The sequence below is a fragment of the Lepidochelys kempii genome, chromosome 2, assembly GCF_965140265.1.
Source record: "Lepidochelys kempii isolate rLepKem1 chromosome 2, rLepKem1.hap2, whole genome shotgun sequence".
Taxonomy (NCBI): domain Eukaryota; kingdom Metazoa; phylum Chordata; order Testudines; family Cheloniidae; genus Lepidochelys; species Lepidochelys kempii.
The window spans coordinates 211,397,700-211,541,878 of NC_133257.1; the positions used below are offsets into that span (position 1 = coordinate 211,397,700).

Genomic DNA, 144,179 nt, shown 5'->3' on the forward strand with positions numbered 1-144,179 from the left:
CAATAACTCCCCTCTATGTTTCTATGGGGTGATAAAATAGTCACACACTGATTTCCTTTTATTTTTTAAGCAGAACTTCATATGTTGATTAAGAGGCCTGAGAGACGGGTTGATCACAGAAACCGCCTGGGAGCTGCCACCTGATGTTCCAAGACTACTTCTGCCCCTGCGTTCCTGCCCAGTCAGCTTAGAACTTCAGTGCCCTGCTGGTTTGAGCCAGACCCGCTAGCCTGCTGCAAACCCAGACCTGGGTCTGAATCATGTCCCCTAACAGCTGTAGGCTTAACAAAGCAGCTTACAGAAGTGTTCTTGTCCTTGACACTCAGATGCCCAACTCCCAGTGGGGTCCAAACCCCAAATAAATCCATTTTACCCTGTATAAAGCTTGTACAGGGTAAACTCATAAATTGTTCACCCTCTATAACACTGATAGAGAGATATGCACAGCTGTTTCCCTCTCCCCCCAAGTATTAAATACATACTCTGGGTTAATTAATAAGTAAAAAGTGATTTTATTAAATACAGAAAGTAGGATTTAAGTGGTTCCAAGTAGTAACAGACAGAACAAAGTGAATTACCAAGCAAAATAAAATAAAACCCGCAAGTCTATGTCTAATAAAACTTAATACAGACAAAACCTCACCAGTTTCATAGACAGGTATTTCATAGAATATCAGGGTTGGAAGGGACCTCAGGAGGTCATCTAGTCCAACCCCCTGCTTAAAGCAGGACCAATCCACATGTTTTTGCCCCAGATCCCTAAATGGCCCCCTCAAGGATTGAACTCACAACCCTGGGTTTAGCAGGCCAATGCTCAAACCACTGAGCTGTCCGGTAAGCTTCCTTTTACAGACTGATCTCCTTCTAATCCGGGTCCCACAATCACTCACACCCCTGTAGTTATTGCCCTTTGTTCCAGTTTCTTTCTTGGGGGTGGAAAGGCTCTCTCTTTAGCGAGCTGAAGACAAAATAGAGGAGTCTCCCATGGGCTGAAATAGACTTTCTCTTGTGGGTGGAGACCCCCTCCTCTCTCCTATGCAAAGTCCAGCTCCAAGATGGAGTTCTGGAGTCACCTGGGCAAGTCACATGTCCATGCATGACTCACAGTTTTTACAAGCAGAAGCCCACATGGTATCTTGAATGTCTCCAGGAAGACTTCTTATGTGGATTGGAACATTCCAAAATGCATTGTTCCTTAAGTGCTTCTTGACTGGGCACTTAACTTTGCGAATTCCTTTCTCCAGGAACTGACCAAATGCTCTACTAAGGTTATTTAGAAATCAAGCAAGTACACGGCCAATATTCATAACTTCGAATACAGAAATGATACATGCATACAAATAGGAGTAACAGATTCAGTAGATCATAACCTTTAAATAGATATGTTACATGGCATATGTAGCATAGAACATATTCCAGTTATGTCATATATATTCATAAGCATATTTCCATAAAGCCTTATGGGGGGCACCGTCACAGCCTGTCCCACCCTTGATCGCAGGAGTTTGATGGTTCAGGCTGGGTGCTGTTGTCCCTGTCTGCTGTTTCTTCTGAGAGATGGAGAGGATGAGTTTTAGTCCAGTGGGCCACTTGCTGCTTCTCTCTGCCTGACACAAACAAGGAGATGCTCCTATCTTGGTCCAGACTAGGAGAACATCTTTTCTCTTACTTTCTGTGGCTAATGTCCTGCATCCTATGTCAAATCAATGCTCTGTGTATCTTATTTCAAAAACATGGGCACAGCATAGGATTTGGCCCATACACTTGAGTAAAATACAAACGTAAGTGTCTCCAGGGAATTGGGGCTTGGCTGGGACTGGCAGGCTGTGACTTAATCAACACATAGCAGAGAGAATGTTGGTAGATGGGCAGAAGCAACCAGAAAAATGGAGCAGATTGATTCAGCACCCTGACTGAGAGTGTGTGACCATCCGTCGTCACTTTGGTTTGTAATTCTGGAGACTGTCTAGTTCCTGAGCTGCTATTTGATGCCTGCCTAGTGGCTGTAGCAAGAAGTCTGCTTTTCCAGCTGTAGATGGCAAGGCAGGGCTAGTTTTTATTTTATTTTTTTTATTCAGGCCCTGCTAGAGTTATTCCTGTCTTTTTCAGCTCAATGTTAGACTCACATGCTGTACAGAGTGAAACACATTGAAACCTCTCAGCAGTATGATCTGGTTCAGAACATGGCTGCCTAATCATTAAGTAGAATTTCATACTTAGATCACCTACCACCATTGTTTCATGAACTGCCCTGTCTTCTGAATAGAGTTTAGGAATAGAGTTTGACCTAGAGACCTCTAAATGGACTGGGACCTGACTACCTGAGAAACTGCCTCTCTTCCAATGCCATACTACTGTCATAGAGATCAGCAGATACCTGTCAGCCCTCTTTGGTTTAAACAGGAAATATTTATTGCTAGGTAGTTATGCTATGGGAAGGCCCCTCAACTTTGGAACTTGTTTCCAGTCTTGGCTGGCTACAATCCAGCTTGGTTTGCCTTCCAGACAGTGAGAAGCCAGCTTTTTTCTCAGCTTCTTGAGGAGAGGACGAGATAATCATCCTGAGGCAGGATTTGGAAAATATATGAACATTTGAGGTCCCATGTGGGGCAACAGGGATTATTTTTGTTGCTAGTAAAGTTGGGTGTTGTGGAAACAGATAGTTTTTATTTTATTTAGCGTTGTTTTTGTGAAGCTGTGGATTTAAAATTTGTATGGGTGACCACAACATACTTCTCTAGGATCTGGTGTATCCATGCCTCCATTCCCTGTTGTCTATGTCACATGGATGCAGGTTCTATTTCCCTAGGTCACTTCAAATCCTTTCTCAGCCCTCCCAGGGGTCAGTTCGATAAAGTCTCTAGCAACACCACTCCTCTTGGTATCTGGTTCAATAAGATCACAAAATATCTTCAACAGTTATAGAGTCTCTCCCATCCTAAGCCTTCCCTTCAAGCGTAGTTTACTTTATAGTGCTCATTGTCACCGAAATAATTTGTTCCTAAAGGATATAAGCCTTCCCCTATGGCTTGGTTCAGCCATCACTCAGTCCTCCCTAGAGTTCTTCTTCAGTCCACCTCCATCTAGACTCATTTTCCCAGCTACGACTACCACAGCCACCACATCTTCCGGGTCGTCCTCTGCAGACAGCCCCAGAAGCAGCCCCTATCTTATCCAAACAATTTTCAGAATGAGAAGCAGACCCTGCCTTTTCATTTCCTGCCTTTGGTTTAGCGTGATCAATCACATGATTAAATTATGATATGAGTCAACAGTGTACCCTTGTTGCCAAGAAGGCTAACGGCATTTTGGGCTGTATAAGTAGGAGCATTGCCAGCAGATGGAGGGACGTGATCATTCGCCTCTATTCGGCATTGGTGAGGCCTCATCTGGAGTACTGTGTCCACTTTTGGGCCCCACACTACAAGAAGGATGTGGAAAAATTGGAAAGAGTCCAGCGGAGGGCAACAAAAATGATTAAGGGGCTGGAGCATATGATTTATGAGGAGAGGCTGAGGGAACAGGGATTATTTAGTCTGCAGAAGAGGAGAATGAAGGGGGATTTGATAGCTGCTTTCAACTACCTGAAAGGGGGTTCCAAAGAGGATGGCTCTAGACTGTTCTCAGTGGTAGCAGATGACAGAACAAGGAATAATGGTCTCAAGTTGCAGTGTGGGAGGTTTAGGTTGGATATTAGGAAACACTATTTCACTAGGAGAGTGGTGAAGCACTGGAAGGTGTTACCTAGGGAGGTGGTGGAATCTCCTTCTTTTGAGGTTTATAAGGTCAGGCTTGACAAAGCCCTGGCTGGGATGATTTAATTGGGGATCGGTCCTGCTTTGAGCAGGGGATTGGACTAGATGACTTCCTGAGGTCCCTTCCAACCCTGATATTCTATGATTCTATGACATCCCCTCCCACCCTAAGGATGACATTACCTCCCACCTGTCCGTCCAGACCACATCCCCTGCCTTAAAGTGTTGAGGTCCCCTAATAGTGCTTGTCAGGTTAAGCTAGGTCTTTCAATGGCCACCATGTTCTATTAGAGAGTGTTTCAGATGGGTGCTTGACTATAAATTGAGATGCATTTTTTTTTGTTTCATTTCCCATCTGCCTCAAGGAAAGGAGGGAGGAAACTACAGCACATGAAGGACATCATACTAATAATTCTTTTATAGGCATTTAGCATGAAATTCATACCTGGGCAAAGAGCCCATACAAACCCTACACACTAATTAAGGTCCACTTAGCCTTATTTCATGTATGCCATCTGCCCAGGAGTGAATTTCACGTTAGGTATTGCAGTGATGAGATTAGTGTAGGTTAGATCAAGTGGAGCCAGATCCTCTTCTCATTTACATTGGTGTTACTGATGAGTCAAAGGTCTCTGGACCTCAAGACAAATTTTTAAAGGTATTTACATGCCTCAAGCTGCAGATAGGTGCTTAGTGGAATGTTCAAAAGTATCTAGGAGCTTAGCTCCCATTGATTTCAAGTGAGCGGAGCCTATTCCCAGCATTGGCCATCTTGCTGGAAACATGCAATATAAAAAAGGACTCCCTGTATTTAAAAAAAAAATCATTTTCACTCTGATTTTCAAAATCAGGGGGAAAATATCATTACTGTTGAAAAAAGTCATTTAAAAATGTAAGACGTTTTCAGTGATTGTAAATAAGATTTATGACAAAAGATTTGTCGTTGTTTCAGGTCTGGCCAAATGGTATAATTAGGGTAACCATATGTCCTGTTTTGGCCAGGAGAGTCTCTTTTTAAAGGCCTTTACCGGCCGTCCCAACCTTATTGGCAAAGGTGGGCATTTGTCCCATTTGTTCTTGTCAACTTGATCAGTTGGGAAGAGCAAACAGGACAAATGCCCACTTTTGTCAAAAAAGAGGAACATGTGGGGGGGAAAGCGGCAAAGCCAGCCCTGCACAAGTGGGGAGGCAGGGCTGGGGAGGGGGGCAGGCTGTGCCCAAGAGAGCAGCGATGCCAGCCCCAGCATCATGCTGGGGGCAGGCAGGGCTCGGGCAGCAATGATGCTGCCTGGCATGGGGGCCAGGCCCACATGAGGAGGGAGGCTCAGGCCTGTGGCTCAGGCCAGCCCCACGTGGGAGGTGGGGATGGGGCTCAGACAAATGTCTAGGGCCAGCCCTGTGTGGGGAGGGGCCCTTGGGCTAGCCCCACACGGTGTCCCATTTTCCCTTTGGGAAATATGGTCACCCTAGTTATAATTTTTATTGGCACTTGTGGTCAGATCAGAAGTGTACGCCCTCTCATGCATGATTGCACTGTGGCAAGCACGGCTAAGCTTGCAATGCCCCCTGAGAAAAGAGGGCAGGACCAATTAGCCCCAGTGGCCAGCAGTCTGTGGAGAGGCAATTCCTGATGATCTGGGTACTTGGAAATACCTGCACCATTGTTGGCCTTTTTAGGCTCCGACTTAGAGCTAGAAAAGTGGCTGCATGCACTGGTGTAGATGGTAAGCTCTACTGCTGTCTACTACTGTGAATTTGTAAAGAGCCCAGTACAATGGGGCCTCATTCTTGGATGGTCCTGAAGCATTACCATAATAAACATGATTATTATTATTATTAATAATAATAATAATAGTTACTATCTCTTGATAGTATGAGGTTTACTCGGACTCTCAATTGTCATAATAACAGTTGCAGCTCATAACTTTGGAAACCAACCAGCATGGACTGTTTATTTTATTGTTATGTGGTGACAACATCAGTGCTAACTGTAATTAACAACTTAATTTTCAATGCCATTGAATGCTGAGAAGGATATCTTCATTATAAAAATTTCAGGTTCCTTTTAAGTTTCAGATACCTTTTAAGTGGCAACTGGTTTTCTCTCCCAGTGTGTGTGTGTGTGTGTGTTTAAAAGATGTGGTTTGGTTTTTACATGCAGTGAATGAGCTAATGTAAGCCACTTGTTTCCCATCTTTATGCCAACACAATGACAGTTGTGGTGTCATTCCAAACCTGGAAGAATAAATAACATTTTCTGCTTTATTTATACTCATATAAATCTATCATTTATATGCACGTGTATACATGCCTAAATGTAAGTTATTGCTAACAATTTTAGTCAATAAAAATGTATTTGATTAACAAATGCAAGTTCAGACTAAATCAATTAGATAGAAACACACAGCAGAATCAACATTCCAAAGGCCTTTTAAACTTCATATTCTCTTATTCAAGCAGCAGGAAAACAATACAGTTACATGGAAGGACTTGTAGTAGCTTGCTTAATGCATGATGAACATGCTGACCAAATACTCAGTCCTCCTACCTCTCTATCCCAGCAGTATCTGAAAGGAACAGGACAGCTGTAGTCTCCCTGATTTTGGGCCACACTGGTGAATGGGATGACAGATGTAGAGCTACTCTTTCAAAGAAGGCAGGAACTCCTCTCTGTCCAATAAAGAAGATTGACAGTCTCAGAGCCCAATTTATATGGCTAAAAAAGCCAGCTGCTTCTTTAACAGTTGTAGGCAGTATTCCTAGTGTAGCAGAAAGTAGATGAATAAATTAATAACTACTAACATGATGTTATCTGGTCAATGACTTTAAGCACACAGTACTCCCACAATAAGCTATAGTAGACTTAATGCCCATTCCCCCATAGAATAAAAAAGGTGTCCATATCAACTACTAAACAAATTAGGTTCCTAAACTGGGATTTAAAACTGTCTCCAGTTCATGTATTATACCTAATTAGCAATCACCACCAATACAGACAAAATATAAAGCTCTCCTCAGATAAGTGGCTGTATCCTATATGAGAAATTAATTTCAAACATATCCAAAGGGCAAATTTTTAATAAATGCATTTGAACCTTTTAAGCTAATATATTCGATATCTGTTTGATCTACTTTCAGTGTAGACACAAACATATATTTGAAGAGTACTTTTTTATCAGTATCTTTAAATTCTTCATCAGTCAAGAGTATAAGGGGGAAATAGAATATGTCCTGAAAAATGTACATGATGAACAGTAGAATTTGAAGGGCAGTATTTGAAAAACTCACATGACAACATATAGCCGAATAATCTTCCCATCAGAAACACTTAGCAATCATTAAAGGGGCAGACTTGTTTTGGTTAAAAATCTGTTGGACTGAAACCTGCATACACAGATCCTGCGGAAAATAAACTAATATCTTGCTGTTTATTGTTTAATTAGTAATATAACTTTTTATTTGATGTTGCAAAATAAGATTTAGGAGATTTTGCTTTTTGAAATTTAGTAAAAAAGTTATGCTTTAAAACTTTGCTAGTTGTTAAGAGATACATTACATTAGTTACGTTTAATTAAGACACCAGGAATTCTGAGCTAAGGGAGTAGTTGACTAATGAAATTTAGTTCTCACATTGGGCCTGATTCAGAGCCCACACTGAAGTCAATGGGAGCTTTTCAATCTGGCCCATAAAGCCAAAGATAAAAACTAACAAATTGTAAATAGCCTACTATATATACAAATGTGTTGAGCTCCAAGCATTTTCCACAGTTAGAAGTTTGCAGTACTCCACATAATAGAAATGATCATTAAAACGATGGTGAATGTTAAGGGCAAGACACTAGAATTCTCAAATTAAATATGTAATTCTATATTTAACTAAATGAAATAAGTAATTCTATATTAAAAGAAAGTGGGATACAGCACAGATTGCATTAGATTATAATAAATCAGGGCATTAGAAGAAGGACTAACAGCTTGTAACTCAAAGATTACTGTAAGTATAACTGGGGTAAAGGCAAATATATATTATCAGTTACTATATTATTTATTATTAAAACGATATTCAATGTTATTAAATAATAATATTATTAAAATATATCCATTCGAGGTCAAAACGTGGTTGTCGATTTTCTTTTTCATTTCATGGTTAAAAAAACACCAAAAAGATGAGAGATTCAGTTACTACTCACTCAAGTGCACTGAGTAATACTTTACTCCACACTGTCCTATTTGTTTCAAGGGGACGCATCCCGGGGTAAAGTGCTACTCAGCATGAGTAAGGGAATGAGATTCTGGCCCTTCTAAGGATTTGGGGGTTGTGCCTCCAAGTTTTGGAGAGTCTTGGGTCACATTTAACCCCCCCCCCCACCCCCCAGTTGAGTTCGAGAGCTAATAATGGGTTTAATCGGGGCTCTGGGGTGGGAGGAAGGAGAACTTTCGGCAGGAGTGACCGTCCGCTCCAGCCTCTGCTGTTCATTCCGTATTTCCCCAGTGCCACTGCGCTCTGATTAGACAGACACACGCAATCCCCCGGAAAACAAAGGGTGCAGCCAGCGGGGTTATTGTAAAGGTGGGAAGTCGCCGCCCCTCCTCCCTGCTAATCAGAGACAAAGGATCTGAAGTGCCCGCCGCCGACCACCCCTTGCCACAGCTTCACTAGCAAGTGTCCTCTGTAGCCTGTCCCCAGCCAGAGGCACTCGGAGCTGCAGGAGAGGCTCTGCGGCTGTGTGTGTAGGCTGCGCCCAGAGGAAATGGAAAGTGTGTGGGGGGGGGGGGAGCGCCCCCACTGTGAGCGCCCTTCTCACAAGAGGGCACAGCCCCTCGTGCCCATTCATAGCAACCCCGTTGCTTGCACCTGCCCGCAGAACAAGTGGCAAACACGTGTGCTTCGGGTCCTAATCTCTCTCACATCCTCCTGTAGAAACAAGGCGCAAAGGGGCGGGGGAGGAGAGCCAGAGAGAGAGAGATCAACACAGAGCCGTGTCAGAGGGTCCCCCTGTTACCGTTCACATGCAAGGGCGGTGCTCATACCGAGAGGGCGGAGTAGGGCGGGATCGGGGGAAGGGGTGGGATCCGAGGGGCGGAGGGGGGCTGAGTAGGGTGGGCTCCACCGTGCGGAGCTGGGATCTGCCTTTTGTCCTTTACCCTCCCCGCCTGTCAGTGCTGAGGGCCAGCGTGATTGAGAGGGAGTGTGTTAGAACGTGTGGGAGTGTGTGTGGCACATAGGGAGTGAGTGTGAGCGCGCGTGCGCTAATTGGGTGAGCGTGGGGAGGGCAGCGCTCAGGGAGTGTGTGTGTGTTGGATGCAGGGGAACGGTGGAGACCGCTGCTGTCCTCCCACAACATGGGCACCAAAGCAACCCGAAAAGGAAATCCAAAGCTCAGAAGCCCCCTCTCTGATCATGAACTTACCTTGTTGATAGAGTTTTACACAGGGCTGGGCAATCCCCGGCTGCGCTGTAATATGTACACCCCTTCTGCGTGTGTATATGTGGTTATTTTTCTGCAGGAAATGTATGCCCTCGGTAAGATTAGACTCTGATTTTGACCCGGGTTGGAAAACAGTTTCCTGCTGCACAATAGTGAGTGTGCACTGCCCTTTCACATGGAACAGGGAGGAGACCATGCCAACGTGTTCCTACTTGTTCCCTTTGCACAGGTTCATTCTGGCCTTTTATCTCGCCACTCTCTCCTACAGAACGTCGTTAGATAATTAGCTAAACACCCTGTTAGTCCTGGCATTGGCCTCTCCTTGTGCAGGCCTAAAGGCTGTGAATCCTTCGGATCTAAACTGCCAGGCTGTGGCTATACTCTGGAATTGAACTCAAGTACTTAAAGCCCCTCTACCGCTACTGTCCTTCCAAAGCAGTTCGCTGTCCGTGAAATACACCCCCAGCGTCGCTACTATTGCCGGTTTCCTGTTGTTGACTTTTGTAGCATTCCCCCCCCCCATCATGGCAGAAAATCTCACCAACGGCCTGATCCAAAGCCCATTGAAGTCACTGGGGATCTTTCCACTGATTTCAACGGGCTTTTGACCAGGCGCTGTCCATAGAATCACAGAATCATGGAATATCAGGGTTGGAAGGGACCTCAGGAGGTCATCTAGTCCAACCTCCTGCTCAAAGCAGGGCCAATCCCCAATTTTTGCCCCAGATCCCAAATGGTCCATGTGAATCTGACTTAGACATCTCAAAAGTCCCACACCCTGTGCGACCCACCCGCTCGAAAGGGGCAGTATCAAGAGTATGCGACGGAAGGCGGGATTTGAGCCACAACACAGGGTCAGATGTAAGGGATCTAGGAACGGCCAATGGCTAGGAGAGAGAAGGCAGGGGGACAAATGTCCTCAAGCGGGTCTTGTGTTTGATGGAAGGAGAGCTTCCACTTTGCACATCGAAGTGCATTACCAAGAGCTGACTTGGGAAAAGCCCTCACCTTGGTAAAATCTCTGCCCACCTCAGGTCGAAAGGAGTGAACCACATTTTTAAATTCTAAATTAGCCCCATTGTATCCCATTGGTAAGTAGCGCTCCATCCCACGGCTCCTTACAGCGTATTTGGCTACTTCTACACTTCGAGGAAGCGCATCCGATGAAGTGAGCTGTAGCTCAGGAAAGCTTATGCTCAAATACATTGGTTAGTCTCTAAGGTGCCACAAGTCCTCCTTTTCTTTCTACACTTCAGTTATTTCCCTACTTTCCTGCTCGTTTGGCCAGGCATTTACTTTATCTCCTGCTTTTTTTAACCAGGATTCACAAGATTGTTCCCCCCCTGTAGGCACCTGGATCTGCTTCTGGTCATGAAGGGGCGAATCAGTAAGAAATTAGGCAACAAAAATTCACCAGTAAATTGTTGTTGCATCGCAGTCGCAGAATAGTTGGTAAGCACCTGCCAAAGAGATGCATGGAAGAACATACAAAAAGAAAAGTCCCGCTTTTCAGCGGCGCCGATAATATTGTGGCTCCTACTAAAGCTTCCTGGGAAATCGAATCCCTCAGAAGAACTCTCTGTGGTCCCTACACCACTGAAAACCGAACAGGCCTGTTGATTAAAAAGCTGTCTTTATTATGAGCATTATATATTCTTGTTTCACTGTAGGTCCAGTTCATCTGGTCTGCACCGTGGCGCCACTCGTGCCCATTTTACGCTATTTGTAGGAGCAGGCAAACTATAAACCAAACTTATTCTTAGGGATGCGAACAGAGTTCTCCTTCAGAGAGGGGCGGGGGAAGCCTCACTGACTAAGAGGCCATACTCCAGGACTGGCATATTTTATATGTAGCCAAATGTATTTGAGGCAGAGCTGCAAAAGAATGACACAGAGGCAGGAGTTGAGCATTTGCCAAGATTCCTGCAGCTCAGCTATCCCGGATTCCCTGCGTAGGTTAGATTTGACACGGCCAGGGGGGTGTATGAAAATACCAGGGCATTTTTTAAAAGGTGATAGGCACAATCCCGCCATTCGGAGGGAGTTTCTCCGAAGTAAAGGTTGAAGGATCGGGCCCGAAATTTCAGCTCAGTCAGCTCGAGGAGGGGGGGCCCTTCGGGGGAGGGGCGAGAGAGTTCACCTCCCGGAATCTCCTGTAGGGTTTGATGCAGAACTCGTGGCTTTTTTATTTCCAGCTGGCGTATACATGGAAGCTCCAGAAGCCTCTGCTGATCTCACCCATTATTTACGTTAGCCATTTGCGTTTAAAAGCAATGTATAACTTGACTCTTTAGAACTCCCTTTGAAGAGGTTTACCCAAAGTGGCTTTCATACGGCAGCCTTTTATTGCATTATAACACAGTATGTGGGAAAAATAGAAGAGTTAATTATTGTGGTTGATAAACAACGGAAAAGCAAACGTCTGACCTTTGATTTGTACAATGAATTATTCCGGCAGAACCACCCCCACCCCCGAGTGTTATGTGCAGCTTCCTGGAGGATCAGTTCTGTATCCCCCGAAAGTCCTTTGGATAAGGTCTGACGTTTGCAGGGGGGAAAGGGAAGATCACCGCTGTATTATTTTTTCAAGGAGAGAGAAACAATCGAACTTTAACTAGAAGAAGTCCCTAACCAAGGCAGCAACATTTGTATTGATTTCAATGCTATTCTGTACATGTAGATGGACAGTCCCATTTTCAATAAGTATAATAAGCTTCTAGCGAGGTAAGGCGTTACCTAAATGCAAGTGACTTAAAACCAGTGCATTGCATCTTTGGCTGTCAAATCACATTAACAGCAGTAGGTGGCCATGGTTTCAGACGGACTTCCCAAGGCTGATATTAGTATCAAAGTGACATACTACTGTACGTGGAAGCCAGGGTTCGTTTTTGTGTTCTCATGCAATGCTCTGGGTATCCAAAGACAAATTTAGAAACCAACCTGTCTGGGTTACTGGGGAGCGAGTCGGAGGAGGGGGGTGGGATTTTTTTCACAGTAATGCGGGAATGAAGGACATTGTTTTGTCTGAACTAGGGCATGTGAACTATATTGCCATCACTTCTGGATTGTGAATTAGCTCGATATTTACGTGATAGCACAGTATGGGCCAAATTTTGCTCGCTTTAAGGATGCAACATTCCCATTTAAGTCAATGGGATTGAAGTCAATGGGAGTTTTTCTCCATTAAAAAGCACAAAATGTGTCCCTTTGTGCTATAGAAATTAATATCCATTTGAAACAGTATTTAGAGCTGAATTCTGCCCTCCCCGCCACCCTGACATCTAAGTGAAGCCAGAGGGCCCAACTCGCTTGACGAGGACAAGCAGGATTTGGCACTTTGCGTGTAACAGCCAAAAAGAAGAATTGCAGGGCCAAATTCTGCTCCGAGTTACAACCGTTGTGAATTCGGAGCAGCTCCACGAAATAGAAAGTTTATAAGGTTAAAACTCCAATAGAGTTTATACGGTTGTAACAAAAAGTAGAGTCTGGCCCTATTTTTTTCACATCTTATTGATACCAGTGTGTAATCTCTAAATCACAGAGGGACACATTCTGTGGTCCTTAATAGAGCAAAATGCCCATTGACTTCTATCCCATTGACTTCATTGGGAATTTCGCTCCATTAAGCACTGCAGAATTTATCCTAAAGTGACCACAATAATTTTGTTGCCGGTAATGGAGCTTCAAAGCCTTCTCTAATTAGCAGCCAAGAATCCTTAACGTTTGTTCATTCTGTACAAATTAAGTGTATTCTGTGTGGAGACTGTGAAACACTTAAATGCTCCCCATTCAAATCTTGGAGTATGATAATAATCATATTCATATAATATTACAAATACTACTTGTACATAAGACTTTTTATAAATGATTTCTAGTTTAGTAACTGAAATGATAGTATCACAGCAGGGGAACACAAATTACTGGAAAGTTATGGAAAGGTTTATCATCAACGGAGGTTTTTTTTATCAGAGATAACTTTCAAACAATAAAGGTATATGTATGTACTTATATATATTAGACACACGCCTAGTCAATTGTGTTTGCAAATAATCCAGATGACGCCAAAAGAAATGTATTAATTCAAGAATCAGGCCCTATAGTAACTAGCTAGCAGGTTGTGATTTGATCAATTTCACTTTGTATTGCCACTTTGCTTGTAGCTTTCTGACGGGGGGAAACATAACAGAAAGGAAAGTACAGAACTCGATCAACTTGAGCAAAAAAAGTCACTACTAAATTAAACTGTAAATGAACGCACCATTACATTATGTTACATCGTCATCAGAGACTATTTACAGTATATGGTATGCACGAATTTGTAAACAAAATGTCCTTACTAAATTCCAGATCTGAAGTTCCAGCAGTATAGAGGACGCAGTATCTTTTAAACTGTGTTATTAAATAGCTTGATATCTAGATTCCTAAATAAATAGATTTTCCTCTGAAGAATGCGGTTTCTTTTCTGCAACATCTGGTTTCAGAAACAAGTTTCACCTTGAGATAAAACACTCTTTCCAACCACTGAGGATCGTGCAAAGATTTTCTATTTTCCTGTGCAATATACCAAGAGACGTGAATATAAAGGATGAGTGACATAAACTTTTAAAAAGACAATCGTGTAGCAAAACTATATATAATCTGCGTAGAAACCATCCTGTATTAGAAGAAGAAACAGAAATGGCCCCCCAAACTAAGGGCATACACAGTACATTGCCCACCCCTGCAAAAATTCTGCTCCTACATTTTGGTCAGCATTCTAGGCAAAATATGCTCAACAGATGATAGCAGAGATGCAGCCAGAAAACAACTCCAGCTATTTAAAGTGCCAAATGAAACATAAAGCAGCATTGTAAAAATCATCTGGAAAACAGGTTTTCCTATTGAAGTCTCTATGTGTTAATTACTGTGATCTGGAAGAGCTCTATATCTAAACGCCTGGAAGCCGACTTTCACCCCGCATATGTAAATGAAGAAAGCGCTGAATCAAAGCCAGAGAGTTCATGTTCGGATTCATTTCCATGCATGCCTAGACATTAATATGTGTTCATGTAGGGTTCGTACAGTACGAGGTGTTATTTCCTTATAAAGAAACACCAGGTCTCGCTTTCCATTCTCCTTACAAAATTATTCGCATTATTTATGCTACATTGAGCGATCTAATTTCTTCGTGATAGTCAGCTAATTGCTCTGGCAGGTAATTAGAAGCAGTTTACAACGCAAAGGGCTTTTGCAGTGCCCCTCGGATTATTAAGTTGCTCTGTAAATTATACCATATTTGCCAGGGGGGGGAGGGGAGGGAATAACGATCTTTTGAGCAAGTTCTTCTCCTGCGATCAGAGCGCAAAATGGTTTTTAACAGGTTTTATTTCCCCCCCCCCCAGCTTTTTCCTGGACTGGAATTATTCTAAAGCACGCGATCTGAAGCCCATTTTGTTCGTGCTCACTGGTCCAGAATAACTTGGCCATTATGACCGGGAATGGGCCAGGTTTGAAGCGAGCTTCCTGTGCGCTGGCAATATCCAGCAGCAGGCATGTGGGAAAAGAATGGCTTAAATGGGGACATCTGTTCAGTGTTGCTCATCTCACGCTTACAGCCAGGTCAGGTTACGAGAATAACCTGGTCGCCACCTTCCCCTCCCTCCCCCCCCCCCAGTTAATACGACTGGGGGGGGAGGGGGGAGAGGGCAGTGGGGACGCTAATTGCTCTGTTATATAGGCAGATAGCTACAAAAAAAGGTGGCAGCTATACTATAAGCGGAACAGTAAATAGATCAATATTGGACTCTTTCAAAGCAAATCTCAGGACTTCTGTCTATCACGACGATCCGGAAAACGGGAGCTTCAACTGTTTAATGGTATGCAGCATTATCGGAGGATCAGGAATTCTTGTATTTAATCGACAAGGATTTATTTTCAGGTTGTCCTTTCTCTGCAAGTGGCAGCATGTCAACACCCGTGGGAATGTTTCCTTTTTCTTCTTGTATATACTCTGCAAACCGTGACTTCTGGTGCTCTGGGGGTGTGCGTGGACTGGGTGGGTGGGTTGTTTTCTTTTTAAATCTATTTTCAGGGCATAACCTGGCTGTAGACAATCACTATTAATGGGAGCGTCAGATCTCCCACACCGATTTCTCAGGCGTTTCCTGTTTCTTGTCACCCACTTGTAAAGCTTGTACAATGATTCGAACACGTGTGGCTAAACCATCGGACCCAGAGCAGCTCCTAGGTTATTTGTAATTAAACAGAATTCCCCAAGTAACATTTATCTTTCCGAAACTGCGATTGCAATTGTCAACCGTCTGGAGGAGACGCTGGGTAATCTGGGAGCATTACCAAGCATGAAAAGAAAGCAATAGTTCCAAGGACCAGAATGTAGTAGTTTTTAACTGTAAAGTGGGAACTGTGAGGAAGTGAGATATAATAGAAACACAGAAACCAGTTTAAACAAATCTATTCTAGGAAAAACCAAAGCGACCTACTGTATTGCAGGGAGGAGGTCTATCTCGCGCATTCTCGCTGTCCCCCTCTCTCTGCATAACAGAAATACAGGCATACACACGCACGTAGGTTAGAAGCTCACTTTCTCTCCATAACGTGTCTCATGTACTTACACGATCACTTCGGAACGCCGCTGGTGTACAGTTACACAATCCCCGTGAAAATGTTGCTCAGTTTTATTGTATACACCCCCATCTATAAAGCTTGCGATACGAATGCACCTCTCTCTCTCTCCCCAGAAACACAATAATATGTGCATACTGTATTCACACTGTAATCTAAGTGCAAAGGCATCGATATTTGAGAGACGCGTGCCCTCTTTTTGACCAAACTCAACATAGTTTTTCTCCTCAGTTAGCTGAAAATAGAAGATCAATCTGTGCCCTTGCGAAAATGACTCAGTAAGTAAGCCAGGCTTTAAGGCAGAGGAGCGATGCCCATTTTGAGACATTTCAGCCCTTTTGAGATGAGAAAGCGGCAGCATTAAGGCTGTTTAGAAGTAATCGTGAATGTTTTTGAAAACAAATCAACAGAGTTCGCGTACAGGACTGGGAACAATACTGCGCTTGCAGGTACGACATGAGATATCAATTAGGTACATTGTGTTCGGTAATAAATACAGCTAGAAAAAGGATTCTCTGCTTTCAGCAGAGTCTGCTTCTCATTAGACCAAGATACCCTACTGCACAGCTGCAATCAACGAATTTGCCCAATTACGTAATGAGAGAAACGTCCAAAAGCAGCCAGAGAGATGGGGCTGACAATCAAATAATAGCATTAATCATTACTATTGGTAAATTATCATCGGTAATAACAGTACAGTCCTTTCTGGAAGGTGTCTATGTTTTTTTCATCTTCCATTTTTCCTCCCAAGCTGAGCCCTTGCAGCCTGGAGAGTTTGTTGTCACCGCTCAGTAAATCATTAGACACACAGCCAGGTGAACGTGGCTTTAGAACAGCAATGTAAAAGGGGGTGCCCGTCTGAATCCACAGGTACCTGCTACAGTTTGTCCAGGTTTTCTTTTCAGCAGGAATGCAAGAACGGAAGAAACTTTGGCCATAAACCCCAGGGGTTCAAAACTGTGCAAATCCAGAATCCGGAGGGACCTGCCTCCCCCACCCCAACCCGGGGGTTCACCTCCCGCAGGGTTTATTTATCAGCACCCCTGTCCAAGATAGGAGTTTCCAATGCAGTGACCATGAGGGGGTAAGGAATCCAAGTCAATTAGATCCCCCCCAAGGCATATGTCAAAACCTGAATTTAAACCAGTTACATTTAAACAGGCAGGTTTAGCTCTAAGCTGTAGCCTTCACTTTACGCTTCCGGAAACGGCTGAGAAAATGTGCATAATTACTTAGACACTAAGCGATTTAATTGTGATCCTATAACATTCAGGATATTACACGATTATTAATATATCACAACCACGCACAGGTATTATAGACACAAAACACACACTCATAGAGTACAAACACTTGCAATATAGTCTCATTTTTAATATTTACCTTCCAGGTGTGATTTGTTCATTATTTAGATTAAATCCTTTCCAGCTATTTCCTTCTGAAATAGCCGGAGAGGAACTATGTTTCCATTGTATCAAACAGAAAGAGCCCCCCTCTAAAGCACATTGTATGCAGGCAGCTAACCCTGAGGAGCATTTATTTATTTGATTATCAGGGTACTGGTCCGAGAAAAGGGTTACCGAAAGCTCTCCTTGCGGGTAAAGTTCTTCAATTGCTAATGTATACCGTAGACACAAGGTGTTTGGTACACTTGAGCAAGTTGTTCCCAGGATGTAAATTAGGTCCCCAAAGCTGTTGTCCAAATCGAAGAAACAGAGAAATTAATCTGGGAGACTATCCATCATAGCCTGTAATAAAGGAAGCGACATGGATGAGACAGATGATATGATTAAGGAGCTGTGGTCGTTTTAATTAACTTTTTGCTGTCCTGTAATGATCAAACTGGTCAACAGACCCGGTCAATAAGCATGTTAATATCAAACAAATAAAACCAGGGATGATTAAAAACCTCCTGGTTTATTAAATTTGAAATTCAAATGAAATTTATGCCGCAGATGCATACAGAATACTAATAGATTTTCGCTTTATTGAAAGTGGATCCCACAGGTTTTCAAGAAACAGCACGAACATTTATCTACCCCAGTACATTAAACTTCAAATGGAAAAAAAGTTTTAATTAATTTCGGAAAAGCCTTTACTTGCTAGCTTTTTTTCCTCCCCTCCTCCGCACAAACCTGCATATTATCTTGCTGTAATACACCCTTAAGTGTAGTGGTCAATAACTCAAATGCAAACAAAATTGTAAGCTTTCTTAAATCCTCTGCCCAGCAGGCAATGTATACAAAAGGGGGAGGTTACAGATGTTCCTGGGGTGAATTCAGAAATGGTCAGCTCACTTCTCTCAAATTTCAGAGCTGCTGTTTTTCCAGTTTCAGTGAAACTATCAGACCAGCAGAGTGATGCTACTGACCCTATTTTTGTGTTTTTATTCAGTTACGATTATGTATTTGCCTTTGTTTTTCCTCTGAAACCTTTTGTCAAATTCCCATTATAGTGACTCTATGATTTTTGTAAGAGTTTTTTATTATTTCCAACGTCCATGTTTCACTGCTTTATTTATTTCGACAGAGGAAAACAAACTAAAAAATAAAATCTTTCAGAACAAAATTTTAAAAAAGTTAGTAAAAGTATAGGAACACACAAACTTCATAAAAGGTTCATTTCATACAAAATGCAGACAAATGTGGAAGCGATCTAATTAAAGACCTAACTAGAGAGGTTATCTAAAAAAATACCACTTAAGCATTGTACTTTGCTCATGTATTGGAACATACATAGAGGAACTTTATCAGGCTGAGAGTAAATGATCTTTATGCAGCCTCTGGCACGCCACAAAATAAGATTTTCTATTCCGCTTGAAAAGCATATAGCTTAAAATGCGTGTTTTGCTCTTAAGCTTTCTGATCTGTGTCTTAATAGTTACACTCCAGCTCCAACAGCTAAAGGAAGTAGGATAAAAGTTAATAAGCATTTATACAAGGGAGTCTCTCACGAAAATTCTTCCCCCCCCCCACCGGATGATGGTATTGATTAGAATTAAACCCGAAATTTAAACAAGTGTGCATTAGGTCTGTAAAATGAATATCATTATAGAAGGAGACCAAAGCAATGAAGTTAATTCTTTTTTATTTGTTAAACGGAGTTCCCTCCTTCCCCCACCCCTTCCTCCTTCTGGGCTGGCCTGTCACGCCTTCTCAACAGGCTAAAATCATTCAGAGCAGCTCGCAGAGAGAAACACGACATTTATGGTAACCGTCAGTCTTCAGAGAAAGAAAGCAGTTCATTAATTTACTTCCCTCTTACTTCAAAGTATGATAATGTACGTTACCCCCTTAATCAATAGATATGATGTACGGTCAATATCCCCGCAACACTGAAACAAGTCAAAAACCAAAACAAACATCCACGCCGACTTTGCTACCCGAAGTGTACACCAGTGGTGCTGTATTCACCCAGGGACAGCTGTATTTTTTCTGAATTTTAGGAAGCTCTGATGCATTTGATTAAAAAAACCCAACAACCCAACCCAAACATAGTAGGCCAGTCAAAACAACGCAGCTCACCGTTGCTCACAGTATTAATAACTCCTACCTTTAAACTATCAACATTTGGACGACAGAGGAGAGGAGATTAAACTGCGTATTTTCAATACACAAAGAGGGCACATGAAATATTGTTTACACTGTTGTATAGCTGCTGTATTCCTGAAACTCGGGTGACACTTTCTGAAAATATACACGCCAAATGATCTCCGCGTACCTATAACCTAGGGCAACTGGCACTGTCCTCACGCGCCTGATATATGGCTTAGTCTGGGTTGCCAAAAACGTTTGCGCAAAGCAACAGCAACGTAAAAGGAATCCGGACAGAAATCTACCTCACTGCGGGGAGACAGTCATTGTACTGAACTATTTGCCTGTTTCCCTTGAAAAGATAAACGGTCTGAAAGCAAACCGAAGTGGACTGCAATCCGAACTAGCTAGCTATAAGGGAACAAACACCCCACCCGGAAAGTGGGACCTTTGGATCCACGCCAGATACCTAACAAACGAAAAAAAAGTCCACCAGAAGGCACACTCCATAACTTCTAGCCACAAAAACCCGACTACGTACACACTGCTAAAGGGAAAGGGGGGGGGGCGAGGCAGGAGAGTAACAAGATCTACAAACGACTGAAACAAGGGCCACTCACTGAACTGAAAATGCTGCAGGGAGTTTTTAGAGTCACGAAGGGGGCTGGGAAGGGGGAAGCAGAAGTGCACTCGGGTATTTGCACTGAGTATTTGGGGGCACCCTGTCCTTGGGGGCACGCTCCCTTAGATTTGCAGGCGCTCGCTGCGTCTTTCTTTTTGGAGAGCCGCTGCCGCCTGCGTTTGGTGGGGCTGATGACCTCACGCAGTAGCGTCTCGGAGAGGCCCGGCGAGGCTGTAGATTGGCTGGCCGGGACTCAGCGGCACTTCAAAGCCTGAGAGGGAGCTACAATTGTGGTGGAATGGGCGGAACTGATCATTGTATTGCACACCTCTAAAAAAAACACTGCCTCTGATTTATCAATATAAAAAAGATCCTCTGAGAGGAGGGCACTTTTGTGTGATGGCAACTTCACTTCTAGGGGTGAGTCTAAGGATTTTTTCTCTTGCTGGTTTAATTAGTTTCTTTTTATTGTCGATTGGAGGGGGTTAAAATAGCCCCTGTCTTGACCAGGGCTATCAGTCTCCTCTATTGAGGTTTTTTTTTCTTAAGTACAAGTGAGTTTAGGAGAAAAGAAAGGGGGGGGGGAAGGGGCCAGAGTCACTTTTCAGTGTGCAGGAAAAGGTTTTTAAGGGCATTTGTAGAAGCAACCTACAGCGCTGGGGCTGTGCTGTTCCTGCATCCCCGGTGAAGTGTCCTCTCTTCTTTACATGTGACTGCTGGAGGAAAAAAAAAGCACTTTTCCCGTCCGTGTGCAATTGCTAGTTTGCAACAGATTGCGGTTTTCTTTTTCCCTTTAACATTTTTCAGCCCGTCGCGTCCAGCAGGTACGTTGAACTTGTATGTTTGTTTATTGGTACGTAGATAAGACTGTCTCGCAGCTTTTTGCAGCCTGGTCTTTTTCGGCCTGAGAGAAGCGAACCTGTTAAATCCTGGGGTAAGGAGGACGAGCTGCAACGTAGCTGCCTCCGGGCTGAGGGGGTTTAGTTTTAGCATCGCGGAAATAAATAACTTTTCCCCCCCACCCCCTCTAGGTTTATCAGCGTTAAAATACCCCAGCTAGCCAGAGGCTACGTAAACCCCAACTCTCGTTAGCCAGCCCATTTCAGAGGACGCCTGGAAAAACTTTTCTCTCCCTTCTCGGGGTGGGGGTGGGGGTAGCGATGGAGCGAGCTTGGGTCAGCGGTTTGGGGAGAGGGGCAGAGACGCGATGGGAGGCGGGCGGGTTGTTTCGAGAGCAGGCTCCGAAGCTGACGCCCTTCTTGTCCCCCTCTCCGCAGGAAGAACCGAGGTTAGGCTCGACTCCTTTGGCCATGCTCGCCGCCACCTGCAATAAGATCGGCAGCCCCAGCCCGTCTCCCTCGTCCCTCTCGGACAGCGCGTCCTCCTTCGGCAAAGGCTTCCACCCCTGGAAACGCTCCTCCTCCTCCTCCTCCTCGGGCAGCTGCAACGCGGTGGGCTCCAGCCTGTCGGGCTTCGGGGTGGCGGGCGCTTCTCGGAACGGCTCCTCGGCGGCGGCGGCTGCAGCGGCGGCCGCGGCGGCGGCGGCCGCCCTGGTCTCGGACTCCTTCAGCTGCGGCGGCTCGCCGGGCTCCAGCGCCTTCTCGCTGACCTCCAGCGGCGCGGCCGCCGCCAGCTCGCCCTTCGCCAACGACTACTCCGTCTTCCAGGCGCCCGTGAGCTCCGGGGGCGGCGGCGGCGGCGGCGGGGGCGGCTCGTCCCAGGAGGCGGCCGCGCACCAGCCCGTCTTCCTCTCCAAGGTGCACACGTCGGTGGACGGGCTGCAGGGCATCTACCCGCGCGTGGGCATGGCGCACCCCTACGAGTCCTGGTTCAAGCCCTCGCACCCGGGCCTGGGCGCCGGCGAGGTGGGCTCGGCCGGCGCCTCCAGCTGGTGGGACGTGGGCGCCGGCTGGATCGACGTGCAGAACCCCAACGGGGCGGCGGCGCTGCAGGGCTCCCTGCACCCGGCCGCCGGGGGGCTCCAGACCTCGCTGCACTCGCCGCTGGGCGGCTACAACTCGGATTACTCGGGCCTGGGCCACTCGGCCTTCAGCAGCGGCGCCTCCTCGCACCTGCTCAGCCCCGCCGGGCAGCACCTCATGGACGGATTTAAGCCCGTGCTGCCCGGCTCCTATCCGGACTCGGCCCCCTCGCCGCTGGCCGGCGCCGGGGGCTCCATGCTGAGCGGGGGCCCCGCCGCGCCGCTGGGGGGCTCGCCCCGCTCCTCAGCCCGCCGCTACTCCGGCCGGGCCACCTGCGACTGCCCCAACTGCCAGGAGGCGGAGCGGCTGGGGCCGGCCGGGGCCAGCCTGCGGCGCAAGGGGCTGCACAGCTGCCACATCCCGGGCTGCGGCAAGGTCTACGGCAAGACCTCGCACCTGAAGGCGCATCTGCGCTGGCACACGGGCGAGCGGCCCTTCGTCTGCAACTGGCTCTTCTGCGGCAAGCGCTTCACCCGCTCGGACGAGCTGCAGCGGCACCTGCGGACCCACACGGGCGAGAAGCGCTTCGCCTGCCCCGTCTGCAACAAGCGCTTCATGCGCAGCGACCACCTCAGCAAGCACGTGAAGACCCACAGCGGCGGCGGCGGCGGGGGCGCAGGGGGCGGCGGCGGGGGCGGCTCCGGCAGCGGGGGCAAGAAGGGCAGCGACACCGACAGCGAGCACAGCGTGGCGGGCAGCCCCCCGTGCCACTCCCCGGAGCTGCTGCAGCCGCCGGAGCCCGGCCACCGGAACGGCTTGGAGTGAAGGCTGCGGCGGGGGGCGGGGGAGACGCTGGGGCTGGGCGCCCTCCCCAGCTCCCCCGCGGGAGTAACTGTGTAAGGGGGCCATGGACATGTAAGTAACGTGCACTGTTTTCATGGACACTCTCCCCAGGGCCTCCCTTCCCCGCAGCTTCAGCTCCTGTCTCGGTGCCGGGCCCCCGGGCAGCCCCCTCCAAGCGCGCCTCGCTCGCACGTGGGTTAAGGGGAACGTGGGGCCGGACGAGAAAAGCCCTAGGGGAAAATCGGCCAAGGAGGAGGCAGATCGGGACAAACTAGCGTGAGATGTGGGCCAGCGTAGTGTGTCTCATTGAGAAAGTTGGGGGCCGAAAGCGCCCGGTGCTGCCACTTGAAGCACTTGGGTGCAAATGGGATTGGAGACTTTTCTTTCAAAAAAACAAACAAACAAACAAACAAAAAAACCACCTAAATAAAATAAAACCCTTCCGTGTTTATTTAAAAATCACGTGCTCTGCAGCTGTTAAATGCCTAACGTAATCGCCATTTCACAGGTCAAGAGCTTTTTACGCGTATAAATAATCATTTTAAAAAACCAACCTACCCCAACCATCAAAGAGATACGCCTGGGAGCAATTCAAAGTTGCCGAAGAAGAGGCACATCTTGCGGGCTTGTTTGCTGGCGATGGAGGGAATGATTTTGGAGTGTTATAACTATCATTTCAAAGTTTTTTTAGAAACACATTTTGCAATTGTTGTTTTTGAAACACAGCGCTAATATTGAATTTAAAACGATCCCGAGCTAATCATTTATTTTAAAAAAGCACTGCTTTCCAGTGAGACCAGCGTGACTGTGTTTGTCCTTTTGAAAAATAGATTTCAACCCCACTTTCCAAATTTAATCTCGTTTGCTAGTCCACCCGTCCATTTGTATAGTCCCGTTTCTGTACATTCACACGGTACACCGAAAATAATTAGGATTAAATTTATTTTTGGTAATTAAATTCAAATCCAGTGAAGAAGCATCCTTGGTTTCAAGCGAAGCTGTAGATCGAATGCCAAAAAGAGGATGATGGGAAGAAATAGGAAAATAAAATATTCGTAAAATACATCTGAATCTAATGGTTTGTACAACTGGGGAAATCGTTCTAGATTAGCTAACAATTAAATATAACTCCACCAGTGTATCGGTGTGAGCTGCAGTTGTTCAGGAGACGATTTTGTATAGTATTTTTCTTGTACATTACTTCTAGTAAATATTTGAAAATATATTGAAGTACACTTGAGCTTTTTTTTCTTTTGTCACGAAAAAATATTAAGCGTTATTGTTGCAGTCCTAGTTAACTGCCTTTTTTTTCCCTGGACTTGTTTCTTGAAGTGTATCCTCAGATCGCACTTCAGGATATAGTTTTTGCTTGAATATTAATTTAGATAGGCATAAACCTGTAAGCAAACAATATTTGATAAATGTTGAATGACATTTAATTTAATGGAGCATGTACTTATTTGCATTTGCTGGCAGTTCAGGTATAGTTAAAGTGAGAGTTCTCCTATATTTCATAAAGTGGGTTTGCCAAAACCCATGTATTAAATAAACTGTCCAAGTGAAACTGAACTAATGTTGGCCTATGTGTATTTCCTGAAAATAATATTGATAAATGTTAATAAACACTCCTGACACTACATTAGCTGTTTGCAAATGCTGCAAACTATTTGTCTCATTGTAATGTTGAAATAATTTGGATATTTCACATTGAAATGGAAAGCCTTTCGCTGGAACATTTTAGATTTGCATTTTAAATGCATGAAATATGTAATTGATTTTTATCTGTAATATTTTAAATGGTATTAATAAACTCCAGATAAAACATTCCATTAGGTCAGTTAATTGTTTTTTTTTAATCCAGTCACTGTAGGTGGTTCTTTATTTACCTGAAACTCCTACAGTCTGAATAATTCTCTATATTTTAATGTCAACAAGGGAATACAAGGAATCAAATCTAATTTTAAACTATAGTATCTAATGCAAACCATACTTGAGACATTAAAATGGATAATTAGTCAGTCTATATGAAAACTACAGCAATAGCTGAAATTAAAGAAAATGTATTCGCATCTACTATGTGCTGATCCTGTGAAAGCATTGTGTATGAATTAACTGGGTTGCATATACTTCTTTAATTTTTTTTCCTCCCCTTTAGGTCCGATTGATTGTAAATGGTCAATTTATATTAAAAAGACAATTATTTCTTAAAAATCTAAAGTAATGAAATGTTCTGGGGATGTTTTTTAGATAGCACAGGACCACCACCTCTACCCACAAAAAGTTAATGAACATGATGAACCCCAACTTTGTATAGCCATGGGGGGGGAGAGACTTAACAAACCATTGTGTATGAAGAATTATTCTATCCTGACTAAGGGACCTTTTTCTATTGGGCCCAGAATCTGTTAATTTCAAGGACTGTAGTTTATTAACAAGAAGCTCATAAAGCTTAGGAGGACTAAAACGGTTGCTATATCAGTTGGCTATTGTCCACAGATGTCAGTGAACATCACTGTGAGGGTTTCCTAGAACTGAATATCTCTTACTGATATTATGGGAATGAGTACAATTTTTAATTTTTGGTGAAAAGTCCTAGCCAACTCTTCTTGCCTTAGAACTTTTTTCTCTTTGAAAACCTAACCTGTTCTATTAAATATAGAACTTGCATTCTGCCAGATTATTGAATCCTTTCAAAATTCAGTAACAAAAGAAATATGTACACAGAACTGAGATTTCCACAATTGCACTCTGTGCTTGCATGTGAAATATATAACTGTCTATAGCATCTCCTAGCAATTGTAAAGGAGTGATGCACCCAGGAACTTGATCCTATAAAGTTATGGACATTTAAAATAAACTGGAAACAGGAATTATGCTAAATAAAGCTAAATTTCTCAGCAGCCTTATTACAAATGTTGCTGTTTGAGGCCTGCAAAGTTTTCCATTGAAACAAAGCAACAGTTCGCTGTGCCTCTTTTTTAATGATGTTTAAATGGGATTAATGTATTTAAACATAGCTCTATTTACATCTATATGCAAAATGTAGTGGTTTGGTTTGGTTTCAAGGAAATGAGAATAATCTAAAAGAAAAGTTAAATGTTAAAGGTAAGAGGAATGCTTCTTCTGGTAACTCATAATAATGCTCCTTCAGTCTGTCACTTAAAAGAGAAGGAGGCTAACGTGACAATAAATAGAAGACTTCTGCTAAATTTATGGAGCTAGCTTTCTGGAATTGGGGCAGGTTTACAACAGGATCTACAAATGACAAAACTCTTCCTCCTCCCTCAAAGGTGTGTGAGCTTACTGGTCCTTTAATGCTTGATGGTTGTATACCAGTAGACATTTTTTTTCCTTTAACTTCTTCGGGAGCAAAATTCCAGTCTCTTTCCCCTTTGTGGCTTGATTTATTTTTACTAAACCCATCTAGTTAAGGGCATTGAGTTGTTTGATACCAACTGCAAATTATCCTGCGTTTAAACCAAGCGTTGTGTAGACCAAGGTAGAATTAAACTAGTTGCTGACCTTCAGGTCAAACCGGTGTCCATCAACCCACCTTCCAAGCGCCTTAGAATTATTGCGGCCATTCTCCTTTGCTCTTTGACCTTTTAAATCTTTTTTCCACAAGCTTGTAGCAATGTCTATCAAATTTCGTGTCCTACTTTTTCCTTTAATTCCAGCTTTTCATTTTTGCAGTTTACACTTTTCAGTAGGGTAGAGAGAGGAGGTGCCTGCAGTTGAGTTGGTTAAAAATACTATGGATTTTTGACTCTGCTTAAATGCACCCTCCCTCCATCCCCCATCAGCCTAATATATAAAGATACTAAATAAATACAATGTTTCTGGCCTTTTCCCCCGATAATGTAAAAAGGAAAATGAATGCTAAACACTTCATGCTATGCGGATCCACGATACACCCGTCAACATTTTCATAGCCTTCAAGAAGTCAGTACTGTAAGAATGTAGGAAGGCTTCGAATTTAACAAATAATTCACTCGATTTGAATGTATATTATATAGGGGTGTGTGTGTAGATAGGTAGATGCGCGCTTGCCTAAAATTGGCAAACTTCAGCTGTGTTTGGTGAAGCCACTTCTAATTTGGCATTGAGAAGAAATGGCAAGGAAAACGTGTGAACGTATTAATAGCGTGGTGGCATAAGGTTTAGTGCTTCCAGAGCTTAATCAGATCTGATGAAAGGGTGAAACATTTTCACTCTAATTCAAAGTAGCTTGGTGTTTCCTAACATACCGAAGAGAGCTGCATAATCAGCTAGTTTCATTATACTCTACTTTATTATATTAAAGGGACTCTTTAAGAATCAGAGCTTGATTTTTCCCCAACCCCCAACCTCCCTGAGGAAAAACTGATTGTGAAATATGTACTTTAAATCTTAGACTGATTACTTTTAACTTTACTACTATCGTCTGTTTCTTTCTTTTCTTTCGTTTTCTCAGGCTTTCTGGTTAATTTGCTTGGAACCTTTCAGAGAAGCTGTTTGTTATGCATCAGGAAAGTGTGTACTGGGGAAACCACTTCAGTTAGCATTTCTGAGTTTCTAGACCTGTGGCTTTTAATGCTGTTTGGAACTGTACCCTTTGCTACTTTTTAAAGTTTCTTTTAATTCCTTATTACGGATTCCGGTAAGTGCCGTTTAAAAAAACAACAGGGAGCTAAATTTTGGTTTAAACGGAGTTACTCCGTATTTACACCTAGGTTACTGGAAGCGGAATCTGACCATTCATAGCTCAGCAGGAGGCATAATTATGTTATATATTATGTGCTTTGAAAGGGTCTTTAATGGCCCCAGCCATAGAGGAGCAACTTTGTTTTTCGCCTTTATGGAATTTCGTTTTTAGCAGGCGCAGTACTTATCTTCCACGAGACTCACTTAAACTAGAGGACAGGAAACTGCTCCATGCCAGGCGTGTGTGTCTATTCGCGTGTGTGCTGCTCATCTCCTCTGGAGGGCAAAGGTCACAAGTCCCTGCTCCCAGGTCGCTGATTCAGCCCAAGCTGGGACCAAACGCCCGTTTTGGGGTGAGGACCGGTAGGGAGCAGAGGAATGTCCAAAATCATGACACTGTCCAGTAGTTGTCTCAACACTTCAACGACTTCTCCCTTACCTGGCCATGGAGCCTTCTCCCCTTCTCAGGACAAGTGCTAGAAGCCAACTCCTACTTATTTCGAGCAGCGGATCTGAGCTTACATTTAAATATGTTTGGAGCTATCCCTTGTCGCTTCTTTCCGTTGCTCCTTTTGGCCAGCCCCACCTTGATACAGGTATAATGAATGCACGTGGCCATGAGCGCTGACAAAGCGCAGCTTCTCCGATCGGAGTTAACACCCCCTGGGCTTTCAGCACGTTTCAAACATTTCACGCCAGGGTTTGTCCTGCGCGTTTGAATCCAGCATGGGGTGGATTCGGGAGGAGGCGAAAGCGGTCACATAGCCACCTGAGGGGGCTCACCTCTTCTGCGTCCCTGCCTGCCGTGTCGCAGCAGCAGCCTGGCAGGACTTGGTGTTTTTGGGTCCCCTCCTCCTCCCTTCAGCTCCGAGCCTTGCTTGGCGCGCCACACAAGCCCCCTCCACCCCAGGCTGGACAGGCCGCCTGCCTTCCCCTGAGCAGGCTCAGAGCGCCACCCTGCGCTTTCCCCCTGCCGGGACTACAGGGCACTCAAGGGTGGGGGCTTTCCAGACGGGATTTCTCCTCGTCCGGCCCCGCTCCGCGCTGCGGGGGAGGCAGGCGCTGGACAGGAGGGCCGCAGAAAGCTGCCAGGCATTTGTGGACTTTATGCCCTGAACTTTTCTGTTGATTATTTTTTCATCAGCTCCAGCTAGGCTGTGGCGGGGGGAAGCCGGGGGGGGGGGGGGGACACGACTGTCAGGCCTGGCTCACACTCGGATGAGTAGGGACGGTGGGTCCGGGTAAATCTGGGCGCTGCCTTGCTCGGGGGCGGCCCTGACTGAGGGGCCGTGGGTGAACGCCGGGCCGCACTGGAGTCAATTTCAGCGCCAGCGGAGGGGCTGGCTCGGCCAGTAGCTGCCCCATTCCGCAAGGCAGAGGCGGATCGTGTCCAAGCGCTGTCCGCCTTCGCCCTTTACAAGGGTCCGGAGCAGTATCGGCTAGTGGGGCTGCCCCCCTCTCAGCATCACTGGCCCGCGCCCTGCGCCCAGGCTCCCACCCCGCCCCACTTTGGCTTCTGCTCCTAGCTGCAGGGCCCGGCCCCCCCGTGAGCCGCTTGCTGGCTCTGCTGGGGTTTCTCCGACAGCCGCGTTGCGTCCTGCCGTCGCTTCGCCCCCCAGCTCTCCCCTGGCTGGGGCGGGGGCTCTGCAAAGCGTCGCCTCTTCTTGCAGGCCTGGCTTCAGAGGGGCTTGGCTTCGCGCGGCTTTAACGCCTTCCCGTCAACAATTGCTGGGCGGCGGTGCACGACCCAGGCCTGAAGGTGGCTCCCCTACGCTGCCCACCGAAATACCGTGAAAACCCCATCGACTCGGTTTTTGGAGCAGAGACTGCCCTACAATCAGAACGGGGCCCTCTGTGATTGGTGCAGTGAGCCAGTGGCGGTGGCCAGGTGCACGGCCTTGCCTGTACCTGCTGCACTGGTCTGAGTGATCACCTCTAGTCCCATAGCCCTCTCCAGCGCTGGACGGGCTCGCTTTGCTAGGAAAATGAGGGGTCTCTCGCAGGTTCTTAGTCATCCGGAGCCAGCTAGTGCTCAAGAAGCAACAGGGCTTCGTTAGGCGGCCTGTACCTTTACAAAGCGGATTCCCGCTTGCAGGGTTGCTGTAGCCGTGTTGGTCCCAGGCTATTAGAGAGGCAAGGTGGATGAGGTAACACCTTGTATTGGAGCAACTTCTGGGGGTGAAATGGACAAGCTTTACAGCCACACTCTGCTTCATCTGTTCTGCTCCACTTTCTGGTGGCATTTTTTTAGGTTGTAATTCGCGGACCCCGCATTTCAAGCACAAGGCCACACAGTGTTTTGTCGTGGAAATAATCTGATGAGAGACGTGCCTTGATATACGTGTATTTATATACATACAACTATATGTATCGACACGCTGCCCTTCAGCGTTTCATATCATTCTCTCGTGCTGTAGCGTCTCTTTAAGGAAGCGAATCACTAACTCACCCGAGTTAAAGCCACACGCAGAACTGGGCTGACCTACAGGAAATCAAAGCCACGCAGAAGTTAGACTGCCCTTTCCGAAGTCGCGCCATTGTGCCTAGGCAGAGTCAGCGCCTTGCAGCATTAAGCACACGGGGGTGAGTTGAAATTGAATTTCTTTCTCTGCTGACACCTTCTAATGGGCCTCGGAAGGTGCATAATTATGCGGTGTAACACTTCACGGGTTGTTGGAGTGGGAATTCCCACGGCGCTGCAACCACCGACCAGAATCCCCCTGCTACACTCGGTGCTAAATGAGGCTTCACAAGGAGCAGCCCCAAGTGGCTTTCACCTCTCTCTTTTACTGGAGATCATAGCCAAGTCCCTCCCTTCCCTTTAGGAAGTCGTCTTTACCCCTCCGCTCGACTACGGTTTATTAGCGACTTTTTTTTTTTTTTTTGGTTGTTGTTAAAAACGCCTTCGCCCGTTATCCTCATTAGAGGTTTTAATTGTTAAGCGCTAGCCGGAGCCGCGGTTTAAACATCAATTCTCCACAGAGGAGCCCATGCTCGCAGCCTACCTGCACTGACCTGTTTGCCAGAGAGATTCAGCCTCAGGGAAACAACCCACCCGTAGGTTTGCCTTAAAAATCGGATCCCAGAATTGATGTTCCCTTAAGTATAAACAGTCACTCCTTGCAATCTGGTCGGTGAAGCGCCGGGATTGCTGGGAGGGTAGGAAGCGATCAGCTAACAGTATTTCTTTGGCGATGTTAGCCTCTCGGTTGATTATTCTTTCTGTGCAAGACGGGGAGGGGTGAAGGAAGAAGAGCGGGTCTGCAGGTGCTTTCGCTTAATGCCAAGAAAAGGAACACATTATTTTGTCACACATCAAAGCCCCATCAAAATACGAGACTCTTGCAAACCGTGGCGGCACCAACGCCGTATTTTGAAAAATTGCTCTTATTTAGTTTTTACAGATCTCTTTCAAAACTGGGCAGGGGAGAATTGACAGTGTAGTTGCGCTTTGAGATCTGCTAGTAGCAATTTAAGCACTTACTTTTAGCACTACACCATACCATTTTCAAAACTGCACTTGGGAGATTTAAATCCCAGAGGAATGCTTCCAACTACTGTGCAGTTTGTTTTTAAACAAATTCTTTTGACACTTGTCAGGAAGATTCTTTTCTCCAGCTAGCGATGGGTGTGCTATTTTTGCTGCCTTGAATTTTTCCACAGGTAATTCAGCTCACTATCCCCGTGGTTTTGTAAGAAAGCTTTCTTACTTGAATCCAGGAGCAAAAGGCTTTATTAAATTCTTACAAGTCTTTTAGCAACTGCTTTGAAAGGGACTAAACAATGACACAATCAACATTACATTGATTTCACCCAAGACTCTAACAATGCTACCGGCTAGTCATGTTTACATTGAATGGGAAATTGAATCTCTCATAGGCCGATGGTGCAGCCCAGAATTTCCACAGATAACAATTGTCACTGTTGATGGAACAAGGCCTGCAGGGTTAGGCCCACAGTGAAGAAGTAATGACCAGCAAAGAAACTGTCTTCAGACTGCAATTGGACCTACTTATACTGAACCGAAAGGAGTTAGGCTGCCTAATTTAGTGCCTTCTGTTACACATAACCCAGGATCAGATTTTGAACTATGTTAAGGAAGAAGCTTTGGTGCCTGCATGTGCCCACCCATACTCCATTACATGACCTATTCCCTCCCCTTTATGTTCTCCCTACGCCTCTAACAGCCTCTGAGCTGTCACTCTCATTGCAACCAGTATGTAGTAGTGGAGTAAGTGAATATTTTTAATAATGCTGAAACCAGATTATCTAACCACCTATTTTTAACCAATCCTCCCTTGTCAGAAATTAATTATAATTGCCATATCATTGCAGTAGCATCTCCTCTGAGACAGTTAAACACACCCCACCTTTTGCCGGTATAACTTATTAGCAGGATAATCTCTCTCCTCTCCTCCCTCATTTTTAATACATATACCATGACATTGTTGGAATATATACAGGCGCATTTTATTGATTTTTTTCTATTTAGTTGGACAGTTAAAGAGGGATTTCTCTTTTAGGATAGTAAGAGTACTAGTACATGAGACACTACTATCTATTTGGTAGATATGCTTACTTTGTTTTGATAATAGATTTATTTTTTCCCATCATTTGGAGTCTGGTCTTGCACCTCTTAAAGTGTTTACATATATTGGTAGGGTCTGAGTTTGTGTGGCTAACTCCCTTCCATTGAGAGGAGGGAAGCTTCGTAATGAAAACACTTTCCAAATACATTTTTAAAAAATTAACTAGACTTCTATAATGTTGAAGGCAATTGATTATTTATGATCACCTGTACAACTATCTTCTAGGCCCCGTGCAAACACAGATTTTTTTTCTTTAGCACTCCAGAGCAATGCATGGCTGGAGGGGTCAGTATCACCCAAGCTTTTCGCTGCTTGCTCTGCACCCGTGGTTCTCAATCTTTCCAGACTACTGCACCCCTTTCAGGAGTCTGAGTTGTCTTGTGTATCCCCAAACTACACCTCTCAAAAACTACTTGCTTACAAAACCAGACATAAAAAATACAGAAGTGTCACAGCACACTATTACTGAAAAATTGCTGACTTTCTAATTTTTACCATATCAATATAAAATAAATGACTGGAATATAAATATTGTACTTACATTTCACTGTATAGTATATAGAGCAGTATAAATAAGTCATTGTATGACATTTTAGTTTCCACTGACTTCACTAGTGCTTTTTATGTATCCTGTTGTAAAATCAGGCAAATATATAGAGGAGTTGATGTACACCCTGGAAGACCTCTGTGTAGCCCCTGGGGTACATGTACTCCTGGTTGAGAACCACCACTCTTCACATCTGAAGTGCCTTTTGAACTGCATTCTTTGGAAAGCAGCCAATATGACCTTTGGCCACCAATAGGAGCAACTCAGTGATATGACAGGTCCAATGCACCAAGTACAGGATTGAGAGCAAGGAACTCCTATATTCTAATCCCCGCCTCTGACATTGTGTCTCTAATACACTACCCGTTTAAATGAACAACCGCTCAGCCATCTGCAAAATGAGGTTAATATTTAGCTACCAACTTCAGTTACATAGAAGTGGCTAGTAAGTGTTTGCAAAGTGCTCTCTAATAACAGTCAAGAATCTGCCAGAATGTGCAGTAGACCTTTGCCAAACAGAAGTACAAAAGCCATGAGAGTATTTCTAAAAATGGACCTTGCAAAACTTTTTTCAGATGTGGCCACTATAAACAGATCCCAGTACAAGCCGCTTGCCCACTCTCCCCCCCACAGTGTTACCCCAAGTATCCTGAAGCTACCTTAAACTCAATCCATAGGGCAACAGTCAGTTATGAAATGTTGTCTGGAGTAACTTGGAGAGGCTATGTTATCTGTTAGGCATAACACCTGGCCAAAAAAGGCAAACAGTGAAGGTACAGATTTTTCTACTGCCTCTTTCAATGAGATTTTTAACAAAAGTTGAAAGCAAAAGAGTAAAATGTAGGTTTACGTCAGAACGGACATCTTTCTGTTTCCTAGTGGTATTTCATTTTGATTTCATTATTTGATAGGTAAAAAGACTAGTTTGTAAGGTAACTGTTGGCTTTCCACCAAATGATAATGGGAGAGTTAAGAGGAGGTTTTAAAAAGGGAAATCTGGAAAATATGCAGAAGTCGGCACGTCACTTGGTGGCCAGCGAGAGTACTGCTTATGAAACAGAGTGATTGTCAGTGGTGTAATGTTTGGTGACTTTCTTCTACTGCTTTTAAAGGCTTTACGTCACACTGTGTATACTTTATGCTATATAGTTTCTGCAGAGAAAACTGTGTGTGTGAAAGAATGCTTATACCAAAAGCAATATTACAAATACCTTCTCATTAGTTTATCATGTTTGTACACATACAGGAAGGACCGGAGTGTAATACTGGTAACTAACGGGTACATTTTCAGCACAAAGATTTAGCTACATGTTGATAGGAATCATAATGTGGGTAAATCCCTGTTCTGATATCTTGCCCTTAGACTCTTGTTAGTTATAACTAACTGTATAGGGACGTTCTAACTTCTGCATAACACAACTCTAATAATTTAAATGACAAAACTGATTTCTGCCCTTTTATAGGCCAAGTTTTAGGGTCTTTATACAGGTAAACTTTCTGAGTTCACTGGGACTTTGCCTGAGAAAAGACCAGGTTGGAAACTGAGTACAACCTCAGGATTTGTCTAAGTCCTGCAATAAGAGATACAAGCAGCCAAAATGAGCAAGATGCTTGTCTCCTTCCTCTAAAAGAAACAAATCTAGCACTGCTAATGGAAGTTAAGCTCTTGAACCATGGTCTACAAAAACCAAAGCAGCATCCCCTGGGCAGCTTTTGTCTAGACATATGTAAGGTTATAGTTTGAACTAGGCATGAGGCCAAGATTTTTTCTTTAAATGGAATATTTTTGGGTACCCAACTTGAGATAGCTGACTATACTCTGACTTTCAGAAAGTGCTGAGCACCCACTAGATGAAAAATCAGGCCTTTTAAATGAGTCACAAGTGAAGTATGCAAAAATTGAGGCAAATAAAATCATCAGTCTCTTCTGAAAACCTGGGCCATAGAGTTATAGTCATGCAACCAAAACTAAATGTGATAAGTGGTTGTTAAGGCACTGTTTATTGGTTTGAAAATACTGTGCCAACTCAAAATGCATTAAGGTAAATTTATTTTTTCAATTGCATGTTTATAGTTAAAACACAATAGCTACCAAATGCTAACACTGGCATATATAAATTCAAAAAAGTTAATGATATTTGGAACCAAAAAAGTTGCCAAGTAATCAATTAACTATTTAAAAAAATACATGTATAACGAACATTTTATTGGCTTATTTTAATTACAGAAATCAAAGAAAAGCATGCTTCTAAAAATAAAGACATCAATTTGATTCCACACATGACACTCACCAGTAGTCAGAATCTAAGGAATTCAATCTCTAGAGATCTTTAAGTTTTATGAATGGTGTGAGAATACCTCACTTGGCTGTCACTTTCCCACTGTTTCTAGATTATATGTATAATTAAGTATGTAACTAGAAGCTGCCCATATAAAAGTAATCAGGTGTTTCTTGTGATCATATCTGGATTCTGAAGATATCCAGAACTACAACCAACCAACCACTTTCTGTCTTGCCAAGTTAGAGCTGGTATGGATAACTGAACATGTCCTGCTATGATTCTTCTTGGATCCCTTAGTCTTCCATCATTTCAATTCACTTAAGTTTAAACATTTTACTTACAAAACAGAAAAGGTGTAACAAATATGATGAAGAATATATGGCAACAGCATATACTTTCATAGTGTCTTTTACTGCTTTGATCTGATGCATGGAAAACTACATTTTTCATTGATGTTTAGTCCTATGTACAGACTAGGTACTTAGTGCTCAAAGGACACTCGTTTTTACACAGATCCTGTTTGTACACACTTTAGAATTCTATTTCTGGTAAAAGGAGAAGTATTCCTCTATTTTAAGTAATATCTTGGGGTAAAATGCCCTGGATGTCAGAGAAGCCAAATACAAAAATCAATGGAGGCTATATACCACATCTTTCTTGCTCTGTTAAATGCCCTGCAGCGAATCTAACTCTACAACTAGAGGATTTGTACACAAGTTCCTTAAACTGTTTAAACTTAGACTTATGAGGGTACAAACTCACTTTAATAAAAACCTATGATCTATCATTCCTATATCGTATATGTTATTTATGGTACAAGTATTAAAACAAGTTACACAATGGGATAAAATATTGTTAGGCCACACTCTCTAAAATGGGCATAAATAGTGCTAGGGCTACGCTCCTTCCCGGTTTAGTAAGTGAGGTGCGAAAGGTCATTGTAGCAATAATCCATAAAGGAAAGAAATACAACCGTAGTACTACCAATGTGAGTAGAAATATCGTAGAAGAAACCTGTATTCTGGGATAACTCCCCATGCTGCAATAAATATGCTGGTCAATTTCCCTGTGTAGCCAAGGCCTTACACACTTTAAAATATTTTATCCTGTTTCTGGGGAATTATCTAGCACAGTGCAAGTGCCACTGCAAACTAATCTAGTGGTGGCACTTTTCCATGCAGGAAACCAAGATATTAAACTGGTCTAGCGGTGATGCTCTGCACTGGAGACCCTGGGAATACTGCAAAGACAGAATGCTCAGTTACTGAGGAGGAGACTCAATCTCCTTCAGGCTAAATAAAGAGCAGGCCTGACTCTTCAAGAGTCATAGCTTTGCAGTCATTACTTGTAAAGATCACAGTCAAGATGCAGCACCTTGTGAGTGTCATGTTTATAAAAAATATTCTCCTAAAAAAAAGAAAAAGAGGAGGGGTTATGGAAATCTACAGAGTTCTGATGGAAATTTAAGTTGGCCAGGTAGAACTAAGTTAGGAAAGCAACAATGAAACTAAATAGATGCTTAAAGGAAAGTGACATCTTTGGTTGAGTCGCAAGGTCCAGCTATTGAAGACTGTTACAAAGACATTTAATCAATTATGGTAATAATGCCTGAATTTATTAGATAAAACAGGGTATTTTTATGACAATACAGATCTTAAAATGTTGCTGTTTTTCTGAAATTAATCTGAAAATGCTTTGCACTTCTACAGTATCTTCCTGACAAGATTCTCAAAGCTCATTGAGTCCTATTTTCCAAATGGGGAAACTAAGGTAAAATCTACACTAGAAAGGCTTTGCTGATACAGCACATCTGTACAGTGTAATATGTGTTTATAGATTCATGGATATTTATTAGGACACTGCAAGTATATGGTGATCAGATAGCGAGTGTGAAAAATTGGGACACTTTTTCGCGCGGGGGGGAGGCAAATAGTCGCATGTAAGAGGGCTTGTCTATATTATTGCTTAAGTCTATGTAACTTATGTCGCTCAGGGATGTGAAAAAACCCACCCTCCTAAGCGACGTAAGTTACATCGACTTAAAGCGCTGTCTACACCACACAATGTCAGCAGGAGTCACTCTCCCGTCAACTTAGTGCATCTTCACCAGATGTACTGCGGTAGTGAAGACAAGCCCTAAAGACAAAGCCCCTAGTATTGTGACATCTGGTCACCCTATGTGAGTAACAACTCCAGCACACACAGGCAGCACTGAACAGCCTGCTACACCCTAGGTTCTATCAACAACATAACATACAAGACAACAACTTAACACTAAGATAAAGATATAGCCCCATCTCCTGGTGGAGATGCTGTCTACTACACTAATCATTACAACAGCAAAGCCCATTACAGGCATAAGGAGATCTTTTGTTGGAATAGGTAAACTGTCCCCTTGAATGACATAAGCTATATCATCAAAAGGACTCTTTTGCCATCATAGCTGTGTCTACATAGGTATGTGTTGTGTTTGCTGGCATAGTTATGTTGGTCTGGGTTGTGGATTTTTTTCCTGACTGACATAGCTATGCCAACAAAACTTTGCAATGTAGATCTGGCCTAAGGCAAAGAGGCTGAGTAACTTGCCCTACGTCACACAGGATGTTTGTGGTAGGGTTGGACCGACATTCTGACTCCTTCCTGTGCTCTGACCAAAGAAGCATCCTATCTTCTCCTCAATATACAGATTATTGTTTTGCCTGTTAACACCATGGTAGTGCTCAAAGCCCCCAATCAGCACTGAGGTGCCCTTGTGGTAGGTGCTCAGGTAGACACAGGCCATGTCTACATTAGGAAAAAAGGTATATTTTTACAACATGATAGCGAACATGTTGTAAAACTCTAGTGTAGACGGGGAAAGTTGTAATTTTTCCTAATTTATCTGGTTGAGACGATAAATCTCATCTTAGGCTCATCTTGACTAGCTAAATTAAGGTAAAATATACCTTGCCCTGTTTACACTACAATTTTGTATACCTTAGGTATCTCATTGTACAACCCTCTCCCCCCAAAAAACCAAAAAACCCCACAAACACACTTTTCTACATACTTACAGCCCTCACCCTAAAAAGAGTGAAATGAGACAAAGTAAGGGATATGACAAGACGAAGAAGGGTTAGAGGTAATGAAAATATAACCCCATGTAGGTTAGCTATTGCACAATTTAAAGTTTCCAAATCACTGAAAGTATGTGAATGTGTTGGGATCTTAAAAATAAATAAAATCAGGTATTTCCAACTACTGACCCACTCATCCTTTACTCATTAGTTGATTTATTGTGGGTGTCAGAGTAGGAGTGGATCTGTCTGAGGAGAAGATAACAGCTTTATGGCTTAAGTCAGAGAATGCTCCATGCATGTGAAGCAGTGTGGAAAGAACTATGACAACTCTTATGGCAAAAGTAGAAAAATGGGCATTCAGTGGTGAAATAAAGGGTGCAGGGAAGGGCTGGTGGGGAGGGAGGGGGTCATAACATAAGGTAAGCACTTGGAACTGATGCAGAATATTATTGATGAGTTTCCATAGTTCAGAGCTACTGTACAAATAAATAAAAAGCTGTGTCGCCCTCTCATTATAATTGTAACAACATTTTAATTTGTGTTGCAGAGTCTCTTTGAAAATTTGTATACTGCAATATTTTTAAATCAATTAGTAAATGTATAATTTTAAACTGGACAAGGATTTATCCATGAAGCATTAATTTAAGAAATTTTTTTATGAGAACAAGAAAGGTGGAATGATGCATCAATGTGAGGGCTGTTACTGGGTTATGATTAAAGATGATGAAAATAAAGGTAACAGTGAGGATTCATCAACAAAGCTTTCTCCAGCCACAGTTTGCAAAGATCTAGGATCAGAGGCCACTCAAGACAATCTGCTGTCCTAAGTAAAACTTCAGTGTGCACCTCCATCCTCACAGACTTAGGGCTTGCCTATACTTTTGGCTAAATCAGGACTGCTACGATTGATGCAGCGGTGTCGATTTAATGGGTCTGGTGAAGACACGCTAAGTCAATGACAGAGCACTCTCCCATTGATGTTTGTACTTCACCTCCCCAAGAGGCGGAAGGTAAGCTGGCGGGAGAGCATCTCCCATTGACATAGCGTGGTGTACACACTGCTGTAAGTCAATCTAAGTTACCTCATATTCAGTTACGTAACTTACATAAGTGAAGTAGCCTAATTTAGGTCAATTTATAGCCTTAGTGTAGACCAGCTCTTAGGGTGGCAGATTTGGCCCTGCCACTCTTCTGTCATGATGGAGGAGCAGCTGGGCTAAATTTCAATGGTGTTATGAACCAGCACAGCGGGACAATTTAGCAAGGGTTGTGCTGGATTCTTCTGAGGAAAATTTAAAAAAAAAATCAAGACTGATTTTTGTCTAGAAGACATGCTCTAGTTCAAACAGAAATTAAGTCCTCTGGCCTGTGCTGTGTAGGAGTTCAGATTAGATTATCATAATGGCCCCTTCGGGTTTTATAATCTGTGAAGATAAACCATGGTAATTAAGAGTAACTGCATGATATGAGTAGCATTATAAAATGATTTGTTAATCTGAATGAAAGAGGCCGAACTTCTAATGTACTACTCTGGATAAGCTGGAATGGGCTGGAACACACTTGGTCTGGTTCTGGGTGGGAGGTCCAATAATCAGAGCTGGTTGGGAAATTATTCCCCCCTCCCCAAATATTTTTGATGAAAATGAAGTTTGTTTAATTTTAATCCAAATATTTTGACTCTTTTTTGTTTTTGATGAAAACCTGAAAAATGTTGAAAATTGTTTTTTGTGTGTACATTTTGTTTGGTTGAAAAGCCTTTTTTAGTCAAATATCGTAAGATAAGACTGGATATTTTGAGAAACAGAAATAGACTATGTCTAAGGCTATGTCTTCTCTGTGCCATAGTGTGGACTATGGGGGTGTGAATTGCAGAGCACACCTCTTTCAAATGGGACTCTATTACCATGAACTAGGTACCTTTTAGTTTGCGCCAGCAGCCGCCACATGGGGGCAGTTAGAGCACAATTCTTTGGTGTGCTGTGCAATTCACCCCTCCATAGTCCACCTTGCAGGCCAGTGTAGAGAAGCTGTCTCTTACTGTCATATTCCATGCTGTGAACAGGGACACTTATCTAATGTTTCCCTGTATGCAGGATGAAATATATGTGAGTAGGATTAGATGCTTCATAAACTGCCTGAATATCTGTGGATTTATGGAATGTATTCTTCCATGAAGTGTCCTTAATCCAGATTGCTTTCAATTGTTAATATTTGCATTTTATATATTTTATACATGTGAATGTCTACACTGTTCTGAATTAAGGACACTTCATTATATTAAGTGATATAATAGGGAATTCTATATATCTATCCATATCTGAGGAAGCTGTAGCTGCTGCTTTAGTCACTTCACCTATAGGTAGAAATAAACCTTTCAGTAGGATTGGCCTGACTTATGCTAGGCTCTGCATAGCAGAATCTGAATTAGTTACGCTTTGGGCTAAGACCTTTGGGAGATAAATTTACCCCAAACTCGGAACACACTTAGCACACACAGTTTGAAAGGATCCCATATATCATAACCTGTATATTGCAGCCAAGATTAGACTATATTTAAGTGGCTTTTCTAAAAAAAGATGCACAGATAATGTGAGGATTTAGCCTTTAGCATTTTAAAGAAAAAAAAAACTTTTAACCCTTTGACAGCTTTCACAGTTAGTTTATAATTTCCTAACCCCCTTAACAGAATCATAAGAACTTGATTAAATATAAAATGTCTCTTGGAAATTGGGCCACTCTTAAAAGTGACTGCTAAAGAGACAAGGCCTTGTTTTTAAAGGAGAATTATAACCGCTTGATTTTTTCATATTGCTGCAGAATTCCTTTGGGGAATGGCGAACTAGTAGGATTATGACATTGCAAGAGATGGAAACTTGAGCAAACTGAGAGGGACAGGATTTTTGTTCACACTCATTTAACTCAAATTCTTGACAAACGCTTGGGAGCAAAGCTTTGGGAAGATTCAGTACCTTCCACCATCAGTTGTGAGCTGAGAACATTCCTAAGCCAGTTCTCTAATCCTTAAAGACTCCACAAAAACAGTGAAATTAAGATATTGTCTCATTGTTTCCTTGTCTTTTTATACCCATTTGTTGTCTCGTCTTATATGTACACACTTATATTGTAAGCTCTTGAGGGCAGATATGGTCTTTTTGTTCTGTGTATGTACAGCACCTCGCACAGCGGGGTCCTGATCCATGATCAGAGCTCCCAAGTGCTATGGCAATACAAATAATAATAAAATACAATATTTCTAATGCAGAAAAGAAGCAGAAGGAAAACTTAAATACCCATAAACTCAATGGCAGATCTAAAAATAATACAGCCTATTAAAATCCCTAGCAGGGATTCTGTAACAGTTTAAATTGGGATTTATGAGTTAGTGGATTAGTAACTAATTGAAACTCAAGATGCATTATGTAATGAAGCCTGAATATGGATCTAAACTTTTTACAAATTTTAGGTTGTTTGATCAGGTCAGGCCCATCACTAGTTTCAACAATAGCAAACATGTAATGATTTAAACCAACTTTTATAAAAAAAAAAAAGAAGAACTCTAACATTGATTTCAAATGATATATAATTATAATTATAGCTACATCTCTACATATCTGCTAAAGCAAAGAGTTCCCGTCCAGTTGCATATTTTATGGAGCAGGCAGAGGGAACAGAGTAGCCCACCTGAGGGAAATACTGAAACATGGTCTGCAGATAACATGAGAAAGAGAGGTTTATCCATGTTCCCACTGACTCAGTATTAAACCCCAGCCTATGGTTTAAACCTCTCCAACATGGATTTCGCAAAAAGGGCATCTTTCTACTCCAAAGGCAAGAACGCTGAGCAAGTTAAACTACTCCAGGTCCTGCGGAGCATGTGTGTGTCCAAAGAAGAGTTGCTGGTAAGCCCATAAGGTCAGATCACATCCTCTGCATGCTAACTACTCTTTTTCCTGACAGCTCATTTCTAAAGAAGGCCTCAGGGGCTATCCTTGTTTTAGAGCTGTGTTTGTGCATTTACTAAATTAAAATAGGCTTCACGCTTTGCCATTAGTTGTTGATGAGTTCCTTGTTCTATTATTTTTCCATTGTTAATAACAACAATGACATCTGCGTTCTGTACTGTGGACAGCCTATGTGCAATCACAATACAGGTCCTTCCTTTCCGTGCCTGGTCAAGGGCCTGTTGCACCACCTAGGGAAAAAAACAGAAGACATTATGGACTTGGTTTTAATACCTTCTCAGAACTGTTGCCCCTACACTGGCAAAATTTGGATCTGTAATTGACCAACAGCACACTTCCACCAGTGGAAGATGTAGTGTACACAGGTCACAGGCATTTTTAAATCAAATTTAGCCAAGTCTGATCTGAATAGGATGAAAGAGTGGTAAGAAGGCTGCAGGTTCTCTGTGTTACACTTCAACAATTACAGCCACAGTAGGGAATTTCAACTTTGAATTTGCCTACTGCACCCACTGCCCTAAAGGCTGGTCTACATGGGGAAAGACAAGTCTGGACATTTCAGTAAGCCAAAATAAATATTTCTCTTGGGGGGAGGTTAAGTATAGGAACAGTCTTCCATCCATGGCACAAAAGTTTAGGCCGTACTTACACATACAAAGCCACATTTAAAACAGGCTTGGCGTAAAACCTGTATCAGTATAGCTAAGTCAGTTAAGGGTGTGAAAAAAAACCACCTGCTAGAGCTATAGCTCTGCTGACAAAACTTCAAGTGTAGACACAGCTAGGCGGACAGAAGAGGGATTCTGTCGGCTTAGCTAACTTTGGGAGGGGGTGTTCCTTCACCAGCAGAAAAACTCCTTCTGCCAGTGCATGCTGTGCCTACATGAGGGGGCTATGCTGGCAGAGGCTTTATAGTATCTAATCATAGTCGTTGAGCAGTTTTGTAGTGTGACCATAGTATAATGTATTTTTGTCTTGCTTTTGAGGGCAGAAAACACAAAACGTATTAGGGACCATCCTTTAACTTGTTAACTGTGCAAGATAAAACATAGTTCCCTAACCTAGGAAACACATATTTCTCCTCCACCCTGCCACCATCCAGACAAGTAACCACAGATTCTCAATGGTGTTTCAACATGATTAAATCTGTGGTATAGACAGGGCCTTGGCAAAACGCATGTGGCTCTTCCTCCAAAATCAGTATAGGGAGAGTGATGTCTGTCCAAAATGGGAAGACGATTTTAACAATTTTCTTTCCTATTTGGCCGTTAAGGCACTGAGGGCCATACTCTGTCACCACTGATTTCAATGAAGCTACTTGTGGAGGAAGGTGCTACTCAGTGAGAGTCAGGGTATGAACATCTGGCCTTTTCGTAGTGACCTGCTGTGGCTGTACCAAGGTCGCAGGAAAATCCATGAAATCCCATGAAGTTCTGGAGGATCTCACAGGATTCTGTTGGATTTCCAGTGTTTTTCTCACACCACTGTAATCACTGCTTTTAAGCTCATTTTGAGAACTACTATACCCATCTCAGTTCAGATAAGCAAAATAATGCAAGTTCAATTGGGTACCAATTCAGAATGTACAGTCCTATTTGTACAGTTATTCTTCTAGGACACTTATTCAAATATACAATGGTATCAGCAGGTATGTCCAGCTAAATTACAGAAGAGCGGGACGTGCTACTGTGACCTTAAGCAGTGCAATGCTGTATTAAGTGGTAGTGAGCAGGCTTCAGCAAGGTCTACAGTAGTCTTAAAACATTCCTGAGCAAGTAATCTCATTAGTCCATAAAATAATCTTAGGCACTGCACAGCCTGTACAAACACAGCTGCAATTCTCTTCCTTCAAGGAAGATACTAGAGAGAGGTGGCGGGGAGGAAGAGGAAGAGTGGAGACGAATGTGAAATGATCTGAGTTAGCAAGCTGGAGAGCACTGCCTGACTGCAGCAGCCAGGTTAGAAGTTAGCCAAAGGTGGGAGCACAAAATAGCAATAAAGCAGAGTCTGATAGTGGGAAAAAAAATGTAGAGTAGGTAAACTCAAGTGTTCAAAAACCAGAAGACAAATTAACCCCCTAAGAGATTATCTCCAAACTAAAACGCACACAGAACTTGCTTCCAGTGCTTGCACCCCCTTCATATGCAGGTCAGCACCACAGCAACTAACACTGTGTCATAAAAAGAAAAGGAAAATACCCAAGAGGGAACGATGGATGCTGTGATCCCTACTTAGCCGTCAGAAAGCTGGCCGAGTCTGATACTGCATGACCCACTCCACTCCAAGTTTCAAACTAAACGCTACATGAAAATAAATGGGATGTTTGTCCTTTCTTTAGTACTATTGTTGGTTTCCATACTACTGCCTCCAGTCCATGGATACACATTGTTGTACGTTATAATTAAACATAGGCAAGTTACCTTTTCACTCTCATTATCAAGAGCAGAAGTGGCCTCATCTAACAACAAAATTTTTGGTTGCCGGAGAAGAGCCCTTGCAATCGCTATTCGTTGTTTCTGGCCACCTGAGAGCTGTGTTCCTTTATCTCCAACCCGGGTGTTGTATTTCTGTTATAAGAACATACAGTTAATGAAGTAAAAGTTTGTTTACATTACATTGCAACTGTAGGTGGAATTAAAAATAAATCTACAAGTTTCCTTTTACCCACCGCCCCTCCTCTAAATTTTGTGATGCAGAAAGAGTAGAAAATCTATTCTGGGGTATTACTGGATTTCCCATTGTGGCTCAGAGCATGGTTTGAGGTTGGGAGCAATGCAGAGACATACCCTCCCTTGCTACTGGTCTTGTGCACTCCCTGTGCCTCAGCTATTGACCTACTGGTGATGGGGACAATCCCATGGAATAGTACATCTCACTTAAAAAACCAAAGTAGTATTTGAACATTAAATCAAATATTCCTATTTCAATAATGTAGAAAACTACATAAGGATAATAGTGCTGTAATATCAAAATCATCAGACCTTTCAGTACCTTGATATTTGATATATCCTAACACTTGAGTCACTTGATTACCTCAGGAAGTTCTTCTATAAAAGAATGAATATTTGCTGCTTTTGCTACTTCTCGTATCTCATCCAATGGCACATTCCGACTGTTATCCCCATAGGCAATATTCTCAGCTATGCTGCAGTCAAAAAGCACTGGCTCTTGGGAGACTATTCCTATTTGAGAGCGTAGCCACTGGATATTCAAATGTTTTGCATTGATGCCATCAAACAGCTGTCAGCAACAACAAATGTCAAGTCAAGATTGGGTGTCTGATATTTCAATCAGACTTTATTCACAAACATTACAATTCTGATAGTTCTTGCTATTCTGATAATTTTTTATTACTCAAAGAACTATCAAGAATTAACAGCAATGAATATTGAACCCCTCTGAAAAACCCTCCAGACACAGCAACAGGTGAGAAGACTTCACAGCACCAGCAACAACCTCCGATGTCAGCTGACTCATTCAGTACTGAGCTCCTTATATCTTGACTTTATTAAGTGTGTTGATTGTGTCATTGGTTTTTAGTGTTGGTGCTGATGAGAGCTGAGCAAAAATTGAAATTTCGATCTCGTGGGAAATTCCAATATTTTGACATTTGTTTTCATCCCAAAATCAAAATAAAAAGTCAAAATATATTTTTTTTTCATGAAATGAAAAGTTCTGAAAAATTTTCATTTGAAAGTGTTACAATATTTTGTTTTGACTTAGCTTGACATTAACTTGCATTGTTTTAATGTGCAGCAGTGCCTCATGGGAGTTGTAGTTTTGTGCCTCATGTCCCCTTTGGGCCAGCTCCCTGGCTATATTGTATCTCTTATGACGCACCACATGGCTTGGTTACAGGGAAGACCGTGGGAGTTAGCTTAAGTCCACTGGGAACAGGTTAAAGCTAAACCACAAGAAGGCAATCTTAAAATGAAATAAGAGTCCATGCAGGGGGTTGCATCAGCTTAACTATATTGATTAAAAAACTAATTTATGTTAAACTGCTGCAGATTTCTGGTGTAGGCAAGTTTTAAGGATAAACATAGCACAGATTAACTGCAAAGGTTGATTACTCTAACTAAATGCAAGTGAACTGGGGTTGTGTAATGAATTTGAGAGCCATGTGTTTTCCACCTGTGTATTTCCAAAAGAGTAGAGTCACAAAGCTTGGGGATCCCGCTGGTGTTTCAGGCCTGAATCAGCTGATTTGTACTGCCCATCTCTGAAGTGGCGTAGCACTATAAGGAACATTGTTTTCTGACGCCAGTTCATTAGCAAAGAGGACTCAAAGAGGACTCCTCTTGGTCATTAATCAATCATTCTCCATGAGATTAAATTTACATAGTTTCCAAAAGTAACATTTCCTTTAGGTCAGTGATCAGAGGACACAGTTTTCACTATGACTAAAAACTGTGAGATGTTATTTTTTTTTTAAAATTTACAGTTGATGTTTGTGGGCCTAGTTCTGGAAAAGAGATGTTACGTGGGATACTGACAGCGAAGAAGCCCAGTGGAAGAAGCAATAAACCAAAATTTCTAATCTGCTCACTCACTTCAGCTATAATTGGTACAATATGGCAGAATTTGACCTAATGACCACAAAACTTGCATGACACACTCTGCTCAGTAGTTGCTGAATCAATATAAGATCAGGCATCCCAGTTGGCCTCAGTTCACTGCAGCTTGGTCACTGGGGCTTTTAAAATAGCAGTGACGCTTAAGTAGGAACACATGCTTAGAAAAACAACAATAAAATCACTAGTGCAGATATTATCAAAATTTAATCTTACCACTTGCCCTGTGAGAGGGTCATAGAATCTCTGTAAAAGCTGAACAGAAGTGCTTTTCCCACATCCACTGCTGCCGACAAATGCCATGGTTTGTCCTCTTTCAATCTGAAGAGACAAGCCTTGCAAGATGGGAACATCTGGGCGAGATGAGTAAGTGAAAGACACTTCACGGAACTCTAAACCTCCTTTGAATGTAGCCTGTGAGAAGAGATGGGCAATACTTTCATGTCACATGTGTTCTAAAACTTAAACAGAAGACTTCTTTAAACACTTTGCCCTAAAAACACCTAAGTCAAGTGAAATATTTATTACAGACATATTCCAAAAATGTCCTGGTTGTACTCAGATCCCCTGTTTTATTATTTTCACCAAAAGATTTCTAAACGATCCTGACAATGCTGGGTGTGATGGTGACTAACTGTTCCATATAACACTTATTAACTGTTCTTCAAATTTTATTCTACTATAATCAATCTTTAATTTTAGGTCTTGGACTCCATGCTTACATTTCCAGGAAAAGAAGTTGCTCAGTCTTAGCAGGGAAGACAATGGTAGCAGCTGATTCTGTCTCTGTATATGGTAATGTGCTATGTCCTCGCAGGACTTAGCCAAACACAAAAATTATTTAATCTAATGTCACCTGCTCTATGGGCACCACCAGAACCAAATAATGAGGAAGGGTCTCAGTCTCTGATGAACAAGGTCATCCTTGTTCTGATTCTTGTCTTTTTAGATTATGACCTTTGTGTGTGTGTGTCAAGGATTGCATCTTTAGTATCACAGTAGCAACCAGATGCTACCATTAGGATCAGGGCCTTGTTATACTGGGCATTGTACAAACATAAGATAAAAGCCAGTCCCTGCCCCCAAAGAACTTGCCCTGCTACTGCAACCTGCTTGGCACAGGAGACCCACTCCCCATTGGGGGTGGGTGCAGTGTAAGGGTCTGCCTATGTAGAACACATTGCAGGATCAAAGCCTAAATACGGGACATGACAGGACAGGTGGGTGTAGACCACAACAGAGGATGAAGAAGAAGAAAACAAGGGTGACAGTATTAGGAGCACAAGGTTTCATAAATTTGCTACAGTGTACAGCTTAGCAGGGATATAATCAATTACTAACAGGTTACTTATTATTAGGTGTCAGTACATTTTGAGCACAGCTGTAATATAAACAACAAAAGTACTGAGATGAATGGATAAAAGGCTTGTCACCTCACCATAGCCCAAAACACCCACCCTTCCAGCCTGTCTTTTTCTTTATTCTAAGCAGAAGTTTCAGTGAGGTGAGATAACTGCTAGCAACAAGGACATGTGCAGTACATTTAGAACTGAAGTTGCACTCACTGGTTTTTCTCCTTCTTGGCTGTAGCTATCAATGGCTGGTGTCCTTTCAAACAGAGCAAACAAGTGTGCGGCTCCTGATTTGGCTTTGGCATATTCAGGTGCAAATGTTAACGTCTCGCCAAGTGCCATAGCACCATATGTAATTGCAGAAAAAACTCTATAGGAAGGAAAACACAGTAACTTCTGGTTAGATGCCAGCTTCGTTCTGCAAGGCAAAAGCAACAGAAGCGCTAGCTTCTCAAAGGTCATGACATGCAGCAGACATTTAAGTAGTAAAGGAAATCAGTGCAAGACACCTCTTTCCCCTCTAACAACCAACATAAGCAAACAACCACTGCAGATTGTATTTTCAAGTACAAGGATGACATTGGGCTTTGCCTTGTGACCCAGGAGCCCTTCATATCCCCGGCACCCCTGCATAGAAGAGCAGCTGCAGTAGCTCTGTAGGGATTTAGGATGGACAGGGATAATCCATGGGGGTCCTAGGAATTCTTTAGTCCCCCCCAAATCTCTCACTAGGGAGCAACAGTGTCAGTGGCAAGACTGGGACTCAAGGCAGGAAGACCAAGAGGGAAGGACCTTGCTCAGGCTTAGGAACTCTTCACCTCACATTCTTCTCACCCTGCTGGAGAGCAGCAGTGGAAAACCAGAACTCAAGAGGCTTATGAGTTCTCTGACTGATTGTCCTTTTGTCCAAACGCATGACTGGAGTGGAGATACTAAGGTCAAGTCTCTGAGGGAAGAGAAATTGGAATAGGAAGTTCTGTAAGCCTGGATAGCTACAGGAGATCAGGCTCTTTAGGAGCTGGGAATTCTGGTAAAAAAAATGGGAGTTGATAGATTCTTAATTGAAAAATCAATTAATTAATAAAACCATACAGGAAATGGCTGCACTTTCTTAGTTGACGTATCATAACTGCTTAAATTTGTAAAACAATACAGCAAAACAAGAACACCCATTGTGAGACTAACACAGCTAGGATTAGCTCTATGAGGGAGAATTGAGGAATGTATCCCGGAGGGTGCGGGGAAAATTATGTATAAAGGGATAGTTTGGTTAGGGATTTAGTGGAATTAAATAACAACATGTTTGGGATTATAAAGCAGGATTGGGTCAGTATTAAAATTTAGACTATGTCCAATGGCTGGATGAGAATCTTTCCCCTTTTCCTCAGCTAGAGATGGGATAGAGAAATCCCCTTTAAAAATAGTGTACTTGTATGGGCCAAACCCAAGAATCTGGTCCATATTATTAAATTATCAGGTTGTGAGTACACCTAAACTGAATAATCCTGTGATTTTATTGTTGCAAATGACAGGACAGGAATGTATCTGTCCTGTCATTCATCTGTGAAGCATCTAGTACAATTTTGGGTGCTATCAAATAAATTACTGCATAACTTTTCAGGACTACATTAACCTTTTACATTCCCTTCCAAAATAAATACATAATAAATATAAATTAAAGTCCAGTATCAGCAAAAATAATGTTTAATGTATCCACATGAACAGCACTGATGCTTAAACTGATTTTGCCACAGGCATTTGCAAGAAGACACTCTGATTGAAGTTGTACCAAAGCATAGTGATACATATACAGCATATAGTAGATATGAGCAGATTGAGCTACGTAGAATAGATACATGTGCTTCAAGAATTTTTGCATATATCATATGCGATCAGGTTTAAGCACTGATTTTAAGGTCAGTTATCCATACCTAATGTTTTATACTATAAAGAGCAGAGGTTATAATCATTTAATAATAAATCTACTCTGAGTGAAAGACTAAAGAGACTAAAAATCATGTTTTAGCAGATACATGAAGACCTTGATCTTTTGATCTTGTTAATTGGGTTCTAGATCACAATCTTCATTTTATAATATTAATGATCAGCTAGAAGCTAAGTATATAAGATGAGCATATGGCTTCTGAAAGTCAGGCCCCATTAATGTATCTCATGTTGGGCACCAAAAACATTTTTGAAAATGTCGGGCCTAAAGCCCTCTGGAAACATAAGGCCCATTAATTGTTAGTTTCAACAACAACAAAAAAGGGGCATTTTAAAATATTGGGACCATCCCCATCTTGTATTTCTCCTGAGTTCACTCAAACCTGAGCCATTATTTTCCACAAACAGAATCTTACTTTAATAGCAAAGATTACGTGTAATCCTAACAAGACCTTTATTGTTCCTGACCTATAATTTCAAAGACCTTGTTCAGCCATCATTTCCGTGACATGAGGCTCTGATTTTCTTATAAGTTAAAGAAGAGAACTCCACAATACATCTTATATAAAGCAGGCAAACACAGTATTCCTTCATGAGGATTATCATGCTCAGTTTAGTTCAGGTTACAGTTAGGCAAGAGGGTGTGCATCCAATACAAAGAAAGACAGAGGGAAACAGGGCAGTCTATCAATACTTGCATGGTTTCTGACTGGGTACCAATACTTTTTCTCTTTCAAAAGAGCTTATCTGCACAGTCTGGCTCCTGTCAGCATACATGTGCTCCATACAATCTTTCCTGTACGTGCTACTTCAAGTGTCAAATTGGTAAATAACAGTATGGAAGAGGACCTGCTGGATGAGCCAGGTACAGTCCCTGAGGGACTAGCTTCTACGGCTGACTGGAGGACGACAATTCCCTTTCACAGCAACTTTTGCGGTTTCCAATTCTTTTATTCTGCATTAGAATTAAAAAAAAACAACCCTTTTCCTGAAAGGAGGAGTATGTCACTCTATAGCTGGGTGTCTAGATCACTGCTGTGTGAGACCCACATTTAAGTTCCTGCTCTGCCTGATTCAGAGCAGAGCTCTTCATCCCAGATCACTTCAAACTCAGACAGAGTGGAGAGTTACAGCTTGATCTCTCACAGCTCAGGTGAATGGCCCAATCAACCTACTATTCTCTCTCCACCCTTCTCTTTGAGCCCCCAAAGCTTTCCAGATGAAAGTTTTGTAGTGATAAATGCCATTTGACAAAACACATATTGCAGTGGAAATATTCCAGTGACTTCAAGTAGAGAGCAATGTTACAAACAATTAGTCTTCCCTGAATGTTTTGTAAAATCAAAGTAAAAATCAGTGGAATCATTTTTCTACAAAAATAACAAAAACTATAAGCTCCTCTCCCAGAGGAATTGCTAGATTTGCTTCTTCATCAACCATCCTGTTGGAAGCTGGCAGTGAATGTGTCTACACAGAATGATGAAATCAGGAGTGCATCATGCCCGCTGTGCTCCCATGGGAGTCAGGTAAGGGCAGTTTTAAAAGCGCAGCCTGGCTTTGTAGGTGCCCTGTCATACCAAGTCTATCAAAGCGATGTTCCGAATCAGCATATTGCTTTGATTTCACCACCTCCACAGCAAACACTGCCCTATTTTGGGGATATGCTAGCTGTCAACCCTTCTTGACCTGGAGGAATAGGTGCTTTGTCGTGTTGGCACACTTCACTGGGCAAATTTTAGCTGCCAGAAAACCTACACCTCCCAGCTTCCTGGGAGGTAATCGGATCCAATATTGTGAAAGCCCTTGCTGACGGAATATCACCCATTAGCATGCTTTAATGTTGGCTTGTTCCTGCTGTTATGACTCTGGTTTCTCATTGTCTACTGCAAAACGCAGCAGGCATTGCCAAGAAAATAGCCACTTTTCTAAAGCACAGTGCTGTGTCAGAACGACGATCAATTTCAGCATAAAACCAACCTGCCTCTCTCCTGCAACTGTGGGAGGATGTACCATCCAGAGAGCCCTCAGTTTTCTATATACTATTATGCCTACTGAAACCCAATAGGACAACACATGGCTAGTGCTTGGAGCAGGCGGTTAATAAAAGGAACTGTATTTTGCTTTAACTTCAATTAATGCCACATATTTTTGAAATATGCTCTCCATGACATGCCAGCTGACATGTCCATGCCCATCTACTCCACTGTCCTGTCTCCAACAGTGGCCAGAAGCAAAGGCTTTAGAGGAAGGTGAAAACGCAACTCATAAAGGATTATGTGAACCTGCTCTCTGAAGTTAAATCTCTCTGGAGTTCCTCACATTCTTTTCCAGTATGTGTCATCTGCGCCATATTACTTATTAACACCAGTCCTAGTATTAAACCTCAGGGCATCCCACTAATAAAATTCTTTGCAGGTTAAAAACTGATCATTTATTCTTACTCTTAGTATTCTGTCTCTTAAACTAGGGTGACCAGCTAGCAACTGTGAAAAAAACGGGATGGGGGTGGGGGGTAATAGGCGCCTATATAAGAAAAAGTCCCCAAAAATGGGACTGTCCCTTTAAAAACGGGACATCTGGTCACCCTACTCTTAACCAGTTTCTAATCCATGACAGAACTTTACCTCTCAGCTCCAGGCTACTTCATTTCTTTAACGGCCTCTTGTGAGGGGCATTGTCAAAAGGTTATTGAAAGCCTTTATGGACTATTCCCCCTCTTGGACCTTTCAGGATTTCTCAACTGTGTAAAGGTCTCACAGGGATAAAAGACATCTCTACCGTTAATGAGATTTTAAAACTTTATGATGCTTCTTCCTTATCACAAGTCTCCTTTTCATCATAATCTGGTGTTTCTCTGTCAGCACAACACAGCAAACAGCTTCTCTTTTCTCTGACAAATTTGTGCACAAGCTTTTCACAGATTTCTCTATCACTTGCTGAGCCTCCTGGTAATGGGACTGATTTGAAATGTAACTCTCAATACTATCATGGTAGACAGCTATCTTCTGGAAATACTGGGTCAGTGTCACTTAATGACTCCTGCAGCTACTGGAAAGATATGACTACTTTTAATTATCTGAGCACTCCACTTGCTAATGTGTTATTGGAGTGTTTATTAAGATTTGTTGATGTAACACTTTTGCAGCCTAAAAATGTGAACTGGCTTCATTTAATCAAAATAAAATCATAATATTTGTAAAGGAAAGTTTTTAAAGTAGATTCAAGGAGGAGATATATTTGGATATATAATAAATTGTTGGGGCAAAACCCAAGCAGATTCAAATGAGATATCATAAAATGTCTAGAATTCTGCTTTGAAGCGAGTGATACCAATTCAGATAATTCCATTACTAAAGAAAATGTCAGCAATTGCCACACAGATGCTGTGGTTTATATGGTGGTTTATACTTACAAGTATTGGAGACACTGTAGTTTCCCAGCATACATGTCAGGCCTTTTGTCTGTCAAGGAATTTTAAATTTAGATTTTAAAAGTTCACACGGGGGTGTGTGTGTGAGGAAGAAGATGATAGATACAGATACTCCATTTTATGTCTGAAAGCCCCTATGCTTTTGGCAAATTTATAATGAGGCCTTCAGCTAGGGAACATCTGGACGTCTTTGGTCTAGGGTTATGAGTGCTTACTCTATGCCTCATCACCATTTTGAGTTGGTGGGGGTGAGGAAGGTGACAAAAGAAGCAAGCTTTCCTCTCTCTCAATTCTTCTTGCAAATTATGCGAATAACCAAGCTAGCTAGTACCGGCATGTGCCTTAACCAGACGGCATCATTTTCAGATGTAAAGAAAAGCAGCACAAGAGATGTTGGGCCAGATTCTGATTTCAACACACTACCAACTGCAACCGTGGTACTCCTGATTTACTCCAGTGTCAGCAAGAAGACACCCAGCCCCTATTTTCATTATTTTTAATGGTTCAGTAATAGATCTTTGGCTCACTAGTGAGAGGAACCCTCACTTTCCAGATACCTGTGTGCTGTACTCTGTCCATCAACAGAACTCGCTTCTCTGTCTCGAGTAGCCATATTCCTCTACCACCACATCTCTGTCATGAACAGTCATGCTCAATACTTAACCATCTTCATTACTGTAATTTCTCTGTCTGCCTCTCCCACTCCTGGGTGGCTGTTTTAAATTCTTGATCATCTGCTATGCAGCGGTGTCTGACCTCTGTTGCCAGTAACTCCCCAAACATTATTAGCATATATGATTAGGCACAGAAAGAATAAATAAGACGTGCTGCCAGACTGTGACACCAGATTTAGGCAGGCTCCAAAGATGTGTCATCAAATGAATGGAATGTGCCTAAGCCTTGTTTCCCAGTAAAAACTATCCCTACATTTTCCTGACTTGTACCACAAAATGTGACGGGGTAACCGGACAGAAGGAAGATCTGTTCTGCAGCAGTGAATGCCTAATGCAGGGATAAATACTGTCATAAACTGAGAAGCCATTTTCAAGTGGTTTTAATTGTAAAATCATTTCTTTGTAACCATCCCCCCTACTTTAATCTTAAGATCCAAAACCTCACATCCAGGTGCAATATAAAGAAGTCCTTAAGCACATGGTTTGGTTGCTGTATCAAGGCTCCAATGTGCAGCCTGAATACTGTGCATTGGCATAGGTGCTGGAACTAAGGTGCTGGGGGTGCAGCCATAGGAGCGTAGTTAGGGGGGAGCGGGGCAGCGGCCACTCTCCCACTGAACACAAGTGGCACCTTGTCAATGTCTTGGCGCCTTTTAAATTTTCCCCTGTTGAGGAAATTTTCCCACTGCGGTGCTTTTACTCACCCAGTGGCGCTCCGGGTCTTCGGTGGCACCTCGGCGGCAGGACCTTCAGTGCCGCTGAAGACACCCGGAGCAAGTGAGGGAGCACTGCCGGGTGAGTAGAAGTGCCGCAGCGGATAGCACCTTCTTTTTGGATCATTCTCCCTGTTCCCTCCACCTGGCTACGCGACTGGCTGCACCCCCGGCTTGAAGCAGTTTCCATTATATACAGGTTTACCATTTGGTTCAATGGCTCTCAGCATCCCCACATACAAATTGTTCCAGTGCTCCTGTGCATTGGGTACATATGAATGTAGGAATTCCCTTCAGCCTAGATGCTGAAGTTTGATGGTCTCTGTGGCCTTTAAAGGCTCCCTCTGTCGATGGCATGGGGCAAGCTCCAATCATTCCCTGGCCCATGGCTGCTCTGCCCCCAGGTACCCTGGTGTACAGAGAGGTGCTGTGAAGTGAGCTCTGTGCTGTGAGAATGCAGCCCTCAAACACTACCCTTCTCACCCCTTGTTATGCAGCTGAACTCTCCTGGTCCTCTGTACTTGTAGCAGAATTTGCCCCAGTGGGCTTGTTTATATTCTGTAATATCAGAATTTGGATATCCTTTGGGTCAATGACAGAACTTTAATTTAATAGCACACTTTTCCTTCCCCAAGCAAAACTCTATGTATCCGAATAATCAGAAACAGGCAGCAAATAATACTTCAGTAAATGATAATTTTCTAGGGCCTCCATCCTGCAGAGGTCCACGTGGATGGATCTCTGTGCAGATCTCTCTGCATGCAAACCCAGTGCCCAAGTTTGTTTATGCAAACAAACATTAGTGGAAAAATTGAAACCAATTTTACATGCTGAATTTACTGAAATTAACAAAACTTGTCACAAAAACTCTCTAATCCTTGAAGCAGACATTGGTACTAACGTGCTTCACTAGGGGCTGTCGTTGTATTTCAATAACAAATACAGAAAATAAACTTGCCTCCTTTTAGTCTGATAATAATTTATCTCCGTGACAGTGTTGTGAGATGAGGAGGATGGGTGTTGGGGGATTTCCTCGGGGATCTAAGGGGAGATGTAAAATGGCACACTTTGAATAGTTGTTCATTTATGAGACTCACGTGAAAACACCCTCCGGGGTCATTCTTCCAACTGTAATTAAGTATGCTCCAAACCGAAAGCTCGCCGCATAGGTGAAATACATAAAAGCCTGGCTGAATGCATAACAGGAACCATAGATCTGAGCTTTCTTCTGAGCATTTCTGCAACATACAGTATTTACAAAAAACATGGAACAACTGTAAAAATATGAGGGATATTCTACTTGTTCAGAGAGAAACTGGGCTTATGTATGCTGTAGCTAGTACAGCTTCACTCCCAGATATGCTAGAGAGGCCACACATAATAGACACCCCAAATTTCTCTAGAGTGGAAAGCATGCATAGATGTCAAAAATGCTCAAGGCTGATCTACACGAAAACCACCACACTGCTTCCAGTGGTGGAGATGCAAGAATGAGGGAGAATTATGGGTCCAGTTATGGGTAAATGAAACTGTAAAAAAAAACTATGTAGCATACAGCTTTAGCCAAAGGTCTGATCCTGGACACACTTACACATAACTTTGCTTCCATGGATAAAATCATGCAGCATCAAACTAGGGAGGCCAGGGTTTCCTGGGACAGGAGAGAAGAGTGGCCTCCAAGGGTGGTCTGGGCCTGTGTTGACTGATAGGATATCTAGCCCCACCACTACTTCTGTGCCATGTCTACAGAATGGAAATTTACCAATACATTCCCACCAGTTCTAACAGCAGTTCAGTTAAGCTGGACCCTTGCCAGTGCTAGCCAGGATTCAGACCAAGAAAGCAGCAGGACCTGTGCTTAATCCACTAGCGCTTGGGTCTTGAGAGAATTCCCTGTAGAACCACGTACCAGTCTGAGCCTGAAATCATATTTATAAGTGTTTGCAGGATTGGATCCTAGAACTGCAATTTATACTGTATATTTAAACTACCCCAGTCTTCCCACTCAAGCATCTTTTCAGTGAGTTTAAGAGAAATTATGCTGACACACAAAATATTGTAATTTGTTTAGAATACATCACTAACAACATGCTTTATGGACTATCTGAATTACACTTGATGTGCAAGCTCTTTCATTCTTTCCTCAAGATGATATCCTCCTTAACAAAACAGCCATATGATGTATTAATTTTGTTTGTTTGCCTTTGTTTTTTTCTCTGCAGACTATTAACTTAATGTAATATTTTAAATGGATAAATAAAATAGAAAAAGAACAAAAAGGGACAATTGCAATGGAGGAAAGGGCAATGCACATGGTCTCAACATGACTGATAACCACTGGGATTGGCTGGCTTAACATGACATGAATCATTTCTGACCTGTATGGCTTCTGCAGGTTTTCTTCATACATTTGTTCAAAAGTGCTCTCTCTAGTTAATGAAGCAACGGTTTTAATGTTCTCCACAGCTTCAGTTGCTACCTTTATGTAAACAGGAAAATCAAAAGACAAAATGAGATGGAAAAAAATCACCACTGGTCCTTCTCAACATAGTCTGGGATTGGTAAAAAATTTTTTTTACAGAGGAATGTAATTACTTATACTTACGGTGGTAATATACTGAATGCAGCAAAATAAATAGCTGGTTTGTTTGTGCAAAGGCTTAATCACAGAAATAAATGCAGGTGCTTTTATTTCAATGTTCCTAACTCCGGATATACACCTAAATGTGCGAAGTTAGACTGAGATTCGCTGGTCTGGTCGAGGGGGTGCTTCAGCTGAGTCCTTGAACGGTAAGTAAGAGTGAACTCTTGTTGATTTGTATATGTGATTACTGATTTATTCTTTTTTGGGAAAAATTAAAATAGAGTGCTGGTGGGGTATTAGCATACACACATACACCCCCCACCAACTATATAAACTGGAATGGTAACTGTTATTATTAATTATTATTATTATGTATTTGTATTGCAATAGTACCTGGGAGTCCTCATCATGGACTGAGACCCTGTTGTGCTAGGCACCGTACAAAATGAAAAAACAGATGGTGTATTGAAAACGAACCCTGGAGGGGGGTCACATTACAGACCAGATTAGAAATAGAAGTTTCTATACTTCGTTTGTTCCACTAGATTAGCTGTGTTATGAAGAAGCTGTATTTTACCTTTCCTGCTTGTTGCAGTTCCTTTTTATCTCGGTTGGCAAATCCAGTCAACGCACTGGTCTCCAGCATCCCAGTCACAGCAAGCACCGGCGCCATCACTAGGATCAGCAGAGTCATCTCCCACCCATATATAAAAGAAATGATGACAGACAATCCCATGCTGGAGATGTTTTGTGCTATTACACCAAGCCTTGTACCTGTTGCCTGTAATCGGGTAATATGTGAAAACTGTAATTTGCTAATGGGTTTTAAATACAATCCTTTGCCCTACCTGATAACAAGCAGATTAAAAAAACAAAAACACACCCCCCCCACAGCTTTCAGAGAGAGATCTTTCACTCTGGCCTCATCTCCCCCAGCAGAAACGGGCTGTGTCATCCAGTACTGGTTACTGTTTTTAAAAACCAGTCTTATCTGTTGTTTGAAACCTCCATTCCCACACTGAGAGCCCCACCAAAAAAGCTGCGCTTCTCACAGCTGTTAGTGACCAACAAAGAAGCCATGGGGAGTGATTCAGACAGTAACTTACAGTGGACACAGGATGTTAATTCTGCTTAAGGAATCTTGACAGCGCCTGAATTTTTTCCCCTCATGTTTATTTTTTAAAACGAGTTCTTGAAAAATAGCAGGCTTGGCCTTTTATTGACTGCTTGAAATTTAAAACTGAACCCCACAATCTCTACTAACATTTATATAGTGCTTTCAGCTGAAGTGCTTTTCATTCAGTCACTCTCCCTTTCACCCATCCCTTGTTCCTTCTAGAGATAGGCTAATCTGAAACTCCAGATCTGAACTCTGTGGAACTCCAAGTTTGCCCTGTATCATTACAATGGGCTGAACCACAACCCTATATCCAAACACTCATGAACTTTAGGAAAGCTCATATCCAAATCCAAACTTGTAGTTCAGACCCCTATGTACTGCATAATGCTTGCTTCACTCACTCCTCCTCTCTAGCTCACGACTCCCTAGCGTTCCCTTTGTCCCTTCATTCTAAATCTAATTCTCTCCATTCAAATATCTGTCCCCTCTTCTCCACCTTTTATCAGTAACCCTGCGCCTCCTTGCTTTCTCTCTTCCCAGTCTTGTCCATCTCTCCCTAAATCTGCCTTCCTCCTTCCACTAGTATGATCCAATGCTCATGGCCACCAACCTCCTAACAGCTGAATAGCTGTGCTTGTCCCTAGCTTTACAGATAGTGTCATGTTGTAAGTAACCTGGCAGAATGGTCCATATTTAATATTAGCGTTACACAGATACAAAACTCTCTCTCCCTCTCACACACACTCCCGTACGGTACGTACTGTTTGAATTTGTGCTGCCTCTGTGGCTAATCTTGTTGTCAGAGCTCCGGTGTTGTTTTTCTTATCATCAAACCAAGAGATTTCCTATGGAACAAAACAGAAAAATGTGGTTACTCAGTGAGAGCATGGTCATTTCTCCCCTTCTTGCTTTATTATGAACAAAATCTTCAATGTCTGAGTATGTCTGTTTGCACATGAAAAACAAAAAACCACTAAACATGTATTTATTCAAAAGCGACCTCTCTATTTAATGTGGATAGTTACACATGCAAATCACGTTAACCAATCTGTGCATGCAATTACTTGATTTATGAATACAAATATCCATTTGCAGCCAGATAATAACCCACTGTAGACTGATGTAGCTCCCTTTACTTCAAGCCAAGCAATGCCAATTTACACCTGTTGAGGATATGGTCTATGATTTTTTGTGCATTTAAAATTTATATTCTTGCAAATATCAGAGATAGTTGTAAAGACCCTTTAAAATGTTGGTCCTGTGTGTTCTTAGCAAGGCAATAGCAGAACTCTGAAGATAGCCTAGATTTTGTATTTTCTTGAAGTCCTATGCTCTAAGCCTCCTCTCTTCTTGCACACTCTGGGGCCTTCCCTATAAATCTTCTTATGCCCAGCATCCTGCAGTCTGAAAGTAAAGGAGGCCAGCAATTAGCCTTTACAGAATGGATGTCATGCTAGTTTAGGAGCCTTGGGTGGCCCTATATATCAGATTGACTTTTAGTTACTGATCAACTGAAGATCAGTTATGGGCTACAAAAGGAAACCAGCTGACCTGTCAGCATCAATATAGTCTCCGATTTCAAGGCTGGGATTGAGATAAGTTAATTGCTGGACTTGATTTGTATATATACAGAGTGATGTGAAGAAGGCATAAAAAAGAATTAGTTATTCAAATATTTCTTTAAACTAAACTTCACTATCGCTTATGAACACTATTTTGACGCAGATGGTAGATTTAGCTGGGGTACTTTCATTCTGTCACCATGGCCCCTTCCACACTTGTACAGGGACACAGTTTGCTAAAATGGATTTAAAAGGCTTCAGGTCAGGCTAAAATGGTTTTAATATGAGATTAGATTAAGTGTTTTTAAAACCAAAAATTAAAAGCATTGCAGAAAACATGGTTCAGCACTCATAAGCCAAGAATTTCCACTTGCCGGCCATTAGAAAATACAGGTCTCATCCTGAAGACCATTGTGTCTTCCCACTGACTTCAGTGGGCTGAGAATCAGGCCTTTGCGTGAAAGGTTTAGGCCCTGTCTACACTGGCAAGTTTCTGTGGAGTAAAGCAGCTTTCTGCACTGTAACTCCCGAGGTGTACACACTGCCAAGCCACTTTGTGCACAGAAACTGCGCAGTTACAGCACTGTAAAAAAACCACCCCAAGAGGCGTAGAGCTTTCTGCACCTGGGCTACAGCACTGCAGTGCCAGTGTAGACACTGTGGTTGATTACAGCGCTGCGATTGGCCTCCGGGAGGTGTCCCACAATACCTGTTCTCGTCTCTCTGGTCATTGGTTTGAACTCTATTGCCCTGCCCTCAGGTGACCAACCATCATCCCCAGCCTGTAGATTACTTTGGAATTTTGAAAGTCCCCTTCCTGTTTGCTCAGTAACACGTGCAGTGGTCTCAGGGCATCTTTTCAGGTGGCCATGCCTGCTCCACGCACAAGGTGATCCCCCGCTTGGAGCAATGCCGAGCTGCTGGACCTCATCAGCATTTGGGTACAGGAGGCTGTGCAGTCCCAGCTGCGCTCCAGCTGTAGGAATTATGATATCTATGGACAGATTTCACGATGCATGACAGAAAGGAGCCATGACTGGGACACATTGCAATGTAGGGTAAAACTGAAGGAGCTTCGAAAGCCTACCACAAGGCTGGGGAGGCAAACCACTGCTCCAGTGCTGTGCCCATGAGCTGCCGGTTCTACAAAGAGCTGGATGCGATACTTGGTGGTGACCCCACCTCCACGGCGAAGACCACTGTGGATACTTTGGTGGCTTGTGTGCCAGTCAAGAGTGGACCGAGCCAGGAGGAGGAAATCTTGGACAAGGATGTGGAGTGGGAGGGGGACCCAGAGGCAGAGGATGACTTGGAGGTCAGAGATACATGCAGCCAGGAGCTCTTTTCTATCCCAGAGGAGGCTAGCCAGTCACAGCTGTCGAAGCTTGGTGAAGCGCAAACAGGAGAGGAGGCCCCTGGTAAGTGGACTTGATTTGGGGACTTGCTGAAGTGAGCTGTTGGGGGCAGGAGGATTGTAGAAAGCAGGCTTGTCTCCCACCGCATGCCTAGTCTGAATGGCAGAATAAGCTGTTGATTGATTCCTTCACTTCACAGGAATCTCCCTCAGAGCTCTCCAGGAAACTCTCTTGGAGATACTGGGCAATCTGCTGCCACAGGTTCTTTGGCAGAGCTGCTTTGTTTCTTGCCCCATTAACAGTAACTTTCCCGTGCCATTGTGCCATCATGGGGGTGGAAGGGGGGCATTGCTGCATACAGGTGAGCCACATAGCGACCACGGCAGAAGCCGCAGTCTTGGAGAAGACCCTCCCTTGTTTCCCTGCTCACCCTCACCAGCGAGATATCTTCCATAATTATCACATCCTGTGGAAAGTGTGGGGACAGGAATGATTATCAGCGCCCCCCCCCCCGCAGTGCTGTCTCTTTCCAAGAGCCACATGTCCAGTGTACAGCAGGGTCTGGGAACAGTAATTTACCCTGCCCTGTGGCTACTCACCATTTTGGGGGTCTTGTGGCTCATGTGTGCTTGCCTGGGGTCAGCCAGTTAGTGACAGGCGTGTGAATACTGGCTGTGTTTTAAATCACTGAATCAGTGTTCTGAGTGTTGCAAACAATACTGCTTCTGTAAAATGTTGCGTTTAAATTTAAAAGAGATGACCTTGGGAGCACAGCCTCCCTCTTTGTTATCAGTGGCTGAATGGTGGCACAGAATTAGAAAGCGGCCAAGAACTAAGGAGGCCTTTCTGTTATGATGCACTCCACCGCCGAGAAATAGGAATTGAGGAGTGGCAGGACAGCAAGAAGAGAGACCGAAAGGAGAATGCAGCATGCCAGAATGAAGTCATGGAGCAGCTCTGAAAGGTTATGGAGCGCCAAGCAGACACGCTCCAGGCGATAGTAGCTCTGCAAATCAAGCAGCTCCGCACTCACCCTCCCCTGCAGCCACTGTTGCAAAACACTTTCCCATGCTCCCCCCAGACACTTACAACATCCTCTTCCCAACTTCCTGGCTCCAGTCTATACCTGCGGCATTCCACTCCGCCCCCCTCACAGTCCAGTACTGCAGACTCCCAATACCCACTGCACTCAATACCCATCCCTTTGCAGTTTGCCCTGCTGAAGTACAGCAACCATTGCACTGTACTCCAAAGGAGAAGGTCCTCCTGGGACCTTCCCGTCTCCCATCCCCCTCACTGCTGATTTTTTTTTTGTTTGACTCTCTCCTCCGGTTGTTGTTTTTAATAAAATAATTGTGTTGGCTTGAAAGCAATCTTTATTCTATTAACTGAAAGCAAAAAGAGCCCTGCAAAGCAACATACAATTATGTTAAACCCACATATTGCATCATCTGCACCAATCACCTAGCTTTACAAGCACTGCACTCCCAAGCATAGCAACAAATATTAGTGGCTTTCAGCTTCAAATTGCTGCCTCAAGACATCCCTGATGCTCATGGCCCCGCGCTGCTCCCCTCTAATAGCCTTGGTCTCTGGCTGTTCAAACTCAGCCCTCAGGCACTGAGCTTCTGTGGTCGAACCCTGAGTGAAACTTTCACCCTTCCCTTCACAAATATTATGGAGCTTACAGCACATGGCTATAAGCACAGGAATATTGTCATCGGCCAGGTCCAGCTTCCCATAGAGGCAGTGCCAGCGGGCCTTTAAACAGTCAAAAGCACACTCCACAGTCATTCTGCACTTGCTCAGCCTGCTGTTGAACCGCTCCTTGCTGCTGTCAAGTTGCCCCATGTATGGCTTCATAAGCCACAGTATTAAGGGGTAGGCGGGGTCTCCCAGCATCACAATGGGCATTTCAGCTTCCCCTACGGTGATCTTCTGGTCTGGAAAGAAGGTCCCTACTTGCAGCTTCTTGAACAGGCCAGTGTTCCGAAAGATGCATGCGTCATGCACCTTTCCAGACCAGCCTGTGTTAAGGTCTGTGAAACACCCACGGTGATCCACAAGCACCTGGAGAACCATTCAGAAATACCCCTTGTGATTAATGTACTTGGTGGCTAGGTGGGCTGGTGCCAGAATTGGAATATGCGTGCCATCTGTTGCCCCTCCGGAGTTAGGGAAGCCCATTTGTGCAAAGCCATCTACGATGTCACGCACGTTGCCCAGAGTCATTGTCTTTCGGAGCAGGATGCGATTAATGGCCCTGCAGACTTCTGTCAGCACAAGTCCAGTGGTAGACTTTCCCACTCCCAACTGCTTAGCTACCAATCGGTAGCAGTCTGGAGTAGCCAGCTTCCACAGTGCAATCGCCACATGCTTCTCCACCGGCAGGGCAGTTTTCATTCTTGTATCCTTGTGCTGCAGAGCTGGGGCGAGCTCATCACACAGTCCCTTGAATGTGGTTTTCCTCATCCAAAAATTATGCAGCCACTGCTCGACATCCCAGACATGCATCATGATGTGATCCCACCACTCAGTGCTTGTTTCCCGAGCCCAAAAGCAGCGTTCCACTCTGGTCAGCACCTCCGAGAATGCCACAAGCAATCTCATGTTGTAGCTACTACACGTGGAGAGGTCAATGTGGAACTCCTCTTGCCTTTGTAAGGAATAACTCCATTGCCACTCATGATGTGTTGGTCAGAGCGAGCAGCATAGTGGGTCAGCAGTTCGGGATCCATTCCTGCAGCCTGAAGAGTCAGGGAGCACCGTACACGAACTGTTGAAAGATGGTGCCAAATGCGGACGGAAGCACAGGGATTGCTGGGATGTGAAGCAATGCATCACGGGGCATTGGACAGGACCCAGGATGCCCTGCGACCCTCTCTGCCTTCTCAGAACTCTTACTGGCAGAAGAGGAAGAGGTGCTCTGTGGGATAGCTGCCCAGAGTGCACCACTCCAAATACTGCTGCAAGTGCCGCAAGTGTGAACATGCTACTGTGCAGGCAGCTGACAGTGTGAACACACAAAAACGGTTTCCCTTCAGTGCTCTCTGAGTGGTGCAGTAACTCCCAGTTCTGGAACTCTGCCAGCGTAGACATACCCTTAGTCTTAGGCTCTGTCCATAATACAACTACAAACACATTTTTGTAACCAGTCTGTCACATTCACAGTCTGTCACATTCTCTAACCAGTCGTGCCCTGGTTACAACACACAAAGCTGGGTTGTGTCCACACAGGAACATTTTTTTGCATAGCAGAAATAAATATGTCAATCATATGTCTGAATCTACACCTATTATGTTGCCTCTGTGGTACCGTGAAGCTGTATTATGAGTGCCTATATGTGGCTCCAGGTCCTGTAGACACACCCCAGACAGATCCAAAAGGAAATACTTAGGTTAATGATGGTACTTAAGCCTCACAGAGACTATGCAAAAAGCTCCTGCATCCTTAGAAAAAAATCAGTTTAGCTGATTGCTCTCTAGGGAAGGGTAGGAGCAGCGCAATGTTACCAAAAGACAGAACAGGAAAAGCCGGGGAGGGGAGGCAAATAGCAGATCAACAGGAAGAGAGGGAGAGAGACAGGAAGAGGAAGTGTGGGGCAAGCTATAGCAGGTCACAGAAGCTGGGCTCAGAGAGACCACCCAGCATGTAGCAGCCTTCTGGGGCAGAGGGACCCTGCCCACTTTCCTGAGCCCAGATGGCTTTGAGGACCTCCAGCAATTCAAGGGACTCAAATCCCAGCCCAGAGAAGACCCTGGAGTGATAAGGAAACGAAGGTAAGGACATGTGTTTCGTGTTTAGTTTGATCTGCACTCTCCTGTTAGTTAAGTTAGTTAAGAGAAGAGAAGTGTTAGCCATTCTAAGGATGTGTGTGTGTGTATTTTAACTGTTTCAGAACTACTGCATGCCCCTGAGATCGTGAACCTGTAAGTAGGAGTGGAGTTCAGGGAGAGGGATGTATTTAAGTAAGTGTGGGGTCTTGTGGGCCAGCACTGGTCCTGGGGGTCTATGGAATGTGGGCTGAGAACCCCCTTTCTGAGGAAGGGTAAGAGACACAGTAAGTGCCCAGGAAACGTACCACTGGGGCCGAGGGAAGAAAAAGTGCTACAGCTTGCTGAGCCTCTAGAAGCTTGAAACGCTCCAGAGATCCTCAGCATCAGCGACTTAGATTCCCCTCACAGCAGCAGCCCTAGTGGGTGGCTGGCCAGGAGTGCTCACTAGGCTCTTTGACGCCTCAGCCATGGTCGAGTGCCTGAGGGACATGCCCACAGGAAGGCATTGGAACTATGTGACTCTTGGGATGACCGCCCTAAATATTGCTCGAGCATGCGGGGTGAAATCAGGAAGGCCAAATCACACTTGGAGTTGTAGCGAGCAAGGGATGTGAAGGGTAACAAGAAGGGTTTCTTCAGGTATGTTAGCTACAAGAAGAAGGTCAGGGAAAGTGTGGGCCCCTTATTGAATGGGGGAGGCAAACTAGTGACAGAGGATGTGGAAAAAGCTAATGTAGTCAATGCTCTTTTTGCCTCTGTCTTAACGTACAAGGTCAGCTCCCAGACTACTGCACTGGGCAGCAAAGCACGGGGAGGAGGTGACCAGCCCTCTGTGGAGGAAGAAGTGGTTCAGGACTATTTAGAAAAGCTGGACGAGCAGAGCCATTGGCCATTAACTTTGAAAACTCATGGCGATCGGGGGAGGTCCCGGATGACTGGAAAAAGGCTAATGTAGTGCCCATCTTTAAAAAAGGAAAGGAGGAGGATCTGAGGAACTATAGGCCAGTCAGCCTCACCTCAGTCCCTGGAAAAATCATGGAGCAGGTCCTCCAGGAATTAATTCTGAAGCACTTAGAGGAGAGGAAAGTGATCAGGAACAGTCAGCATGGATTCACCAAGGGCAAGTCATTCCTGACTAACCTAATTGCCTTCTATGATGAGATAACTGGCTCTGTGGATGAGGGGAAAGCAGTGGACATGTTATTCCTTGACTTTAGCAAAGCTTTCGATACGGTCTCCCATAGTATTCTTGCCACCAAGTTAAATAAGTATGGGCTGGATGAATGGACTATAAAGGTGGATAGAAAGTTGGCTAGATTGTCGGGCTCAACGGGTAGCGATCAATGGCTCCATGTCTAGTTGGCAGCTGGTATCAAGTGGAGTGCCCCAGGGGTCAGTCCTCGGGCCTGTTTTGTTCAATATCTTCATAAATGATCTGGAGGATGGTGTGGATTGCACTCTCAGAAAGTTTGCAGATGACACTAAACTGGGAGGAGAGGTAAATACGTTGGAGGGTAGGGATAGGATACAGAGGGCCCTAGACAAATTGGAGGATTGGGCCAAAAGAAATCTGATGAGGTTCAACAAGGACAAGTGCAGAGTCCTGCACTTAGGACAGAAGAATCCCGTGCACTGCTACAGACTAGGGACCGAGTGGCTAGGCAGCAGTTCTGCAGAAAAGGACCTAAGGGTTACGGTGAACGAGAAGCTGGATATGAGTCAACAGTGTTCTCCTGTTGCCAAGAAGGCTAACGGCATTTTGGGCTGTATAAGTAGGAGCATTGCCAGCAGATCAAGGGATGTGATCATTCCCCTCTATTCGGCACTAGTGAGGCCTCATCTGGAGTACTGTGTTCAGTTTTGGGCCCCACGCTATAAGAAGGACGTGGAAAAATTGGAAAGAGTCCAGCGGAGGGCAACAAAAATGATCAGAGAGCTGGAGCACATGATTTATGAGGAGAGGCTGAGGGAACTGGGATTATTTAGTCTGCAGAAGAGAAGAATGAGGGGGAGAATTTGATAGCTGCTTTCAACTGAAAGGGGGTTCTAAAGAAGATGGATCTAGACTGTTCTCAGTGGTACCAGATGACAGAACAGGGAGTAATGGTCTCAAGTTGCAGTGGGGGAGGTTTAGGTTGGATATTAGGAAAAACTTTTTCACTAGGAGGGTGGTGAAGCACTGGAATGTGTTACCAAGGGAAGTGGTGGAATCTCCTTCCTTTGAGGTTTTTAAGGTCAAGCTTGACAAATCCCTGGCTGGGATGATTTAGTTGGGGCTTGGTCCTACTTTGAGCAGGGGGTTGGACTAGATGACCTCCTGAGGTCCCTTCCAATCCTGATATTCTATGATGTCCTACTGCACAGAAAGCTGGGAGGGAGGAGGACCAGCCAAACCCGTGAAACAGGTATGGTGAGATTTGCAGAAGGGACAAACACTGTAGAAAGATCTGTCTGACCTTCAAACAACCAATATGCAGGCAGCAAAGGAAACCAAATATTTTTCTCTGCCACCCAAAATATTCAACAGCTATTTTGTTCCCGTGCTTTTCTTCTTGGAATTACTTGATCCACTGCCTTTAGATTACTGTCAAGATTTGATTAATCGTTTTCTCTTGGCAGGCTTAATTACGATTGCTAGGTTTTGGGGATAAAATTGTGTACTGCTCTCACTAGAATTGAGAGACTGGACAAAATGTAAGAGATTCCAGCAATGGAAAAATGTACACTGTGTATGGCAGGAAAAAGAATAGTATTACACAAACAAAACCAAAACCGTGGATAAAACAAACACTTGCCAAAACAAAACATGATATTTTATAAAGTGTAACCATGTAAATATTAGATAAATCTGTTTCATATAGATTGTGATTCATTCAGTTTCAAAAATTTCTCAACAAGGTACATGTAGTGGGAGGAAGTAACCTACCCCCAGACTTTTCACATAGTTTCTTCCTGAATAAGACAGTAGTTTCCCATTCCAGCTTCTCTTAGGTCCCATCTACACTGAAATTCCAACTGCACTGGGAGAAACGGTTACAAAATGCACATCCAATGACAGTGTTATATACTGGTGTATGCAGAATCACAGCATGCATTGTAGAACCATGTTTCTACTGTGGTTGTGAATCACAGACTTACAAAAGTCAAAGAATGCAGAACAGTTCAAGAGCATAGTTGAAATTAATTTCAGTTCCATCTACATGACAAAACAGTCTTTAAACCACATCAGGAGACTACTATATTGTAACTGAGTCACTTGGTACAAATAGGATTTACAGTGTAGATGTGACCTAAAAATACATATCTTAAGCTTCTTAGTATTGCTGTGTGAGAGCCTTATTTTGTCCTTATTGGAGATAGAATCATGTTAAACTGTGTTTAAACACTGTTGTTTCTAGTCGAGTTCTAGTATGGATTCCCTAGTCAATGCAGAGAAGGATCTCTTTTTCTGAAGATAGCCAAAAAAACCCCACATATTATGGACAACCCAGAGAGTTTGCCATCTTTTAGTCAGTCAAACCTTCCCCCGACTCCAGGGGGAAAAAAAAGTTCCTAGCTCCACCCATAAAACCATTCCTCCTGGAGTAAGTCATGAACACGGCCCGCGTTAGTATGAGCAGGGATTTTCTGCTCCTCCCTGTGGGGAAGATGTTTTATTTCTGTGCCCTGGACTCCAGAAGCAGCAAATCTAGGATGCTGGGAGGACTCTTTATTCTCTCCTTCCTGGTATCTCTTCAAGATGCAGGGACTCCAGGACACTGCTCAAGAAAGTGTTGCTGCTCTTTTTGCCTCTAAATTGCCTAGTTAGGACTTGTGAGTGTCAGGTAGGCAGAGCAATAAGGAGCAATAATTCTTTCTGCAGTGCAGGCAGATAAGCAGTTAACTGGCAGCCAGTAGATATTCTTCTCAGCTGAGGTGAAGTTCCTTTTATATCTTCCTACTGTATTTTCCACTGCATGCATCTGATGAAGTGGGTTTTAGCCCACGAAAGCTTATGCTCAAATAAATTTGTTTGTCTCTAAGGTGCCACAAGGACTCTTCGTTCTTTTTGCTGATACAGACTAACATGGTTGCCACTCTGAAACCTGATTCCTTTTCTTTGTGGTTCTCAACACGTCTCTCCTTGAATGCACTAACTTAGGCCAGCATCAGGTACTGAGCATCTTACTTCAGGTGCTACTGTCAGGAAGATTAAAATTCACACCAGGGGCCTCCTAATTGCTCAGTGCCACTGGTCAAAGAAGACAAGCATGTGCCTGACATAAATAAAAATGATGTTTAGGATGATGGTGCACATCTGTCAGCAGACCAAAGAAAACCAGGTTCAGCAGGAATATAATTTGGTCATTCAAAAAAACCATCTGGTTTAAAACGAAGTAGGTGGTAACCTCAGGTCACACACACACACACACTCTCTCTCTCACAACTGCAGTTAAACTTGGTTGCCACGCAACTCTGTTCTTAGATGGTATAGCCCAGACTGCATGGATGGGACTGAATCATATTATAATGGGATTCAAAACCCTATCCCCGTTGTTAGAACAAGCTTGAACTTCAACCAAATTTAATGACTGTTTTTGGTGTAGTTGTTTTTAGCCTGTAAATGGGGTCTTAGCTTGGTAGAATGTAGCATACTTTCATAATGAGGTTCTAACACGATTTCCAGTCAAACAAATCTCTGTTCAGAGTAGTAAAGGAAATTTGCAATAATAGTGGTTAATCATGGTTAGAATTAGCATAGTTCTTCTCCTACTTTGGATAGAGTAAGCATACACATAATTAATACCTAAATCTTCATGTGAAAGGTGGTGCAGTAAAATTGTGCTGTGTATGAGGAAAGAGGGTGGATTAATCCATTCACAATTTATTATAGGAGAGGCAAGTGAAAAAATGATGTATTTATAAGAAAAACTTTAACACTAACCTGCCGCAGCATGGCTTTAAATGCCATATGCCTTAATCTCATTGTTAGGATTTCTCCTGACCTCCCATAAAGGAATCCCTGCAAGAAAAAAAGAACAGTAGGGCCTCAGAGCTTTGATTTTTACTACTTGTAATTTAAATGGCAGTCTGATGCTATTTATAATCAAGTACAGTCATTTATTACAAGCATAGCGCACAATGGAGAGATGTGAATATAAAATTAAAAAAAACCAACAAGAGCTGAACAATACAGCTGCAGAACCAGACAGACATTCCCCCATCCCATCATGCCATGATCCCTCAGCTGCCAACTTTAAATCAATAGCTGATTAAAGCAGTTACTAGAATGCAAACTGCTGTTCCGACCAATTGTTTTATTGATTATGAGAGTTTACCTGCAAAAACCAAGCGATAAAGCAAACACCACCTATAACAGCAAATGTGATGGAGAAAATGTTAGCTTCATGCTGGATCCTCTCCGGATCATCTTTTATTGAAAAAATCTGCAAAAATAGAAGGAAAAACATCCAGATGTTTTGTCAGCCAGCCTATTAATAGATGCTGTATAACACTATATAGACTAGAATGGAGTTTCTTACATACTTGGGGAAGAAGAGAGGAGAGCATTTATATGAATGAATATTTGAAGGTTAAAATTAATGAGGACTAAGCGTTAAATTTTCAAATTTCACACTGACTTTTCTTCCTCACACCGGCTTCCCTCCTGATAGTCATGGTGCTGTAACTCCGCTGTCTGGCTACAGAGAATTACCTTTGTTCAGACCTCTAGGCACTGGTGTCAGAGACTGCAGTAATTATTGTGCCCATTCCCTGGCTTTGGAACGCTGACACAGCACTGAAGTCAAAATTTGAAGGAATAAAAAAGCAGTCTTGTTAGCAACTGGCTGGTCAGTAACTTCCTAATAGAAGTTAGCCCTCTGATGCTATCTGGAAACCTTTTTTCTTGATAATATTCCAATAGGCATAATTTTTCAGGAATGGGAGCGCTACAAGAGGCCCTACTTTACTTTATTCAGTGCAGAAAGACCACCCCCATCCACATTAGAGAGAGGAAAAGAAGGCGTGAGCCAGCGATTAGCGGTGGCTGGGATGATTTAGTTGGGGACTGGTTCTGCTTTGAGCAGGGGGTTGGACTAGATGACCTCCTGAGGCCTCTTCCAACCCTAATATTTTATGATTCTATGATTAAACTATAGGAATGGGAACGTCTTGGTTTTTTTTTACAACATGCTCCAACCATCACATCCTCCGTGGCTGTGGACAGACAACTCACATCTCTCTGCCTCAGTTTGTGTAAAACGGGGATAATCCTTCCTTCCCAGACACGTTGTGAGGACTCATTCATTAATGTTCATAAAGTGCTTTGTGAATGGGAAAAAGTGCACTATGAATACTAAGGATTATTATACTACAGAGAAACTATGTTAGCCAGAATCATTTTTAAATAGAAAGATGCAAACATGGTTTTTCTATGTTCTGAATTGTTTTACAAACCATGTTTATAATCTGCTTATGTTGGGTACTCAGTGACCCAAGAAACAGTGGTGAAAATATGCTAGCATATTTTTATGAAGAACTGTGTATAAAAATTATTCTAACTACCCTGGTTTCACTGAAGTGTACATAGGGCCAACGATACCAATCAGGTCAACTTAACTAGCATCCTTCTACAATTACATTGTGGAAAAGTCCGTATTCCACTTACTGTTACAATTTTAGCAAATATGATGGAAAAGATAGGGTGACATGCTCCACTGATAACGGCAGCTAGTGTCCCCAGTGCAATGAAAGGCCACTCGGGCTTGTTTAATCTAAAAAGCTTGAGGAAAGAAACTTTGGGAAGGTGTGCCTGGAAAAGAAAAACAGATTAAAATCAGAACTTTCATTTTTGTCAAATACAATTCAATTTTACATTTTTAAGAGAGCTGAGCTGCATTATGATGCCTACAGGAAGAGTTGAGTTTAAGAACCCTGGACTAGTAGAGAACAAGACAGGTAAATGGAACGACTACAGATGACAGGACTGGCCCAAATCCATTCTAAAAACACTCTGGAATATTCTTAACAGCAAACTTTATATGGATAATTATACTTTGTACTTACATTCAGTAGCACCTTTCACTTAAAGATCTCGAAGAAGCTCTACAAAGGAGGTTATGTATTACCCATATTTTATAGATGAGGAAACAACACACACAGAAGTGAAGTGATTTTGCTGAAAGTCGCACATTGAATCAGTGATACAATTTTAAAAAGAGGACGCAGTCCTCTTGACTCCAACTGAAATAATCTTTGATATACACCCCCTTTCAGAAATATTCTGATCTCTCAGGAAGAACTGTGAAGGTTTACCACTGAGCTGCTGAATCTTTCTAGGATTAAAACAAAGACCCACAAATCAACCAACCAAAACCAAACCAAAACCAAAAAGCCTCGACTAAGCGACAGTAAACCATTACCTCTTCAGGTGCGGCTTCTTCTTCAGCCTCCTTTTGTGGAACATGTTTTATGCTTGCTCTTTTGGAAATCAACCCATTGATGGGGAATACTTCTTCCTGATCTTTTAAGGTAATAGTTTCTGTTGATTCTTCATGGTCTTCTGTTTTAATAGACTTTAACACAACATAAATTCAGTCACAAATATATCCAAAAGGTCAGTATAGTTGCATTAGATAGACTCCACTGCCATTTGCAGTGTCATGTCGGTTCTGTGAGACCCTGACTGCTATTTTGGATTTAGTCCTCTGACTAAATTTGGTACTCATACCCTTATTTGGCAGAAACATAAGAGCATTTCCCCTAGTTATTGGATTCTCATGCCTCATGTCCTGAAATCCAGCTACAGGCATCTTCTGTGTTCTCTACACGTTTACATAAAAAGCTAACATTTTGTGCCAAGCATTAAGGAAGCCATGCTCACTTTCTTCCAAAGAGCCTAATCCTGTGCAGTTATTCCTGTGAGCTTCCACTGAGTTCCATGAGAAATGAGGTTGCTCAGCACCTTTCAGAAGTGGGCCCAAAAGGTTGTAAAAGCAAACAATACATTCAAAAATACTTTAACATATTGTTTTAATTCTGTTTTTTAAATGATTTGCAAAACTCATGAGAATACATGTTTGTTTTTCCATTTTAGGCCGTAATCCTGGCCTCGTTGAAGTCAGTGGCAAAACTCTTATCGACTCTGAGAGAGGGAGGATTTCATCCCTAGTACTTTGAAACAATGTCTTCTGAGTTTCCTTCTAGTTTATCCTCCCACTACCCCAGAGTATTTAAGTGGGCTGATTCTGAATCGCACAGACGAAAGAATCCATGACAGCACAACAGTTCTAAAGTATAGCATATAAGAAAGTTTCCTACTAACATGGTTTCAAACACTATTTCCAGGGTCAGAGCCGGCCATACTCGTCTCGAAACTGTGTTTTAAAAACAAACAATTTTCAAAGTATATTCAAGAGTTTTCTAAAATATGGCTTAAAAACAGCCTAGTTATATCTACTGGCCATTCTTAAACTGTGTTGTTAACAGGAGTGGTTTTAAAACCATGGTAACACGGATGGTATGAAAAACACTGCTTTAAAATTGTTCCACTGTCACAACCTTAGTGCCAGTCCAGGCCTTGTCTCCATTAAACACAACTACTAGCACCTCTCTCACAGTTGGGCTTGTAACGGTGACAGAACCACGTAGATCAGCCACTATTCTAACCCTGCTTAGATAACACGGCAGTAAAAATGCCTGTACTCTGCCTACAGTATGCTAGCACCATTTCTACCATTGAAGGGGTTGCACTGCTGCTAGGGGGGGAAATGCTGAAAATTGTGTATACACACCTGCACTGCAACTGTAATTGTACAAGCGCCTGGTTGTGTAGCGAAGTTAGGGGGCGTCTGGATTCTGACAGATTCTGTGTATAGTGTGGATCTAACATCAAAATCAGGAAATAGAATTACAGACTAGACTCTTACCTTTTCTTTGGAACCACCTGTGTGCTGTGAAAGCTTCCATCCACCCCTTTAGTTGGGATTCCACACAGAGCAGTTGCCAAAGGAGCTGTGCTACGAGGAAGCTGGAGGGTGGGGAAGGGGGCCTGATTTCAGCACATCCTGGGGTATCTGTGGGTTTGGGGAGGCATGGGGGGAGGAGCAAACCCCAGTGACATGTACGAACAGAACAATCTTGGTTTTTTGCAGAAGGCAGTGATTTGGCTTTTAGTTACCATTGTGCTCTAATTTCTTGGCAGAGTAAAGAACTTAACGCATGTACTAGTATATGTGTGACCTGCTTATTACCTGCTCTGATGAAGTGAGCTGTAGCTCACGAAAGCTCATGCTCAAATAAATTGGTTAGTCTCTAAGGTGCCACAAGTACTCCTTTTCTTTTTGCGAATACAGACTAACACGGCTGTTCCTCTGAAACCTGCTTATTACACTATCTTTTAAATAAATGAAGTGGATATATCACAAACAAGGACTTTCACAGGAAAACTTCAGTATCTTTGTAAGGTACCCAAGAGACTTAAGCGAACAAAAGACACATCTACATTCTCATTTCTAGCTTTTATATCTAAAATTGTGAATTCAACGTACCTGTGCTGTTGCAAGCGAATAATATAACCCTCTTTTCTCCATCAGCTCTGTATGTGTTCCTACTTCAGCCACAGCACCACCCGCTATGGCCACTATTACATTTGCAGTCCGAATGGTGGAAAGCCGATGAGCTATTACAAGAGTGGTTCGACCTTTGCTGGCCTGTAAACAAACAACCAAATTGTAATTTGCGCCCCCTGTGGCTTGGAGATTTAGTGTAATTTACTCTAATTGCTCATATTGAGACTGTAGTTACTCCCATCGATTTCATTTGCTAAACATCCTGACAATCCATGAGTTTTTCCACAACTGACAACTATAACCTTGCGCGCCGTGGTTCCTTCTCTGCTGGGCTACAGGAGACCTGCTTGCTGGCATCCACAATAAACAAAATCAGAAAGATTGTTTTGCTTCTCCTGCTTTTCTAGACTCTCTCCCTAAAGATTCTATTCAAAATCAAAAAGCTAAATTCTGAGCTGCTCTAGGTTAGGCCATGTGCAACCGTCTCATGGGGACTGATTCCTTGCAGAGGAGCAGATGGAGCAGCATGTGCTCTGGTCGTGCCCCAGCATGCCTCTCCGTAGAGGTCCAGGTAGCATGAAGTTGGTTATGCTAGTCTGACACCTCCCAGGAGTTTTCCTGACCTGGGGGAGTTCTCAACTGTCTTCTTGAGGCTTCTGTAGGTGCCTTCTTTGCTGCCAGATTGGCATAAAGATACCCAGGATACATCTACTCTGCAATATCTCACCTGAGGCTGGCCTGGGTCAGCTGACTCAGACTCATGGCGCTCAGTCTGGGGTCTACAAAATTGTAGTGTAAACATTCAGGTTGGAACCCACCCATCCATGAGGGAGAGGGTCCCAGAGTTCAGGATCCAGTCCAAGCCCAAATGTCTACCCTCAGTTTTACATCATAAGCCCCAGGAGCCCAAGTCTGTGGACATGGGCCCACTCCCATGTGTTTAACTGCCATGTAGACATACCCTAAAAGGTACCTGGTTCAGATTGATGTAGTCCCATTTGAAACAGGACTATGTTAACATGAACTAGGTACTTTTTAAAGGGCAGTTAGAGCACAACACTTTACCAGGCTTCACAAATCACACCCCTTTGGTGGACTTTGCCAGTGCCATGTAGACAAATCATTTGTCAGGGCTGAGGATCTGTTTTTTGGGGGTAGTAGCCATGAATGACATGCAGTGGAATACTAATCAATGCACACTTCTTCAGCACTGCACATCTCTATGAAAAGCATTAACTAGAAGGTATCAATATTTACACACTCAAAAGATTAACATTACTGTAGCACTTCTTAATACCCCATTTGGCATTTTTGTTAGCATTGTGCTGATGATCTGAAAGTACAGAAATATCTATTCTACCAATTCAGATGTTTGTGTATTTGAAATTGATTTTCAAGAAACGGACAAGATGTTTATTCTAAAAGCTCTAATGGTGACAAATTATTTGCCAAAGGACAGATGTTGCCCTCAATGATTTGCACCCTGTTTACAATCTGATGGTAGCCAATGGGTTTGCATGTGCATCAGGGCAACTTTTGAGCCTCATAACCACACATCCATTATATCTTAGTGATTTAGACCCCAGTCTTGCAATGAGGGCTCATCCATAGAGAGCCTCACTGCAGGATTGGGCCATGGTGAGAATTACCACGTGGTTACTGTTGTTCTCAGTGGGGTTACAGCATTGTTGGGTAGCATTTGGGCAGCATTTAGCAGTAATTGAGTAAATCATCCCTGTCATTGCAGTACAATAATAATCTTGTTAATCTACTCCTTGCTTTGAACAAAAATATACTTGATTCAAGAAGATGGAACTAGACATTATGTCAATAACCCAGCATTTACCTTTTCCAGTGCAGCTTGGACTACTGACTCACTTTCTGTATCCAGGGCAGATGTGGCCTCATCTAACAAGAGAATTTTAGGGTTGCGCACCAAAGCTCGAGCTATGGCTATTCTCTGCTTCTGGCCACCACTCATCTGTGCTCCTCTTTCTCCTACAAGGGTATTAAATTTCTGAGAAAACAGCAGAGACACCATCAGTTTTGCAGTATAAACAACCGCTAAATAGAGCTTGATACACACTCCATTGAAGTCAATGGAAAGAGCCCCCTCCACCCCATTTATTTCAATGAACTTTGGATCAGGCCCACAGTGAAAGCAAGATAATTATGTATTATGGGGTGGGGGGAGCACCCTAGTGAAATGAAAGCTAAGGTTATATTGTCTGATCCACAGAGTGCAGGACACCAATCCCATCTGAAATGAAATCTACCCAAAGTCACTTTCAGTAGCAAAAATGTTCCCACAAGCAGGTGGTCATGGAATTTTTTCAGAGGGGGGTACTAAGAACCAGAGGGACAGCCCAAGGGAGTTTCTGCTAGATCTGGTACTGGAACACAGGTTTCTGATGTGAAAGGCCCAAATCTTATCCACTCAGCCGCAGCACCTCTCAACAAAATACATGTCAGATCTGCTGCCCTGACTCAGCCAGGTACCGAAGCACTTGCATAACTTGAAGCACGTAGTAGTTCTATTGACAGTGAGGATACTCACATGCCTGAAAGTCATGCACATGCTCAAGTGCTTGTTGAACTGGGGCCTTTGTGCCATAAGCACTACCCTGATCACCACATTATATGCCTGAAAATACAAGTTCTGAATGATACTGCAATTTCCACTCTTAGCCACAAGGTGGCTGTAAAAATCAATGTTTCTCTGCTTACATTTATCAGCTGTTGCTGAGTTTTGGTTACCCATATTCTGTGATTTTGCAGAGGGGCAGTCATCCCTCAACTTGGGGCTGAGATTGAAGAAAAGACAACTATAGTTCTTACTTTTAAGATACATTTATATCAGAGTCATCCATGCTCCCAGCTTTTGGATTCACAGTTATCCCTCCCCTGACCCTAGCCCCGATATGTTTCCATTTCCTTAGGTGTCTGTTTCAGAGAATTTAGAGAAACATTGCAATTGCTGCAAATTTCTTCTGTCACACACACATGAAAAATGATTTCTTTTATGCTGATATCTCAACATCTCACTTTATTTCAGTTCATTTCTAAGAATGCCGGCTATTTTCAGTACCATACTTACATCAGGAAACTCCATGATAAAATCATAAGCATTTGCTTCTTTTGCTGCATTCTCAATTTCTTCATCAGTTACATCCTCTCGACCATATCTTATATTGTTTCTAATTGTTGTCCCAAACAGAACAGGTTCCTGACTGACCACACCAATGAATTCTCGGTAATGTCTCAGATTAAGGGACTTTATGTCATGTCCATCCACTGTGATCTAAAGAAAATAAGACTATGAGATCCTCAGGTTGTATATTATTATTTTTCTTATTATATTGTATTACTGTAGCACCTAGAAGCCCTAGTCATGGACCATAACCTCATTGTGCTAGGCGCTGTACAAACACAGATCAAAAAGACACTCCTGTTCTTGAATATTTCTAAACCTACAAACGTTTAGGACAAAATGTTCCCATTCAGTTTGGCAGGGTAGATTTAGGATTCATGAGAAAAGTGAGGATTTATTTTTGTTTCAGTGAAGAAATAGTCCTTGGCCAGATCATAGAATCATAGAAGATTAGGTTTGGAAGAGTCCTCAGGAGGTCATCTAGTCCAACAACCGGCTCAAAGCAGGACTAACCCCAACTAACTCATCCCAGCCAGGGCTTTGTCAAGCCGGGCCTTAAAAACCTCTAAGGATGGAGATTCCACCACCTCCCTAGGTAACCCATTCCAGTGCTTCACCACCCTCCTAGTTAAATATATGTTCATGTTTCCATATACTAAGTGGAGATTTGCCTCTGCTGGGCACCACATCTGCAGTAGGGCCAAAGTAATGGAAAAAGGAAAGGGCCCTCAATCTGAATCCTACCATCCCTTACATAGAGTTGGCTGGAGATATTTTTCATTTTTGCAGGAGAGGAAAACTTGAAACCAGCAGAGGCCATCTCTGCTTATCAAGCATATGGTATCGTGGTTTATTGACATACACCCTAAAGCCTGCATGACGCATGGTGCAAGGAGGATAGAAGGGAAAAAAGAACAACCATCATGTATCTTAAATGGGATGATCAGTCCTATGCAGGTAATCCATATGGTGGAGGAGGTAACACAAGGTTTGGCACTTTAAACTTTAGCTGTGCTCAGAAATGCCCATGAAAATTCTTTGTCTGGATAGCAAATAGGAGAGGATAGATATAAGCATCAGGCAATCGTTGAGCTGAACACCGGTCTTGTATGTGCACTTTCACAGGACTGTGTGACACTGGAGCCTGGGTGGAGTGTGCTTGGCTGTATTTTGTTACAGTGCTGTTTTTTCCCATTTTACACATGAAGGGGATCACCATTACGTAGTGGCCTGGAGGATAGAGCTGCGCGAAGGCGAAGCCCAGAGAATGTCCTATCAGGACCCTGACCCACTTCTCCAAAACTCGCTTGTGTAAGTGGTATCCCAATTCACAGAGCCAGGACAAGAAGTTTAGGTTGTGGAGTGAGCAGCAAGGGTGGAGTAACTTAAGTATGGCTAATCAGTGCCCTCACCTTCCTATGTGGTCATGTTACCTCAATCGATTTAGATACATATATGGCCCCTATCACCACAGCATGTGAACACCTCTAAAGTAGTTAAGCTTAAAAAACAGTAGCCTTTCTCTCCTTTCATCACTTACTATATTGAATACCGTGAGCCCCCAGGTCCCTCTGAGGAGTGTAGATTTGCATAGCTAGATCTACTGGAGCTAGATATGAATAGCAGGTAGCAGGTGATTCAAAGTGAGATCTGGGGCCAGACTCATTGGCAAAGATCTGCCAGCAAAGGACAGATCGGTATTTAGATGGTCCCTTCTAAATAATATTTAATAATTAAACATTGTATTTATTTCAATTCAAGACAATATCTACCCTCCACAGGAAATCCTATAAACAACACTGTTAAGCAAGTAGGCTACCAAATATGCAGGATACCAGCTGAGTGTGTGTTTCAGTGTTCTAAATCCAAGCCCAGCATCTGCAACAAATTCCTAATGTAAAAGGTGAGGCTGCTCAGAACAGAAAACACACTACAGTATTTAAAAAGCTTGCCAGTGATTTATATAACTTCCAAGTGATCCACTCTCTGAGGGTTGTAAGGTTCACTTTGTAAGAGTTAGACATTTGTTAAATCTCCCAGCATCAGATGGGAGGAACAGCGGCTGATTGCTGCAAAATCTTTTGTATTACACTTGGTTGCAATAACCCCAACTTTGTGCTCCACTTGTCTCCTTTTGACTTGAGGACTTGTATAGCTAGAATTCTTTGTATAATACTATTTTAATACCTATATAAACAGTACTATGCTCTAGAATGGCTGTACTCACCACTCCTTCCTGTGGATCATAAAACCTCTGAAGCAGCTGGACCATCGTGCTCTTACCACATCCACTGCTTCCAACCAGTGACACCGTTTGTCCACAGTCAATTTTCAGAGTGAGACCTTTCAAAACCTTGCGGTAGTTAAAAAAATAAAATGTAGAACAATTTCAAATTAATGAGATTCTGTCACTAAATCCTGCCAGATTTATCCCTGCTACATTTTCAAAACCCACTCATTCCCATTGCAAATTCTGGCTCTGATCTTGTCTCATACCTCAACCCCTGGAACCTGCTCTTCCTGACACCTCACGTACTCTAATTTGCCCAGAGTTCTGCAGCAAACAGTCATCTGCTGTCATGGTTCTGATCACATTCAGTCGCTCTTGAAGTCCTTCCATTGGCCTCCTGCTTCACATTCAAGCCCCTAGGCTCACCTTCAGGACCCTGCATAACTTTGCTCCTTCCAATCTCTCCTCTCTTGTTCCTTTTAGAGGCCACACCTTTCTTGCCTCACTCAGCTCAAATGTTATATTGGTTAACAACCCCTTCTCCATGCCTTCTTTTATGTTTCCTCTACACATGGAACTCAAGTCAACCTCCTGACTCCAATCTGCTGTGCTTCCATCCTATCCTCTAAAGCAGACAACTCTTTTAGTGTAATACACAAGTAATATGCCATATTTCAAGCTGTAGTCACTGTGACTACAACAAAGCACAGAATAGGTGTTTCTCCTACCTGGACATCTGGTCTTGAAGGATAACTGAACTGTACATTATTAAATTCAAGTGTTCCCTTTATGTGATCGAGTTTGTGTCCATCTGAAGAAAAACTATCTATAGTTGGTTTCTGGGGAGTGGAAAAAAATTAAAATTCAAGCAAAAAATTTACAAATGCACAATTGAGGGAGGGAGATATCATTATAGCCTGAATATTCCATATTTTTATTCTACCATTTAAAATATCTTCCACACCACACCTGTTTTAGCATTGGGTAGTTGCAATCTAAGGGTATGTCTACACTACGAAATTAGGTCGAATTTATAGAAGTCATTTTTTTAGAAATTGGTTTTATATATTTGAGTGTGTGTGTCCACACAGAAAATGCTCTAAGTGCATTAAGTGCATTAACTCGGCGGAGTGCTTCCACAGTACCGAGGTAAGCGTCGACTTCCGGAATGTTGCACTGTGGGTAGCTATCCCACAGTTTCCCCCAGTCTCCGCTGCCCATTGGAATTCTGGGTTGAGATCTCAATGCCTGATGGGGCCAAAACATTGTCGCGGGTGGTTCTGGGTACATGTCGTCAGGCCCCCCTTCCCTCCCTCCCTCCATGAAAGAAAGGGCAGACAATCGTTTTGCACCTTTTTTCCTGGGTTACCCATGCAGACGCCATACCACGGCAAGCATGGAGCCCGCTCAACTCACTGTCACCATATGTCTCCTGGGTGCTGGCAGACGTGGTACTGCATTGCTACACAGCAGCAGCAACCCATTGCCTTATGGCAGCAGACGGTACAGTAGGACTGGTAGCTGTCATCGTCATGTCCGAGGTGCTCCTGGTCGCCTCTGTGAGGTCTATCAGGAGCGCCTGGGCAGACATGGGCGCAGGGACTAAATTTGGAGTGACCTGATCAGGTCATTCTCTTTAGTCCTGCAGTCAGTCCTATTGAACCATCTTATGGTGAGCAGGCAGGCGATACGGATTGCTAGCAGTCCTCTTGTACCATCTTCTGCCGGGCAGGCAAGAGATGAGGATGGCTAGCAGTCCTATTGTACCATCTTCTGCCGAGTAGCCATGAGATGTGGATGGCATGCAGTCCTTCTGCACCGTCTGCTGCCAGCCAAAGATGTAAAAGATAGATGGAGTGGATCAAAACAAGAAATAGACCAGATTTGTTTTGTACTCATTTGCTTCCCCCCCGCCCCTGTCTAGGGGACTCATTCCTCTAGGTCACACTGCAGTCACTCACAGAGAAGGTGCAGCGAGGTAAATCTAGCCATGTATCAATCAGAGGCCAGACCAACCTGCTTGTTCCAATAAGAACAATAACTTAAGTGCACCATTTCTTATTGGAACCCTCCGTGAAGTCCTGCCTGAAATACTCCTTGATGTAAATCCACTCCCTTTGTTGATTTTAACTCCCTGTAAGCCAACCCTGTAAGCCATGTCGTCAGTCGCCCCTCCCTGCGTCAGAGCAACGGCAGACAATCGTGCATCTGAGTTGAGAGTGCTGTCAAGAGCAGTCACAATGGAGCACTCTGGGATAGCTCTCGGAGGCCAATACCGTCGAATTGTGTCCACAGTACCCCAAATTCGACCCAGAAAGGCCGATTTAAGCGCTAATCCACTTGTCAGGGGTGGAGTAAGGAAATCGATTTTAAGAGCCCTTTAAGTCGAAATAAAGGGCTTCATCGTGTGGACGGGTGCAGGTTTACATCGATTTAATGCTGCTAAATTCGACCTAAAGTCCTAGTATAGACCAGGGCTAAGGCTGGCTGCCATAGTTACTTTGCTTTGGTAACTGCATTCTATTATTTGTAATTTCCTTTGAAGAGCTTGAACATCATGTTTCTTTCTAAGCCAGTTTGGTCTTTTTCCATTTGGCAAACACTAATTTTTTCCTCCTTTATTTTTCAATGGAATTTACCATGGCTTTTTTGTATTACTACCTTATTTTTCTATTGGCATTGTTAGTGCTCTCATACAAGATAATAGCTCATTTATGAAGACAGGGTAGAAGGATCCATACCTGATCAATTATCTTGAAAACTTTAAAGGCAGCTCCTCTAGCAATAGAGAAAGTTTCAAAGTGTGGTGCTGCTGTGCCCAGGCAATAACTACTGAAAGTTACGCAGAAGAAAACCTAGAGAAAGAAGAAGATGAAAACCACGCTGAAAACAGATCAATAATTAAAGGCTGGTCCTATAGTCTTGATTTAGGCAACACTCCCACTTATGACCATTGGAGCTATGCCTCAGAAAAGACCGCAGGATCAGCCCCAGCATTGGTATGTCATTCACAAGATATTCCTAAGTATCAAAAGAATTAAGTTTAAACCTTGGAATGCCAGCACAATACCTTATAGTCTGGAACCATAGAAACTGAGAAGGATTTTTGGCAAAATTCTATGGAATTTCTACATGACAGAAAGAAAAGGACTATTTTTATTTTCTATTCTACTTGTCTTTTTTGTAGTATATTTTAACACCAAATATTGTTAAAAATACAAAAAAGTCATTCAAAAATATTTACTGGTTTATGAAAGTGAACCTTTATGAAAGTGAATCTACCTCTGCTAGATCATGTTTTACAGAAAACTCAGAAAACCCGCAAACCACACTGCGAAAGTCCAACATATCTTTAGCTGACTACACCATAAACCTCACTATTACTCTGAGTTTTAAGGCAATCAGAAAATAAAGTTTCAATTTCCCAAACAATTAAAAACTCCACACAGTCAAACTTTCAACTTTATTCTATAGAACATCTTTCAAATGAATAGAAACACAAGATGTGAGGAGTATATACAGCCACACTACCTAATAGTTGATCACATAATTTGTGAGGAAGAATCTATTAGGCAAATTTCACCTCCTCTTCTGTTTGTGGAATATCCATAAACAGATTATGATTTTCTCTAATTTGTTAGTTATTTTAAATTGTCTGATTACATTTTCAATTAACTTCATTTACTGCTATTTGGTTGTGACTGGTCATATTGTTGCATAGTATTGTTTCTGATCTCTGACTGCAATTATAATAATCCTTGTGTCTAGTGTGAATGCTTCTGGAAAGTAAATTTAACATTCATCTTCTATGCAGATTTGTGCTGGTAAAGCAAACTGCATGAATGTTCATTGAAAACAAACACAGAAGAGATGCAAATATGGCAGAGACAAATTTTTATATAAATTCAAACTAATACCATGAAAGAAATCACTATTTGACTCATTCTATTAGATAAGCATGTTAGCTGAAACAGCTATGACTTGTGAAGTACAAAACCAGGTAGATTTAAGTCATCTTTATTTGACCTCAGAGTGAACACTTCACTGAGAAGAATGGGGGAAAATTTTACATCTGCTTTGTTGTTACATTAAAAAGACAACAGCAAACCAGTTATGTTGTGAAGATTCTCTTCTACCTATCTAAATTCTTATATTAGTGCCCATTATCCCAGTATCCAAACACAACTTCACAACCAAAAGGGCAAGGAACTTAATTTTAACTTATATTTTACAGAACACAACTAACTCTGCAGGAAATTAAAGAAAGAACCCAGCTCCTGAACAGTTGTGGATTCTCCATACATACGATATTTCTTGTCCCTGCCTATAGCCAACATATCATAGACTCAGCATCACCTTCACAATGAAGTTAGTTAGTAGAAAGACACTGATGTTAAAATATGACACTTACAGCTAGGACAGTCCCAATGGAATAGCCAGTATTCTCATCAAGAATTAAGGTAGTTCCATACCAAAACCCAAGCCCGTAGCATCCATTTATAATTAGATACAAAAAACCAACAGACAGTTTAGAAGCAATAGCCTTTTTTATACCAAGGTTTTTCGCTTCTCCTAGTTTACTTGTATATCTGTTAAAAAGACAAACAAATATGTTAGTCATTGTGGCTGCAGACAAAGTCATAAATTAAAGAAGTCATTAACTATTGAGAGAGTCAGACCTGTTGATTTCCTTCTCTTGTCCTCCAAAGGCTACAACAGTTCGCACTGATGACAGGACTTCTTCTGCTACTGCACCTGCTTTGGCATAGGCTGTTAACTCCTTACTGGTTAATGTGATGATCATCTACAGTCAATGGGAGCAGAATGAAGTGAACTTCACAGACAAATCGAGAGTAGCTCTATACCTCATGTTTATTATGTTACTCAAGCAGGTCAAAGTGGCAGATCTCTCTGAGCTCAGAACTGCCAGATTCACAATGATCTTTAGAAGTGCTTCCTGGGGCATTATTCTGTGTCTGAGCAAGTATCCAATCTTGCAAATACTACCATGCATATGAAAGTATGCACTATCTCAATACTGTTTACAGAACTGGACCTCTAGGAAGCATTTTAAATGCTATTCCATATGTACAGAACTTGTTGTGGAATAGATCTTAGAAGCATAAAGATCTGAGATCTTATAAACTCTGTCCCAGCAGTCTACTAGACCTTCCTAAACAGGATGAGTGCAGGGATGTTCATTAATTGGGATTCCCAGCACCACACCTGGAGACCTTGCTCTGGGCCAAGTGAGGCCAGGAGAAAAATGCTAGGCCCAGGGGGGTTTTTTTGGGGGAGAGCTATTGAATCTTCTCAACTTCATTTATACATTTTAAGATATCAAAAGACAATGTTAAAATCATAAAGTCATGTGTTTAGGAGGACCACTACCTGTTACAAATAATCTGTTACCGAGATTGTGAAGTCTTTGGGACAGGGACTATCTTTTTGTTATGTGTGTGTGTGTGTGCGTAACACCGAGTAGTATGGTGTCGTGATACTGTTGTGGCCTCTAGGTGCTACTGCAAACCTACTACCATCACTGACAATACAAGAAAACTGAGACTAAGAAATATACCTAATTCCCTTAAATATATCTTTTTCAGGCTAAATATTACAAAAAAAAAATTTTTTTTTACTCCAGATTCAAACTTACTACTGGAGCTGCTCGGAAATTTTTCAACAGAAAAGATTCATTGAAGCGGAACCTTTATGGAAACGTATTGGCTTCAACCAAGCTTTTGCCCAGAATGGGATTTCTGGTGAAAATGAGAGAGCACCCAGAATAGCCAGTGGTTAGGCACTCAGCAGGGATGTGGGAAACTTATGTTCAAATCCTTGCTCCGAATCAGGGCAGGGACCTGAACCTATAGTTTCTACATTACAGATGAGTACCCTAACCACCTGGCTATTGGCTGTTCTGGGGTAGGTTTCTCATGCCCTACTTTAAAAAAAAAACCTGAAAGGTCTGTTTTGTCCTGTTGCAGAACAAAAATAAATGTTGAAACTTCAGAATGGAATTCTTATTTTGCAGCCAGCCCTACTCACCGTCGCCTACATCCTTAAATCCCTCAGTTTGGTCAAGGGGAAGAGAGATAATAAGGTAGAATATCCTCTGGGGAATTAAGTTTATATGTAAATTGTCTCAGAGCTGCTAAGCAAAAAGTGACTACTTTCAGCTGTTAGCAGGGACGGCCAGGTTTGTATAATTTTTGGTGGTCCCCAGAACAGGTCCAAGTCCTGCTCCCCAACACCTGCTTTGTAAGCCGATATATATTTTAAAAAATAATTTAAAAATGTGAGGGCTCTGGGGTGGGGCTGGTGATGAGGGGTTCACGATGCAGGAGGGGGCTCAGGGCTGGGGCAGAGGGTTAGGGTGTTGGGGGATGAGGGTTCTGGCTGGGGCTGGGGCTGAGGGGTTTGGGAGAGGCTCAGGGGTATGGCAGAGGGTTGGAGTGCAGGGGGAGCGGGCTCTGGGGTGGGGCAGGGCTGGGGATGAGGAGTTTGGGGTGCAAGCAGATTGCCCTGGGCCTGGGGCCAGAGAGGAGGACTCCCCCCAGCCCTCTCCCCGCCGACAGCAGCGAGCTCCGGGGGAGGGGCCCCCCATACTCCCCCGGCAGCACACTCACCTCGCACCACTGTCACTGCATGTGCTCCTAGGGCCCCTCTCAGGTCCAGGAAGCCCCCTCGCCTCCCCTGTGGTGGGTGCTGGTGAGGAGGGGGGCTACCATCACATGTTTACCTCCTCCCCTGCTGCTGCCCCTCACTGTTGCCTCACTGGGGGAAGCAAGTGGGGGCCGAGGGACACTCGGGAGAGGTGTGCGGGGGTGGCAGGTAGGGCCGGGGGAGAGACCCAGCCCCAAACATTGGTGGAGCCGGGCCCCTGGGCCCTGAATATTGCTGAAGTCCGGACACCACGGGCCCATATAAGTCGCCGCCCCTGGCTGTTAGGAGTCAGAGTATCAGTTCATACACTGATAATCTAGAACATTCTAAAAATGTCAAAAATTAACAGCTCGAGAGGTCTGGGAATAACAGGAAGGAAAGTGTCATAAGGCAATTATGCTGCTTATAGTTTTCAAAGTTTTTGATGAATTTTGGGGTCAGAGACAGGATAATATTTGCTAATTGGGTATCAAACTGGGTATTTTATCTCATGGCAAGGCAGCGAAGTATATATTGTAGATGAGACAGAGGTGAAAATAATAGTTGGAATGGGCACCTGAGCTTGTTTTAGGGATCCATCCTGCCATAGGTTACACACTTCAAAGAGGATATGGGTTCATATCCTAATGCAGGATCAGGCCTGAGTGGTTGACTCAGCACTAAATCATGTGGCCTTAAGACCCATCTTTATTTATTTCTGTCCTACTGCTAACAATTCCATCATTTCAAGCCATTTTGTTATGTCTTTAAGCATCTGGATTCCAGCACTGCCTTCAATAAGGACCCGACTGGGTGGATTTGAGACTTTTATTTTTTTGACTCTGAAATTTAACTGGGTTTAAGCACATTAAACTGGCTGTAGCATTATACAAATTTACATGTCATACATGATGTGCTCTGTACATGTGATCAATAGCTATCCTGTGTTTGTATCTCTTGTCTGAGAAGTTAAACTTCTCTAGTTATGTTAATCATTGAAATCTGACATTGTTACCCATATTGTATGTGATTCAAAGCCATCCAAAGTATGACATGTATTAGAGTAAATAAATGGCCCTGAGCATGTGTTAGCTGCTTATTGTCTCAGAGTTTTCTTTTATCACTCTAATAAATGAATAAAACCTACTAGATTTGCCTTTGAGATATAGTGAAAGTCAGATCGTTGTTAGAATAAGTATCTAATCCAAACGTAGTAATCAGTGGTAATCATTGCTAGGAGAATCATTCTCTTTCCTATCATCTTCTGATGAGCCTACTGGAAGCTTTTTTGTTATTAATAAAGACAACACAGTATTTATCTCGATAATTTACTTGTTAAAATGAAGAGATTTTCTAATATTAATTAATATTAGACAGTTTCTCCATTTTTAAAGATAAAATGATTTGAATTGGCCTAAATATATCTATGTACCTGTCTCTCTGTGCAAAAGAAAAAACTTTTTTTTTTTAAATCAGGCATTTTTCTTTTCTTTTCTTTTCTTTTCTTTTCTTTTCTTTTCTTTTCTTTTCTTTTCTTTTCTTTTCTTTTCATGAACCACACTCTTAGGAATTGTGAGCAGCCTACTCCTACTAAACTCCTACTAAAGGAAAGTTAACACTTAAAGTGTAATTAGGTAATTTAGAGATCAAAATGTACGTTTATTCACACATAAGAATGAAGTCACAGGATTTCACCAGTGGAAATCTGAGCTTTATGGTAACTGTAATTTTGGCAAGCATATAGCAAAACCGGTTTCCATGAAATTCCCTTTTCCCAAGAAATTTGTTACATATTAAATCTTTAAAATCTTGCCTACCTTAGAACAAAATGCTGCTGATAATACTATGAGGGGGCTTGTGGACAGGATCACAAGTGTAAGTTTCCATCCCTTCACAAAGCCAATCACTATGCCTACTGTGAATGTTGACATGTTCTGAAATAGCTGAGCGACTTTGTCTCCAATGCCATCATTGATTTTATTAATGTCTCTAAGGGGGGAAAAAAAGCAATTTTTTCAGCTGAAGATAATATAGATATTACTCTAAACTATCTCTCTCTCTCATTTTTATTAGGGCTGTCAAGTGGTTAAAAATTATTTGACATTAATCATGCTGTTAAATCAGGGATCAGCAACCTTTGGCACACGGCCCGTCAGAGAAAGCCACTGGCAGGCCGGGATGGTTTGTTTACCTGCAGTGTCTGCAGGTTCGGCCAATCGCAGCTCCCACTGGCCGCAGTTTGCCATTCTAGGCCAATGGGGGCTGTGGGAAGCGGCAGCCAGCACATCCCTCAGCCCACGCCACTTCCCGCAGCCCCCATTAGCCTGAAACGATGAACTGCTGCCAGTGGGAACTGCGATTGGCCAAACCTGGAGATGCTTCAGGTAAACAAACTGTCCTGGTCCACCAGCAGCTTTCCCTGACGGGCCACATGCCAAAGGTTGCCGATCCCTGTGTTAAACAATAGAATACCATTTACTTAAATATTTTTGGATGTTTTCTACATTTTCAAATCTATTCATTTCAATTACAACACAGAATACAAAGTGTACAGTGCTCACTTTATATTCTCAATTACAAATATTTGTACTGTAAGAAAACAAAATAAATAGTATTTTTCAATTCACCTCATACAAGTACTGTAGTGCAATCTCTTTGTCATGAAAGTTGACCTTAGAATGTAGAATTATGTACAAAAAATAAATTCATTCAAAAACAAAACAATGTAAAACTTTAGAGCCTACAAGTCTACTCAGTCCTACTTCTTGTTCAGCCAATTGCTCAGACAAACAAGTCTGTTTACATTTGCAGGAGATAATTCTGCCCAATTCTTGTTTACAATATCACCTGAAAGTGAGAACAGGCATTTGCATGGCACTTTTGTAGCCAGCATTACAAGGTATTTGCGTGCCAGATATGCTAAACATTCACATGTCCCTTCATGTCTTGGTCACCAATCCAGAGTACATGCTTCCGTGCTGATGACATGTCAAAAAATGTGTTAATTAAATTTATGACCAAACTCCTTGGGGAAGAGTTGTAAGTTCCCTGCTCTGTTTTATCCACCTTCTGCCTATATTTCATGTTATAGCAGTCTCGGATGATGACCCAGCACATGTTGTTCATTTTAAGAACACTTTCACTGCAGATTTGACAAAACACAGAGGGTACTGATGTGAGATTTCTAAAAATTACTACAGCACTTGACCCAAATGTTTAACAATCTGAAGTGCCTTCCAAAATCTGAGGGATGAGGTGTGGAGCATGCCTTTAGAAATCTTAGAAGAGCAATACTCTGATGTGGAAACTACAGAACCCGAACCACCAAAAAAGAAAATCAACCTTCTGACTCAGATGATGAAAATGAACATGCTTTGGTCCATACTGCTTTGGATCATAATTGAGCAGACCCCATTATCAGCATGGACGCATGTCCTCTGGAATGGTGGCTGAAGCATGAAGGGACATATGAATCTTTAGCACATCTGGCACGTAAATATCTTGCGATGCCAACTACAACAGTGCCATGCGAAAGCCTGTTCTCACTTTCAGGTGACATTGTAAACAAGAAGCAGGTAGCATGATCTCCTACAAATGTAAACAAATTTGTTTGTCTGAGTGATTGGCTGAACAAGAAGTAGGACTTGAGTGGACTTGTAGGTTTCAAAGTTTTACATAACTGCACTCAAAAACAAAACAATGTAACAAAAAATCTACATTTGTAAGTTACACTTTCATGATAAAGAGATTGCGTGACAGTATTTGTATGAGGTGAACTGAAAAATACTATTTCTTTTATCATTTTTACAGTGCAAATATTTGTAATAAAAATATAAAGTGAACACTGTACATTTTGTATTCTGTATTTTAATTGAAATAAACATATTTGAAAATGTAGAAAAACGTCCAAAATATTTAATAAATTTCAATCAGTATTCTATTGTTAAACAGTGCGATTAAAACCGCAATTAATTTTTTGAGTTAATTGCGTGAGTTAACTGATTAAAATCGACAGCCCTAATTTTTATATATACACATTTTGTAGCACAGTATTTATTATTACTGTTACCCCTTTTGGCCCAAGTGGCTAGCCAAAAATTTGGGGTCTTGCAGATTTTCAGTTTATCCTCCTAACTGGAACAATGGAATCAACTACCTTTGATGCAATCTTGTTTATTTGCAAGGAATGTACAAAGTAATCCTCCACAACACTTACGTACATGCTTAATTTTAAGCATGTGAGTAATCCCATTAACTTCAGATAGACTTAAGCACATGAGCGTCTGCAGGATCAGGGCTGAGGTCAGGCAGATATCTAATAATTTGATTTATTTATTACCCTATCACAGTTTGTGAGTGCACTTTACAGGACTTAAGATTGGGTCTGCTCATATTTCCTGTAATATGGGGGAAAAGAGTACCCTAGGCTCTTTGTCGTTAAAGCTGTAGTCGACAAGTTCAGATCTCAGGCCTGGTCTACACCTAAAAACTTCAGCTGACCCAGCTACCTTGCTCAGAGCTGTGAAAAATTTCACACTCCTGGGAGAGATAGTTAAGACAGCCTATGCCTTGGTGTAGGCACTGCTAGGATGACAGAAGAAATCTTTCATTAGCCTAGCAACTGCCTCAAGGGGGTGAATGAAAAATAGTGATGGAAAAACCCCTTCTGCCGCTGCAGCAAAGGTCTGCACCACGGGTAACAACAGCACTGCAGACATTCCCTCAGTTACATTAGTGTAAATTCAGAGTAACTCAAGCGAAGGCAAGAGTTACTCTTAATTCCCAGTGGTGAAACTGATGGCAGTATTAGCCCACAAAATACCTGTATAAAGGCCCATTTTACACAGGTGTAGCCTATTAGTCCCCACTCAGCCCCAGTTTAGTCACTACTAAATAGTTGCGCCCCGCAAAATGTTCTTAATGCAAACAAGGCTTAACTGTCCAGGATTAGAGCTGGGTGAATATTTTCTGGTTAAATGAATCAATTTGGCAATTCAGGTTGAATTTGGTGAACACTTTTAGGTGAATACAATATTTAAAAAAAAAAAAGTCAAAAAGGTTCATTCTGACATTTTCCAAACAAAATGTTTCAACTTTTCATTTTGAAATACTGTTTTGTTTAGAAATTTAGTTAGATTGGTTAAACTCAGGTTTTGTTTCTGGTTGAACAAAATGTTTCATTTGACCAGAAATTGTTTTTTTTCTTCATTTTGGCAACCAAAAAAAAAAATCAGTTTTTCTTTGACATGAAATTATTTTTCTCCTCAGATTTTTTGGTTTGACCACGGAAGCAAAAAAACAAAAAACAAACCCAAACCATTTGCTCTTCTCTATCCAGAATTTCACATTCAGGGGAAATATATACAGCTCAGGCACAAGAACAAAGAGAAATGCTCTCAGAAGGCTTAAAAACTGACTACGGATACGGTTCTGCAATCTCTACCCACTGGGACTACTTGAGGGCTGCAGTACAGGGCCCCAAACAAACAAAATATAAAGACTCTTACTCAGTCAGACGTGTGTTAAGCTCTCCACTATTACTGCTATCGAACCAGCTGAGTTCCTGTCCAAGAATTGCATGGAAGAAAGTTTTTCTTATTTTCTTTGTCTGCCTTGCTGCTGCCAAAACCCAAAACGAAATCTGTAGATAGCCAAACACTAAGGCAGTCACTCCAATTCCGACATAATATAAAGCGAACCTTAAAAAAAAAAAAGTATTTTAAGTTGTGGCAACTTGGAAGAAAGGGAACTTGGTTATTGTTATAAATAAAAAGGTAATATAATTTTGCATCTAAGGTTATGTCTACACTACTGCCTATGTCACCAAAACTTATATCACTCAGAGGTGTGAATATTCCACTCCCGAGTGACATACTTACTCTGACATAAGTCCCAGTGTGCACAGCGCTCTATCCATAGCTTATGCCAGTCTCAGGAGTGTTTTTATTATGCCGATGGGAGAGAGCTCTCCTGTCGGTATAGAGCATCTTCACCACACACACTGCAGTGGTGAAACTGTACCACCACAGCTGCAGCGTGATATGTGTAGACATGGCCTAAGGGTTTCACTGCAAAATCCCAAATTCCTGTGGCGATGTTAACCACAGACATTTATCTAGCAAAAGCTGAGGCCTGATTCCTTCACAGTGGTATAACTCCACTCAACTCTGTGCAAGTGTGAGCAGAATCAGGCCTCTGATATGCAGATAATATTGCTGTCCCCTGGCTGCGTGGTGATTGATTTCAGGGCTTTGCAGCAGGTCAGTTTCTGTTGTTGGAGAGAAGTTGATGTCTGGGAGTCAGGTCTGATGTAATTTGTTTATTTACGCTATAAAAATGATGCTATCTACACGCGTAGGTGAGATTTGTGGTTCTTATACAGAGGCAGACTCCACCTGTCACAACGAGCTCTGGAAACCCAGCTCAGTCACCACATCCACTCCCAACCACTAGGAACAACTGCTTCCTTTGCTGTTCCTACAGGTCTTCCCCCTCCTTCCCCGCCCCCCCAGTTAAGCAGCGCTTTCCCCTCTTGGCTGCCCTACGTCACCCTCCAGTCAGGAGCTGGAAGGGCAGCAGTAGATTCACCCTCAACAGACTCACCACTCTGTCCTCTGCTGACCTCTCACTGCTCAGCTGATTCCGCACAATACACATTGTAAATCTAAGAGCCTATTACTGTTTGGTCAGAGTTCCTATCTTTTTCTGCAATGAAGATTAAAACCTTTTCATCATCGTTATGGAAAAGGCCAATAAAAATGTTACATCTTCAGAGGCTAAGGAGTTTAAATGGCTATTCATTACTTCACAATTCTACATGAAGCTCCTGAAATCCCATCATTTGCTCTCCACAGCACTCAGCTATTTCTTCCCATTCTGTCACTTTCATCAGCTTTACACCAGAGTAACTCCAATCAATGCAGCAGGAGTTATCCTGATTTACAGCAACGTATGTGAGCAGAGAATCAGGTTCATTCATTTTATTTTATTCATGAGGTAAAATGGTTGGGACAGAAGTGAAAGTAGTCATGGGGATATAATTCAATACAGCAGATAAGTCTGGTTCTCTCAGCTATAGGAAAGGTGATGAATAATAACTTCTATCTAATGCTATTAACTATCTCCACTGGCAGTTTACTTAGAGTCTGTTATCTGTTGTACCCTTAACAGCTGTTAGTCAACGCAAAGTTAATAATTACTTTGAACTTACTCTGTCATTTGCTCTTCAAAAGGCACTTGTGACTGACTGCAGTTCACTGAACTTGCTGAAAAAAAAAAGATGTTTAAAAGTTATGTCAGTTTTTAGAGAGACAAGGTGGGTGAGGTAATGTTTTTATTGGACCAGCTTCTATAGGTAAGACTGACAAGCTTTCAAGCTTACACAGAGCAGGCCTGAAGAAGAATTCCGGGTAAGCTCAAAAGCTTGTACTGGACAAGCTTGGTGAGAGAGACAAGATATTACCTCACCCACCTCATCTCTAATATCTCGATATCAAGATATAGTGTTTAATTTGTAACGAAAGAGGTGCTGGGGCTCAAGCAATTTTTTTTTTTACATTCATAACTGACGTGGCAAATCCAGAGGTGCTGAGATTATGAAGTGCCAAGTCTAGAGATGCCAGGGCTCAGACCTGGCACAAAAATTAAGCACTGCCAACACGGCTACACCACCACCACATACAACAATGTAAGTTGTTAATTATTTTTTGTTTCTCCACACCAGTATGTGTTGTGACAACATGCAGTATCATTTCATTTATTACAACATTCCACTGAAATTGAAAGTTGTAGCATACCTGCTATGCCCATTTAAATTATTTTGTGCCTGACATACAGGCCTGGTGTGTTAATCAGCAGCAAAGAGGTTAAACTCAGTAATTGTCACATTATCATATCACCATTAAAATTATATGCCTGTGTTTCACTTACATGTAGATTTCGGCATCCCCCCACCCCCTCATGCTCAAAAGCGACACTGAATAGCTGAAAATAATCACACAAACATATTCATTAAAAACACTTATGCAGGGTAATACTTTTTAGCCCAGATTTATCCAGTTTACATCCACTTTTGCCTACATAAGCTAAGATGGTGGTTGTTTATAAGGTAAAACGTAAGCTCTAAAAACACCTTTAAAACATCAGAAATGTCAAGTCTTGTCTTCTCTGTCTTACTGGAGTATACATTAGATAGCCAGAGGGCTGAAGGTCTCACTGCCTTCAATTGAAGAGGCACCCATGTTGAATCTCCTATGGAGAGACCTTTTCTTCTCTCAACTGTTTCTCAGACCTTTGAGTTACACAGGTGTTTTTGTTTATATCGGATTAAAATTCCTCCCTCCTTAGTTGCTCAGGTTTCCCCCGATATAATAATCCCACTAATTCTGTAGGCATCATAGAGTCTCTCCAGGCTACGGGGGTAAACACCACCTGAATTTCTAAAATAACACAGCAAACAGAAAAAATGTGCATATTTTTTAAAAAAAAGAGAGCGTAAGAAAGGGAAAACTCCCTTTCAGGCTATTGTACATTGCTGGTGACCTTCTGGTTCTGAGTACCATAAAAATAAGAGGCTATTATTTGTAACTAGAATTAAATGAGTTTACAAAGCACAAACCAATGGATCACTATCTACTCCGGGGATGGCTTTTCCCTGCATTGTCTGGATTCCCCGGTAGCAAAGAGCTCTTAGAAGTCTTGTTGCCATGGGCTACATGCTCTGCCCTTCTCTTCTCTTTGAGGGTGATAGAAGCCACTGAGGGAAGTAAATGCCCCCTCCCCTCTGCTTCCGTGCTCCCCATCCCAGCTCTGCCTTTTTTCACTGTCCTCTACCTGTACAAATGAAGTGGGGAGAGAGGTTCCAGACCCATGGTTATAACATTAAGTTACCGAGCACCATCAACCTGAATAAAGTAGAGCAGAAGCCTTTATTTCCATAGGCAACACAGCTAGTGATATCTTGAAGAATACTAATGGGTCACCACTATCTGTAGAAAGAAAAGGAGTACTTGTGGCACCTTAGAGACTAACCAAAGGAAGATGATGTCTGTCTGTATCTGTACAAGTTTTTTCATGCAGTTGATAGATTTCCACTCCATATGGCTAAATGCAGTGCCTTGCATAATGACAGGTTTCAGAGTAACAGCCCTGTTAGTCTGTATTCGCAAAAAGAAAAGGAGTACTTGTGGCACCTTAGAGACTAACCGTATCTGTACAAGTTTTTTCATGCAGTTGATAGATTTCCACTCCATATGGCTAAATGCAGTTAGTCTCTAAGGTGCCACAAGTACTCCTTTTCTTTTTGCGAATACAGAATCAAGGAGAATAGTGGGATAGGAATTTATTAAAATCAGTAACTCTTCTACATAAGCATTTTTTCAGGAAGACACTGCCCATTGTTGTAAGGTGGAATCATCCCTGTGCAGAGGCCTGCAACACCGCTTAAGTCCTCTCAAGGACTATTAAGCCTTATGTGAGATTTGTAGCGAGAGATGAATTTCACCTATAAAACGAATGGCCATGATGAGTGAAGTTTAAACATATAAAAGAAACTGAAGAAATTTACTAAGTTAACATGAAGACTTACTACCTCCCAAACTTTTCTCTAAGGTAAGGATGATCATTACTTAGCTATGAAAATACCCACATATCCAAGCTCTGCTACGGGAATAAAAAGAAAACAGACAAATTAGACTTACTTTTAGCCCTTCCTTTCACAGGAAAGCTAAGGTGATCATAAGGAAATAAATGGGTGAGGAACATATCATGAACAAAAGCAAAATAAAGAAAGTATATGAACAGTTTCCTTACGTAAACTCTCCTCGGATATACAACCACTCACAAAACTGTCGCTCATTTCACCAAAAACCAGTGACATCAGAGGAAGGCAAACGCCATTCAGCACTGCTGCTATTGTTCCAAATATCATAAGAGTTATATCCAGCCCGTCTGCATATCGAAACTGATGGGAATCAGTAAAAGAAGTACATATCAGATTATTTTACTCGGTGGAAACCAGCATGACTTCCTAGTTGTCTGGAAGTTAATAAAATAAACTATGTACAATAAAATGTAAGGAAGTTAATGCTCTGATTCTTGTAACATTAGAATAGTAGTTTGGATTATATGTCCTATCGTCATCAATGGAAATATAAAAGAAGTATAGAAAAGTTCAAGGGGCTGCTCTCCTGGGTTACCCTGTGTGGTGAAACGCTTACAGATGGCGTTAGGAGCGCTTCATGTGCATGGAGAGCAGCATTTGTAAGTAGCTGTTACAGCGTTAACTACAATTCTAAAGCAGCTGACGGACAAAAATGAATGTCACAAACCTGGAATAGTATGATTTTGGAAGAAATGAAAGCTCACATTTCACTGCATGTGTACTAGACCAACATGTAGTTACTATCATTACAAGTTTGTATTCTTGCTTACAATTGTGATTGGACCAACGATTTCAGGTGGTTTGCTTTTTTCTTCTTTTTCTTTGTGTCTGCTGAAAGATAGAAATTAAATACGGAACACAAGGTTGGCACAAATATGTACAACATTTTACTTCCTAGCTATCTTATGTACTTATATAGCCCCCATTGCCATAAGTAAGCGGGGGAATACTCCTGCTCTTGTGCGGAACTTTCCTGGCTTCTGCGTTACCCCGGTGAAGTGGGCTAGCGAAAGGATCTGAGTCCTCGCTCCCACTTCCTTTACCCAGTGGCCTCCCTTGAGGACTCCCCTTCCACTCTCCTGTCTGGCAGAGTCCTCGTAACCCCAACAAGGCTGGACCCAGGATTCCTGGGAGGCTCGACCCCCAACCCTGCTGCGGTCACCTAGGACAGGGGCTAGGGTGTCCCCATTCTGCGGTACTCTCTCTGCACTGGGCACTTCTCTGACCCACTGACCATTACATACAAGTTAAAGCAAATGCAAGTTATCTAATCAACAATTAACTTTAAAAAGAATAAGGAAAAATGGGAAAGGTTAAAGGAAACACATCAACTCGCTCTGTGGCAGGGAACATCACAAACGGTGTCTCTGGAATGCCAGGGCAGTTCACAGTCTGTTCCTGGTAAGTCCCAGGCCTTCTTCTCAGGCCTGGCTGTGCTGCAGGGATGCTGTGGGTTGGACACTTGCTCTGGTGGTGGCCACACGCTCTCAGGCTCTAAGTGATAGGCCCCTTCTTCCCAGTGTCAACCCCGTCCTGTCGGGGTTATGATCCAAGCCTGGCCTGCAGAGCCTCTTGGCTGAGGCGTCTCCCTCTGCTGGGCCCGCTGCCCAGGGTCCCCCTCGCTGTCCCCAGCTGCTCACCGCACCCAGCTCCAGACTGCTCCAGCCCCCTCCAGCCCCAGCTCCACTACTCGGTCTCTGCACTGCTGCTGCCGCTGCTGCTCTGCCTCCAGCTTCCTGGGCTGCTTTTCTGGCCCCTCTGGCTCTGGTTGCTGCAGCTCTGCTCCCAGGACAGGGTCTGCTCTCTCTGGGCTGCTTTTCTGGTCCCTCTGGATCTGGCACAGCTCTGCTCCCCAACTCAGCTTGGGCCCCTGCTCTCTCCTTAGCTTGGCCCCACTCTGTCTGACCCAGGCAAATCCAGCTCACACGGAGGATGGGACCTCCCTAGCCTCCTGACTCCCTGATTAGCCTGCCCGCCCTGTCATTCAGGCTGACCTGGAGCATTGGCCTCTCCACATTGTTCCTGGGGGCTGTCAGTCTCAGGGTCCTGATTCCCCATCGACCCTTGCCCCTTTTTAGTACTGGGAGCTAGACAACCAAAACACCCCCAATGAATGTTAGTAAGGGGGCAACAGTCCCCTTACACATAGGATCTGAGTGTATCACAGTATTTTAAGAGTACTTACACTCACAACACCCTTGTGTGGTAAGGAACTACTATAATCCCTGCTTTGTAGATGGGGGATGAAAGACAGGGAGATTAATGACAAAACTATCAGGATTCCACCACTGACTTCAATACATTCAGGAGTTCACATCACGTGACTTGCCCAAGGTCATACAGGAAGCCTAGAGCAATGCAGGAAACTGAACCCAAGTCTCCTGAGTCACAAAGTAGTGCTGTAACCACTAGCCCATTTGTGTTGGCTCTAATACGATTTGAACTTGGGCTGTTCTAGCAGACATGGTAACCACTGAACCTTAATGGGATCTTAAAACAAAATATAAAAAACACAAATTGCAAAAGAAAAAGAGTATGTAGTAAGTAGGCAACACAAATTAAAGCCATGATCCTGCAAGTGCTCCATGCGGCTGGATCCCTATATGCATATGGAGGTGGTGTCAATATCAGGACCATGGGGCTTGATGGTCCTAAAAGCTCTTATCCACATCAGTAGTTTTTATTTGTGTGATGTTTGCAGTGTTGGTATAGCTGTGTTGGTCCCAGGATATGAGAGACACACCGTAGATAGGGTAATATCTTTTAGTGGACCAACTTCTGTTGGTGGATAGCTCAGTCTTGTTCTTTCCACCAGTAGAAGTTGGTCCACTAAAAGAGACTACTTCACCTACTTTGTCTCTCTTTATTCATGTGGAGTAATTCTATTGATTCAGGTGGGAAAATTTATGTGACTGGGGTGGGGGGGCAGGAGGGAGGGGTTGAAAGACTCACGTGTAGATCTCCTCACCTAAATTAATTCCAACCCCCAGCAATTATATATTATCTTTGGGAGACACACAGTTTTGTGTTTTGGGGAAGAAGGGTTGCAAATCTGTTCGTAAAGAAGGAAATTATACAACTGGGATAGTAAAAACATTACTGTTGTTTTGTTTCTTTTTTTCTTTTTTTTTTTGCACAGGTAACATAAGATGTTCATTTCTTCGCCAAAGCTGGATTAGTAATATAAAATAAAAATGTAACTTGATTTTCTGGGAATCATATTAAAAGACAAGAAATTAAGGCCCAAACTTTAGTAGTTGTTTCTTTTAAAGCAACAGTCCTCCAGGTCTCTCTGGTGGGAGGGAAGGAGAGGGGACAGAGGTCCCAGCCAGTCTCTCTCACCCAGGGTAGGTCCTTGGAGATGGGGAAGAAACAGCTATTGAAGCTGTCAGTGACCAGCATGAGCTGGAGCAGGGATAGGGTGCCCTCCTGGGACACTGGCCTCCGGGACCCCTGGACCCAGCTCCCAGCTTTCCAGAACTCCAAGATGCCATCTCCTCACTCTGCTTCCTCCACCTCTTCCACTTCTAGGCCCACTCCGGGAGAGATGGTGGTTTGGGGAAGATACACATTTGCTGCATGGCAATGCAAAATGTGTGTGTGGGGGGGAACCCCATATACACACATGCCTCTCGGAATGCAACGTGTGTGTAAAGCAGGATCCCGGCGATGAGGAAATTGGGAATGCAGCATATGCGCAGAGCTGTGTAGCTTTTGATTAGCTAGTCCCATAGGTCAGTGTGGAGCAAACGTGGCATGTATAGACTTTATCTGTACATGTATTATAAGGAGTATTATAGACTTTTAGCCCCATACACTTTTTGACCTCTGCCACTTGACCCCCTCCTTAGGAAGAGGCTGGCTGGGCCCCTGGTTGGCAGTGAGAAGGGCATGCCAGGGGTGGGGTTGCAGTCTACGTGCTGTCGGCCATAGGGCAGCCTGGGGAGACTTTTGGAATTTAGACAGGCCCTCAGGGCTGAGTTTCTCCTGGGGCCTCTCCACCTCACACAGTAGCCCAGAATCGAAAGGGTACAAAAAGTGACTGAATTCTGTGCTGCTTCTCTTAAAGACACAGCACAGAATTTCACTCTGATTGTTATCGTCAGTGACCTTTTAATTTCAAAGCTTTTTTTTTTTTTAAAACCACATAGAAGAAAGATGTAAGATACAGTCAAACGAACCACAGTTTGTGGCCCAGCTTCAGCCCAGTGGCTGGCATAGACAGTGACCCTACCAATCTTTGGCAGAAATGACAGCATTCATCCAAAAACTGCAACCCCAAGGAGGCTACCGGGGGCCATCACAACCCACAAGTTGGTGGTACTAGTTGGGGATGCCGCATAGCCATGGGTTGCCAGGATCTGCCGATTCAGCCTCAAAGGGGATTTTATGCCATTTAAAGCTGACTACCCTCAAAAAACCCTGCAGAAGGATAGGTGGTGGCAACACCTTCCTCCAGGGTGAATACCCCCTTCAGGAGTAGGGAGCTACAGGGAGCTGTAATTTACATCTCTGTGAGCCATCTTGCGATTCTAGCCCTTGAGATGTGCTGCCAGACTGGAGTGCATGCCAAAAGCAGAGCAGCATATTGGATATCTTTTTATACATTATTAAGAAATCAATAGAAAGCCTGCACAGTTCCTCTGAGACGAGAAATTAGAGAAAATGGCTGTGTAGGTGGAACACTTGGAAAATCATTCCAACAGCAGCAGTCCCCGGGAGCTCAGATTAGCACAAGTTTACTTAAAATAGAAACAAACACTTTTGTAAAGAACAAGAAATTCAACCCATTTCTGGGCACATGACACAAAACGTTGAGAATTAATGATGAAATCCACTCTGAAGCCAGTGAGCCTGAACCCAGACTCACTTAAACTGATGTAAATCAGGAGTAATTCCATTGAAGTCAGTGGAGTTACACCAGTAGAAAACCTTTGTGAGAAGACAATAAGGCTCATTAGCTGGCGTCTATATGTGCATTACCCTTCTTGACCCGAAAGCTTAGCCAAATTCAGGGTGTTACAAGTTGTTCCAATTAGGAGGGAAAATTGAGGATAGAATCAGATGTTTTCTTTGAAGCAAGTTTGTTTATTTACAAGGAACGTCCTGTTTTCCCTGAATACCGGAGGAATCAAACAATGGGAGTTAGTTGTTTGCTTACAGCCCCAAGCCTCTTTAGCGAGCTTCTCCAGACCCAGAAGGCCCTGCTTTTGGCTTCTCCTTGGGTCACACTCTGGATATCCTGTGCTTGTCCAAGCTCTCTCTTTCTCTCGCTGTCTCTGTCTGCTCATCTCTGAGTATGTCTACACTTAAAATGCTATAGCAGTACAGCTTCAGCACTGCAGCTGTGCCATTGTAGCACTTCAGTGTAGACATTCATTATGGTGATGAGAGGAGTTTGCCCAGCACTCAAGTTAATCCACCTCCTCCACGAGAAGCAGTAGCTAGGTCAATGGAAGAATTCTTCTGTCAACCTAGCACTGGGAGTTAGGTTGGTCTTTCAGGAGTGTAGGTTTTAACCCTTACCCCCAAGAGACATAGTATCTCTGGCTTCTCTCTCATACACACACACCCTTAGCCAAAGGATGCCCAGTCTAGCATTCTGCTTACATAGCTCAAATTCCTGAGTGGCACTGGGGGAGCATGAGCCCATCTTTTTAGACCACTGTTGTTTCTTACCCTGAATGAAGGGTGACTGCTTCACTCATCAGTTTAAGGGGCTTTAAACCAGCTACGACACCTGCTTCATTCTGAAAGCTACACTAAGGTTGTTTGAGACAGTTTGTCCCACTGAGCTATTGAAAAAAAAAAATCAACCCAAACAACATACAAAGCCAAACTAGGACAAGAGGTGAGACCCAAACACTTACCTGTCATCTACAACCACATTAGTAGAATACTTTGGTGCCTGTCCAGCGATTTCTATGTCAAAGTCTTCCATAATTATGTGGATAGATTATTCTAAAATAAAATGCAGTGCTGTTAATATCATTACTCATCACGAAATCCAATATAGGACACACTTTGTTTAGGTGACACCAATGAGAAATCTCAAATATAACAACTTTATATTAGATATATTATTCGCTTGTCCATTGAACCTTTTTAAAAAATTATTAAAAACAGGATTAACATGTTGTGATATTATCTGATTAAAATCTGACCATATAGATCATTGTTGCAACCACTGTTATATATTTGCAACAAATCTTGTACAAAATGTGGCATGTAAGATGTCTAAGGAAAGGTTATGATTTTCTGCATAGGATTATGCTATTTGTATGCATGTATCATTTTGGATTTGAAGTTATGAGTATTGGCTCTATACCTGTATTTCAAATGTTTGGTCCTGGGGTAACACCCAGAAGGTATTTAGCCAGCACATCTTGAAGGAACTATTCAAGTAGATTGGCCCATTAAAGTTCACTTAACTTACAATGGAAGATGCCTATCTACTCTTAATGGACTTTCCTGCTGTGACTAGGTGAAATCATGCATGGACATTTGACTTGTCCACGTGACTCCAAACACCATCTTGTTGCTGCCAGTTTCCACAGTAAGAACAATGGGATTCTCTCCACACGGCAGAAGATATAAAAGGCCCTGGAAACACCTCCATTTTACTCTTTCCTGCTCAGACTTCTGGACTATGAACTTATACTAATGAGAGCATTCTAACCAAGGGACTGAGGTCCTTCCAATGATTTGGAAGCAACCAGAGACTTTCCAAGCCAGCATTTTATTTCATCACTGCCACAAGCCTGAACCAAGAATAGGGTTGCCAACTTTCTATTGGCACAAAACTGAACACCCTAGCCCTGCCCCCTCCCCGAGGCCCCATCCCACGCTCATTACATTCCCCCTCCCTCAGTGGCTCGCTGTCCCCCACTCTCACTCACTTTCACTGTGGTGGGGCAGGGGGTTGGGGTATGGGAAGGAGTAAGTGCTCTAAATGGGGGTGCAGGCTCCAGGGTGGGGCCAGAAACGAGGGGTCCAGGGTGCGGGAGGGGGCTCTGGGCTGGGGCAGGGAGTTGGGGCATGCGAAGGGGTGTGGGCTCTGGGCTGGGGATGAGGGGTTTGGGGTGCAGGAGGAGGCTCCAGGCTGAGGCCAAGGGATTCGAAATGTGAGAGGAGCTATGTGTTGAGGCAGTGGGTTGGGGCGTGGGAGGAATGAAGGCTCTGGGCTCAGGGTGCAGGCTCTGGGGTAGGGCGGGGGTTGAGGGGTTTGGGATGCAGGAGTGGCTCCAGGTTTAGGGGGAGGACTCATGGCTGGGGCTGGGGTTGGGACATGGGCTTACCTTGGGTGGCTTCCGGTCAGTGGTGCCGTGGGGCTAAGGCAGGCTGCTTGCCTGTCCTGGCTCCATGCTGCACCCTGGAAGTGGCCAGCAGGTCCAGTTCATAGATGGTGTTGGGGAGGAAGCTACATGGCATTCTGCTCTCCCTCCGTAGACACCGCGTCCCAGCTCTCCTGGTTCCCGGCCAATGGGAGTGCGGAGCTGGTGCTCAGGGCGAGGGCAGTGTGTGGAGCCATGTGGTCCCCCCTGCCTAGGAGCCAGACCTGCTGGCAGTTTCCAGGGCACAGCACGGTGGCCCAGGAAAGGTAGGAACCAGCCTGCATGAGTGCTGCAGCACCGCTGACCGGACTTTTCATGGCCCTGTTGGTGGTGCTGACCGGAGCCGCCATGTTCCCTTTTCAACCGGGTGTTCTGGTCAAAAACCGGACACCTGGTCACCCTAACCAAGAACTTTGCATTTATTGTATGTATTTGGCTCCTTTAACCAATTTTAACTCTCACCTTTCTTTCTTTTTATAAATAAACCTTTAGATATTAGATACTAAAGGATTAGCGTGATTTTTGGGTAAGATCTGAATTGTATATTGACCTGGGTGTGTGGGTGGTCCTTTGAGATCAGAAGAACCTTTTATTTGAGAAGACTGGTTTTAAAGAACCACTCATCTCTAAGTCTAGTGTTTTTGGTGGTGATAGAAGGACTCATATGCCTAAGGAAATTGCTTTTATGACTTCTTGTTCGCCAGTGTGGTGAAACAGAAGTTTACTTTTGATGCTGTTTTGGTATATCTCATGGGAGAATAACCTTCAGTTTTGGGGTGTGTCCACCCTATTTCTCAGCAGTTTGTCCTGAATTTGGTATTCTCAGTTGTGACCCACAAAGGCATGGTTACATGTGTTTTCACCAGTATTACCACTTTTTTCTGGTTTCCCTATTGAATGAGTTGTATTGCTCCCTTCAATTAAATAAGTAGCTATGAGAATCAAAGGAAGTAGCTATTAGTTTGTCTGATAGAAGACACAATAGCTTCAGAAATGTCATATATTACAGACACAGGCACAAGTACAGTGCGAGGAGTACACTTGCTCTATGACATTTTTCCAAGTTCACACTGAGAAAGATGACAAATTATTAGGAAAAAAGCTTACTTATGAAGAGGACTGAAAAGACTGGTATTCTTTCACTTAAAAAGGAGACAAATAAGAGAGGCTATGATAACAGTATGTAGAATAATGAATGGTATAGAGAAGCTGGATAGGGAAAACATAAGTTCTCAATCTCATAATACAAAAACAAAGGCCCATCAATCTGGCACCTATTAGTAGCATAAAAAATTGCTTCAAAGTCTTTTTAGGAGTATGTCCGGTATAACTGCCTGTACAGTATGTCATTTGTGTCAATTTGAGATCCATTTCTTTTTATACAGGCCCACGCAGAGGAAATTACAAGCATGGTACCAGGTACCCTGTTTTAGAGATGCCTCTTGCTTTATTCTTCGCTCAGCAAGGGAAAATATTAAACAAGTTATCCAATACCACATACTTTTTTTTAAAAAAAAATCACAGCATGCTTTATAAACAGAAACAATTATTTTGCACTGATATGCTAAAAGAATAAGAAATCCCACTATCAGCTCATATATAGCAGTGGAGTATGTAGCTTCAGAGGGTTTTACTGGGCAGCATCCGGAATAGCTCCAGGGTGTGCAGACGATGAACAGTGAATAGCAGGTGCAACTCATTTCAACAGAAATATTAGTTCCAAATTAGAACCAATTTCCTGTCTTTTATCATGGACTGCTTTAATGTATGATTCTATTTTTTCCTTGTTATTATTTCTCTGCTCTGATACAATACTTCCAAGAATATTATTTTCAGTTAATCTTTTACATTTTTCATTTTATTTTATTTATTTACTATTTTTCAGTGCCTCCAACAAAAATTTAGTAAAAAAAATGTTAATTAAGGAAAAATGAAATCACCATCAAAGCAGGAATAATACACTTTAGGCAAAACCATAAGTAAGCAGATGGGCATGGCGCCATGCCCTGATTTAACAAACTCAGGCTCTTTTGGACTAAGGGAGAAAGTAAGTTTCAGAGCTGAGCTCATCTTCCTGATGACAGCTCCTGAGCATTCAAATATAGGACCTCTCAGAACCTAAGGGTACAGCTACACTGCAACTACACTACACTCAGAGTTTGACCACCTGACTCAGGCTCTCACAATGGGGCTACAAATAACAGTGTAGACATTCCTGCTTGGGCTGGAGCCCAGATGCTGGGGTGAAGCGGGTGTCTCTCAGAGCCAGAGACACCTTCCTCCTCTTACTAGGTTTCAGAGCCCCAGCTCCAACTGGAACCGGGAAGTCTACACTGCTATTTGTAGCCCCATTGCACGAGCCTGAATCAACTGAGACTCACTGCCACAGGGTTGTTTTCTGCAGTGTAAATCGACCCTAGTAGCCAATAGGAATTCAGTGCCATCTATACAATGCTAGTACAATATGGTGCATGAAATCCCTGCTAAGCAATTGGGCTCCTTATTCTCTCCCATCTGAAGGGGCTTTAAATGTAGCCAAAAATCTAAAAAAAGGACATACTAGAAATAGAAATAGATGGGGTTCAGAGACAGGTAATGAGATCAGTCAATGGGGACGTGATAGAGACAGGTAATGAGACATCAGAGACAGGTAATGAGATCAATCAGAGGGGACATGATAGAGACATACAAAATAATGAATGTTACAGAAAAGTTAAATCTGATACTCCTGTTTACCTTCTTTCATAAAATGAGAACAGGGGACATTCAATGAAGTTGTAAGGCAGCAAATTTAAAAACTGAAATATTTCATTTCAATTGAACATAATTAATCTGTGGAATTCATTGTCATTAAACATCACTTTGACCGAGACCTTAGACTTGAAAAAAATGATTAGACCTTTATATGGATAGTGAGATTACCAACAGTTACATTAGATGGGTTTTTTTTTAAAGTTAGACCACACATAAACCCCAGTCTAATGCCCATTGATATCAGTGAGACTCATTCCATTTACTTCAATACACATTCAATCAGCCTCAGATTCTCTTATGTTAGGACACAAGCCAGCCTCTGAATGATAAGGTTTACGAAGAATCTTCTAATATGGGGTTTCTTACACCTTCATGGAATCTGACACTGGCCACTGTCAGAGCCAGGATATTGGACTTGCTGGACCATATCTAGCATGGCAATTCCCATACTCCTAAATCTATTAATAACAAACAATTGTGTGTTGTGGTTAACAAGCAAATACCGAATTTGTTTAATTTTTTTCATTTAGGGCCCAATCCTGCTCTCATTGACATGAACAAACACAACTCCCACCGACTTTCAAGTTATCTAAAGTGATCATCTCAAGTTGATGATCACTTTAGATAAGCTATTACCAGCAGGACAGTGGGGTGGGAGGAGGTATTGTTTCATGGTCTCTGTGTGTATATAATGTCTTCTGCAGTTTCCACGGCATGCATCCAATGAAGTGAGCTGTAGCTCACGAAAGCTCATGCTCAAATAAATTGGTTAGTCTCTAAGGTGCCACAAGTACTCCTTTTCTTTTTGCGAATACAGACTAACACAGCTGTTACTCTGAAACCTTTCAATAAAATTGTGCCCCTTCCAAAATGGCCAGCATAAATCGTAGAATCATAGAAATGTAAGGCTGAAAGGGACCTCGAGAGGTCATCTAATCAATCTCCCCATGCCGAGGCAGGACCATGTATATCTAGACCATCCCTCACATGTGTTTGTCTAACCTGTTCTTAAAAACCTCTAGTGACAGGGATTCCACAACCTCCCTAGGTTTTAGGAACAATCTTGCTTTATGAGCAGGATATTCAATAAATATGTTAGTGTCAATATGTTGTTTGCAATATTGTTGTAGCCATATTGGTTCCAGGATATTAGAGACCTTGATATTATTGGTCCAATATAAGATATTACCTCACTCAACTTGTCTCTTGAGTTTTAATACTTTTTAAAAAATGATTTCATAAAAAGTAAGATGACATAACATTATTTTGGAGGAGAAGGAATTGCTGAAGTGATTTAGAGAACAATTGACTCAAGCACCTTCCAGCCTCACACACATTTCAGGTCATTTTAAGCTTATTTCACTGAATCAACACTACCTGAAAGGGTAACATTTATAATTAACATCATACACAGCATGATTTGACAGACAGTAATTGGTACTTAAACTCTTTTGTACATCAGCAAGATTTGAGGTCTGCACCAGGGAGGTAAAAATAAAGAGAAGCTGTAAGTCCCTAATTTAATGTTCTTTAAGCTTACTAAGCCAAATTCTTCCCTGCTGTAAATTCTGCTGCAGTCAATTTACCTGTACCAGGGATGAATTTAGCCCACAAACGACACAAAACAAGCATACTGACCTGATGTGCTGGTACCTAGCAGGGTTACCTCCACCAGCATATTCCTCATCCACAAATGCTTGAGACCGGTCTATTTTAGGATCAACCAGTACATTATAAATAGAGAGAATCTTATGTCAGCCTAATGAGTCATGTCATTGTGATTGCCTATAAAGCAGACGTCAGGCTCAACGGTCAATCTCATTGTGAACTTTTGATATTTCATAATACATTCCAGGAATACTAATTTGTAACAGCAATACCTAGAGATTCACAGTTACGAGGAATTTTTCACACAGACACAATATGAAGAGCAATTAAACTGCTTTACAAAACTGTGTTACTTTTTTTACACACATGGAGAGTTTCCTCAGTCCTCCACTATTCCCCATTACAGTATCATGCAAACTGTCCACCCTACCCCCTCTCCCACACCTATTCTTCCTGTTGATTAGATATGGTGCATTAAGTAGGTTTTGCAAAGAAATTTTAGGTTACTGGTTTAATGGTTATTTCTTGCATTATTCTCCACAGGTCTCCCCAGTTAAGATGGTCACTGTTTACTATTGCTCCCAGTAGGAGTGGAGACACCAGCATTCCTAGAATACAGTGATCCATTTGCTTTCAGGATGCAGAGAGAAGAAACGTAAGGAGCAGATGGAAGGAGGAATTGGCCACCTTTAATAAAGAAAGTCAGTCATCTCAGTCCCATTGAAAACAATAGGAGCTGGCTGCCATTTTGAAAGTGGGCAATTTTTGGCAAATTTCTCTAAAAGAGAACATTATTCTTTATCCTCTGCTGAAGGAGAAACTTCAGTGCTGAAAATTAGTGAGAAAAAGTAATCATTAATCACTTAAAGGCTCTTCAGAAAATACCCTACCCTTTGCACCAGATCAGTTCAAGGTTCACCCCCTGCCAATTTTTATGTAGCTAGATAATACCTTACCTGAGATCATTTGGGACAAAACAGGTCTAATACCAAATGTTAAATATCTGAAAGGACCTGTTTAACTTTTTAAATGTAAATTGATTAATAGATTTACTTGTAAGTTCTCATAAAATTCATAGTATACTCAGAGTAAGTGCTGTAGTTTTGGGGAAGATAGTGTTTTCTTCACATGTAGAGCAAGAATTAAATAATTATAAAACTTAGCTCAACCTTAACTATGGTGCTGTAACCCGTGCCTTCATATTATGGGCACACATATAGATACACACAGACTAAGATATATTAAAGATTTGTTGCCTTTTTACCCTTTTCCTTGAGGTAATTGTTTTGCCTTTTCAAGCAGTTCTCACACCACGTACAAGACCAGTACACTTGAATCAAACAGCTTTACAAGACACTGAGCCTCTCCCATCAATATGCGTAGAGGATTTCTCTGTTAGCATTAGCTCTTCTGTTTGCTACTGAGATATTTGGCCCCACAATGTCTAATTGACAATCTGGCAAAACACCAAGATTTGATAGCAGGGGCTCTGGGTTTGTATGAAAGCTTTTTCTGTCTTCCTCACTCTGAGTGTTCCTAATCTCTAGGACAGTGGATTTCTTTTATGGGAAACACATTTCACGGATGCTAAAAAACCAATATAGAGCCTGGGGGTATGCATCATTCAAATCAATTTTCCATTTAACAGAGACTTGAAGAGGATGGCTACAATGTGTCTAAATACTGACTCTGGAAAAAAGCTGTACTCTGAATTTATGTACAGTTTTCATAGGAGAAAGATGCTTGTCTGAAAATATGTGCATATTTCTCTCCCTATATTAGGATCCTAAAAAGTTGCCATCACCTAGTGATGAAGAGATTCATACAATGGAATGGCCTTTTTATTAAGGGCACTTCCAAAAAAATATTATGGCAGTTTGATTAGTAAATGGGACCACGTGTCACATTCTTATCAAAGCAATTTCTCCTCAGGACAATCTCTGCAGAACATTTTGAAAGAGAGAGGAGCATCATGAGACTGGCCATCCCCATTTCCCCTGTGATCATTTCTTACATTAGCATTTGACCCTGTTCACAACACCAAGGCCAAATTGACTCTCGCAATCCCACAGCAGGTTCCCTACACCAGGTGAAGCTGTATTCCAAAGCATAAAAATGTGATTACCCTTCCTCCCCCTAGGGTTGTGCTCCAACATTTCCCTGAGAGCTCAGCTCTTCATCTCTGCTCGTGCTTCAACACAAACTCCCTTCAGCTACTCGTCACCTTGTGGCATCAGCCTTTTATCCCCTGCTGACTCATGTGCAGCTTTATGGCTCACCACAGGATGCTCTTGCAGCCAGCTTCACCAGGAAAAGAGACACATGTGTGACAGGTTTTGAAAGAGTCACCTACTTCTTCACTGTGCCATGAGAGTAGCTATAGAAACTTAGGCCCAGATCCTCAAAAATATTTAGGCTCCTAACTTCCATTGAAATCAGTAGAAGCTGAGTGTTTAAATGACTTTGAGGAGCTGGGCCTTACTGCAGTTGGCAACTTTGGCAGTTTTGCTTGCCTTCAGCTCTCCCCTACTGTGAGGGTACATGTACTGTTTCTTTGAAACTGTAGCAGGAAGCAAGGCAGGAAAGGGCTGGGGAAGGTTCTAAGCACGGTGGGAGACTGAACGACTTCAAGGACAGTGTTGTTTTTATTTCTAATATAGTTTTTCTCTCATTGTAAGAAGAAAGTGACTCTTCCTGCAATTCTTTATCATGGTCACATGACACCTGACCTCACCCATTTGCAGGCCAATCAGAAACCAGGTAGAGGGGCAGGTTTTGGAGTTCTGTTTTTGATCCCACTTCCCCTCAGCAACTGAAGCAGCTCCCATGGAGTCGTGGGCCCTAAACACGGTTGGGGAAGGATTTCTGCCCTTGTGAAATTCCATCAGGGATGTTTGCAGTCTTGGCAACCTCAGGGTTTCTCTCTGCTAGAACCCAGATTGCAAATAACCTTAGGTTGTCCCAGAACACATGAGGTATGAAGACAGCAAACAGCGGTGACGCTATTACACCCACAGATTTCAACAAGGATTTCAATAGGAATCGGTGGAAAGAAGGAGGAAGTTATTTTCTATGAAGCCGCTGGGAAGTCAGCTTCAGACTTGCTGCTACCCACAAATTCCCCAGACCCTTGGCAATCTGTTATCACTGAAATGCCAAACCGAAGGATGCAGCTTTATTATGGTGACAATTCAATGCAGTCAGTGAAGTTCCAGAGTAATGAAGCTGGCAAAAGGGAAGAGATGGACAATTTTATCTGTGAATATTTTTCTAAGGAGAAAATAAAACAAAGGTTAGGAAGTGGCGACGGTTACAACTCAAAGCCTCCAGTCCACTCCCCCAATACTTCAGGCCATTAGCTAGACAATATTCTTTTCTTCCTAATGCTTCGCTGACAGCTCTGACAGAGTTTGTTAGGAATCAGCTACCATTTGGAGTACGTTGGTATTAGAAGCCCCCAGCACTTCATGCGGGCATGAAAGTCAGTGGCACTGAGCTTAGCCACTGGGATTCACTAAGGCTCAGACAGTTCTCATAGGTATTGACTCATAAATTGGCACTTCCCTCAGCCCAGAGCTGGACAAAGCAGAGTATTTATTGACAATCTTCTGGTGTTAATGACATCTCTGCAGACAGACGTGGATTTTTTTTAATAGAAGTTATTTTTTCCTCATAGTTGTTTGACTAACACTTTATGTTAATATATAGGTTGTTCAAAATTGATTCACTTCGACTCTGTCTTCAGCTCTTTGCTATTCATTATTTGAGATACGCAATTGGTCACCTAAGCCACACAGTATCCTATCTGGTCTCTGGCCGGATGACAAACTTTACAGCCAGGCACTGTTGTGGTTTGAATAGTGAAGACCCTTGTTTGCATGTGCACAAGAATAGTCACCATTGCCACAGATGGTCAAAAAAAAAAAACCCATTTGAAAATTAAAAATAGTAAAAAACTGAAGTGAAGCTTTGAGAAAATGTCTTCCAACCAGCTGCACACTAACACTGAGGAATGACCAAACAGCCACTAATTTGCACCAATGTTCACAGAAAAGTGAGCAAAAAGGGATGAGGCCAGGGCTAATTCCCAAAGCTATTAAGATTTAGTGAAAATGTTCTAAAAAAAAAAAAAAAAACCATTTACCCAGCTCTAATTGACACCGTGGTTCTTTAACATGCAGCTTAAAGATTTGCTAACCTGCTGCAGACTTTGCCTCTGCATGAGAAAGCGACAGAGAGTGTGAATAATTTACCTTCATTGGTCATGCTGAGCAAGCTCTATCTTCTTCTCTTCCTCCCTCTGAGAAGAGCCGATGACTCAGGGGTGGGATTTTCTTTATTTCTGTGGAAAGAGATCACCCTCCTCTTCTAGAGTACTGCATCCAGATGGGGCTCTGCTTCTTAGCCACAGCTGACAAGTGCATTTAGCCTCTCCTCCCTTGGCAGCAGCTAATAGAAGAGGGGATGTGGTCACATCTAAGGTCCAGTCCCACAGGCACTCTTTCTCCTATGCTCCTGATCTGCACCCCCATCCCCCCATCGGAGATCTCCTCACACAGCCATTTCCCAGTAGCCTGTGTTTATAGGTTTTCAAAATATTTTTGGTGTCTGATTTCATTTTCTAATTTACATGCTTTTCTGAAGTCTGGTTTAAAGAAATACAGTCATGCTGAAATTATATATTAATGCAGGTGTTATGAAAGGGAAAGTTTTTTAAAAGTCTAATTTACTTTTTTACCATTTATATCTTCTGCTTACTACCCCTTCACCCCCTTATATTGGGACAATGAAAGCAAACCAGTAGCTGTTGGTTTCAATTTCTAATCTTTTAAACTTTTTACTTGTTCTTATATATTTACAGGATGCTGCAATATTTGGATAGCAAACTCTGGAGGCGATTATTATTGCTGAGAACAAGCTACTGCCATTCTGCTAAAATTAGACTTTTTTTAAAAAAACCAACAATCTCAAAAGTTTAACTTGAGCTGAGATTTCCCTGAAATACTCAGTTACAGATTGGACACTACTTGTGCCTAAAGTTGATCCCATGAATTTGCCAATATGCTAGTTAGATTTTTAAAGCTGAAATCCAAACAAACTAGATTGGCCAATTTGATAAGTGTTTTAGCCAATATTGGAATGGAATCTAGTTAGGTTAACTCCTCTTTTACTGAGTCCAGGGAGCGTTATCTTAATAATTTTAACACTAGGTCATGTCATCTTTTACCTTGGACAGTAAAAAAAAGTCTTAAATCAGGACACTTAGTGCTCTTAACCAATTAACAGTTAATTAATCAATTGATACAACTAATCTTCTAGGCACCTACTGGAAACAAAAATAAAGTTTTGCAAGCAATTGTCAGACTAGGACTGATGTGCAGCAATTATAACACACTACAAGTCATCAAATGTATTACATTACATATGTGATGGATCCTCATTCTTTAGTATATCTAATACATTTGCAATACTTTTCTAGAGAGTAAGGAGAACTGACTTTCGGAGGTCCTATCTTAAAGGCTATTGTAAGAGTGTGGTTCCTGCCATTGGAATGGTTTTGTATGAAAGGGATAAGTTTAGAAAATATCAAAAGCAAATTGCTTAAAGTTATTGTTTTAAGTCTCTTGAGTTAATTTGCCTGGGCTTACAAAGGAAAGCATGCTTCTAGCATTAGTTAAAATCCAAAATGTGGCTACTTGAGGCTTCACTAAAGAGTGTAGGCTCTGTAAAATAGCCTACAGTAATTGATATTCAAGTACAGAAAGCAATACAATCTCCAAAATGAAATCTCACTACCTCTTCTTAGTCCTGCAACACTACAGGAAGGAGAGCTGCTCAGTCTGGTCTGCATGTCTGATAGCTAGAGCCCTGTGAAGTTATTTTTTGTAATATTTCATTTTATCTTTTGGGAATTTCTTTTCTTTTTTTGCATTTCCCCTCACAGCTGGAGGTCCTGTTGGGTGCCAGGAGGGTAGGGATGAGGTATCAGGGTTTACAAAGCAAGCCCTTCCCATACTCACCCCATAGCTGTGGCTTCTGCAGTTCCTGTCCTGTGCGTCTGGGCCCGGCTCTGGACATTGCAACTTGGTGCATGGAGTTGTAGGGGTGGCTAGGCCAAACCTGAGTGATGAGGCCAGGCAGACAGGGTTATAGCAACACCCAGAGTGGTGGGCCAGGTCCCCACCCCACAGGACAGGAGCTGCAAGAGCCCACAGCTTCAGGGATTTTTGTTTTATGTCCTTTGTTTTGCGTGTGTTATTTTGCATTTTTGAACAACATGGGGCTCTACCAAAAGCATTTCTGGATTCAACAGCCTACTTGTAGATTCTGTCAACTCATCTAGTCCTGTAATCCTGGATGAGGGGCAAGGCCATCCAAAGGGGTCCAGCAAAATTCTGAGGTCTACATGGCAGCCAGAACTTTATATAGCCTATTTCAGGGCCTGAGGAAAGGCCATCCTCTTATTTTTCTATTGGGCACTGTTCACTTAGCGCTCAGATTTCAGCAGCCTTAGTTTTTCTGCTGCTTCTGTCAATAGCCAGTAGATGGCATCAGTGTACAAGTTTCTTTGAGGCTTCTCAGAGTTTTTTTTTTTATGTTGGGTTTATTTCAGTATTAGCCCAGACCATTTGGAATTTCCCCCTTTTAAAGCAATTTCTTTTACTGTTCCAAAGTTCTGCCCCAGTTAAGTGTTTTTAGCTTTCTGCAGTCTTTTTCCTTCTTGTGCTATACAATTCCTATCCCTTCTAGAGTGCAACAATCACTTACAAAGAAGTCAAAAATCCCTCGTGGTTCCTCTAAATCTAACTGGATACAGTCGAGAAGCTTAAACTCTCTACCCTCCCGAGTGTGATCACTTAGTTGCCTAACCCAGATAATGTTTAGTTAGATGGCAACACGTTTGTCAGAAGTTTGAAAGCCTGATTTAAAGAAACAAATCTTTCCAGAGAAGTGATCTAAAAGGAGCAAAACTTGGGCTCATTCTGATTGCAGGTAGAAGGAAATTACATATCTTAGCACCTACACTTCATGGCTCCACCAATGCAGCAGTGGCTATGTTTGATTGTTTGTGGCAATTTTTTATTCACTTACATTATCTTATGGCTAAGAAGGTAAAAAGGGGGGAAAAGTAAGTCACATTTCTACAACTGACAGATGTCCCTTTAACTGCTTTGAACAGCTGTTGAAAAATTTCAGGTTTCAGAGTAACAGCCGTGTTAGTCTGTATTCGCAAAAAGAAAAGGAGTACTTGTGGCACCTTAGAGACTAACCAATTTATTTGAGCATGAGCTTTCGTGAGCTACAGCTCACTTCATCGGATGCATACCGTGGAAACTGCAGAAGACATTATATACACACAGAGACCATGAAACAATACCTCCTCCCACCCCACTGTCCTGCTGGTAATAGCTTATCTAAAGTGATCATCAAGTTGGGCCATTTCCAGCACAAATCCAGGTTTTCTCACCCTCCACCCCCCCCCCCCCCCACAAACTCACTCTCCTGCTGGTAATAGCTCATCCAAATGGAAAACTTGAAGCTGTTTTTATGAAGGAGATAAACTCCAGGATTCCTGTAATAAAATAGAGCTTTGTTTGGGTCGTTTGGAGAATCCTGTGTGACATGGAAAAATATGGGTGGCCAGGTCTGGAACTAAGCTGGATATGCTCCTTTTTCCCTTCCCTGTTCTCTGTCCATCTCACTAGTGCACTATTATGTCAACTCTCCCCCTTTGCAGACCAGTCTCCCACTTAGGTGCCATGTAATAAAATATTTCACATCTAATCCTATCCATAAGGAATGAGGGTATCCCCCTGCTTCACTCCCTTTGTGCCACTCAGGTGTTACAAAGAGAGGAAACCTCCCCTAAATTCCCCTCTGATACCCCAGTATAGTGCATAGCTCCTATGGGGCCATACAGAGGTGTGGCAACTGTTAACATGCGTACACATGGTATGTCTATGCTGTATTTCAAATCCTGTGACAGAGAGTCTCAGAGTCCTGGTCTACAGACTCAGGCTCACGCTATGGTGCTACAAACAGCTGTGTAGACATCATGGCTTGGGCAGGAGGTTGGACTCAGAAGCTTACTCCTCATCCTGGAGCTTCAGTGCACAGAAAATAGCCAGATCCTTCTTGCATGGAGCTCCTTCTGGCCCCTGGGTCTGACCTGGTTCCTGCAGCAAGGTGCTCTCATAGAGGCAGACCCATTTTACATGCCCCTCTTGCCTGCATTCAGTGCACAAAATTAGGCGTAAGGCCGCTCAGCTTCCCTTTCTACATCTGCAGCAACCAGTACTCATCTGGAGTATTGTGTCAAGTTTTGGGCCCCACACTACAAGACGGATGTGAAAAAATTGGAAAGCGTCCAGCGGAGGGCAACAAAAATGATTGGGGACTGGAACACATGACTTATGAGAAGAGGCTGAGGGAACTGGGAGTATTTAGTCTGCAGAAGAGAAGAATGAGGGGGGATTTGATAGCTGCTTTCAACTACCTAAAAGGGGGTTCCAAAGAGGATGGATCTAGACTTTTCTCAGTGGTACCAGATGACAGAACAGGGAGTAATGGTCTCAAGTTGCAGTGGGGGAGGTTTAGATTGGATATTAGGAAAAACTTTTTCACTAGGAGGGTGACGAAGCACTGGAATGGGTTACCTAGGGAGGTGGTGGAATCTCCTTCTTTTGAGGTTTTTAAGGTCAGGCTTGACAAAGCCCTGGCTGGGATGATTTAGTTGGGGATTGGTCCTGCTTTGAGCAGGGGGTTGGACTAGATGACCTCCTGAGGTCCCTCCCAACCCTGATATTCTATGATTCTATGAATTCTTTCTAGTTCCTGTAGCTCCACCTGTGGCTGCCTGGGCACTTCCAAAAATGGGAACTGGAACTCCTGGAGTCATTGTAATCCCTCCATATGTTGATTTGGGAGGGTGGACACCTCACAGTCAAGGAACGGGTTTGTGCCTGGCTGCTCAGTCACCCCTTCTTGACCGTAGGGAGTTTCAGATCCCACTTCTGGTACCAGTGACAGTGGAGAGGGGGCTGCCCAAGGCATGCCACCTTTGGTAGTCCTGTTGGTACACTCAGCACCTGCTCAGGTTCTTCCAGTCAGTGACCCAGAGACTGATTACTTCAAACAAAATGTCTCCTTTATGGGGTCTGGTTTATTAACCTTTTTTTTTTAAAGTTACAGAATCCAAACCTGATTTTAGTCTCGAGTTCATGCATGCTCTCAGTCCATACAAGACTCCTGGTAGCTCTCCTTCCCTGTTCAGAAGACCCAGTTGTCCTCCTGGAGCTGGCTGAACTTTGAACAGTCAGTTATTCTCTCCCTTCAAGAACAAAAGCCCTTCTTGTGGAGCTGTGTTGTATTTCAAGCCATCTGCAGGGACTCAGCCAGCTTCTCCAGCCCTAGTGATTTTCTTTACCTTTAGACTTGGAAGGTTTAGCAGTCAGAAATTTTCCTGCTGGTGTCTCCCTTGCTAGGATGAAGGGGGAAGAATATATGCTGATCCTCTCTCAAGAGCTCATCTTGATTGGCTGGAAGTGAGGTGAGCCTTTCCTCACCTACTTTGCAAGGCTCTTCTGGCCCCAGGCCCTGAAAGTAGTAGTAACGAGTTTATCACTAAAATAAAACTTATTCTTGGAATTGCATCCCTTCACCAATATCTCCTGTTTCCTTGGTCCTTGCATCCATAAGACCTCCCAAAATCTTAGAACAGAGGTGGACTGACCCCAGGTCCTATCAGTCTTAAGAGGACTATACTCATTCTATATGGCCTTGGAATACCAGAGATTCCCAAAGAGATAGGAAAAAAGGATTTCATGGTTTGTCCTTACTCCTCTTTTTGGGTTAGCTGATTTCATTAAGTGTTTAAACCAACGAACAAACATTGTGGGGCAGGGGGGAGAAGGGGAGTTTCTAGCCAACTTTCTCCAAAACAGATGAATTGCAAGAATATAAACTGCTTGTGGTATACTAGTTTCACCTAAAAAGATAGACTCTGGCTCAACAGAAATAATTTTTGGGAAGTCTATGGACTGTTTTATACAGGATGTCAGAATAAATTATCACAGTGGTCCCCTGTGACCTTGGAATCAGTGAATCTATAGTGAAAATAGAGCCTGCATATTTAAGACCATAAGTTCAGCTCCTTCCTATAGAAGTTTTCAGACAGCTTGCACTTATGTCTGGATCTTGCCGGTCTGCAGGGATTAGTTCCCAGGGTTGTATTCTACTTTAAGTTGTTAAATACTATTATTTGACAGACTGCTAGTTAAAGACAGGCTGCTAAACACATTAATGTTATAGATAATACATTTAAAAATTACTCTAGATGTTTTAAACAGAAAAAAACAAGTGCAGGATTCCTTCTTGAACCAATAGAGGTCACTGTTGTGTACGTAATGCCAACTTGCTTACACATTTCTTGCAAACACTACCGCATGCTTGTGCTCAGAAAAGTGACTATATAAGGGGCCCCATTTTTACCCTACAGATCTGGCCCCTGTAGATCTAGCTACTCTTACTACAACAGAGCTACCCAATGCATTAGGAATGTGAGTTGGACTGTCTTCAGGCTTATGCACACCCTACACAATTGTTAACTGAATCCCATACTTCAGATGGTGCCAAAAATAATATAGCTTGACCCTTGATCTCAGTTTTAAATTGTGAAGCTGGTAGCTAGAAAAAACACCTTACTTGTAAACTGGTGATTTGATATTACTGAAAAACAATAGCCCCCACAATGTCAATGTTAGAGTCACTTATCATAGGACAGGCACACTCCAATACCTCGATTATAAATGAGCCAAGGTATCCTTCACTGGGGCACACTGGGCAGATTTCTACTTGCACTCACTGAGGCCAATAGGGTTGCATGTATGGAACTGAGAGGTACATTTAGCATGGAGCATTTGGCAAGGCCACCAAACAAAGCTATCAGCAATACCCTCTGTCACAGCTATATCTGTAATCAAATGGGAAACTCAGTTTACTGTGTGGAGAAACAGCATATCCTTCAATAGAGGGAGCTGGTATTTCTAACAAAATATTGACAGCTACTTTAATCTCTGGTTGAATTGCTCTGACCCCCTCATTTCAAACACACACACTTTCCTCTGTCCCTGGTTACAGGGCAGGGAGCTTGCAGAAATAAAATGCTACTACCATTAACTTCTTGCTACTAGTCCTGGCCTCCTTGTTCTCTCATTCTTTTCTAATGAGTCATCCACTTTTTATTCTTGGAATGAAACTGCTTTAATACTTTTGTTCCAACTTTTTGGAGATCCCAGAGATTATTTTTTTGGGGGAGGGGGATCCCTGAATTCCCTGCATCTCATTAGATTATTGTCCATTCCACAACTGTAACAAACGGGTCCAAGACTGTCAGAAGCAAACTTATGGCACACCATTAGGCTACCCCCTTGTGTCAGGGTGTGATGTTTCAGGAATCTTAGCCTCTAGAGCCACCTGCAGGTCTTCTGTCTGTACACAATTCAGCCCTACAACTGAGAAGCAACTAAATCCAACCCCTTTCAGGGCAACACAAACTCAGACCAGCATCCAAAGTTTCTTAACAAATCTACCCTTTTTTGGATTCGTCTTCAATCTCCTTCCCCCAATACCAGAGAAGACTGTGTGAAATTTGTGGCTTTCCTACACACCCAACCCTTTACAGGAGTCCCTCTTTTTCCTGTGGTTCTTCCCTTCACAGTAAACTTTCTCCCCCTTTTATGAGGACCAGGTGTCCATTAAGCATCACTTACAGCCTCTTAGTTCTTTTCTTCTGGCTGAGAAGCAATTAACTAATTATTGTTTGCAGTATTGAAGAGGAACCCTGTGTAACTCATAAACTTGTCTCTTTCACCAACAAAAGTTGGTACAATAAAAGATATTACCTCACCCACCTCGTCTTGCTATTAATTAATTATGGCACAGGTGTAATAGATATAACTAATAACTCCTTCCCAGCACATTGACTCATTAAAAAACTCCTCATCATGACTGCCAAATCATTTCATCTTAAATCCTCCCATTCTCTACACAACCCAAATACTGGTTTGCGTGCTGGGTATTTCCATGGGAGTTTGAGGGAGGTGGACTCTTTCTCACCAGATTGTCAGATTACTTTGGAGATGCTAAGCCTAGAGGGTGCAGTAGCCTCTGTGTCCCTAAAGAGTCTCTCTCTCTCTCTCTGAAGACTGGAAAAGAAAATCTGTGTAGATAGATCACTGATATGAGGAAATCACAATTTAAATTAGCCATAGTAAAACAACTGGTGATTAATTCTTTCCTGTAACTCCCCCTGCAATTTTATTATTGAGTGAAAATAATGTCAAAATATTTTTGATGTTGTTTTGTTTTGTCATGGTTTTTTTGGTAACAAAGTTAATTATCTGATTCAGGGTTAAGATGTTTCTTAATCCATTTTTAATCCAGTTACTAATCAGAACAAATTTCTAGTAACCTATTGCAAAGCTGCTAGCTTTAAACAAGTGAATAGTTAAATATATTTCAAAAGTCAGAAGGTCACAGGCTGGAGGAGCTGGCATTAAAGTGTCCTAAATGAATTAATACTTTTAGACTGAACTCTTAGTTGATAATCTGTTTCAACATTCAAAAAAATGTGGAGTGACAAAACTGCAGAATATCATCCACTTTAGTTCTTCTCTTTCCTCAGGAATCTCGGACATTTCCTGGATTGGGGATGCCTAGGGAGTTCTCAGGAAAGCACTGCTCTCATTTATTTTGACTAAAAACATCTCCTTGATTTATGGCAACTTTAAAATATTTTCAACTGTCCGCTGAAGAATTAAAAGGCAGTGAAAGGTTTGTGGGTTTTCTTTAGGAGGTGGATAAGACTGGAGTTTTATTTAATACTAGCTGCTAATCTCTTGCTGCCTTTTTTAAAATGATGCAAATGGGATTTGGACAACCTCTAGGAGGGGATGCAATCCAGCATCACTAACTCTAGTTCTTGCTAGAACACCAGCTTTGCTTCCTGATTTATATACGTTAGTGCAGGGCTGATTCCAGCACATCCATGGTCCCCTGAGAATCACCTCAGGTTATCCCCTCCTTCCTGTGTAATATTTTTTTTCTCCTACCTCTGGGCTTATAATTAAAACTGTATATTGACTGAAATAAAAAGCTACTATTTTGGGTGCAGAAATGGGCTGGTGGGGAGGCTGAGAGAAGGACAGCCGAGGGAAACATACAAAAGTGCAGCATTGAGCAAGCTGTGGGGTTGAAGGTGCAGAGAAATGTTGTGGAGAGAAGGGAGGAAGCAGGAGGAGCACAAAGTGGCCGGCAGCTTTAAGTGGCAGGACAGTGCCAGAACTGAGGGAAGGGAACTGCCACAGGCAACAGGTGCCATTAGGTAGAAAGGGCAAAAGTTACAGGGGACCCAGAAGGAATTTTCTCACCAGAGCAGCAGAAGCCACTTGGGTAGAGGTTGGCCCAAATCACAATGTTCTTGAGGTCAGCAGATGACAGAAAGGTTGAGGAGGAGGGGGGTCACAGAAAACCCCAGTGGAGGCAGGAGGTGGGCAGCAGGTGGGGGGGAAGTGCAAAGGAAACCCTGGTCAGTGATAGCAGATCAGCCTTTGAAAGGGGCCAGAGGAAGCCCTATTTGGGGACAGAAAAGAAGCTCCACGAAAAAGATGAGACTGGCTCAGGCCAGCATCCTCAAGGGAGGAGGGGCCCTAGATAAAGCCCAACCAGGGGTTGCAAGATTAGGATTCTGATTAGGCAGGAAAATCCACCAGGAAGGGGTAGAAAAACTCCTCTGCTAAGGGCTACAATAGGAGCATCAGGTCAGGCACCCGGGAGACAGGGGCCCACAGCCTCTTCCTAGGTAGTATTTTAATGCCTCTTTCTCCTTGACCAGTTGTGTGCATGTGGCTGGTGCCCCAGTGCTGGGGAGTGGCAAAATCTTGGCCTACCCAGAAGGCTTTTGAGTCTTCAAGATACAGCGAGAGGTTCAGCTCAGCTTGCTCACACTGTCCCTTTGCATGCAGTACAGAGGGGGGAAATGAGGAGCAGGAGCAGAACACTCTTTCTCACTGCCTCCCTGTGAGGGGGTCCCTCCCACCCTAGGTGCAGCCTGTCACCTGTGGGTCTGCAGCTTGTGACACATAGTCTAGTACTGATCCTGCAAGATGTAACAAAATAACTAGTTCTTCAACTATGTCAATCTCGCTGTTGTTCCCCTACGACTCACTTGTTAACGGCATTTGTACAATTTCCTGTAGAGACCACACGAAGGTGAAGGGGAGCTTTATGGAAAATGCTGACACACTCTCATGCTTCTAAAAACTGGAACTGAATTAACACATTGCTCACCTCTGCTGTCACTGAATGGAGAAACTCCCAGCCGCATGATCCAAAGAGAACAAGGCTTCTTACTAATATGCAGCCTTCTGACATCTCTCTCCCTAGTCATTGGGTGACCAACAATTCCCATCAGTGATTTTCTCTCTTTTTTTCAATCTTTCCCCACATAAAGCTTTTCCCAAAGGTCATTATTCACTATATTTGGAAATGCCGGGTAGAACTTTGTCAATCTCTTTTAGCTGCAGGACTTGGTTAACCTCGATGCTTTATCGTTCATAAATAAATAAAATAATAATAATACTAGTTTGTGTTGTGCAAATGTCTAAAGGCTCCAGTCAGGATTGAAACTGCATTGTGCTAGGTACTGTACAAACACATAGGGTATGTCTACACTACGGAATAAGGTCGAATTTATAGAAGTCGGTTTTTTAGAAATCGGTTTTATATATTCGAGTGTGTGTGTCCACACAGAAAATGCTCTAAGTGCATTAAGTGCATTAACTTGGCGGAGTGCTTCCACAGTACCGAGGCTAGAGTCGACTTCTGGAGTGTTGCACTGTGGGTAGCTATCCCACAGTTCCCGCAGTCTCCGCTGCCCATTGGAATTCTGGGTTGAGATCCCAATGTCTGATGGGGCTAAAACATTGTCGCGGGTGGTTCTGGGTACATATCGTCAGGCCCCCCTTCCCTCCCTCCCTCCGTGAAAGCAAGGGCAGACAATCGTTTCGCGCCTTTTTTCCTGAGTTACCTGTGCAGACGCCATACCACGGCAACCATGGAGCCCGCTCAGGTAACCGTCACCGTATGTCTCCTGGGTGCTGGCAGACGTGGTACGGCATTGCTACACAGTAGCAGCAACCCATTGCCTTCTGGCAGCAGACGGTGCAGTATGACTGGTAGCCGTTCTCGTCGTGTCTGAGGTGCTCCTGGCCACGTTGGCTGGGAGCGCCTGGGCAGACATGGGCGCAGGGACTAAATTTGGAGTGACTTGACCAGGTCATTCTCTTTAGTCCTGCAGTCAGTCCTATTGAACCGTCTTATGGTGAGCAGGCAGGCGATATGGATTGCTAGCAGTCGTACTGTACCATCTTCTGCTGGGCAGCCGTGCGAGCAGCCGTGAGATGTGGATGGCATGCAGTCCTTCTGCACCGTCTGCTACCAGCCAAAGATGTAAAAGATAGATGGAGTGGATCAAAACAAGAAATAGACCAGATTTGTTTTGTATTCATTTGCTTCCCCCCCACCCCCGTCTAGGGGACTCATTCCTCTAGGTCACACTGCAGTCACTCACAGAGAAGGTGCAGCGAGGTAAATCTAGCCATGTATCAATCAGAGGCCAGGCTAACCTCCTTGTTCCAATAAGAACAATAACTTAGGTGCACCATTTCTTTTTGGAACCCTCCGTGAAGTCCTGCCTGAAATACTCCTTGATGTAAAGCCACCCCCTTTGTTGATTTTAGCTCCCTGAAGCCAACCCTGTAAGTCGTGTCGTCAGTCGCCCCTCCCTCCATCAGAGCAACAGCAGACAATCGTTCCGCGCCTTTTTTCTGTGCGGACGCCATACCAAGGCAAGCATGGAGCCCGCTCAGCTCACTTTGGCAATTAGGAGCACATTAAACACCACACGCATTATCCAGCAGTATATGCAGCACCAGAACCTGGCAAAATGATACCGGGCAAGGAGGCGACGTCAGCGCGGTCACGTGAGTGATCAGGATATGGACACAGATTTCTCTGAAGGCATGGGCCCTGCCAATGCATGCATCATGGTGCTAATGGGGCAGGTTCATGCTGTGGAACGCCGATTCTGGGCTCGGGAAACAAGCACAGACTGGTGGGACCGCATAGTGTTGCAGGTCTGGGACGATTCCCAGTGGCTGCGAAACTTTCGCATGCGTAAGGGCACTTTCATGGAACTTTGTGACTTGCTTTCCCCTGCCCTGAGGTGCATGAATACCAAGATGAGAGCAGCCCTCACAGTTGAGAAGCGAGTGGTGATAGCCCTGTGGAAGCTTGCAATGCCAGACAGCTACCGGTCAGTTGGGAATCAATTTGGAGTGGGCAAATCTACTGTTGGGGCTGCTGTGATGCAAGTAGCCCACACAATCAAAGATCTGCTGATATCAAGGGTAGTGACCCTGGGAAATGTGCAGGTCATAGTGGATGGCTTTGCTGCAATGGGATTCCCTAACTGTGGTGGGGCCATAGATGGAACTCATATCCCTATCTTGGCACCGGAGCACCAAGCCACTGAGTACATAAACCGCAAGGGGTACTTTTCAATAGTGCTGCAAGCTCTGGTGGATCACAAGGGATGTTTCACCAACATCAACGTGGGATGGCCGGGAAAGGTACATGACGCTCGCATCTTCAGGAACTCTGGTCTGTTTCAAAAGCTGCAGGAAGGGACTTTATTCCCAGACCAGAAAATAACTGTTGGGGATGTTGAAATGCCTATATGTATCCTTGGGGACCCAGCCTACCCCTTAATGCCATGGCTCATGAAGCCGTACACAGGCAGCCTGGACAGTAGTCAGGAGCTGTTCAACTACAGGCTGAGCAAGTGCAGAATGGTGGTAGAATGTGCATTTGGACGTTTAAAGGTCCGCTGGCGCAGTTTACTGACTCGCTTAGACCTCAGCGAAACCAATATTCCCACTGTTATTACTGCTTGCTGTGTGCTCCACAATATCTGTGAGAGTAAGGGGGAGACGTTTATGGTAGGGTGGGAGGTTGAGGCAAATTGCCTGGCTGCAGGTTACAAGCAGCCAGACACCAGGGCGGTTAGAAGAGCATAGGAGGGCGCGGTATGCATCAGAGAAGCTTTGAAAACCAGTTTCATGACTGGCCAGGCTACGATGTGAAAGTTCTGTTTGTTTCTCCTTGATGAAACCCCCCGCCCCTTGGTTCACTCTACTTCCCTGTAGGCTAACCACCCTCCCCTCCTCCCTTCGATCACTGCTTGCAGAGGCAATAAAGTCATTGTTGCTTCACATTCATGCATTCTTTATTCATTCATCACACAAATAGGGGGATGACTACCAAGGTAGCCCAGGAGGGGTGGTGGAGGAGGGAAGGAAAATGCCACACAGCACTTTAAAAGTTTACAACTTTAAAATGTATTGAATGCCAGCCTTCTGTTTTTTGAGCAATCCTCTGTGGTGGAGTGGCTGGTTGGCCGGAGGCCTCCCCACTGCGTTCTTGGGCATCTGGGTGTGGAGGCTATGGAACTTGGGGAGGAGGGTGGTTGGTTACACAGGGGCTGTAGTGGCGGTCTGTGCTCCAGCTGCCTTTGCTGCAGCTCAACCATACACTGGAGCATACTGGTTTGATCCTCCAGCAGCCTCAGCACTGAATCCTGCCTCCTTTCATCACACTGCCACCACATTTGAGCTTCAGCCCTGTCTTCAGCCCGCCACTTACTCTCTTCAGCCCTCCACCTCTCCTCCTGGTCATTTTGTGCTTTCCTGCCCTCTGACATTATTTGCCTCCACGCATTCGTCTGTGCTCTGTCAGTGTGGGAGGACAGCATGAGCTCAGAGAACATTTCATCACGAGTGTGTTTTTTTTTTCTTTCTAAGCTTCACTAGCCTCTGGGAAGGAGAAGATCCTGTGATCATTGAAACACATGCAGCTGGTGGAGAAAAAAAAGGGACAGCGGTATTTAAAAAGACACATTGTATAAAACAGTGGCTACACTCTTTCAGGGTAAACCTTGCTGTTAACATTACATACATAGCACATGTGCTTTCGTTACAAGGTCGCATTTTGCCTCCCCCCACCGCGTGGCTATCCCCTCAAATCCTAGTGTAGACCAGGGCTAGGACTTTAGGTCAAATTTAGCAGCGTTAAATCGATGTAAACCTGCACCCGTCCACACGATGAAACCCTTTTTTTCGACATAAAGGGCTCTTAAAATCGATTTCCTTACTCCACCCCTGACAAGTGGATTAGCACTTAAATTGGCCTTGCCAGGTCGAATTTGGGGTACTGTGGACACAATTCAATGCTATTGGCCTCTGGGAGCTATCTCAGAGTGCTCCATTGTGACCTCTCTGGACAGCACTCTCAACTCAGATGCACTGGCCAGGTAGACAGGAAAAGAACCGCGAACTTCTGAATCTCATTTCCGGATACTGCGGGAACTGTGGGGTAGCTACCCACAGTGCAACACTCCGGAAGTCAATGCTTGCCTCGGTACTGTGGAAGCACTCCGCCGAGTTAATGCACTTAATGCACTTAGAGCATTTTCAATGGGGACACACACACTCGAATATATAAAAACGATTTCTAAAAAAACCGACTTCTATAAATTCGACCTAATTTCATAGTGTAGACATACCCTTAAGGCAGAATGCCTCATGGTGATTGCTCTGGTTTGATGCAGCTGTACACTTCCCATAACTGTGGACTATGGCTAACAGGAATGATCTGACCCTAAATGAAACATAACAAAACATTTTTTGTGTACCTATATTTGCTGGAAGGCACAATCAAAGCAGTTTTAGATCACCCCCCAAAATGTACAGAAATACCCAGAAGCACAAGTTGCCAACACATATTTTATTTTCAGAACTGTTTTTTGGATTGTCTTGTATTTAGCATTGCTGTGACAGTGTGTAGACTCAGACTATTCTCGCTGGAGGTAGCCACATGATATCAGAAGCAGCGTGTTTTCTTCATGCCAGACAGGGGCTATGCAAACATCCAAGAAATTAAATGATGTGGTTAATAACTGGAAAATTACTAGCTGGTATGAGGGGATTATACACTGTGTGATCCAGAATGTTTCTTCATATTTAGAATATACATAATAATCTAAAAAAGATGTAAAATAAAAAAATAAATATAACACAGTATGTACAGTTATGTACACTACAGTGCAAATCCATGTAAATAGTACTGTATGTATATTACATACAGTATTTTAGAACATCCACCAGTTCATATTTGTCTTTACTCATACTATATTGAGTAGTAAGGACTTTATTTAAATCTGATCTGATTAAACTGAGTATCTAAAACTATGACAGTAAGAGATTACTCCGAGACAAAAACTACATTAAAATGGGGTGAAGGTTGAGAGTTCATATCAGTAATTTAGGGTAAAATACTTCACAGGGATGTTGTAATTATCCTCAAAACAAGCAACAGAAACTCAAGATAGTCATAGTTAAAATTCCATTAAAAAAAAAAATCAAAACCTGTTAAAAGTGTGGAAATGCACAGGTAAGGCACTCAAGCAATCTTATCTTTGTCCTGCAGCAAGCAATAACCACATCATTAGGGTTAAGAAATTGTGGTTTGGTGTCTGTGGTCCTATATTAGATTAAATTGATTATTAAGACATTAGATTTTTCTTTATTTTGAACTCATGGGTTCTGGTGATCCTAAGCTGCTACTGAAGAAGCAGAATTCTCCCATAGCCAGTTGTGGTTCCTTTACGTTCCCTATATGCCACTAGAGTGGCATACAGGAGCTGGGATCAGAATTGGTCTTCATGTTTTTGTTGAGTACTTTATAGGTGCTATGTGTTTGTGGGATGGCTGAGTGGAGAATGAAAATATGCGACTTTCTAGGCAAAGCTGTATTTTTTTTGGAAGAAGGAAAGTCTATGGGCAAAGAAATGAGACCACACGAGAGGCTCTGATTTTGTGGCTGGAAATGCTTTCTGAAGATTTAAGGTTGAATTCTGCAGCCTTTTATTATGCAATTTCCCATTAAAGCCAAGAGACAAATTCTGGGCTCCTTACATTTCCTCCATCCCCATCATGAAATGAACTAGTTTGGCTATTTAAGAGTAACAGCCGTGTTAGTCTGTATTCGCAAAAAGAAAAGGAGTAATTGTGGCACCTTAGAGACTAACCAATTTATTTGAGCATAAGCTTTCGTGAGCTACAGCTCACTTCATCGATGAAGTGAGCTGTAGCTCACGAAAGCTTATGCTCAAATAAATTGGTTAGTCTCTAAGGTGCCACAATTACTCCTTTTCTTTTTGGCTATTTAAGTGCGGGGAATATGACCTTTTCCCAGGAGGGCTGGTCATCAGGGCTTACATGCAAGAGGTAGCACTGGTTTAACTAATTGTACAATGCCATCCAACTCCCTGGGTACATATTCAGGCAGCTGTCCTGACCATACTGTTATTTTTAGGAGCTAGCTCAAGCACAGTGAGCATGTGTACATCTACCCAGGCTGGGAATCACACCTCGCAGCTGCTGTATAGATGTGCTCCCAAATAAATGAAGCTGTATGGGTAACTAAGATCACGTTGGCACGTGTTCACGTGATATCTGAGTGTGATGGTTTACGTGACTGACCAGACGGAATAGACAACTTGTAATAACAAAGGTTAATGACTTTCTTAAGACCCTATGCATGAGTAAAAGAATCCCCTGAAAAAAATGTAGGAATTTCCTATGATTCATCAAACTGTTAGCTCCCATCCCACTTGCTCATCACTAGCAAACTTTCATTTATTTACAAAACTTTTTTCAATGTGTATACCTCTCCAAAAGCAATTATGTCTGCCTCACAAGGCTGTATCAGACGTTGGCTTGTAACAAGCAAGCTCATGAATACATTTATATAGTAGGAACATTTAAAATGATTACTAAACTGTAATTAATTACTATGGATGCAGAAAGATTTTATTAGTGTCAAGTCACACTCCCATGTCATGAAACTGAATGCATGAATGAACAACAATTGCAAATGTTATTTAAAAGGTGGTGGTGGTGGTGGTATGAACAATGTAACAGTGGAAAAACCCCAAAAGGACTGGCATAAAAACATGGGAAAAGTTGCTTCCGGTCTCAACATGTGTGTGAAATAGGGAAGTGGGGAAAAAATAGGAATGTGAGTCTTACTAGGATACCCTGTTTATTCCACCTAAAACTACTTTACCAAGTATTAGAAGTAAATCACGTGACAGGTATGTCTTCACTTCACTCTTGCATCGTAAAAGTGACCCATTACATTTTTGTTTTCATGCTCACTGTTGCTGATGTGATATGCACTTTCATTTAGAGTAAATAAAACACTAAGCCCATTAATGCTGCATAAAGTGATAGCAGTTTGATCCAGTTTCCTCTGAAGCAACAAATAAACTAAATTGCCAGGTGTGTTCATCTGAATAGCAGATGACAATGAGAATTCTACTTATCACCTGAGGTGAAGGTTCATAAGGACAAGCAAGGTGTGAGTAAGAATGGTCACAGAAGCTGTTTGTTCTAAACAAAAGTTTTCCTTAAAATTGTTCAAAAATCAAAACAATGTCCCACCACCCCACCCCAGAGGGGAAAAAAAATCTGTATCCCAGGCTCCCTGGTTATTCACTCAGTCATTCTTGTAAAATATTCTGGGTGCTACTGCTGCTGTACTCTACAGATAACTTTCCCATTTTATATACTCAACAACAATAACCCTGCTTGTCAGAGCTTTACTCCTGCATCTACCCCTCCAGAAACTGATTGCTCCTTATCCTAGAAATACTCACCAATAGCATGCCTGTCAAATGTGTGAAACCATTCAAGCCCTATTGCCCTTGGGGTTTGTGCCCCATTTTTTTTGGTGCCAAGGTGGATCCCAAAGACTATTTCTAGGAGCTGGTACTCTGGCCCAGCAATCCCTTCCTGGTATACCAGACATTCAACACCTGCGCCTATTTTAATGTACTGCTTCCTCCCATAATTACAGACAGGTACAAAACTTTGTCACCGCACTATCTACCCTCTTTTTCAGATCATTTATGAATATGTTGAACTGTACTGGTACCAGTATAGATCTTTGGGGGACCCTGCTATTTGCCTCTCTCCATTGTGAAAACTGACCATTTTTCCTAACCTTTGCATCCTATCTTTTAACTGACCCACGAGAGAACCTTCTTTCTTATCCCACGACTGCCTATTTTGCTTAATGACAGGTTTCAGAGTAGCAGCTGTGTTAGTCTGTATTCGCAAAAAGAAAAGGAGTACTTGTGGCATCTTAGAGACTAACCAATTTATTTGAGCATAAGCTTTCGTGAGCAACAGCTCACTTCATCGGATGCTTAAGACCCTTTGCTGAGGGACTCCATCAAGGCTTTCTGAAAGTCCAAGTACACTATATCCACTGAATCAACTGTATCCACGTTTGTTGACCCCCTCAAAGAATTCTAATAGATCGGTGAGACATGATTTCCTTTTAAAATGCTGTGTTGACTCTTCCCCAACAAATCAAGTTCATCTATGTGTCTGATAATTCTGTTCTTTACTATAATTTCAACTAATTTGCATGGTACTGAAGTTAAGGTTACTGGCCTGTAATTGCCAGGATCATCTCTGGAGCCTTTTTTAAAAATCAGCATTATATTAGCTGTCTGCCAGTCACCTAGTGCAGAGACAGATTTAAGTGATAGGCTACATACCACAGTTATCAGAGTAACAGCCGTGTTAGTCTGTATTCGCAAAAAGAAAAGTACTCACAAGTGCCACAAGTACTCCTTTTCTTCATACCACAGTTAGTAGTTCTGCAACTTCATATTTGAATTCCTTCAGAATTCTTAGGTGAATACCATCTGGCCCTGGTGACTTATTAATTTATCAGTTTCATCCAACACCTCCTCTACTGATACCTCACTCGGGGACAGTTCCTCAGATCTGTCACCTAAAGAGAATGGCTCAGGTGTGGGAAATCTCCCTCACAGCCTCTGCACAGAAGATCGATGCAAAGAATTCATTTAGCTTCTTTGCAATGGCTTTGTCTTCCGTGAGTGCTCCTTTAGCACCTCAATCATTCAGTGGCCCCCCTGATTGTCTGGCAGGCTTCCTCGTTCTGGAATACTTTAAAAGATTGCTGTTAGGTTTTGTGTCTTTTGCTAATTGTGCTTCAAATTCTTTTTTTGGCCTCCTAGTTACACTTTAATATGTGACTTGCCAGATTTTATGCTCCATTCTATTTTCCTCAGTAGGAGTTAACTTCCATTTTTTAAAAGATGTCTTTTTGTCTCTAACTGCCTCTTTTACTCTATTGGTTAGCCTTGGTGGTATGTTTTTGGTGCTTTTACTGTTTTTTTTTTTTAATTATGATTTGGGAGTATACATGTAGTTTGAGCCTCTATTATAATATTTTGAAGTTTTCATGAAGCTTGCAGGCATTTCATTCTTGTGATTGTTCCTTTTAATTTCCATTTAACTAGCCTCCTCATATTTGTATAGTCCCCATTTTTTAACTTAAATGCTACTGTGGTGGGTTTCTTTGGGATTTCCCCCTCTACAAGGATGTTAAATTTAATTATATTATGGTAGCTATTAACTGAGCAGTTCAGCTATATTCAACTTTTGGAGCAGATCCTGTGCTCTCCTTAGGATTAAACCAAGAATTGCCTCTCCCCTTGTGGGTTCCAGGACTAGCTATGCCAAGAAGCTGTCATTTATGGTGTCTAGACATTTTATCTCTGCATCCCATCTTGCGGTGACATGTACCCAGTCAGTATGGGGATAGTTGAAATCCCCCATTATTGTTATTGAGTTTTCTGTTTCTGTAGCCTCTCTAATGTCCCTAGGCATTTCACAATCACCATCACAGTCAGGTGCTCAATAGTATATTCCTACTGCTATGCTCTTGTTATTCAAGCATGGAATTTCTATCCATAGGGATTCTATGGTACAGTTTGATTCATTTAAGATTTTTACTATATTTAACTCTATGCTTTCTTTCACATACAATGCCACTCCTGCACCAGCATGACCTATGCTGTCATTCCTATATATTTTGTACCCAAGTTTCTGTGATGCCTTTTATATCAATATCCTCATTTAATACCAGGCACTCAAGTTCACCCATCTTAGTATTTAGACTTCTGGCATTTGCACACAAGCAAGTACAAAATTAGTCAATATTTAGTTGTCTCCCTTCATGTGATGTAATTGAATGGAATTCTTTTTTGTTTGACTGTTTCTCTTTAGTTCCTACCTGTATTTTATCAACTTCTATCATCTCCTTTTTTACTAGGATATAGGGATCTCCTTTAATAAATCGTTCCCTAAGGGATGCGTCTGTGTGAACTGAGTGCTCCTCTGCATCGGTTGGCTTTTCCCGGGTCCTTAGTTTTAAAGCTGCTCTACAACCTTTTACATGCCATCACTCTGGTTCCGTTTTTGGTTTAGGTGGAGCCCATCTTCCTGTATAGTAGCAGTTTTCAAACTTTTAGAACTGAGTCCCCACTTTGAGTTACAATTTTTGGTTGACACTCCCCCTCCCCCACACACAGCCTAGACAAAACTAGACAAATGCAAGGCTGGGTGGTCCACTGAGTCTATTCTCATGTGTCACTGACTCCCTGAACATGCCCCCCCCCGAACATTCCTCCATGCCCCCTAGGGTGGCATGCCCCACAGTTTGAAAACCTCAGCTGTATGGCTCCTTCTTTCCCAAAAGGCTCCCCAGTTCCTAATAAACCTAGATCCCGCCTCTGAACATCCTCATCTCATCCATGCATTAAGAGCCTGTGGTTCTGCCTCTCTCACTGGCTCGGAGCATGGCGCGGGCATGCTACCATGGGAGTCCTGGACATTAATCTCTTCCCTAGCAGCCTAAATTTGGCCTTCAGGACCTCCCTCCTACCTTTCCCTGTGTCACTGGTACCTACATGTATCATGACTGTCGGCTCCTCCCCAGCGCTGAACATAAGTCTATCTAGATGCCTTGAGAGGTCCGGAGCCTTCACACCTGGCAGGCCATTCACCATGCTGCTTTTCCAGTCATCACAAACCCAACTATCCATATTTCTAATAATCGAATCCCGCATTACTATTACCCACCTCTTCCTAATAACAGGAGTCTCCTCCCTTGGAGGCATATCCTCAGGGCGAGAGCATCCCATGACATCATGTGAAGAGGTCCCAACTATTGGACCATTTTCCTTTTCTCTACTTGATGTTCTCTTCCCAAAGGCTTTCATCTTCAACCACACAGAAGCTGTCAGACTGGGGGGTGGGGTGGGATGGCTCCATTGTGTCCCAGAAAAATCTCATCTATGAACCTCTCCGTCTCCCTTAGCATCTCCCGTTCAGCCACTCTGGTCTCAAGAGCCTGTACTCGGTCTCTGAGGGCCAAGAGCTTCTTGCACTGAAGACACACATAGGCCACCTGTCCACAAGGCAGATAAACATACATGCGGAATTCAGTGCAATAAACTGGATAGCCCCCACTCTGCTGCTGGACTTCTTCTGTCATTAGTTTTACTCTTGCTGAGGGTCTGTTTGGGGTGTGTGTGTGCATGTGTTTTGGGGGATTATTGGCATGGGCAGCTTGTGAACCTCTGGTTGGGGAGGCTAACCCCCAACCCTGCCCCTTCCTCCCGAGACCCCGCCTTTCTGTGCACCCCGGAACCCAGAGGCTTCCCACCCTGGCTGCCGGCCCCTGTCCCAGGCTGGCTAGTTCCCGCAGCCACCCACAGCCCCGGAGTGCCAGGAGGGAGAGCATCCGGTGGTGCTGCTGCAGGCTCCCCAGCCCAGGGAAGGCTCAGCCTCCCCTACCTGCCACCCACGATTATTGGCTTAAGTTTAGAGAATGTTTATTAAGTGCATCTAGCTCTCACACTCCATCTCTAAATTCCTTCGCAAAACTCCACTGTTTGCTAGCATCTCTGGTCACTTACGAGCTGGCTTTTTAAATCACTGTTTGCCCTAAATTAGCCCTCCCTCCCCCCCCCCCCGTCAGGGGATCCTAGAAGGATCAGGAGTCAAAGATGCTGTCGTCCAATGTACAGGCTAAGAGATACAAAGCAGTATCAGTGCTTTACCTACTAGGTACCATGGCCAATCTCTTGCAATAAAGTTCTATTCATGTTAGAAGTTTCACACTGCAGTTTTGGTGTTACTTTCGGCATTCCCCACGCTCCCTTGTCCGTGATTTTTAGCCTGGCCACATATCACGGGTCAGCCAATCGCTGTGCATGCTGAGGCTGATACTTTCACCCTAAGCAGGATGAGCGGCCCATGCAGCTGGAAGTGGAGGGTCACGGGGAAGCTAACCTTGAAGTGTTTCAGCTGGAGTGACCTGCTGGGGTGAGGTGGAGTTGGGGCATCTTAGCAGCTGCTGCTTGTGGTGAAGGAATGGTGGAGCCAGAGGGGAGGTGGACGTGACTATTCTTATGTGATGCTATATCCACCCTTTACCAAACACGAACGGTAGCATTCATGAGAACCTGGAGCTTGCACAATGAGCCCCACCAGTACACTTCACAAGAAGAAGCCACATACCTGCTGCTGGCAGCGCCAAGTTTCCTGATAAGATCTCTTCCTGCTGAACTGGCTTGGCTGCTTTGCCATCTCTGCATCTGTGTCTGGGTCCTGCATCAGTGTCAAAGAGATCCTCACAATATATTGGCTGTCTCCAGGTCCAGTTCCTTTTCCCTTTGACATACTTAGCTCATATTCATACTTTCACTGTTTGCCACCTCATAGACATTAAGGTCAGAAGGGACCATTATGATCATCTAGTCTGACCTCCTGCACAATGCAGGCCACAGAATCTCACCCACCCACTCCTGCAACAAACCGCTCACCTGTGTCTGAGCTGGTTTATTGCAGCTTCATGGATTAAAGACTTCAAGGTGCAAGTTTTTCCAAGACCTTGCATACTACAGATGTCAAACTAACAGGCCTGTAATTACCCGGATCACTTTTTTTTCTCCTTTTTTAAAAATAGGAACTACGTTAGCAATTCTCCAATCATACGGTACAACCCCTGAGTTTACAGAGTCATTAAAAATTCTTGCTAATGGGCTTGCAATTTCATGTGCCAATTCCTTTAATATTCTTGGATGAAGATTATCTGGGCCCCCCGATTTAGTCCCATTAAGATGTTCGAGTTTTGCTTCTACCTCAGATATGGTAATATCTACTCCATATCCTCATTCCCATTTGTTATGCTACCATTATCCTTAAGATCCTCTTTAGCCTTATTAAAGACTGAGGCAAAGTATTTGTTTAGGTATTGGGCCATGCCTAGATTATCCTTAACCTCCACTCCATCCTCAGTGCTTAGAGGTCCCATGTCTTCTTTCTTTGTTTTCTTCTTATTTATATGGCTATAGAACCTTTTACTATTGGTTTTAATTCCCTTTGCAAGGTCCAACTCTACTTGACTTTTAGCCTGTCTCACTTTATCCCTACATGTTCTGACCTCAATAAGGTAGCTTTCCTTGCTGATCCCTCCCATCTTCCATTCCCTGTATGCTTTCTGCTTTTTCTTAATCACCTCTGAGATGCTTGCTCATCCAGCTTGGTCTACAACTCCTGCCTATGAATTTTTTCCCCTTTCTTGGGATGCAGGCTTCAGTTAGCTTCTGCAGCTTTGATTTAAATAATCCCAGGCCTCCTCTGCCTTTAGATCCATAAATTCTTCAGTCCAATCCACTTCTCTAACTAATTTCCCTAATTTTTTGAAAGTCAGCCCTTTTGAAATCAAAAACCCTAGTTGCAGATTTATTTTTGTTAATCCTTCTGTTCAGTTTGAACTGAATTAGCTCATGATCACTTGAACCAAGATTGTCCCCTACAACCATTTCTTCTATGAGGTCCTCACTACTCACCAAAACCAAATCTAAAATGGCTTCCCCTCTAGTTGGTTCAGCAACTACTTGATGAAGGAATCCATCAGCTATCGCATCTAGGAAAATCTGAGTCCTATTATTAGTACTAGCACTCGTCCTCCAGTCTATATCTGGGAAGTTAAAGTCTCCCATGATCACGCAGTTTCCATTAGTATTTACTTCATTAAAAACATTAAAGAGGGCTCTATCCATATCCAAATTAGATCCCGGTGGTCTATAGCACACCCCAAGCATGATCACAGGGGAGGCTCTAATAGTTTTCTTCCCCAATGTGATTTTTGCCCAGACGGACTCTGTCTTATCCATTCCATCGCTTCTTATTTCTTTACATTCTACCTCATCATTGATACACAATGCTACTCCACCACCTTTACCTTTATTTCTGTCTTTCCTAAACAGCACATACCCTTCAATACCTGTAGTCCAGTCATGACGACTACTCCACCATGTTTCTGTTATCCCTGTAATATCTGGATTCACTTCCTGCACCAGTAGCTCTAGTTCCTCCATTTTGTTACCTAGGCTCCTCGCATTGGTGCACAAACATCTTCATTTTTGCTGTTTGGCCTCGCTCACATTCTGTACCCGATTAGGCATGGACATTCTACAGCCAGTATGACCTATTAGACTGGTATTCACACTGCCCTTCCTTCTTATGTCCATTCTCCTACCCACGGCTGTATCCTTTCTTACTTTGTTTTCTTCCCTCTCAATGCTAAAATCTGGCGTGGAGATTACCTGGACATCTCCCAACCATCTCCCCCAGATTCCTAGTTTAAAGCTCTCTTAATCAGTTGTGCCAGCCTCCATCCTAGAAGTCTATTTCCTTCCCTACTCAGATGAAGTCCATCCCGAAAGAACTGTCCTCTGTCCATGAATGCCTCCCAGTGGCCATACATCCCAAAGCCCTCCTTATAGCATCTTCGCCTGAGCCATCTGTTGATAGTCATAATCTTGTCACACCTTTGTTGCCCGTCTCTAGGAACAGGCAGAATCCCACTGAAGATCACCTGAGCCTCGATTTCCTTAAGCGTCTTTCCCAGCCTGGCATAGTCTCCCTTGATACGTTCCAGCGAGAATCTACCGGTATCATTTGTTCCCACATAAAGGACGATCAGTGGATTCTTTCCCACTCCCTTTAGGATCCTTTTCAACCTCAAGTCCACATCCCATATCTTAGCACCTGGAAGACAGCACACCCTTCTATTCTCTGGATCAGCTCTGGTTACAGGCCTGTCTATTCTTTTCAGTAAGGAGTCCCCGATCACGTAGACCTGCCTTTTCCTGGTGAAGGTGTGATTCTCTGGTCTATCCTCTATTCCCTCTGGCTGCAAGTTCTTTCCATTCCTATTCTCCCTTGTGATCCTCTTCAACCCATCCTGTATCCTCCTGGGGCTCATATTTGGTGTAGTCTCCATTGACTCATCCCCTTTTCCTATAGGACTAGCCGCTCTTCTCTTCTTCCTTGCCCTTCCACCTTCAGTGACCACCTGCTGAGCCCCTTCTTCATTTTCTAACTCTGCAACCCTGTTCTTGAGCTCTATTTCTCCTTCACTAGCCCCTCTTTTCCTATGCCTGGTTCTCTGAGTCACATGCTTCCACTGCCCATTTTCTTCACCCAGCAGTCTCCCCTCAGAATTCTTCAGTCCTGATTCCATCTGCAAGTCTGTGCTTTTCCCTTCAGCTGCCTCATGTCTTTGCTCCATAATCCGCTTGAACCCCTTTCTAAACTCAACCAGACTTTCCACCTGCATCTCCAGTCCTCGGATCTTTCTTCTATCAGCTCTATGAGATTGCACTTCATGCGGACAAAACTCTTTCCAGGTACCACCTCCAGTATCACGTACATACTGCAGCTTCCACATCCAGTCATCTCCATTGTGTCTTCCACGACATGGGTCTCTCCCACTGCTGCCTCTGTATCTGTCATAGCCGTCCCACCTAAATCCTGTTAATCTGGGAAATACAAACTACAGAGCACCAGCACCCACAGGAAAAACAAACCCCAAACAAGCACCGCAATACAAACTCCCCTTTCAAATTCCCACTGAAACTCCCCTGTTTACAGCTCTGTTTGCTGGCACTTTTTGCATGTACCTCATGATTAAGCTGATAGGCAGCTCCATGTTGCATAGGTGCCGATTCCATGGGTGCTCTGGGGCTGGAGCACCTACAGGGAAAAAAAATAGTGGATGCTCAGCACCCACCAGCCACAGCTGTTTGCCACTCCTGCTCATCAGCTGATGGGAGCGGCTGCTGCCGCAGAGCTGTTTGGCAGCTCAGGGAAGGGTTTAGGGGAGGGCAGAAAGCGGCTGGTGGGGGTAGGAAGAGGCAGAGCAAGGGTGGGACCTTGGGGGAAGGAGCAGAGTTGGGGCAGGGCCTCAGGGCATGGTGGGGGTGGAGCACCCCCAGGGAAAAGTTGGTGCCTGTGCCATGTTGGATTATCCGGCAGCATGTTGCCCCAGATTAGACCATCCTGCTACCAAGTTGTCAGATGGCGTGAATCAAATGTGCAAGCATTGATTTCCATACTGGGGAGAGGAGGAGATGCAGGTGCAGCTGGCTTGGTGATACACAATATTCTAGTGTATGAAGGGTGATCAACAATTGGCTGGGATGGGCAACCCCAGGAATGCAAGAAGTGCTGGGAGACGATATCTAAAAAGTTGCCCATTTCATATTTAAGCTGTGTCAAAGCCTCAGAATGCCTCGCTCTGCCTCTTGCCATCCCCACTAGACACTCTCTGCCCTCCCCTAAGCCCTTCCCTGAGCCGGCAAACAGCTCTTCTCTGGACTTTCTCCAATTTGTCCACATCTTTCCTGAAATGTGATGCCCAGAACTGGACACAATACTCTAGTTGAGGCCGAATCAGCATGGAGTAGAGCAGAAGTATTACTTCTCGTGTCTTGCTTACACCACTCCTGCTAATACATCCCAGAATGATATTTGCTTTTTTGGCAACAGCATTACACTATTGACTCATATTTAGCTTGTGGTCCACTATGACCCCCAGATCCCTTTCCACAGTACTCCTTCCTAGGCAGTCATTTCCCATTTTGTTTGTGTGCAACTGATTGTTCCTTCCTAAATGGAGTACTTTGCATTTGTTGTTATTGAATTTCATCCTATTTATTTCAGGCCATTTCTCCAGTTTGTCCAGATCATTTTGAATTTTAATCCTATCCTCCAAGCCTTGCAACCCCTCCCAGCTTGGTATCATCTGCAAACTTTATAAGTGTACTCGGAATGCCATTATCTAAATCATTGATGAAGATATTGAACAGAACCAGACCCAGAACTGATCCCTGCGGGACCCTACTTATTATGTCCTTCTAGCATGACTGTAAACCACTGATAACTACTCTCTGGGAATGGTTTTCCAACCAGTTATATGCGCCCTTGTAGTACCTCCATCTAAGTTGTATTTCCCTAGTTTGTTTATGAGAAGGTCATGCGAGATAGTATCAAGAGCTTTACTAAAGTCAAGATATACCATGTCTACCACTTCCTGCATCCACAAGGCTTGTTATCCTGTCAAAGAAAGCTATCAGGTTGATTTGACATGATTTGTTCTTAACAAATCCATGCTGACTATTATTTATTACCTTATTGTCTTCTAGATGTTTGCAAATTGATTGCTTTATTATTTGCTCCACTATCTTTTGGAGGAGTATCCCTGGCTCACTATCTCTCTGACCCATTTGTCTGTGGTTGATGAAAACTGTTCCACTAGGATATAGGGAATCCTGCCCCCTAGCTTCAGCTCTGGGCGGATGTCTACAAGATCTTTGTTAAAATAAATTTCGGGGGAGGGGAAAGGGCTGAGGTCCCTCCAGATTATCCCCTGGACCTCTATTCCACTGTTTCCTTTAGGGAATCTGTTGTACCTTTAGGGAATCTGTCGTACCATTCTCTGTGAGGATGAGGCATGAAAGTAGCATCTCTGTCAGAAGGCTGGTCTATACTCTCTCCAGTGGGCACTTAGTGGGGCAGGGAGAGACGGTTTGGTTTGTGCCACATTGTCAGCAGCAGCTCCTCCAGCTTTTCTCCAAAAAGAAGGAAACCAGTAAACTTGGCCAAGCATAGGATCTGCTTAGCGTGATTGTTCATCTTCTAGGGTTTGAGCCATAGCTGGCAGCTGGCTACATGGCCTTGGGTAGAGAACCTGATTGCATCTGTTTAAACATTAGGTACAAATGCTATTGCTAAGGAGACTTTTGTTAAAGTGGAGCCAAAGTCAGGGTGATCTCTGTCCTTGAGGCTTGGAGCCCTTCCAGCCAGGAAAGGAGCTGCTCTTGCAAAGCAGGTAGCTGCCAGGGACACTCAGAGGGTGGCCTCCATCTTTCTATCCTTGGGATCCTTAGGGTAGAACTCCCTTCTGAGGGAATAACCATATCCCTGGTGAGGGATGCTACGGTGGCGCCAAGCTTCTCAGCAATAGACCCCCTTTGGTTTCTGAATGTTTAGAGAACCTGAAGTCACTCTTGTCAATGTGTGTGCCCTGACCCAGCTTGTTCCATTCATCCCAAATCACTTTATTAAAGGAGGAGTGAAGGAGGTCGTCTCACAGCCTCAGGGGATGAATCTGAGGGGAGGAATTTATTCTGAGGCTTACTCTCAGGAGCCCACTCAGGCTGGATTTGAATTGTGGAAACAACATTGTTGCACAACAGCTTGAAATTTCTCAGGTGGGGGAAAAAAAACTTTGCTGCATTCACACCCTTTCGGTTTGGATTCAGAACAAGACAGCTTACCTTCCTCAGTGGAGGAAGAGGAGGAGGAGGAGAGTCAGAGGACTTTGTCTCCTGGATTTTTGTGTGTGACTTTTCTCTCTCTTTTCGTAACCTTTTTAGGGTGCTCTGGGAGCATACATGGTCTGCTGCAGCTTTGGTAAGGCCTTTTACTGCTTGCCTTCCATAGGTTCTGCAGTACTCTTGACAGGTCTGTCTCAGACTCCTTTCCTGCTGGGTCCCATTCCTCCTGGGAGATGTCTGTGACCTACTGGTCGGCTTGAGAGGGAGCGGGGGGCTGATTAGAAGTCTTGCTTCTTTCCCGAGGGCTCTCAGGTCCCACTTTTAGACTTGGGGAGGGATTTGTGGCCCTCCAAGTCTCCCCTCTTTGTTCTGTTGGGGCCCCTGGGACTTGCCCCCTGAGTAGAGTGGTCAGAGAGGATCCTCCTCGCTTTCGGAGCCTCTTCCTGCTCTGCACCCAGGTTCCTAGTCCATTTGATCCCTGTTGGAGTTGTGGCTGCCTTGGTAGATGTAATGGGGTTTGCTCACCTCTCTGGCACCTCCTGCTGGAGGTCTTTGGAATTAGTGCTGCATGGTCGTGCACCCTTTTTGGGTGGTGCCTTGCTGCCATCACTCCCGCTCTAGGACTCACATCTCTTCAAGGACCACAGCATCCCCTTCAGCGACACAGCCCTCTGGTCGTGCCGCACACTGTGCTCCCCCTTTCCGGGGGACCTGAAATCCACTGTTCAGCCACTTCTCTTAGTGGCAACTGCAGCAAATTATCTGGCCACTTACTCGTGGCCCAGCATCCTCTTTGTTCTTGCCTCAGGGCCTCAGCCTGTAAACCCCAGCAGCCAGGCAGGAGCTGTTTCTTGCTCCCCCAGTCCCTGCTCGCAGCACTGCTCTGTCCAGGGTGCTGGCAGTTCTCTCAGCACCTCCAGAGACACAGTCCTTCCTCCCTGGATCCCAGCAGAGAACTACCCTCATCTGCCCTGCAGCTCCCTTTTTATATGCGCCTACTTGGCCATGATTGGCTGCTCCCTTCAGCCCTTCTCTGATAGGCTGTACAGGAGGCAGCCACCGTAGGGCTCTATTAACCCCTTAGAGCCCAGTGTGGGGCAGGAACCCCACCACAGTGGGTAAGGGACCCCATTTGCCTGTCTGCCTCCTAGCCTCAGGACCTAACAGAGTCAGGGAGGGAAGGGGAGGCTGGAAGCAGGCAGCCTCACCTACAGAGTACTGCTTGGATTATACCCTGTGCTTTCTTGGCTATTCTGCCATGCCTGCAAGGGGCAGAGGAGCTGGCAGGGAGATAGTGCAGCAGAGCTCAGAGACGGTTAAACCCCCAAGTGGTTAACTGACCCAGGAAGGAGAGGAATCTTGGAGAGGGAGAACGCTGCTCCCCACTGCCCAAAAACTGGGCAGAAACAGCTCAAATTGCAAAGTACAGGCAGGAGCAACAGAAACTGCCCCAGTCTGGTGCAGTGGAGGCAGAGAATCTGGCAGCAAGCAGAAGCAGAGGAGGTATGGCCAGAGCGGGTGGAGTTGATCTGCCTCCACGAAGCTGCAAGAGCGGAGAGCAGCCTGGATGCCCAGAATTGTGGGAGACCCTGGGCTGCAGAAAGCACTCCAGACAAGCCGCTTAACCACTGACTTGTACAGTGTGTGTGTTAGTGGTGAAAGGACTATTTCTACCATTAGGGTTACTATGGCAATGATTTCCACACACACTGGCATTTAAGTGGCAATCATGCAGCAGTTAACTTTGCTTGAAATAAGACCAGTTGAAATGGTATATGTACTGCCTGTGCCCTGTGGGAGTACTTATATGGGTGGATACGAAGTATGTTACAGGCATGCGAGGCTACAGGGGGAGCAGCCTGATAAATTTCTCTACTGTAAGCAAAGCCTGTCTTCAAATGGAGACATTGGTGAGACCTCATCTGGAGTACTGTGTCCAGTTTTGGGCCCCACACTTCAAGAAGGATGTGGATAAATTGGAGTGAGTCCAGCGAAGGGCAACAAAAATGATTAGGGGACTGGAACACATGAGTTATGAGGAGAGGCTGAGGGAGCTGGGATTGTTTAGCCTGCAGAAGAGAAGAATGAGGGGGGATTTGATAGCTGCTTTCAACTACCTGAAAGGGGGTTCCAAAGAGGATGGCTCTAGACTGTTCTAAATGGTAGTAGATGACAGAACGAGGAGTAATGGTCTCAAGTTGCAGTGGGGAAGGTTTAGATTGGATATTAGGAAAAACTTTTTCACTAAGAGGGTGGTGAAACACTGGAATGCGTTACCTAGGGAGGTGGTAGAATCTCCTTCCTTAGAGGTTTTTAAGGTCAGGCTTGACAAAGCCCTGGCTGCGATGATGTAACTGGGAATTGGTCCTGCTTTGAGCAGGGGGTTGGACTAGATGACCTTCTGGGGTCCCTTCCAACCCTGATATTCTATGATTCTATGATTCTATGGAGGCTCTTCCAAAGTTTTGCTCTGTCATTGTGTCCCTTTCTTCTCCAGGTGTAGGAGAATGAAGCAAGACACTGCCAGATCTACGTATGTGTCATTTGAACCCCTTTCTCCTTTGGGACCAGATAAATTAGTATCTGTATGATAGGAACTGGCACCAACAATGCAGTAGCATTAGGGGTTGCAACAATGTTGTAAGCGCTAGTGTAGATGGGCTCGGGCATTTTTATCACAATGCCACGAAAACCTTCCCTGAAAGGTGGTAAAAAAGTTCCCAATCCCAGTCTACAGTAGCAGTTTAGCATTAGTGCAGCAGCACTGTTACTGTAACACGTGTACTAAAGCATAGAGTGTAGTTGCACTCGGGTATTTTGAAGCTGTTTTTCAGCACCATTGCATCCGTTATCCATGGCGTAAGTTCTTGATCTACATTAGAACAGGCATTTTTATCCCGTGTCACAAGGGTAGCTATTTCCCTAGCGTAGACAAGGTCTTTGAAAGAGACAAGATGAGTCAGATAATCTCTTATTGGACCAACTTCTGGTGGTGAAAGAGAGAAGCTTTGAGGTTACACAGAGATCTTCTTCCTCCTGAGGAACAGCTCTGTCTAAGCTTGAAAGCTTGTCTCTCTCACCAAAAGAAGTTGGTCCAATAAGAGAGATTATCTTGTCCCCCTTGTGTCTCTAATGCTATGTCTACACAGCAACTAGACACCCTTGGCTGGCCCATGCCAGCCAACTCAGGCTTGCAGGGCACAGGCTTCGGGGCTGTTTCACTGCTGTGTGGACTGTGCTGTGTGGACTAGGACCCTGTGAGATGAGAGGATCCCACAGCCCAAGCTCGAGCCCAAGCCCAGAAGTCTACACAGCAATGAAACATCTCCGCAGCCGGAGCCCTGCAATCCTGAGTCAGCTGGCATGAGCCAGCTGAGGGTGTCTAGTTGTTGTGTAGATATAGCCTAATATCCTGAGACCAACACAGCTACAACACGGTATATAAGGTCTCTTGAAAGCACTTTCGCTTCAAACCCTCCAGCAACGTCAGATGAATAGACCTTAACAATTCTGCAGAGTATTTTCATGGTTCTCCTAACTGGGAAAAGTCATATCCCATTAACATTTGGAGAAAAGCTGGAGAAACTGCTAGCTGACAATGTGGCAGAAACCAAACCG

The 144,179-nt window shown here is 43.2% G+C and overlaps 2 protein-coding genes across 15 annotated transcripts; one reads left to right on the forward strand and one right to left on the reverse strand.

Moving 5' to 3' along the window:
* Nucleotides 1-20,345: 20,345 nt before the first annotated feature.
* SP8 (Sp8 transcription factor) lies at nt 20,346-85,827 on the forward strand. 3 transcript variants are annotated; one of them, XR_012157533.1, is made up of 3 exons: nt 20,346-20,380; nt 21,238-22,797; nt 85,509-85,827. XR_012157533.1 is itself a non-coding variant. In XM_073333763.1 (2 exons), exons 1-2 carry the CDS (start codon nt 20,360-20,362, stop codon nt 22,705-22,707), a joined length of 1,491 nt encoding a protein of 496 aa, XP_073189864.1. In that variant the 5' UTR covers nt 20,346-20,359; the 3' UTR covers nt 22,708-24,081. The 3 variants fall into 3 exon arrangements, 2 of the variants coding, with proteins under 2 accessions (XP_073189864.1, XP_073189865.1); XM_073333763.1 differs by lacking the exon at nt 85,509-85,827 and having other exon boundaries at nt 21,238-24,081; XM_073333764.1 differs by lacking the exons at nt 20,346-20,380; nt 85,509-85,827 and adding an exon at nt 20,776-20,784 and having other exon boundaries at nt 21,238-24,081.
* ABCB5 (ATP binding cassette subfamily B member 5) lies at nt 36,420-112,274 on the reverse strand. Of its 12 annotated transcripts, XM_073333762.1 has the most exons (29): nt 112,120-112,274; nt 102,041-102,131; nt 96,941-97,001; nt 96,320-96,470; nt 95,413-95,496; nt 93,720-93,774; nt 92,017-92,208; nt 88,327-88,498; nt 84,544-84,668; nt 84,276-84,453; nt 82,606-82,719; nt 80,593-80,703; nt 79,862-79,987; nt 77,581-77,784; nt 76,330-76,500; nt 74,463-74,624; nt 72,336-72,488; nt 71,582-71,725; nt 70,251-70,358; nt 69,857-69,934; nt 59,000-59,083; nt 57,696-57,899; nt 56,913-57,013; nt 55,632-55,772; nt 47,987-48,143; nt 46,638-46,835; nt 44,881-45,087; nt 44,268-44,414; nt 36,420-42,077 (listed from the first exon to the last, which is right to left on the reverse strand). In XM_073333762.1, the coding sequence occupies exons 2-29, from the start codon at nt 102,109-102,111 to the stop codon at nt 41,880-41,882; spliced, it is 3,897 nt and encodes a 1,298-aa protein (XP_073189863.1). In that variant the 5' UTR covers nt 102,112-102,131; nt 112,120-112,274; the 3' UTR covers nt 36,420-41,879. The 12 variants fall into 12 exon arrangements, 10 of the variants coding, with proteins under 10 accessions (XP_073189863.1, XP_073189854.1, XP_073189853.1 ...); XM_073333753.1 differs by lacking the exon at nt 95,413-95,496; XM_073333752.1 differs by lacking the exons at nt 95,413-95,496; nt 112,120-112,274 and adding an exon at nt 107,897-107,963.
* Nucleotides 112,275-144,179: the final 31,905 nt, after the last annotated feature.

Coding starts and splice junctions, on each gene's coding strand:
- SP8 (XM_073333763.1), top strand. CDS start 20,360: ATGGCAACTTCACTTCTAGGG. Junction 20,381..21,237: donor TGGCAACTTCACTTCTAGGG/GTGAGTCTAAGG, acceptor CCCTCTCCGCAG/GAAGAACCGAGGTTAGGCTC.
- ABCB5 (XM_073333762.1), bottom strand. CDS start 102,111: ATGGAAGACTTTGACATAGAAATCGCTGGACAGGCACCAAAGTATTCT. Junction 70,359..71,581: donor TATTTGCTAAAATTGTAACA/GTAAGTGGAATA, acceptor CTATTTTTGCAG/ATTTTTTCAATAAAAGATGA. Junction 57,900..58,999: donor AGGCAGCACAAATTCAAACA/GTACGTACCGTA, acceptor ACCCGATTACAG/GCAACAGGTACAAGGCTTGG.